Below are 133778 nucleotides of genomic sequence, written 5' to 3'. Positions count from 1 at the left end.
GGAACCCAGCTTCTTTTCTCTCACTCTCTTCGCAGACCAGCCCTTGTAGTTTTTCTGTTTTTGCATTACAGAAAACAATGCACAGAAGACAGTGGGCTACAGGACTGTCAGACCCAATCACCACCCGGTTACTGGGCTGCCTGATGCCAGCCCATGACTGTTTTTGAAACAAGGCAAGAGGAAGACAAGATCTTTCCACCTTTGTTCCCCATCACTACCCCTGACTGCGAGCCCTCCTCTTACAGAATCCCCCAGATTCCTCATGGAAGGTAGGGGTGGGAGGGCACAGTTTTTGAGGCACAAGCCTACTTGTTCTCCCATCCAACAGCTGAGGATTAAAGCCAAATTTCTATTCCCTCTGAACTCTGTCCGTGTTTTTCTTTTCTGTCTTTTCGGCAGGGAGAGAAAGGGAAGATTGTGGCGCCATTATCCTCCCCAAAGATGGCTTCGAACACTTCCTTCTCTACATCTTTGAAACCTGGCTCCCGAGCTCCGGCCCTCTGCAGCTGTTGCCCTCGGGCATGCCCACAGCCCATCTCCCTCTGTGTCCCTCAGGAGCTCTGCGTCTTACCCCTGGGTTATCTCAAGGAGGCCCCGCCACCTACCGGTTAACTAGGCTGAATCCAGACACTGTCCTCCTTCTTACCCCTCCTCACACTGTTCCTCTTGTCTCCGATTCTCTCAAGCCCTAACTTGGCCCCAACTGGCCTTGTTCCCTCCTCCTAGACCCTCACCCAAGTCATTTACCTGGATTCTCAGCCTCTGACTGCCCCTCCCCACCTAGTCCACCACTCAGAAAGCCCTGGAGGGATCCTTCTACATCTAGAGGCTTCTCTGGTCCAGCTCACACCCCTCCTATGGGTCCCTGGTATGCATTTGATTTTCCTTCTGGATTCTGGTCATGGAGGTTTTAAAATTTTTTGGAATTTTCCAAGTGGTAGGGGAAGGAGGCTGAGTGGTGAAGAATTGATGCTTTTGAACTGTGGTGTTGGAGAAGACTCTTGAGAGTCCCTTGGACAGCAAGGCGATCAAACCAGTCAATGTGAAAGGAAATCAACCCTGAATAATCATTGCAAAGACTGATGCTGAAGCTGAAGCTCCAATACTTTGGCCATCTGATGCGAAGAACTGACTCATTAGAAAAGACCCTGATGCTGGGAAAGATTGAGGGCAGGAGGAGAAGGGGATGACAGAGGATGAGATGGTTGGATGGCATCACCGACTCTATAGACATGAGTATGAGCAAACTCCAGAGGACAGTGAAGGGAGAAGCCTGGCATGCTGCAGTCTATGGGGTTACAAAGAGTCGGACACAACTTAGCGACTAAACAGCAACATTCATAGAAAAGCACGAAATTCACTAACTGGAGCTGTTTGTTTTTCTTTATTTAACAGTAATTTCTTGATGCTCCAACTACCTGGTTTTTGTTGCAAAAACTGCTGTGTATCCTGGCTCCTCCCTTATCTCTTGGAAAGTCCCCTGGAGCTCTCTGAGAGGCTGTCTTCCGGGGTTAAGTCCTCAGTATGTTTGTAAAATAAAACATATTTCTCAGCTTTGAGGTTGTGCGTTTTTTTTCAGTTGACAAGGTGGTGGCCCTAGCTAGGCTCCCACTCACAGTGCCAACTGTGGTCACCCCTCAGAGGTGGAAATGACCCTTTGGTGCATGTGCGGCATCATGAGTCATGACATCTGAACCAACGCTTGGATGAGGAAGTCCATCCTACTTCTGTGGGAGCGACTACATTATTCTTCATTATCCCTTCCTCCTGGGCTTCCCAGGTGGGGCTAGTGGTAAAGAACCCCGCCTGCCAATACAGGTGATATAAGAGACTCAGGTTCAATTCCTGGGTCAGGAAGATCCCCTGGAGTAGGGAATGTCAACCCACTCCAGTATTCTTGCCTGGAGAATCCTCAGGGACAGAGGAGCCTGGTGGGCTACGGTCCACAGGGTCGCAACGAGTCGGACACAACTGAAGTGACTTGGCACGCATGCGTGCCTCCCTTCCTCCAAAAAGCCTGACTTGAGTGTCCAACCTCCTCAACCCGCTCACAACCCATCTGCTTCTTTCATCTTAACATTGAATTTGTTAGGATGAAATTGTGGGCTCATATGCCCATTGCTCCCATTCACCTGGTGAGTCCAGCCTAGTCCCTTAAACAAGGCCTCACAAAGACTTCCCCGGTGGTCCAGTGGTTAAGAATCCGCCTGCCAATGCAGGGCACAGGAGTTCGATCCCTGGTCTGGGAAGATCCCACATGCGGCGGGGCAACTAAGCCCGAGCACATACCTACTGAAGCCTGCACATCCTTGCGTCCGTGGCCCGCAACAAGAGAAGCCACCGCAGGGAGAAGCCAGTTCACCACAGCCAGAGAGTAGCCCCCTCCACTCAGCACAGCTAGAGACAAGCCTGTGCAGCAACGAAGACCAAGTACAGCCAAACAATTAATTAATTTAGCAAAAAGTGAAACCAAACAGGGCCTCACAAGTGGGGCAGTGGCTCAGGACCTGCATCCTTCTGGACTTGCAGGGTGGGGGTGGGGCACGGAGGGGGGTGGTGGATGGGAAGGAATGTCCCTGGGGATGTTCTCAGAGGAGAAATACAGGAAGGTGTCTCCATCAGTCTGGAGGGATTCGACTCACTGCTGGATTGTCTTTAGGTCCACACGGCTGTAAAATGGGGGAGCTGATATTTCCCCAACTGGGGCCTGGAGAGAAAGATCTGAGAGGGCGTTATCTGCTGGACTGATGACAGGAAGTGTTCTTTTTTTGCTTTGGTCTCCCCCTTCCCCACCACCCATCTTTTCCCCTCCTCTCTTCCTCCACAGGCCTCCAAATTCCTTCTTACACAGGATCTCATTGTTATTAAAAATCCCCCTGGGGCAAAACAGGAAGGAGTGGGCAAGTGGTTACAAAGTCCCAGGAGATGCAAGGGAGGCAGGCAGTCTGAACAGCCTGCCACCTGGCTGGCCTTCTTGAATTAAAGTCCTGTTGGCAATCAGAGCCTCCTGCTCAAGTACGTCATTATTTTCTGTTCCGCTGGAAGGATTGGATCTCCGCCTCCGGTTCTCAGATCTTCAACTGCCACCCAAGGCGACCTGCTTGGGGCTGGAGCCTTGGAGACAGGGTACCATAACAATGACATCAATAATAAGAACAATAATGCTCGTGACAGCTGCCACTTAGGGAGCATTCACTCAGTACCAGGTGTTCTGAGTGCTTTCACGTATGAAATCAGTCCTCTTAAGAGTCCTCTGAAGTAGGTGATGTTCTCTTTAACTTTATTAATACACTGAGATGGTTCTTCATCCTCAGATGGGGAGAAGTGAATTCGTTGGTGGCACATTATTGTTAATGATCTGTACAAGCCTCCACTTTTGTTTTCCTTCTTTATTTCCTTTTGCCCTCATTTCCTTCGGCTGTTACCTTTATTATTGTATATCTTTTGCTAGTATTTCTGTCACTCCGTATCCTTTGTGATCGCTTTTTATTACTGTATATCCTTTGCTAGTGCGGGCTTCCCCCCACCCCCACCCGGCTATGGTTCAGTGGTAAAGAATCTGCCTGCCAATGTGAGGATGCAGGAGCCATGGGTCCCATCCCTGGGTCAGAAGATGTCCTGCAAAAGGAAATGGCAACCCACTCTAGTATTCTTGCCTGGGAAATTCCAGGGACAGAGGAGCCTCTGGCTACAGCCCACAGGGTCACAAAGAGTCGGACAGGACTGAGCAACTGAATTACAACAACAATCACGATTTGCAGTTATTTACTTTGTGTTGTTTATTTCCTGTGAAACCGCTGAGGGCAGAGTTTATGGCTGCTTAGTTATCTGATACACAGTTTGAACCCAAAACTCCTGGCCTTTCCCTGCAAAAATGTTGCTTCAGCTTCCTCCTATTTTAGTAAATGGCAGCTCCATCCTGACTCCTCGATCCTCTTTTTTTTTTTTTAATGTTGAACATTAAAGAAAATTTATTTTATTTTATTTTATATTGGAGTATAGTTGATTTACAATGTTGAGATAGTTTCTGGTGTACAGCAAAGTGATTCAGTTAAACATATACATATATCCATTCTTTTTCAGATTCTTTTCCCATATAGGTTATTACAGAGTACTGAGTAGACTTCCCTGTGCTATACAGTAGGTCCTTGTTGATTATCTACTTTATATATAGTAGTGTGTTTACATCAATCCCAAGCTCCTAATTTATCCCTCCTGCCCCCTCGATCCTCCTCTTTTTCTCACATTCTCTGGCTGAAATCAACAGACGCTGTGTAACAATCCCCTCAAACAGATCTAAAATCTGATCCCTGAACTCCTCCAAGGATGGCACCCTGATCCAAGCACCATCAGCTGTCACCTGGGCCATTGCAGTCGTTCCACACCAACCTCTGCATCTTCTTCTCTAATCTAATACATCAGGTGGGCTCCTGCCTCACGGTCTTTGCCTTTGTTACACTTTCCACTTGGGCATTTAACCACTGCACTTGAGGGTCATAGACAAAGATGTAACAGCACGGGGTACTGAACAAGGACTGTGGGTAAAAGAACAGAAGATTTGGTGGGAAATAGCTGCCAGGAGACCAAACCAGTTGATCCTCAAGGAAATCAACCCTGAACATCCACTGGAAGGACTGATGCTGAAGCTGAAGTTCCAGTACTCTGGCCACCTGATGTGAAGAGCCCGACTCATTGGAAAAGATCCTGATGTTGGGAAAGATTGAAGGCAAGAGGAGAAGGGGGCAGGCAGGGGATGAGATGGTTGGATGGTATCACTGACTCAACGGACATGAATCTGAGAAAATTCAGGAAGATAGTAAAGGAGAGAGGAGTCTAGTGTGCTGCGGTCCATGGGGTCACAAAGAGTTGGACAGACTTAGCAACTGAACAACAACAGCAGCAAAGGAGCACGGAGGCATCTTGGAGCAGTCGACCCCAGCACCCTAGAGTTTAGAGCACTGTTGATATTGAACGCGCACGGGGGTTCAGAGACAAGGAATACTGGCAGAACATGGAATGTAGGTAGGAATGGGACAACTGGGGAGACCCAGAAATGTCTCCAGGAATTTCCCGAGGCTCGTTTGTATGAACGAACTGTCATGCGGCTCCAACGTTAGCTGTGACGAATCAGAGGTGCACATAATGTTGTCAGGGCAGAAGATACTGCAGACAATATTTTCAGGAAGAAATGTCTTGGTAGTCTAGAACTCTCTTGAGTACAAAACATAGACGGATCTAGAATATTGGCAGTGAATAAATACTTGAAGGGGTATAGGATGTTGTCAAGGAAGTTCCATTCACAGAACATAGAATATCGTTGAGACGGGCAGACGGAGGCATTCAAGTGTTCCACAGATTGCACATTCAGATGGTGATCTAGGTTTATGTTGAAACAGTTGGGACATCCGGAGTATTGTCTTCTTTGGGACGTTCAGGGGACTGGGATGTTTCAGTGATGCAACGTCTGGGAGAGCATGATGCTGAAAATGACTGAATGCTTTTGAAACGTGCAGTGTCAGCTGGCATTGGAAGTTTGGAGAACATGGGTTGCTGGTGCAAGTGGAACGCTTTGGGAGGGACAGGGAAGGGCTGGGCAAACCGAGTAAGAGAGCAGGAACGCCAACCCGACTTTTATTGTGGGCCCTTCGTCCATTCCTGTTTACAAGTTTTCCGCTTTTGGATTGTTTCTTGGATCCATGGAACATACTGAGAAACTCGGGTGTAGACACCAGGCCGGTTGGGCTGCCCACATGGGAAGTCTCCCCAGGAGATGATGCCATGAAGTGTTCCGTTACAGACCAGGGGACCCCCGGAGTCACCCTAAGTGGGAGAAAGAGAGAGGCGGGGTGTCCTAAACAAAGGCAGAGACACACATAGAGGCAGAGATAGAGACAGGAATACAGAGAGGGTGAGAGAGAGAAACAGAGATAAACTGACAAACACAGAGAGAGAGAAACTCTGAGACAGAGAAACAGACAGACATTTCTGTGTCTCTCCCTGTTTTTCTGTTCTTCAGTCCCATTAAAATGGTGGTGGCTTACCTCACACCACTGTTCTTGGTTCTCTGGCCCCAGATCTCACCTGCTACCCCTCCCCACCTCTCAACCCTGCTTCGACTTTACGGCTCCTTGGTATCGTCTTACTATTGAGTTAATCCAGCCATGTTCCTGGTAGGGTATGCAATACACCTGAAGGGCCACTTCTCCCTCTGGGCCCAGGGCAGACATTACTAACTGATAAGGCTCATATTACTACTTTATTATCATACCGTTTCCCACGAAACCAAAACTCAATCTTAAGAAGCTCCCCTCTCTTGGGCATAGGTTTTTTGTTTTTTTTTTTAATATATTTTGTTTGCCTGGATAGTACCCATTTCCCCTTATTTTGATGACAGCCTCCTGATTTTTTCATTTGGAGACTGCCCTCTCTCCCACTTTCAATCCATACAACTTGTCCATGTCTCTGTCTGCCCCCACAGCTAGTCACACGACTCAGACTTGGTCCATCAGAGAACCCCACAGCTCTGGCTAGAGTGGTGGCTCAGGACACAATACAGCTGACCCTTGAATGGCACAAGGGTTAAGGGCACGGACTCTGTGCACAATAAAACTCCCCCTATAACTTGTAATTAGCCCTCTCTATATATGCTGTTCCTCAGTGTCTGAGGTTCTGCATCTGCAGATTCAATCAGCCTTGAATCGTGTATTTACTGTAGTACTTACTATTGAAATAAACTTCATGTATAAGTGAACCCATGCAGTCCCAACCCGTGATGTTCAAGGGTCAGATATCCTAAGTCAGCCTAGTAAGAGAATCATGCTCAGAGATTATGTACACAGTTGGAAAGGAGATCCTCTCTCTTTCAAAGATGGTTCCTTAGAGGGTAAGATTTAAGACCAAAGCTGCTGGGGCCAACATGCTATATGGCATGGGGAAAGTTTAACTGAGAATGAAACCAAAACAGAAGAGCTGAGAGTTAAAGAGAGATTCTTACACATTATGTGGGCACCTGGATCCACCCATTCCTGAAACAAGACATCCTGGACTTTTCAGTCACAAAAGCCAAGGTTTTGCTTAAGCTAGTTTGTGTTGGGTTTCTGTCACAACCAAAGGAGATCCAACATTTATATATCTCAACACAAGGATCTGGGTAGCCACTGCCAGTCAAAGCCTAGGCTTAAGATGAATTCTGTTTGCCAGCTATGGGTACCCTCTTTTTATCCTGACCCTCTATGCTAAGAGACATCTCACATTGCAAAGACTGGTTTGCCCAAGGCTGGAAGCAAATCCTTCCCCCCAAGCATCAGTCCCCACCTCCTGGCTTGTGGCAACACACCACCCCCTTGGCCTCACCTCACAGGAGTCCTTGCCACCCTCTTTTGTGCCGGCACAGAGCATGTTGGGTGTGATCTTCCCCGGGTAGACTTGACGACACTCTTCGTCTGAGCGAAGCTCGATGTTGGCACATTGGAGGGTTTGGGGGTAAGTCACTGAGGAGGAGAGAGAGAGGAAGGTCTAAGGATGTCTATTCTGGACAGGTTAATGGGGTGGAAGTTGGATGGGCAGCAAGTCTGTAGAAAATAACAATGGGAAGACAAAAATGGGAGAAGAGATAGGATATGTATTTGGGTAAAGTGATGGAAGACAGAAATGTGGAGAGAAGGTGGGGGACAGCTCGAAGAAAGGATGAGAAGTAGAGAGAAAGATGGAGAGGAAAGGTAAGGGGTAAATAAATACATCTCAGCAAGAGATATAAGTGGGGAGGTAGGTGAGGACAGAGGTGGAGAAAGTGATGCAGAAAGATGGAGAGAAGGTGGTGGGAAGAGACAGGAAGGCAGCGGTGATGAGAACCGGAGATGGGGAAAACACAGGGAAGAGGAGAGACGGAAGGAGATGCAAGAGAGCAGGAAAGAGTGGTGGGAAGAAGGGTGGGGCACGCTGGGAAGAGAGATGTGGAGATGATGCGAGGGGAGAGCGAGGGACGGCTAAGGAGGTGCAAAAGGCTCTTTCTGCTATAGAGCTCAACTTACAGTCATATATATATATTTATATCCAAAAGATGTATTTATTTATATTTTATTATACTTAATAACCAATATATTAAATTTAGTTTCTAAATTATCAATGATACATATATATTTAAATACATACTTATGTATAATATATGTTATTTGAATACAATGTATTTAAATAAATATATCATTTATAGCTTAGAAATAAATCTAATTTCTATAATTTACATATTTATATACAGATGTTTTACTATGTCAATCCATATAAATATGATCCAAATAAATATGTACATATACTATATATATATATTTTTTACATATAAGTTTATATATATTTATATAAAGGAAACATAATTTTATATATGGTATATAACATGTAATTATAGCTCTGTATTGGTAAATTTATGCATATTTATATAAAGGAAATATAACTAATCATTTACATGATATGACATATTATATATAGCTATATATATTTATACATTTAGATTTGCATATTCTTTATAAATATGGACTATAAATATAACTATATATATACTTATACACTTATATTTATACATTCTTTATAAATAAAACTTTACATATATTTAAGTATTCTTTACATAGAATATAAATATAACCTTATATATACAATTATATTTATATATTCTTTATAAATATAGAATATAAATATAACTTGATATATATTCACACATTTGCATATTCTTTATAAATATACATTTATGTTTATATATTTATATATGCTACATTTATATATTCTATAAAGGATATACAAAACTATACATTATATGTAACATTATATAACTTCATATTTATATTTTTACGTATTTACACTTCTATATTTACATGAAGATATATATACCTTTATATATCACTATGCGATTCATGACTTAACCCATGTCTAATAAATCTAGTTTTATCTACACTTCTATATTTACATGAAGGATATATATACCTTTATATATCACTATGTGATTCATGACTTAACCCATGTCTAATAAATCTAGTTTTATCTACACTTCTATATTTACATGAAGGATATATATACCTTTATATATCACTATGCGATTCATGACTTAACCCATGTCTAATAAATCTAGTTTTATCTATAAAGACTCCTGCTCTGACCTGCCCTCCCGTCTCTGCCTCAGTCTCCCCGGCCGCTCTGTGCGGCCACCGGCCACCCGTGCGGGTGCATACCCTGGGGGCTGGTGGTGGTGCCCCAGCCAGACACCCGGCAGCAGGTGCCGGGGGGCAGGCAGTGATGGTGGGAGAGGGGCAGGGTCTGGATGTGCCTGGTGAGCTGCACAGAGGACTTCAGTTCCAGAAGCATGATGTCGTGGTCATGGTTCAGGTGGGTGGGGCTGCTCTGGTACCGAGGGTGGGGGATAGCTCGAGCCACCTCCCTCACCTGCTCCCCAGCCTCCACACGCGCCAGGACGTGTTTGCCCAGGTACACTCTGTACCCTCTGCGGGTGCAAGAAGCCGGTGGTCAGAGGGGTCCAGGAGCTCGTCTCCGTTCCCATCCCCAGTCTCACCCTTCCCCACCCCCTTCCTTATTTCCAAAGGTGTCTGCTTCCACATCCTTGACTCCAGTTTCCTCCAAGTCCTCTGCTGGGACTCCCTGTCCATACCCATACCCCCACGTCTCCACCAAACCTCATGCTCACCCCATGCCCATCACAACCCAAGTCCAACCTCATCCTCAAATTCTGCTCCGCCCACGCACCACGCCAGTTACAGTCTCATCCCCACCCCTCACTCCCCGAGGCCCCACATACTCCTTTAGACAGTGCGCCGCGGTGAGGACCCATTTGGGGTGCACCAGGACTCCCCCGCAGAGCAGCCGCCCTTGCACTTGTAGGGCTGCCTGCCAGGGCTGAGAGTGGGGGATACAGGTGTAGCCACCAGGGAGGAACCCGTTGGTCCCATTGGTGCCATTGAGAATCTTGGGGTACTCCCGAGAGATGCCTGGTGGAGGAGAGAACGTGTTAGAGAATTGGGGTTCACAGGGAAAGGAGGCTGGGCGTTACGGTTCTTGGGCTTGGGGACTGAGTCAAAATTTTGCTCTGGGTGGCCAGGAACTGATGATTCATTTATCGGTCTCTTGGCATTGCCATTTTCTACGTAGTGGAGATGAGCTGGGGCGAAGAGATTGATGTCCCTTCTTTCTAGAAGCGCCAAACCCTCCACTGGAGATTAAAAGAAGGGTTTGGGGAATGAGGAAGCTTCTGATACGTAAGCAGAAGCCTGATTTCTTCCCACCTGAATTTTCTGTCTTGGTCCACCATAGGGATTGGTTTCCAGGAGTAGAGGTGGGCCTACCCTACCTACCTAGGCAGTATCCATCCATCCATTCCTCCATCCTTTCTAAACGCATTTGCTGAGTGCCTTCATGACCTTAAATACCATTCATAACCTCTGTGAAGGGAACTTTCCTGGTGGCTCAGATGGTAAAGAATCTGCCTGCAGTACAGGAGACCCAGGTTGGAGGCACAGCAGTCCACACAGAGACAAAGAAGGTCTAATCCTGGAGCTTCCCTGGTGGTCCAGTGGTTAAGAATCCACCTGTCAACGTAGGGGACACAGGTTTGATTCCTGGTCCCAGGAGATCCCACATGCTGAGGGGTAACTAAGCCTGTGCACTGCAACCATTCAAGCCTGCATGCTCTAGAGTCCCTGCAACGAGATGCCACCGCATGGAGAAAGCTGAGCACCGCAAGGAAATGTAGCCCCTGCGCGCCACAACTGGGGAAAGCCCGGTGCACCAACCAAGACCCAGCGCAGTCGAGACAAATACAATAAGCAAAGAAATTGAAAAAAATAAAAGGACGTCTAATCCTGAATGTGCCACTTCCTGGCTGGGTACAAGTCTCAGTTTTCTCTGCTGTAAAGGAGGGAAAGTTATAGTTCGTCTCTCATCAGACAGTCGTAGGTTCCGTGAGATCCTACATTCAAGACACACACAGGACCTGGTGTGGAGCAAGCACTCAGGAAGCAGGGAGTGATATTAATTGCACCCTCAGAAACTGAGTCATCATCACTTCTCTTTCAAACCTGATTTTGACAGGAGAAAGTTTGCATGATGGTGCTCATATCCTTTTAACATCTCTCTTGTCTTGCTGAGGTCACCTTTTCAAACCAGGAGGAAGCAGAAGGTTGCCTTTGGCTGGCAACCCCCCAAATTAAGTAGAACCAGCTGCCTTTCCTATTATGGGGGACGTTAGAAAGGGAAACTGCCTATTACTGAAGGAGGTCAGAAAGGGAAATTGCCTGTCATCAACAGGCAATTCAATAAATATTATAATTGAAAACAATATTGGTCCAATTCAATAAATACTGTTTTTTTGTTCATTGTGCAGAACTGATTTTTTTTTCCATTGTTGTCCTTCAGTCGCTAGGTCCCGTCTGACTCTGCGACCCCATGGACTGCAGCATGCCAAGCTTCCCTGTCTTTCACTATCTCCCGGAGTTTGCTCAGATTCGTGTTCACTTAGTCGGCGATGCCATCCAAACATCTCATCTTCTGTCGCCCTTTTCCTTTACCTTTATTTATAGCAAAAGATGCTGTTTTCCACTTAGAATAGTGATATTAACTTCAAATATGCTCTAAGTAAAAAAAAAAAATAAAGTTGCCTCTATGAAGCCCATTAGGTTGAAAATAAAGATGGTTTGTGTGAAGTCCCTTCAGTCGTGTCCAACTCTTTCGTGACCCTGCGGATTGTAGCTTGACAGGCTTCTCTGTACATGGGATTCTCCAGGCAAGAGTCCTGGCAGGGGTTGCCATTCTCTACTCCAGAGATGGTTTGCCAGAGCATAAAGTCCAGGGTGTGGAGGACAGGGCAGGCAACATGGATTAAGGTCCTGACCAGGCACTGCTGGTGACTTTGGGGCAGGACCTTGCTGTCTGAGAATCTTGGGTTTTTCAGCTATGAAACTGGACTAATTACCATGCACCTACCTCACCAGGCTGTTAAGGGCTCCATAAGACCTGCATGTGGAGCTCTTAGCTCCGGGGCATGGCACCAGGAGGGGATACGGGAGTCCTAGGGGTGTCACCACAAGACAGAAGCTACCCTGCCTTCAGCCCAAGAGTGGTGATGGGTGCCTGAGGACCCCCTCCTTTGGGTCCCAGCTCAGGTGTCAAGTCCTTTGGGGGCCCCGGTTCTGGGCCAGGAACTGCCACTACATCTCTGAGCTTCCAGGTTGGCTCCTTGAAACCATCACCTTGCATCACAGTTTTAACTAACTATTAGGGGAATTGTCTGAATGATGCCAGCATCCATCTCTGCTAGGTTCTGGGTGCTGAACACAGCAACTGTGTCTACTTGTACAGCACCTAGCACAGTGCCTGCTGCTCAGCTGTCTGCTGAATGAATGGATGAATGGGGTTTCCAGACAACTCGCCTGCCAAGGCAGGGAAAGGGGACTTAAATGGGAGGAGAGGAATATCTGGGGACCAGCTCTGCGTGGAATCAGGTTTGGGGTCTCCTTCCTGGTGGCTCAGATAGGAAAGAATCTGCGTGTCAGTTAGAAGATGCAGGAGACATGGGTTGGATCCCTGGGTCAGGAAGATCCCCTGGAGAAGGGAATGTTAACCCACTGCAGTATTCTTGCCTGGAGAAATCCCATGGACAGAGGAGCCTGGCAGGCTACAGTCCATGAGGTTGCAAAGAGTCAGACACGACTGAGCAACTAACACGGTAATGATTATCAAGGACTAAAGAACAATCTAGGTTCTGGAAGGGCCTGAGACTAGAGACAGAATACTACCAATAAAGCAGTGTGTGTGTGTGTGTGTGTGTGTGTGTGTGTGTGTGCGCGCGCGCATGCGTGTGCATGTACACTCATACACATGCTCACTCAGTCATCCCACTGTGACCCCAGGCGTCGGGATTTGAACCCCTGTCTATGTCTTCTAACTCTTGAACTTGGGAAGGTCTTGGGGATGGACTTTCCGGTACAGAGTAGGACAGTCAGTGAGAGGGCTGGTGTGCAAGATCTAGAAGGCTTAACAATAGGGCAAGCCCATCTGAACCGGGATACCCCAGGGAGAGGTCTGGGGTAGGTGCGGAGCATGGACTGACCCCAGCTGGGTCACCAGGTCACGCAGGGACACGCAGGAATCACGCCTGCGCCCCAGGGACCCGCCCCGCCCCGCCCCGCCCACCAGCGAGCTGGAGGCGGAGCTTGCGGCTCCCTGCGGCTCCCGCCTCCTACCATTGTTTGCAGTGGCCACCCCGCCTCCGACTCCGCGCCTTGCATTCTTACCTCCTGACCAGGCCACCATCAGGAAAGAGATCGCAGCGGCCAGGGGCCACATAGTGACTTTGTGGTGGGGGGCAGGGCGGGCGGAGCCTGAGAAGTTGAAAGGGAGTAAGAGCGGGCCAGAATCCCCCATCTCTGGATACTCCCTACCCTCTGGATACTCCCTGCCTGCTCTGCTCTGCGGGTTTCCAGTCTTGAGTGTCCTCTCCTTTACTCTGAAAACCTTGACCCTGGAAGCTGCACCGACCCCCCATCTCCCAGTTCCGTTCTTGGTGTGTGTGTGGGGGTGGGGTGGGGGTCCCGGTAACGCGATGGGAGGGGCAGCTTGCACATCCCTCCCAGGGGCTGCAGCTCTCTCGATGCCCTTCACCCTGGGTGGCCAGTCCCTCCACCCCAGCCCTCCAGCCAGCTGGATCCTTGTGCACTCTCCTGCCCCTCTCTACTGTTTGCAGGCGCCTTTCCCCTCTCGGATCCCTGGTCTAAAACTGAGCATCTTATCTTTCTGCTGCTTCACCTCTCAGTTCAGTTCAGTTCAGTTCAGTCGCTCAGTCGTGTCCGACTCTTTACGATCCCATGAATCGCAGCACGCCAGGCCTCCCTGTCCGCTTCACCTCTCAAACCTCTGCAAATTTCTGTCTGGAACCCTGCCTCTGGCCTCTGCCTACATCTCCCTGACTCAGCTGTCTCCCGCTCTCTCCGACCCTCCTCCCTCGCGGTGCTCCTGCCCCTGCCATAGGCGGACCCTACCTGGGTTGGGGCCCCGCGTGACTTCTGCTGCCAGCTGCCTCCAACTTCAGCCTCGACCCATGGCTTTTAACCCCTGAACTCCCTCCCCCAGCGCCTTCATCGTTTCCCTGTTGCTGGCCTTCCCTTCTCCACCCCCAATAGCTCAGCAGGCTGTCTTTGGGCACCCCCAGCCTGGGCTTGGCCCTTCTCAGTGGGGCGGAGCTCCCAGGACAAGCTAGGACCCAGATCTGGTTCCGCCCAAGTTGAACCCACTGTGAACTTTCAGGCAGCAGGACCCATCTGGGAGGGAAGGGAAGAGCCCAGTTCCTTCTCCAGGTCCACCTTAAATCCCCTGGCGTGGGGGTGGGGGGTCTTCTCCAACATCAACCCAAGTTTCCATCCCACTTTCTTATCTCCCCTCCAACCTTGTTGCTGTTCAGTCGTGTCCAACTCTTTGTGATCCCATGGACTGTGTGTAACCTTCCAGGTTCCTCTGCCACTGGGCCACCAGGGAAGTCCCTCCTACCCAGCCCTACCCATACTCTTAATGTACATCAGTTCCCAGCCATTTTCCATCCTCTTCCCACCTCCCTACCTAATTTTAACCATTCTCCACACTTAGCATCAGCCCATCCCTCAGACCCATCCCGGTCCACAGCCATTCTCAAGTTTAATTCTCCATGTCAAGCTAAACACATCTAAGTTCCAGTTCTCAGCCTCATCTCCAGCCACTTCCAACTCCATCGCCAGCCCTTTTTCTTCTGGAAAACACAAGAATGCCGAAATTTACCCTCCCCTTCTCTCCTAATCAGACATAAGAAGGGAATCCTCAGGTCGGTGGATAGAAAGTCAACTTAGATTGGATGTGGGCAGGGGTTGGATCTGGGAAAGCAACATTTTGGATAAACGTGGCCTTTTAGGAGCAGGGATGAGGCAGTCCACCGGGCGTAGGTGGGGAGGGAGAAGCAGGAATCAGAGAGCTCTGGGGCGTCTGGCGGCCAGATGAGGGGGAAGAGGAAGGAGGAAGAGACACTGTTTTAGGTGTTTGAGGAATGAGAAGGCGTCTCCTGGAACTGGGCCTGGGTGGATCCCGTGAGCTAATCCCCGGGGGTGGAGGAGGCAGGATTAGGGATTAGAGAGGACCAAGGTGGAGTCAGAATTTGAAAGAAAGCCAGGGATGGGGATCAGATGAGGTCTGGAAAGAGAGACAGCGGTGGTGTCATGGGGATGAGGAACTGAGATGGATGGAGTAAGCCTTCATCTCAAAACTGGTGTGACCCATATTGAGAGATTAAAGGTTTGTATATAAGGGTCAAATCTAGTGTTAAAAGGTTTTTTTTTTTAAAAAAAAAACAGAAGATCTAATCATGACACTCCTGCATCTATAAAATGAACATATGTCAAAGATGTTATTTGGATTCATTAGTAAGTGATGGAGCTAGCAAGGTATTAAAAGAACCACACACATCTGGGCAATAAGAAGTGCTGAAACGAACTAACCAATAGATACAAAAGTGGCTTATCCTGTGTTGCTGTTGTCTAATCGCTAAGTCGTGTCCAACTTTCTGCCACCCTATGGACCGTAGCCCACCAGGTTCCTCTGTCCACGGGCTTTCCCAGGCAAGAACACTGAAGTGGGTTGCCATTCCCTTCTCCAGGGGATCTTCCTGGCCCAGGGATGGAACCGTGTCTCCTGCATTGGCAGGTGGATTCTTTACCACTGAACCACCTGGGAAGCCCTATTCCATATGGAGGGGAGGGAATTGTACTTCCATCCGACAAAAGTCATTTACTCGGTTATTGATGAGAATTATTTGCACTGCTATCAACTGTTTATCATTCACAGGGTGGTAAAGTAGCTCAGACAGTAAAAGAAGCTGAGACCCCACCCAATCATAACTCGTCTAGTGTTCCATTGATGGTATCATTGGGTCCATCTTAAAGCATTTCACAAATTTTCCCTACACTAGGAAGAAAAGTTTGTGGTCAGGTTTAGGATGGTAAGGGGTGTAGTTGGGGGTGGGGGGGGTTCTGATGCTAGCAGGCAAGTTTGGGGAAGAGAATGGACCTGGGGTGAGGGTAGGGTTGGAGTCGGTTTAGGGAATAGGATTGAGTTGTAGAATGGAGGGGACTGGGAATAACGCTGTTGATGGAGTCCAGTTGGGTTGGGGCTAGAGAAGAGGCCAAGACAGTGTTTGGATGTGGAGGTGTTGAAATACGGTTGAGCTGGTGTTGTGCGTTGACACTGATAATGAGCACTAGACATGTCTGTGTTGGGATCAGGTTTTGGTGGGAGTGGGCTGGGTCGTAGCTGTGAATGCCGCTCAAGGTGACAGAGGTCACTGTCCTTCCCCACCTTGGAATTAGCCCACCTCCCAGGACTGGGCCCAGAGTAGAGACTGAGTTCAGCAACACCCACCCCCCCACCTTTTTTTTGTTGTTGCACTGGGATCTTAGTTCCCTGACCAGGGATCAAACCTGCGTCCCCTGCGTTGGAAGCACAGAGTCTTAACCACTGGACCACCAGGGAAGTCCCCGAGCTCACTCTTTTCCAATCAGTTTGGGTTCAGGGTGAGTGCCAGGAGGGAAGATGTGGGGTTAAGTGAGGTGACAGGCTTGCGTGGGAAGTGGGGGTACTTGTGCCCTCTGGTGGCCTGGGTTCACATTTCCAGAAAAAGCCTCTCTCACTTGGGAAGGGCTGGAACTTAGAGTAGGGGTGGCTGGTTTTGGTATTTGCTGAGGGGTGAGTACCAGGTCAACACTGACATTAGGGCTTATGACCGGCTGACTCTTGCTGAAGTGAGGTCATGGACCCCATAAGGACTAGGAGTATTCCACCCCCTCCCGGGATGAACGGAGCCCACGGAGGGCAGTGAGCTGCTGACAGGCACGTACCAATTAGACTGAATCCAGGGGGGTCTCATGGATCAGAGAAAGAAAGGGAAAGGACAAAAACAGAGTGTTCCTGGTGGTTCAGAGCTGAGTTAAGTGACTCGGCCACTCTGTGACTCAGGGTCCCGTTTGTAAAATGGTGCTCTCAGTAGCACCTGCCTCATAGAGAAGGAGTAAATGAGTTAATGATGTTTGAAGATGCTTAGACCAGAGTTTGATATGAACCAAAGGCCACAAACGTGACTTGTTATGTAAGTAAATCTGGCGATGGAGGCAGCCCAAGGTTCCTGGGGTGGGGGTGGGGGGTGCCCCACCCTAGCTTGGCTTCAAAATGGGATTCTTTGTCAAGCAGGAACTGGAAGTTCTGGTTGGAAGTGCTGGCTGGGGCGAGAAAGTTGGCCCCACACCCAGGCCTGGAGCAGAGGCCCCGGTGCAAACGCTAAGGGAAGGGGAGACAGAGAAGGACACGGAGAATACACAGAGATACAAAAACAAGGTGGATGGGAGAGGGCAGGCAGAGGAAATGCACGGAGAGACAAAAAAAAAAAAGGCAAGGCATCTAAGAGGGAGAAAGACAGAGAGGCGCCTGCGGAGAAACCAGACTTGGGCTTTCGGAGAGAAAATGCCCAAGAAATTCAGTGAATTCACGTGAATTCTTTCTGGATCCGTGTTATTAAGGATGTTGGCCCTGGTCACCATCTTTCTCCCCAGCAACAAAATACCACTTTTCATCCATCGAAACAGCAAAAACTAGAAGTGTCAGTCTTGCCATCTACCTGCTTCTGTGCCCACATCCTCCGCTTCCTCTCCCATTTCTATAGATGAGCAATCTTCACCCCCTTCTAAGACAGACCCCTCCACCGGCGCCAGGTACCCCATCCCCTCTCACCTCCTTGAGGATACTGTTCCAGCCAGCAGTTCTCTGCTCCCTCACTGGCATCATCAATTTTTTTTCCTTCCCCATTATACGAACATACTACAATTTCTCCCATGTTCCATGGAAAAGAATTTTTTTTTTTTTTTAAACAGCCTGCTCTCAGCCTTCTTGCTCTCCTCCCAGTTTTGGCTCCCCTTGACTGCAAGTCTCCAAAATGTTGGCTACATGTCCTGCCTGGCATTTCTCTTCTGGTCTCTTAAGCCCACTCCCTGCAGGCTTCCTCCCCTGCTAAACTTTACCAACTGTGCCCCTTTGACGGACACCAGTGATATCTGTGTTACTGAAGCCAGTGGCTGGCTCTTTGGGGTTCACCTTTGATGCATCGGCCGCATTTAACGAGTGGATCACTTCCTGCTCCTTTGAAGTCTTTCCTCGACTTCTGAGACACTACCCTCTCCTGGCCCTTCTCTTAACTCATTGACTGCTTCTCCTCCGTGCCTGGTGCTGTTTATTTCTTGTGAACCTCTACATGATCAAGCATCTGGCCCTCTTCTTTTCCTCTGTCTACGCTCACTCCCTTGGTGATCTCATCGTGGCTTTAAATACCATCGACATGCTGACGACTCCCACATTTCATGTCTCCAGCCAGATCTGACTCTTAAATTCCCCACTTCACGTCCAACTGCCTACTCAACAAATACACCTTCAAAACCAAGCTCCTGACCTCCACCCCTCTCTCGTTCCAGATGAGCTCCTTTTAGAGTCCTGGTCTTCTCAGTAAAGAGTCTCTTCATCCGTTCCACCCCTCCGCCCCGACCTCAGTCTCGCCCTTGAATTTCTTTTCTCACGTGCCACACATCTGTTTTGCTACCAAACCCTGCCCACTCCGAAACAGATGCGGAATCGAGACCATTTCTCAACACTTTTCATCCTCACCACCCCAGTCCCTCCCAGCCATCCTCATCTCTCACTGGGATTGTCACAACTTTCTTATCTGGTCTCCATGCTCTCGTCCCTGTCTGCCTACTCTCTGTTTACTGCACACAGCCGCCAGTGTGACCCTTTAAAGATGTAAGTCAGGGCAGGTCGCTCCTCTTCTGAACAGCATGCATTGCCTCCCACCTCATTCAGAGTGAAGGTGTCCTCATGGTGGCCGAGAAGGCTCTGGAACCTCTGCTCCCAATAGTCCTCCGATATCACTTACCCCTTCCTCTTCTCCCACCCTTCCCATGCCATGCACAATCCCATCTCAGAACCTTAGTAGTTACTGCCTTCCCTGGTGATTCAGTGGTTGAGAATCTGCCAGCCAACGCTGGGGACGTGGGTTCGACCCCTGGTCCGGGATGATTCCACATGCCGTGGGGCGACTAAGCCTGTGGGCCACAACAACTGAAGCCTGTACGCTCTATAGTCCATTCTGCCGCAACAAGAGAAGCCACTGCGATGAGAAGCCCGCTGGTCACAGCTAGAGAAAGCCCGTGCGCAGCAGTGAAGACCCAGTGCAGCCAAAAATAATAAATAACAGAAAAGAACTTCAGTAGTTCAGTTCTCATTCCCGGAGCCCTCTTCCCCACCAGATGTCTGCCTGACTTCTTCCCTTCTTGCCATCTTCTGTGAAGACTTCCTTCATTGTAGCTGGACATCCCTGAGATGAGGTCCGGGAATTACTAAGGAGGGCTCACAGAGCTCAGAAAAGCTCCTCTACTCAGGATGTTGGTTTATTCCAGCGAGACAAAATGGCTCACCCGGCCAGGTCCAGGGCTGACCAGGCCTGTGCTTCCAACCGCCTTCTCCCCTGGGGTCGTATAGACAGACAGTGCTTACGTTGCCCAACACCAATGTGTGATAACACGTACAGAGTATGGCCCCCCAGGAGAGCCCCCCGGGCCTTGGTGTCTAGGTTGCTTTTACTGGGTGTTGGTCACGTAGGCACGTGGCTATCTGCCTGCACTGCTAGCTTTAGTCTTCAGCTCCCCTGCAGGTCCAGCACGCCCCCAGACCTCCACCACGAATCGCCTTATTGAAATAGACTCTCTGACGTGGCCCAAGGCCCCTGGGTAAAGAAAGACACTGTTATTAGGCAGAATACTCCAAGGGCTTACAGGTTATCTTCCAGAGAATGGGCAAGGGCCAAACTTTTCTTTGTAAGGTAAACAACAGTCCTGCTGAATTAACCACTCAGTGCATGACCCACTTACAATTATAACACTCCTCTGACATTCTTTGCATCTCTATCCCCTCACTCTGCCTTGAAAGTGAAAGTGTTAGTGGCTCAGTTGTGTCCCAGTCCTTGGGATCCCATGGACTGTAGCCCACCAGGCTCCTCTGTCCGTGGAATTCTCCAGGCAAGAACGCTGGAGTGGGTTGCCATTTCCTTCTCCAGAGGATCTTCTTGACTCAGGGATTGAACGCATGTCTCCCGCACTGCAAGCAGATTCTTAACTCTCTGAGCCACCAGGGAAGCTAACTCTACCTTACTCTGCCTACTCTGCCTTACTTTTCTCCAAAGCATTTACTCCCATCCGTAATATATATATACTTCCCTGGAGGTACTTCCCTGGTGGCTCAGATGGTAAAGCGTCTGCCTACAATGCAGGAGACCCAGGTTCAATCCCTGGGTTGGGAAGATCTCCTGGAGAAGGAAATGGCAATCCACTCCAGTATTCTTGCCTGGAAAATTCCATGGACGGAGGAGTCTGGTAGGCTACAGTCCATGGGGTCGCAAAGAGTTGGACAGGACTGAGTGACTTCACTTTCACTTTTCACTTTATATATATATATATATATATATATATATGTATGTATGTATTTTTTTGGCCACTCTATGAGGTTTGTGGAATCTTACTTCCAGAACTAGGGATGGAACCTGGGCCCCAGCATTGAAAGTGCCGGGTCCTAGCCATTGGACCACCAGGGAATTCCCAATGTTTCATGTTTTACTTATTTATCTGTCCCTTGTTTGCCCCTCCTCCAGAAGTGAGTTCTCTGAGGGCAACAGTGTTGCGTGCTTTGTTCCTAGAGCAGTAACTGGCATGTAAGAAGATTCAATGAATATTTGCTGGATGAGTGAATGAGCTGCAGGCATTTTTGAGGGTGTGGTGAGATATGAATGCTTATCTGAGCAAAAGCTTGCCAGTACTTGGTGAAATCGATGAAGAGTAAGACTTTTGGTCCAGTGATCCTGCTTTTGTGAGTATTCCAGAGAAGCCTTCTGTAGATATATAAGGGGCCTGCCCCACAGTGGTCATTACACTATAGCCTGGGTGTCCATCACTGGGGAACTGGGTCATGAAATGTGGCGGGTGTATACCAAGAGTGGTGCTTCTCAAACTAATAAGCATTGACTCCCCTGGATTGCGGGACAGGGTGGGGGTAGGGTTGGTGGCTCGGGCGGGGGATCTTGTTATAATGCCTATTCTGGTTCAGTTGGTCTGGGATGGAGTCCAAGACTCTGACTTATTTCTTTTTCAATATTTATTTTTAGCTGTGCTGGGTCTCTGTTGCTGAGAGGGCTTTTCCCTAGTTGCAGCCGAGTGGGGCCTCTTCTTCGTTTTGGTGCCCGTGCTTCTCATTTCGGTGGCTTCTCTTGTTGCCTAGCATAGGCTCTAGGCACTCGGACTTCAGTGGTTGTGGTACATGGGTTTAGTCGCCTTCCAGCATGGGGAATCTTCCCGGACCGGGGATCAAACCTGTGTCCCTTGAATCAGCAGGCAGATTCTTATCCGCTACACGTCCAGGAAAGTCCTGATTCACAATTTTAAAGGTTATGCTGCCTTTACAGTTTTGGTAAACTATTGACTTTATTCTCCCCCAGCAGTCTTCTGAGCTGTTGTAGCCAGGCAGGTCCCAGGCTGCCCCCTCAGAACTCTCTGATCCTGGGTTGTCCCCCACAGCTGAGCAGCTGGACACATGTGGCCATGTAGGCTTCTACTGTATCTGAGTTCTGCAGTATCCAAGCACAGAACCTCGAGAAGATGGAGATGGAATCGGGAAGGGCTGCCCAGGTGCTTGGGGCTTCCCAGGTGGCACTAGAGGTAAAGAACCTGCCTGCTAAATCAGGAGACAGAAGAAATGTGGGTTTGATCCCTGGATCAGGAAGATCCCCTGGAGAAAGGCATGGCAACCCACTCCAGTATTCTTGCCTGGGAAATCCCATGGACAGAGGAGCCTGGCAGGCTACAGTCCACGGGGTCGCAAAGAGTCAGACACGCCTGAAGTGACTTGGTACGCACAGATGTCCAGATGCTCACCGTTACAGACATAACATGACAGGCATAAACAGCCTCGAAGCATAGATACCGGCAATGATAATTAGGAATTGAGTTTTGAGTACTGACTTTTCAAAAGCGTACATTATTTAATTGCAAGTTTCTGTAATTTAATTTTATATTATGGCTATGTTGAGCAACCGGTGCTCCAAATCCCTGAAAATTTGCCAAGAGGCTCTTATGGGCTGGTATGAGCTGGCTCTGGCGTCCATACAGGGCCTGCCACCCAGCCCAGGTTTAATGACCTTTTTGTTCCTAGAGACTCTCTGCCTTTAAATGATGTTTACTGTTTCTTGTCTGGCACCTCCTGCTAGGATGCAAGCTCTGTGATGAGAAGCGTTTACATTTATCTGGCTTGTTCGTGGGCCTACTTCCAGTACCTAGAACCATGCTCAGCGCATAGTAGGTGCCCAGTAAATAGCGGTTCTTGAATGAAAATAAGAAAGAGAATGAGATTCGTAACACAATGATGTTGTACAAATTAGAAGCAACGCGTTGTAACAACCAACGTGTGCCAAGGAGGCACGTTATCGCAGGCCAACTGGGCTGGTGCCTGTGGTAAAGGAGGGTGTTTGGAGTCAGGGGTGACAAGTAGAAATATGTAAATAAAATGAGTTCAGGACCTGAACTCAAGGGTGTGATGAACTTAACTCTCCTCACCTAACATCTGATTAGGAAAAAGAGGACCTCTTCATTTGCACCGTGTTTTCCCAGGAAAACAAGGTCGGGCTTTGCCCTCCCTGTCCTGGGCTTCAGCAGTCCCTACTCATAGGACCCCAAGAAGAGGCTGGGAGAGGGGTGGTCCTGCTCAGGGGGTCACACTGCAAGGCTGGGGCGTTTTCTTCCACCACACCAGGTACGGTGGATGGCGAGGGGGTGGACCCTCCAGGGGACACCATGCACCTCGGGGCACGGCTCCTGGCTGGCCGTGATCGGACCTCTATGCATGTCTCTGTTGAGTGCATTAAATGAATGGGTGAATGGAATTTAAGATTGTTAAAAAATGTTCTTTAAGCTGTTTATTTTTTATTGGGGTGTAGCCAGTTAGGGCTTCCCTGGTGGCTCCGTGAGTAAAGAATCCACCTGCCAATGCAGAAGACTCGGGTTCGATCCCTGGGTTGGGAAGATTCCCTGGAGAAGAAATGGCAACCCATTCCAGTATTCTTGCCTGGAGAATCCCCTGGACAGAGGAGCCTGGAGGGCTACAGCCCAAAGGATCGCAAAGAATTGGATGTGACTGAGCGGCTAAACACGCAGGCGTAGCCGATTAACAACAATGTTGTGATAATTTCAGGTGGACAGCAAAGGGACAGAGCCACACTATATACGTGTATTCTCTCTCTCAAACTCCCCTCCCATCCAGGCTGCCACATAACATTGAGCAGAGTCCCCTGTGATACACAGTAGGTCCTTGTGGGACTGTTAAAATTTTATTAGTAGCATTTATCTGGTTTTTAGAGACACTGAGAGCTTTGAAAATTGTCTTCTTCGGAATGTGGTGCCAGTTCAATGCCTTTGTGTTCATGCTCCTGCTCTGGTGTCTTGGGGTACCCTGGATAACGATGGGGAGGATGTAGGGGTGCAGAGAGAACCCCTGAAGGAACTGCTCTGGGAGAGGGGAGTTCTGAGCCAGGGGTCAGGATCAGGATGCTGAGGGTCTGAGGGAGGAGGAGCTGGGGGCTGGGGTCTCTGGGTCTTGAGTGGGAAGGGCAGGGTCTGGGGAGCACGTGGGCAGGTGATGTTCTGTCCCGCCGGCTATGATCTTCTCCGTATGGTTCCCTGGATCCAGGTGTGATATTTGCACAGGTTGGTGTAGACGCCGGGGTAACCAGGCTGGGCACAGTGCTCCATCCCCCAAGACACGAGGCCCTGGAGCTGCCCTCCACACACCAGGGGTCCCCCGGAGTCACCCTGATGGGGAGAGATGGAGATGGAGATGGAGACATCCGTGGACCGACAGCCAGAGCCCTGGCCACGGGGAACCCGAGAGGCAAAGATGTGGGGGGTGGGCTGAGACCCCTGGAGATCTCAGCCCCTGGGGCTTGGGGTCCCTTGTCCCATGTGACTCTTGGGCTCCTCTTCATCTTAGCTCTGCATCTAGAAAACTGCATGTGTGTTTCCACACTGCGTGTCTCTGGAGCCATTGCTCAGGGATGGATTAAGACCTCCAAACCCTGAGCACAGCTTTCTAGGGCCCCATATGTAAAGACGGCAGTGACAGCAGCAATTAGAGCTCTGCACTCTTGCCATGGACGAGCTCATCCCATGCCACCCAGTCCTGCTGCCCCCATGGGACAGGTGAGGAAACTGAAGCCCGGAAGATTAGGTCCATACCCAAGGGTGAGCAGCTAGGAGACAGCCTGGCTGTGACAACCTCTCTCGGTCTCTGAGGGTGGGAGGGGGGCCTCCCCTGATCTTCCTGCTCCTGAGGTCCTCTTGTACCTAAGTCCCAGCCTGGAACAAGCCCCCTCACCAGGCTTTCTCCCTGGGGCTCACCTGACAGGAGTCCTTCCCACCTTGGGGAACCCCTGCACAGACCATGCCTGGGGTTATGGCGCCAGAGTAGGCCCGCCGACACTCCTGATCCGAGGAGATGTTGATGTTCACGCATTGCAGAGAGTTGGGGTACCTGGCTGGGGGAGCATTGAGGTGTTAAAATGAGGTCTACTCTCCAATAGGACCCAGAACTCAGGGCCTGAGACCCTCCTCCTGCAGACCCAGGAGTCCTGACCCCCAGCCCCTCCTCCCTCAGACCCAGGGGTCCAGCCCCCAGCCCCTCCTCCCGCAGACCCAGGGGTCCAGGCCTCCATCCCCTCCTCCCGCAGACCCAGGGGTCCAGGCCCCCATCCCCTCCTCCTACAGACCCAGGGGTCCAGACTCCCAGCCCCTTCTCCCGCAGACCCAGGGATCCAGACCCCGGGCCCCTCCTCCCTCAGACCCCAGGGTCCAGGCCCCCAGCCCCTCCTCCCACAGACCCAGGGGTCCAGGCCCCAGCCCCTCCTCCCTCAGACCCAGGGGTCCAGGCTCCCAGCCCCTCCTCCCACAGACCCAGGGGTCCAGGCCCCAGCCCCTTCTCCCCCACACCCAGGATCCAGGCCTCCAACCCCTCCTCCCCCAGACCCAGGGGTCCAGACCCCCAGCTCCTCCTCCCCCACACCCAGGATCCAGGCCCCCAGACCCTCCTCCTCCAGACCTGGGAGTCCTGACCCCCAGACCCTCCCGACTCAGACCCAGGGGTCCAGACTCCCAGCCCCTCCTCCCACAGACCCAGGGGTCCAGCCACCAGCCCCTCGTTCCCAATGCAGGGCCCCTCACCAACAGGACTAGAGATGGTGCCCCAGCCCGACACAAGGCAGGAGGAGCCCACGCGGGCACAGGAGCTGGCCACGGAGATGGGCCGCACCCTCGGCCCCAGCCGGGCGGGCCGCTCCAGCTGCAGCAGCATCAGGTCGTTGTCGTTGGTCCGCGAGTTGTACCGCGGGTGTGGCACCTTACGGACCACGCGCAGCACCTGCTGTGTGGCCTCCGGGATCTTCAGGTTGTGCTTGCCCAGAGCAACTCGAAGGATCCTGGCCCGCGACCCCCAAGAGTGGTGCTGCTCAGGATGTGAGCTGGAGACCCCGCTCCCTCCCCTGGGGATGAGTTTTCCTCCAGGTTAACTCTCCCCCTGGGCTTCCCAGGTGGCTCAGTGGTAACGAATCACCCTGCCAAGGCAGGGGACACCAGAGACGCGGGTTCCATCCCTGGGTTGGGAAGATCCCCTGGAGGAAGGCATGGCAACCCACTCCAGTATTCTTGCCTGGAGAATCCCCATGGACACAGGGGCCTGGCGGGCTACAGTCCAGGCTCACAAAGAGCTGGACCCTGCTGAGCGCGCGCGCACACACACACACACACACAACCCTCCCTCTAACCACAGGCAGAGGGTTTCCTGGATTCTTGGGCCCTTTCCCCCAGCCTGGACACTCTCTCTGGGTCCAGTCTTATATCCTCCCCTTCCCCTGGTGGGCTGTGCCCTGCCTTCTGAGGTTTGTGCTTGCTGGCTCTGCCCTAGGGTATGCGCCTGGGTCAATACTCTGTATTCTAAAGTGAGGCTCTGAGCTATGGCTCTAGGCTCTAAATCAAATTGATCTTCTGGAGTAGGCGCCAGGGAAGCTCCACTGAAGTTCCAGCCTGGCCTTTGGGCTCTAGACATCCTAAACTTTTGACTCGAAGCTAGGAGTTGCGTTCTAGATTAAATCCAGAGGCTAGCATACTTTCTAGATACTGGTGTGCGCTCCAGTTTCTAGGTTGAGTTCTGGGTTCTTGATGAAGCTCTGGTTTATGACGTGGGTTGTAGACAGTGGCTTGAGCTCTGTGGTCCAGCTGGACTCAGGGTTCTAAACATCAGCCTGTATTCTTGATATTAGGTTGGGTTCTGCTTTCGATCAAATTACAGGTGATAGTCCAGATTCTTGGTTCAAGATTCTGGTCTGAGCCTTCAACCTCAGGTTGGGCTCTAGGTTCTAGAAGGAGCTCCAGACTATGGTCAGGATCCCAGGTTGTAGGTGTTGGTTCCATCCTGGGCTTTATGTTCTAGACTCTGGGGCCTCGGTTCTACACTGAACTTCAGTTTATGGCATTAGATCTGGTTCATGGGCACTGGGTGAGCTTTTGTCTGGACTTTGACTTCTAGTGTGGGGTCCAGGTTTAGGTCTAGAATCTGGGAAGGGCTCTGGGCTCTCTATGAAGCTTTAGATTATGGTCTTCATTCTGGGATGGAGAGAGCAGGTTGAGGTCTGGGTTCTAGGCTGCTCAAAGAAGAGCTATAGACTAAACTCTGGATTAAATGTTGGATCTAGAACAAGCTCCAGGTTCTGTCTTTATCCCACGCTCTGAGCTACAAGCAGGTTTCCAGATTTCATGGCTGGATGGTGGGCTCTGAACCTGACTCTGGATTCCAGGCAGTGTTCTGAGAGGGGGTCCTGAGTGAAGGTAGCTCTGTCCTGAATTCAACCACCACTCCCAATCTTAGTCTCTATGTGGAGCTTGGCCTCTGGATGGATGTCAGGTTTTGTGTTAGGTTCTAGATTCTGTGCAGGACTCTAAGCTGGTATATGGGTTCCAACCAGCTTCCCAGGTGGCTCAGTGGTAAAGAATCCACCTGCCAGTGTATGAGATGCAGGTTCGATCCCTGGATCGGGAAGATCTCCTGGATGAGGAAATGGCAACCCGCCCCAGTATTCCTGCCTAGAAAAATCCCATGGATAGAGCAGCCTGTCAGATTACAGTCCACTGAGACCTGAAGAGTCAGACACCACTGAACGATTGAGCACATGATCATGGTTTCTAAACAGCTGGTCGATTTATGGCTGGCTTCCATGTTCTGGGTCTGTGGTTCTAGGCTCTTATCTAGACCCCAAACTAGGATCCAGCTAGTACCCTGGGTAGTACACAGGCTAGACTCTGGAATTCACTTGGCAGAAGAATTAGGAAGGGACCACTCACGGACGGGCGCAGTGAGCAGCGGTGATGACCCACTGGTCGGACAGCAGGGACCCTCCACAGAGGAAACGACGCTGGGGGCCTTGCAGGAGGGCTGCCTGCCACGGTTGGGAGCCCTGGGTGCATGTGTAGCCACCGATTATCTTGTTCTCATTCCCTTGGTTCTGGGCCATGGCTAGGAGAAGGCAAGGGTGAGCTAGAGTGGGGGAAGCAGGTAAACAAAAGCTCTCCCACCCTCCCCCTAACTCTCTAGGATGTCTGGAACCCACAAGTCCCCGCTATGCTGCCTAATCCTTAACCCACCCATCTTTACGTACCCCACCCTGTATGAGATACGCCCAACAGTGCCCCCAATATTGTCCAGACACAATCAGGGAGTTTTCTGATGCCCCCTCACCCCCAGGCACCCCATAGCATCTATTATGAGGCCCCAGAACCACCTCATCCACGGTCCTGACACTACCGCCCCTAACTCTGCTTTCCCACGCATGCTTTCTACGATCACTTTATGCAACATGCCACAGCTCCGCTCAGCAATCCTCCAACACCTTCAGGGAGCTCCCTGTCCCTTCCCCAGACTTCTCACTCTGTGTGTGGTCCCCCAGGATCACACAGGGCCCCCTTGCTCCCTACACCCACTCTGCATGCCACACCACTCCCCAGCCAGGAGCCCACCACCCCATCATCATTTCTGCCGTCACTTAGTTCTTCCCTAATACAATCAACAGGGCTTCCCAGGTGACTCAGTGGTAAAGAATCTGCCTACCATTTAGGAGACAAAGGTTCGATCCCTGGGTTGGGAAGATCCCCTGGAGGATGAAATGGCAACCCAGTCTAGTATTCTTGCCTGGGAAATCCCATGGACAGAGGAGCCTGGTGGGCTACAGTCCATGGGGTTGCAAAGAGGCGGACACGACTGAGCGACTAGACAACAACGCAGTCAGCAAGTGTCCTGCTGGTACTTTCTCATACGACTCAGTCAAGACCTGATTGTTTTGCTCGATTCCTCCCTTGATTTCTCACTATCTCTTGATGTTGTTGTTCAGTTGCTCAGTCATGTGACTCTTCACTATCTCCTACAAGTCTCTGGACCCTGCAATACTCCAACACCTCCACCACTTAGAACCTGGGCCTTCCTCTAGCACGCTCCTCAACCATGGTCCCCAGACTACCCCCACCCCTTCTTGCCAGGTGAGCATCTCAGGTCCCCAGGGCCCTTCCCCATCTCCCCGACTCTTCTCAGAGTCCAGCTCCACCCCCACCCACTGTCTTACCTACAGCCAAGATCTGAAGAGCCATCAGCATGAGGAACATTCTGAGAGCTGGTGGCTGGATCTTGGCAAATGCAGAGAGAACGTGAGGGCCAAGGAAGCTTCAAGAGACCTAGAGGTTATAGGTGAGAGAGCCTCTTAGAGACTGAGACCCTTAGGGACATGGATTGGGGGACAGAATAGAGGTCAGAGACCAGAGGGGCAGGGTCTGGGCTGGGGTGGGGTCGGGGGGCTCCTTGGTGGCTGGAGAGGATGCTGAGAAAGGCTCAGGGCTTGCCTTGATGTCTCCTGTCTGGTGGAGTGGGGGTGGCATCTGGCTTCCTTGTCACTCACCGAGGCCTTTTATCCCTGGTCTGAGTAGCTGGCCCTGCTCCTTCCTCCACCCTTCTGAGGTTTTTTTTTTTCTTTTTTTTTTAATTGCCTATTTCCCACTCCAGGATCCCCGTCCCATCTCCTCCCATCTCCTCTCTGGCCAGAGAAGCAGCCATAATTGTTCACGAGAACCTGCCTACCTGGCGGGGGAAGGTGTTATAATCTGGGAGGAACTCAGGGAGGGGGGACTCTGGGGCAGGGTGGACAGGGTGGGGTGGGGGAGGGACTCGGGGGAAGGTGCTGGGAGGGGCCGGGAGAGGGAGGGACAGAGGTAGAGAGAGAGAGAGAGGCTGCCCCGGCAGCAGAGAGAGGCGAGGAAATGTGAGAGAAGTAGCAATAGGAAGGCAGAGGGAGAGGGAGAGGAATACGGGCCAGAGAGATGTGTGAGAGGTGGAGAGAATTTAGGGAGATGGAGACTAGAGACGGGGAAGGAGGAGGCAGACAGAACAAGACAAGATGGGTGGGGGCAGGGCGCAGGGATAGGGATTCACGGAGAGATGAGAGTGGGAAGAGTGAGAGACAGAAGCAGAGAAACAGAAGGAAGGAGGGGAAGACAGAACAGAAACAGGCAGAGAGAAGGAGGAAAAAGCACACAGAGAGAAAGGAAGCAGAGGCGCCCCACCCTCCAAAGACACACATGAGGGATGGCAGCAGAGATGACGGGAGGAGACCCAGAGAGGACGAGGAAGCATGCAGAGATCCCGAGAAGAGACCAGGCGGAGGACGGGGGAGAGGGAGAGGGAGCGGAGGCCACAGGGGGCACTTGAGAAAAAGGGGAGACGGGGAGGCAGAGATGAGAGATGACAGCTGCAGAGGGACAGAGGGGGCAAGGGGTGGGGCTGGGAGTTGGCAGGAGGCGGGAGGTGCCAGGGGCACCAAGGTTCTGGCTGTCCTGTCTCCCACACGTCCTCATTCTGTGGTCCTCGCGGTCCTGAAAGGTAGGGCAGCGAGAGTCAGGGCAGAACAGGTGCCTCACAACTCAGGCTCTGCAGAGAGGTCAGGGAGAGTGGGATAGAAGGACCCAGAAAGAGTTGGGACTGAGACCCAGGGAGAGGGGGTCAGAGACCCAGGGAGAGCAGGAGAGACAGAGTGATGAGATGGGGAATGGGCTTGGGTTTGGGGGACCCATCCTAACTGTTGGGCAGGGCCCTGCCACCCTCAACTCCTCCCCCAGCCTCTTAAATTCCCTAATGACTGCAATTTGTCTCAAGGCAGTCAGTCTGGGTCTGGACCACCTCACGGTGACTCAGGAGGTCAGCTGTCTGCACTCTCCCCACTGCCCTCCAGTGCCCCCTCTCCTGGGGGTCTGGCTCCCATACCACTTTCCTCCCCTTTCCACCTGGACTGCTGCTCCCCCGCTCCCTTGCAGAGGCGCTCAGCACCCCCTTCAACTGTTGTCCCTTCAACTGGCTTTGCAGAGAAGCCACACTGCTTCAGGCTGAAAACCTTGGTTCAGGCCCTGGTAGACCAGAAGGGTGAAATGCACAAATAGAAGCCTTTCTGCCAAGAAAGAATTCTCTGTGGACAAGGTGGCGGTGGGGAGGGGTGGGGAGGAGTGGGGTGGGGTGGATGGGGTAGGGGTGGAACAGGCAGCTGCTCTGGGAGGGCTCAGATGCTGTAGTGCGTTTTGTTTTTGTTTTGGCATGCAGAATCTTAGTTCCTCGACCAGGGATTGAACCCCTGTCCCCCCTGCATCAAGAGCATGGTGGTTTTTTGTTTATAATTTATTTTAATTTTAATTTCATTTGCTGTTTTACATTCCATTTTATAATTTATTTTTAATTGGAGGATAATTGCTTTACAGCATGTTAGTTTCTGCCTGTATAACAACGTGAGTCAGCCTTATGTATAAATATATCCCCTCTCTCTTGAGCTTCCCTCCCGCCCCTGTCCCACCCCTCTAGGTCATCACAGAGCACTGAGCTGAGCTCCCTGTGCTATAAAGCAGCTTCCCACTAGCTCGTTTACACGTGCTCAGTGGTGTCTGACTCTTGGCGGCCCCATGGACTGTAGCTCACCAGGCTCCTTTGTCCTCAGTATTCTTTAGGCAAGAATACTGGAGTGGGTTGCTGTGCCCTCCTTCAGGGAATCTTCCCAACCCAGGGATCGGACCCCTGTCCTCAGCATTGGCAGGCGGATTCTTCACTGCTGTACTGCCAGGGAGGTCCCAGAAGGCTGTAATTTGAAGGACTCACAGGGATCCTCTGCTGAGCTGGAAGATAAACCTGAGATTTCTTCCTAGAAAGAATACTCAGCTTAAGCAGAAGGCCTCAGTGAAACCCAGGGAGCCCAGGACAAAAGTGCTGGGGATGTGGCCACAAACAGGGCTCCGTTAACCGGCTCACCCCCCACCTATCCCAGCCCCTCGCCCCCTCAGCGTTGCTGCCAGGTTATTCTTTCCCTTCCAGCCACACTCTGTTCTTGGCTGCCTTGCTCCCACTCCACCCATTATGGGGGTCCTCAAAAAATATTTGATGAGTGAATGACTGGACATACGGCCACAGTCCTTGCCTTCCGGGAGCTCACAGTCTGGCAGGAAAGGTCAAAGACGCAACGGGAAACTCAGTCCGGTGTGATGTGTGTCCTGATTGGATGGAGAGGACTATTGAAGGTTCTGATGAAGCCCCAGGAGTAGGGAAAGGGCTCCCAGACGGTGGGCTTTCTAAGTCGGGCACTGCGGATGAGTAGGAGTTCACCAGGGGGATGGACAGAGTGAGGAGAGCAGCTCTGAGTAGAGCTCTTCACATGGGAGGATGGTGAGGAGCTCAGAGTGCTAGAGGGAGAAGAGATCCCCCAGTGATTCTGAGCAGCGGAGAGAAGAGCCCTTAGGGTCCTCACTGCAGACCTGGGCTGCCTCTTAGGGGAGCTGTCTCGTTAGAGACAGCAGTGGGGGGTCGCTAGCACTGACGGAAGGTGCTGGAAACCAGAGCACTGTCCCACTCACATGGGGAGACTGAATAGAGTGAAAAGACCCGGGGCGTCTGCTCAAGACCCCAAGGAAGATCCTCAGCTTCGGGGGCAAAGGGCCGAGAAGGAGAAATGGAAGAGCTGAGGAGGAAACAAGGAGAGGATGGCGTCAGGGGAGCTGAGACGAATTTTAAGAAGAGGAAAAAAAAAGAATTTTAAGAAGAGAGTGGCACGAGGGTTGGACCCAGCGAGGTGGCCACCGGGACTGGGAACTTTGTTTCTTGTCTTTTCTTTTGGCCTTTGTGGCATGTGGCATCTTACGTCCCCGGCCAGGGATCGAACCCGGGTGCCCTACACTGCACTCAACCACTGGACCACCGGAAAAGTCGTCATTACATCACTAAGTGTACAGTCCAGTGGCGGAAATCCCTTCACTTGGTTGTGCAACCATTACCATCATCTGTCTCCAAAACCTTTTCATCTTCTCGGACTGCATGTCTGTCCCCATGAAACACCAGCTCCCCATCCTCCCTGCCCCAAGCCCTGGTAGAGTCCATTCTACTTTCTGTCTCTCTGAATTTGACTCTGAAATAGGTATTTCGTGTTTCAGTGAGCATAATGTTCTCCAGGTTCACGTGCCATGCTGTAACACATCAGAATTTCCTTCCTTTTTTCTTTTTGGCAGTGCTGGGTCTTCAGTGCTGCACGCGGGCTTTCTCTAGTTGTGGCAAGTGGCGGCTCCTCTCTAGTTGCGGTGCGTGGGCTTCTCATTGTGGTGGTTTCTCTTGTTGCCGAGCACGGGTTTCAGGGGTTGTGGTGCATGGGGCTTAGTTGCTCTGTGGCGTGTGGAATCTTCCCGGACCAGGGATCGAACCCGTGTCGCCTACACTGGCAGGTGGATCCTTAACCACTGGACCACCAGGGAAGTCTTCCTTTCTTTTTCTTTTCTCCTTCCTTTTAAAGGCTGGATCATACATCTTTGTATGGATGGGCCACATTTTGTGTATCCAGGTAACTATTTTTTAAGAGTTATTTTGGGCGCAGGTTATTGACATTTTAGGGACAAGTGTTTATTTGTATTTTTTGGCCGTGCTGGGTCTTTTCTGCAGTGCGTGGGCTTCTCATTGCAGTGGCTTCTCTCGTTGCGGAGCACGGGCTCTAGGCACGTGGGCTCAGTAGTTGCAGTTCCCACGGTCTACAGCACAGGCTCAACAGTTGTGGCGCGCGGGCTTAGTTGCTCCGTGGCATGTGGGATTTCCTGGTAGTCCAGTGGTTAAGAATCCACCTTGCAATGCAGGGGACACTGGATCGATCCCTGGTCTGGGAGATCCCAGGTAACTTTCTTAATGTGGGTTAGTTTCTTTCATTCCTCCTTCCCTGCCCCCACCTGCCTATCTCCCTTTCTTCCTCTCCCTCCTTCCCTTCAATAAGTATTTCTTGAGTACCTACTATACATCAGTCACGGTTCTAAGTGCTGGAAAGTGGAAAGTGTGTTCAACTCTTTGCGACCTCAGGGACTATATAGTCCATGGAATTCTCCAGGCCAGAATACTGGAGTGGGTAGCCTTTCCCTTCTCCAGTGGATCTTCCCAACCCAGGGATCGAACCCAGGTCTCCCACGTTTGCGGGTGGATTCTTTACCAGCTGAGCCACAAGGGAAGCCCAAGAATGGAGTGGGTAGCCTATCCCTTCTCCAGTGGATCTTCCCGACTCAGGAATCGAACTGGGGTCTCCTGCATTGCAGGCGAATTCTTTTCCAGCTGAGCTATCAGGGAAGCCTTCTAAGTGCTGAGGATATGGCAATAAACAAAGTAGACAGAGATCTCTGCCTCACTGATACTTAAACCCTGGAAGCAAAAGAAAGTTAAATATAATATATAATATCACAAGTCATGAGTGCTAAGAAGAAGAAAGCAGGGAGGGGACTTCCCTGGTGGTCTAGTGGTTAAGACTTCACCACTATCTGTAGGGAGCAGGGGTTCGATGCCTGGTCGGGGAAGAGCTAAGATCCCACATGCCACACAGGCAAAAAAACAAAAACAGAAAACAGAAACAATATTCTAACAAATTCAATAAAGACTTCAAAAATGGTCCACATCAAAAAAAAAAAAATCTTAAAAAAAGAAAGCAGGGAGGAGGTCAGGGGGAAGGCACTCTTTGAGCAAAGACCTAAAGGTCGGGAGTGACATGGGGGTGGGGAGACCCTGTGGGGGGGATGGCCTCACCTGCAAAGGTTCTGGGGTGTAAGGGGTCTGATGTGCCTGGGGACCAGCAAGAAGGCCAGTGTAGCTGGAGAAGCTGAGCCAGGGGAGAGAAGAGAAGGGAATGAGTGCAGTGAGGCCGTGGAAAGTCCACCTTCCCTGGGCTAGGTACTATCCTGAGCCGGGTTTACAGCCTGAGGAAGGAGGCTGGGGGAGTGGGGAGTGGCCCGTCCAAGGTCAATCAGCGGGTAAGCCCCGGAAGGCGGGCGGCGCACTGGGCTTCCCGACCCTCTGAACCCTCACTATTGTCTCCGTGATTTGAGCGTCAGTTTCATCTGAGCCCTTACTTGTGTGTCCAACGCTGTTTTAACGCATGTTTCGTCAATTACCTCGCCGAACCCTTCTCACGGCCTCATGAGAAAGGTGCTCTTATTATCCTCGGCACGCAGGTGGGGAAGGGGAGCCGCCCGTCCACGGTTACGCAAAGCGGAACGGTGGCACCGTCGTCCGAACCCAGGCGGCGGGCTCTTCCCCACCGCAGGGAGCCGGATGCCTGAGAACGCAGGGGCGGAGGGTGAGCCTCCCCGGAGCGGGAATTAGCTCCAGACGGAAGGAAGGACGCCTCTCCCATTGTTCGGGAAGGAAGCAGGAAGGGGTGGGGGTCAGGTGGCCGGGAGGCTAGGGCCTGCTCATCCCGTCTCCAGGGGGCACCTGCTTGGGGAGGTAAGGGTGGCGAGTAGGTTCCCAGGTAAGGTTGGCGACCAGGAATTAAACAGCGGCGTCTTCTGAGCAGCTGGATGGCTCTTGTTCCGTTTGCCTCCAGCAAAGTGCAGGGCTGGGTGATTGGGAGGAGGGATGCTGAGAGAGGGGAGATTAAGACAGTGGAGGGGCGGGGTGGTGGGGGTGGCGTTATGAGGGCCGACTGTGAGTGTAAAGGAGGCGCAGACAGAAGGGGTCGGTTGGTGGAGAGGTCGGGGTCCAGGTCCTGCAGAGCTCTGGAAGCATGGGAGGGAGGCTGTGGTCAGGGAGTGGGATGTGGGATTTTGTGGGTTTTTAGAGGTGGAGCTCCTCTGGATGCAGATAGAGGCCAGGGTGTGACTTTGGGAATAAGTGATGGGGGAGGTAGACTCTGGCCGCCTCCGGGGACTGTGAAACCCCGTGGGGCGGGGGTCCTCTTTCCAGGGGGCTCCTGACTCCCTGTCAGCAAATGCCTGTCTTAACCTCCACTTATAACTACAAATCTGGCAGGTTGTCTAGGACTTTGCCTGTGTTATCGCCTTTAATTCTTGCAGGAGCTTTATGAAATTGGGGTTAGGGTTAGTGTTAGGATAATGTGAGAGATGAGGAAACCGGGCTCTCAGACAGAAGTCCCTTGTGCAAATGGCGTTAGCTGGGGTCAGAATTTGGGTCATCTGGCTGTTAAACGCTATGACATTCAGTCTCCAAATCTGTCTCCGTGCTGCCATGGGCCAGGAGTTCTCAGCTGCATCCTTATCTCCTGGTACAGCCCCAGAGAGTGCCTGCAGAGAATGGTCTGGAATGTGCAAATCGGCTTTGGGACTTCCCTGGTGGTCCAGTGGTTAGGACTTAACTCTTTGATTTCAGGGGGCATGGGTTTGATCCTGAGTCAGGGAACTAAGATCTTCTTGTTCAGTCACCAAGTCGTGTCCCACTCTTTGTGACCCCATGGACTGCAGCCTGCCAGGCTTCCCTGTCCTTCACCAGCTCCCGGAGTTTACTCAAACTCATGTCCATTGGGTCAGTGATACCATCCAACCATCTCATCCTCTGCCGCTCCCTTTTCCTCCTGCCCTCAATCTTTCCAGCATCAGGGTCTTTTCCAATGAGTCGCCTCTTTGAATCAGGTGGCCAAAGTACTGGAGCTTCAGCATCAATCCTTCTAAGATCTGCAGCTGCCAGACAGACAAATGAGCCAGTCCCTCAGCTTTGCCTTCTGTCCCCCATCAGCTTTTGGTTGACAGTTTCTCTAGTGCCATCCAAGCGCCACATCTCACTTATCCCCTGCACCAGCCCTAGAGGTGCATATAATCACTCCCATTCTACAGATGAGGAAACTGAGAGAAAAGAAGGTCAATTGCCCAACAAGCAAGGGGTGGAGCTGGGACTCGAACCCCAGCCTGTCTGACTCCATAGCCCTCTGCTGCTGACCTCACATGTCCCTAAGATTACCCAAAGTCTCTCTGGATAATCCCTTAGATGGCTCTGAGTCAGCACCTGTATCTGCTACGTGCCAGGCCGCTTCTGTGTGCATGCCTGGGCGCCCCTGATGCTCTGTCAACCACCAAATATCTCTGCCCCGCCTCCCTCTCCTGTCTCCATCATCAAGCACTTGTTTCCATCTGTAGGTGACGACACCACCCTCTCCCCAATTGCTTCCTTCAAAAGCTGGGAGTGGTCCTTGATCCCGCCCTCACTCCCACTTCCCACTTTGGCAATTCCTGTCACCTTAGCGCCAAAATAGACATCAAAGCCACCCACTGACTTCCTCTCACTCACCCTCGTCCAGGCTACCCTTATCTCTCACCTGGACGGGTGCCGTAGCCTCCAAACTCGTCTCCCTGCTTCCAAATTTGAACCCTGTTTCCACCTCCCCCCTACGCCCACCCCACACTAAGTCCATTCTCCACTTGGCAGGCAGTGCATTCTTAAAATATAAAATGGTATCATGTTAGAATCTGCTTAAAACCCATCTGTGATTTCCCACTGCAGTTATAATAAAACCTCAACACTTCCAAGGCACTCTTGTCTGGCTTTCTGTCCGTCTTTCCAGCCTCAACATTCTACCATGCCTGTGCCTCAGGGCCCCCTGGGCTTCTTTGATTTTCCTGACATGGTACAGGGCCCCCCACCTCACTGCCTGACTTTGCTGTTCCCGCCACCTGGGACACACGTCCCATCACTCTGCCCACGGTCACTTTCTCTGGAGTTGACGTTCCCTTCTGGTTTCTGTCTCAGCCCCTTGCTGCTTTCTTTTCCTCATTTTAATCTATGATGGCCTTCTGTGTTTGCTGCCTTATTTATTGTTGCTCTTGTTTTCTTCTCTATGGCATTTATCACTGTCCAATGTCCCTCATCTTTTATTTACTTCCTTTTCTGTGTAGTCTGTCTCCCACAGTTTGAGTGCCAACTCTGACAGGGAAGGGGGGTTTGCCTGTTTTCTCTGCTTCTTTTCCCTGGCACATAGTATGTGTTCAGCAAACTTTTATGGACTGAAGGAACATTTCTCTCATTCAAACCAAGGCTTCATGAAGGCAGGGACCCTGTCTAACAAGTTCACCGCTGAATTCTTAAGAGCCCACTCTGGTCCCTGACATGTGCAGTGGCTCTATGAAAACAGGCTGGATGAGATTAAGGGTATCGAGAGACTTCTCTCCAGAATCTCTGCACCCAATGCCTCTACATCTTCAGACCTGACAGTGGTCTCCAGTTACACAGTCCTGGGAGAACACACACAGTGGGGAAGATGGGGAAGCCCATCTTTCTGAGATTGGGTCCCATCCTTGCAGGAAAGAATGCTCCTGACTCCAGGTGGTGGTACCCTAGGGCATGGGAATTTCTGGCTCACCAACTTGGGTCCTTTCCCAGACATTCAATAAGTATAAAGGACCCCTTGTGTTTATGTAGGAGCTGCCTCTCCAAGGTCTTCCCTGGTAGGCTAGCTGGTAAAGGATCTGCCTGCCATGCAGGAGACCCCAGTTTCATTCCTTGTGAAGATCCTCTGAAGAAGGGTTAGGCTACCCACTCCAGTATTCTTGGGCTTCCCTGGTGGCTCAGACTGTAGGGAATCCACCTGCAATGTGGGAGACCTGGGTTCAATCCCTGGGTTGGGAAGATCCCCTGGAGGAGGGCATGGCAACCCACTCCAGTATTCTTGCCTGGAGAATCCCCATGGACGGAGGAGCCTGGCGGGCTACAGTGCCTGGGGTGGTAGCACACAGCACAGCCTTCTCCAAGGCCATAGACCTCAGAAAAGCCCCGCTCCACGGTGACTCCGGCTTCTTGTCTCAGCAACACCCGTGCCCCGCCCTCCATGTTTACCACGGCTTTCCCTCTCAGCAAGACTCTCTTGTGATCACCACTGCCATCTGCCTAAGTGGCAAACATCTTTATTTCTGTTTAGGAGAAGCTTCTCTTGTATTTACAGGGTTTGGGGGTTTATTTTGTTTTGTTTTTAGTGGGGGGTGTGCATGGAGCGGTTATGCAGGAGCTCTTACGCTTATAAAACAACACCTTAGACTTGAGCAGGATTTCCAGGCTTCTTACATAGCCCTCATATCTGTTCCCACCGTCCCCACCTCCTTATGGTTTTGGCTTCTTCCTGGCCTCCTTGCTTTTAAGTATCTTCCTTCCCCACAGTCCTCCTAGAGGCAGCCACAGAAGGCTTTAAAAAAAAAATATATATATATATTTTTTGGTTTTGCCCTGGCCTGAGGCATGTGGTATCCTGGTTCCCTGACCAGGGAATGAACCTGTGCCCCTCTGCCTAGGAAGCACCGTCTTAACCCACTGGACCGCCAGGGAAGTCCCCAGAAGGCTCTCTTTGAACAAGCCTTGTCAGCTCTAAGCCCTTCTGCCTTGTGCAACGGCATTCTGACCCTAGGGGGTAGGGGCGTCGCCGCCCACCCCCATCGGCACCAGAAGCAGCCATTCCTCCGCCGGGGCTCAGGGGTTCATGGTGCGCCCTGGCCTGCAGGCCTTTCCACCGGCTGTTTTCTCCGCCACAGGTGCAGTCGTCCCCCTCCCACCCTTTTCCCGTGCTCATTCTTACTCATCTGGATCCTGGTTTAAACACTACCTCTTTCAGAAAGCATTCCGCGACGCCCCACGCTGAGTTAGTCGCCCCACCTCTGGGCTTCCCTGGGCCCTTACTGATCTCCGCCTTGACGCCTATCCCACCCGGTCTTGATTTGCCAGAGTCGGTGCGCACTGCCTCCCCGCATCAGACAGGGAGCCCGTCGAGGGCAGGGATTGGGGCTGACTCAGCTGTATCCCCACGAATCCCCTGCAGGACCCGGCTCCTGCGAGGTGCCCGGGCAGATGTTTGTCTCGTGAATAAAGGATGATCCTTATCACTCCTCTGTTCCCAAATCTCCGTGGCTTCCTGCGACCTGGCCCCTCCTTCATCTCTCCTCTGCTCACCCGCCTCCACCACTCTCCTGCCTCCCTTGGAGCTTTTTTTTTGGGGGGGGCATATAATTTTATATAATGATACATAGAGATATATTCATACCTATATCTAGATATATTCATACCTATCTATACCTATATCTATCCATTAGATCCATTATATCTATATATCCATTGTATCTATGTATGTTTATAGAGTCAGAGACATAGAAATGGTTCCACTTATATAAAATGCTTAAAACAGTAATTATCATGTAGAAAGTAGTCCATACTGTTGTTGCTGTTCTATTATCAATATCATGTATACACATAGATATATCGACCATCAGTTCAGTTCAGTTGCTCAGTCACGTCTGACTCTTTGTGACCCCATGAACCGCAGCACACCAGGCCTCCCTGTCCATCACCAACTCCCGGAGTTTACCCAAACTCATGTCCACTGAGTCAGTGATGCCATCCAGCCATCTCATCCTCTGTCTTCCCCTTCTCCTCCTGCCCTCAGTCTTTCCCTTGGAGATTGCACGTGTGGTTTCGCAGCCAGCAGAGGTCTTCCCCGTCCACCCTACTTAAATGTTTGACGTGATCGATCGATCAATTTATCACCATCTGAAATGCTACATATTCTACTTATTTTATTCCTTTTTGGGCCTCTCCCGTGAGGGCAGGCTTTTGTTTTGTTCATTGCTGTCACAAATTGAGTGATCCATAAATATTTACAGAATGAATGGATGGATGCACAGACACATGTGTCTTCGGGTCATGGAATTTTTCCAGTGTTCATATGGGACCTTCAGGTTTCTGCCAGACTGTTTATCTCACCCTTGGATCCAGGCTGGCTGGGGCCAGAGGGACCGGTGTGTGTGTGTGTGTGTGTGTGTGGCGGGGAGGGGGCAGGTGTGTGTGTGTGTGTGTGGCGGGAGGGGCAGGTATGTGTGTGTGTGTGTGCGGGAGGGGCAGGGGTGTGGGTGTGTTTCTGGCGGGGAGGGGCAGGGTGTGTGTGTGTGTGTGGCGGGGAGGGCAGGGGTGTGTGTGTGTGTGTGGTGGGGAGGGGGCAGGGGTGTGTGTGTGTGTGTGGTGGGGAGGGGGCAGGGGTGTGTGTGTGTGTGTGTGTGTGGCGGGGAGGGGGCAGGCGAGGAGAGGGAGGAGGAGACAGCAGAGTTCACCAAGGCAGGGGTGTGTGTGTGTGTGTGTGTGTGTGTGTGTGTGTGTGTGGGGGGGGGGCAGGCGAGGAGAGGGAGGAGGAGACAGCAGAGTTCACCAAGGCAGGGGTGTGTGTGTGTGTGTGTGTGTGTGTGTGTGTGTGTGTGTGTGTGGCGGGGAGGGGGCAGGCGAGGAGAGGGAGGAGGAGACAGCAGAGTTCACCAAGGCAGGGGTGTGTGTGTGTGTGTGTGTGTGTGTGTGTGTGTGTGGCGGGAGGGGGCAGGCGAGAGAGGGAGGAGGAGACAGCAGAGTTCACCAAGGCAGGGGTGTGTGTGTGTGTGTGTGTGTGTGTGTGTGTGTGTGTGTGGGAGGGGGGGGCGAGGCGAGGAGAGGGAGGAGGAGACAGCAGAGTTCACCAAGGCAGGGGTGTGTGTGTGTGTGTGTGTGTGTGTGTGTGTGTGCGGGGAGGGCAGGCGAGGAGAGGGAGGAGGAGACAGCAGAGTTCACCAAGGCAGGGGTGTGTGTGTGTGTGTGTGTGTGTGTGTGTGTGTGTGGGGGAGGGGCAGGCGAGGAGAGGGAGGAGGAGACAGCAGAGTTCACCAAGGCAGGGGTGTGTGTGTGTGTGTGTGTGTGTGTGGCGGGGAGGGGGCAGGCGAGGAGAGGGAGGAGGAGACAGCAGAGTTCACCAAGGCAGGGTGTGTGTGTGTGTGTGTGTGTGTGTGTGTGTGGGGGGGGGGGGGCAGGCGAGGAGAGGGAGGAGGAGACAGCAGAGTTCACCAAGGCAGGGTGTGTGTGTGTGTGTGTGTGTGTGTGTGTGTGTGGCGGGGAGGGGGCAGGCGAGGAGAGGGAGGAGGAGACAGCAGAGTTCACCAAGGCAGGGGTGTGTGTGTGTGTGTGTGTGTGTGTGTGGCGGGGAGGAGGCAGGCGAGGAGAGGGAGGAGGAGACAGCAGAGTTCACCAAGGCCGACGGGAAGGAAACAGATCTGCTCTAAGGTGCCGGCCACGGACGCACGGTGTGGTCATAGTGACCTCTTGTGGCTGGAGCTGAGAACAGCGTCTTCCTCAGCTCTTCGAGGCTCTCTGGTCCCACTGGCGACAGAACTGTGGTTGAGTCTCAGTGGAGATGGACTGTAAGCATAACATACACACAGGATTTTGAATCCTTAGTATAAAAAAAAAAAGGTTAAATTTCTCAAGGTTTAGGGATTAGATTTTATATAGTGCCTGAAGAACTACGGATGGAGGTTCGTGACATTGTACAGGAGGCAGGGATCAAGACCATCCCCAAGAAAAAGAAATGTAAAAAGTCAAAATGGTTGTCTGAGGAGGCCTTACAAATAGCTGTGAAGAGAAGCTAAAGGCACAGGAGAAAAGGAAACATATACCCATTTGAATGCAGAGTTCCAAAGAACAGCAAGGAGAGATAAGAAAGCCTTCCTCAGTGATCAATGCAAAGAAACAGATGAAAACAACAGAATGGGAAAGACTAGAGAGCTCTTCAAGAAAATTGGAGATACCAAGGAAACATTTCATGCAAAGATGGGTACAATAAAGGACAGAAATGGTGTGGACCTAACAGAAGCAGAGGATATTAAGAAGAGGTGGCAAGAATACACAGAAGAACTATACAAAAAAGATCTTCAAGACCCAGATAATCACAATGGTATGATTACTCACCTAGAGCCAGACATCCTGGAATGCGAAGTCAAGTGGGCCTTAGGAACTATCGCTACGAACAGAGCTAGTGGAGGTGATGGAATTCCAGTTGAGTTATTTCGAATTTTGTAAAAGTGCTGCACTCAATATGCCAGCAAATTTGGAAAACTCAACAGTGGCCACAGGACTGGAAAAGGTCAGTTTCCATTCAAATCCCAAAGAAAGGCAATACCAAAGAATGCTCAAATTACGGCACAATTGCACTCATTTCACACGCTAGTAAAGTAACACTCAGAATTCTCCCAGCCAGGTGAACTTCCAGATATCAAGCTGGATTTAGAAAAGGAAGAGGAACCAGAGATCAAATTGCCAACATCCGTTGGATCATCAACAAAGCAAGAGAGTTCCAGAAAAACATTGACTTCTGCTTTATTGACTATGCCAAAGCCTTTGACTGTGTGGATCACAACAAACTGGAAAATTCTTCAAGAGAAGGGAATACCAGACCACCTGATCTGCCTCCTGAGAAATCTGTGTGCAGGTCAGGAAGCAACAGTTAGAACTGGACATAGAAAAACAGACTGGTTCCAAATAGGAAAAGGAGTACCTCAAGGCTGTATATTGTCACCCTGCTTATTTAACTTATATGCAGAGTACATCATGAGAAACGCTGGGCTGGAAGAAGCAAAAGCTGGAATCAAGATTGCTGGGAGAAATATCAGTAACCTCAGATATGCAGATGACACCAACCTTTATGGCAGAAAGAGAAGAAGAACTAAAGAGCCTCTTGATGAAAGTGAAAGAGGAGAGTGAAAAAGTTGGTTTAAAACTTAACATTCAGAAAAGTAAGATCATGGCATCTGGTCCTGTCAGGAAGCATTGAACAGGAGGCTTCCTGTGTGTTGTTTTGGACCTGTCAGGAATTCTCTGTTCCTTATTAATTCCTGAATATTCAGGAATTGGGTGGGGGGGTGGGGGCTAGGGAATCCAGGCATTTCCTTCGTTAGTTTTTCTATACGGTGATAAGTACACTCTTCCTTTTTATGAACCATATGGTAAAAGTGATTATTTACAACTCTCTCTCTCCTTAATAAGGATTGCCTATGTTTTGTAAGTCTGGAATTTTAATCTTTATCTTTGCTGAGAATAACTACAGTACATATGCCCACACCATGTTGATTAAAACACATTTGCTCCATCAGAACTCTGGTCCCCATGTCTTTCTTTCTCTCACTCTCTCTCTCTCTCTCTCTCTCTCTCTCTCTCTCTCTCTCTCAGGCTGATCCCCTGGAGCACAGAGGCTCTCTGAGTTCACTTTCCTGCCCGGGCTTCTGAGACCCTCTTGAGAAGGCGCTCTGTGCCTTCACCCCATTGAGAGGGCGCCTGAGGCCTCCATGAACAATAAAGCCCCGTGCAGGGGCTTTATTGGCTTTCTGCGTAAACCAAGGAATATCAGCCTTTTTCTTTCTCCTTTACTTTCTTATCGGTTGACTCCGGACCACCAGGTTCCAGTCCATTAAAGGACCTCAACATGGTCCCATCACTTTATGGCAAATAGATGGGGAAACAGTGGCAGACTTTATTTTTAGGGGCTCCAAAATCACTGCAGATGGTAACTGCAGCCATGAAATTGAAAGATGCTTGCTCCTTGGAAGAAAAGTTATGACTCACCTAGACAGCATATTAAAAAGCAGAGACACTCCTTTGCCAACAAAGGTCCGTCTAGTCAAGGCTATGGTTTTTCTAGTAGTCATGAATGGATGTGAGAGTTGGACCATAAAGAAAGCTGAGCACCGAAGAATTAATGCTTTGGAACTGTGGTGTTGGAGAAGAATCTTGAGAGTCCCTTGGACAGTCCTTCCCTTCATTGGAAGGACTGATGCTGAAGGTTAAACTTCAATACTTTGGCCACCTAATGTGAAAAACTGACTCATCTGAAAAGACCCTAATGATGGGAGGAGAAGGGGACGACAGAGGATGAGATGGTTGGATGGCATCACAGACTCTGGAAGCTGGTGATGGACAGGGACGTCTGGCCTATTGCAGTCCATGGGGTCGCAAAGAGTCGGACATGATTGAGTGACTGAACTGACACATTAACATAGTAATATTTTGGATATCTGTTGTTGTTGTTCAGTTGCTAAGTCGTGTCTGACTCTTTGTGACCGCATGGACTGCATCACATCAGGCCTCCCTGTCCATCACCATCTCCCAGACTTTGCTCAAACTCATGTCCATTGAGTTGGTGATGCCATCCAACCATCTCATCCTCTGTCACCCCCCTTCTCCTCCTGCCCTCAATCTTTTCCAGCCTCAGGGTCTTTTCCAGTGAGTCAGCTCTTTACATCATGTGGGCATAGTATTGGAGCTTCAGCTTCAGCACCAGACCATCCAATGAATATTCAGGACTGATTTCCTTTAGGATGGGCTGGTTTGATCTTGCAGTCCAAGGGACTCTCAAGAGTCTCCAACACCACAGTTCAAAAATATCAGTTCTTCAGTGCTCAGCCTTCTTTATGGTCCAACTCTCACATCCATACATGACCACTGGAAAAACCATAGTTTTGACTCTATGGACCTATGTCAACAAAGTGATGTCTCTACTTTTTTTTTTTTTTTTGACAAAGTCATGTCTCTGCTTTTTAATATACTGTCTAGATTGGTCATAACTTTTCTTCCAAGAAGTAAGCGTCCTTTATTTTCATGGCTGCAGTCACCATTTGCAGCGATTTTGGAGCCCCCCAAAATAAAGTCTGCCACTGTTTCCCCATCTATTTGCCATGAAGTGGAGGGACCGAATGCCATGATATTACTTTTCTGAATGTTGAGTTTTTTTTTTTTTTTCTCATTTTACTGTGCTTTGCTTTAGTGAACTTTATAGATACATGTTTTTTTTGTTTGTTTTTTTTTCCTTGTTAATTTTCTGTTTAGTTGATCTATCCATAGGTGTGAGTGGGGTATTAAAGTCTCCCACTATTATTGTGTTATTGTTAATTTCTCCTTTCATACTTGTTAGCATTTGTCTTACATACTGCGGTGCTCCCATGTTGGGTGGATATATATTTATAATTGTTATATCTTCTTCTTGGATTGATCCTTTGATCATTATGTAGTGGCCTTCTTTGTCTCTTTTCACAGCCTTTGTTTTACAGTCTAATTTATCTGATACGAGTATTGTGACTCCTGCTTTCTTTTGGTCCCAATTTGCATGGAAAATCTTTTTCCCGCCCTTCACTTTCAGTCTGTATGTGTCCCCTGTTTTGAGGTGGGTCTCTTGTAGACAACATATGTAGGGGTCTTGTTTTTGTATCCATTCAGCCAGTCTTTGTCTTTTGGTTGGGGCATTCAACCCATTTACGTTTAAGGTAATTACTGATAAGTATGATCCCGTTGCCATTTACTTTATTGTTTTGGGTTCGAGTTTATACACCATTTTTGTGTTTCCTGTCTAGAGAATATCCTTTAGTATTTGTTGGAGAGCTGGTTTGGTGGTGCAGAATTCTCTCAGCTTTTGCTTGTCTGAAAAGCTTTTGATTCCTCCTTCATACTTGAATGAGATCCTTGCTGGGTACAATAATCTGGGCTGTAGGTTATTTTCTTTCATCATTTTAAGTATGTCTTGCCATTCCCTCCTGGCTTGAAGAGTTTCTATTGAAAGATCAGCTGTTATCCTTATGGGAATTCCCTTGTGTGTTATTTGTTGTTTTTCCCTTGCTGCTTTTAATATTTGTTCTTTGTGTTTGATCTTTGTTAATTTGATTAATATGTGTCTTGGGGTGTTTCTCCTTGGGTTTATCCTGTTTGGGACTCTCTGGGTTTCTTGGACTTGGGTGATTATTTCCTTCCTCATTTTAGGAAGTTTTCAACTATTATCTCCTCAAGTATTTTCTCATGGTCTTTCTTTTTGTCTTCTTCTTCTGGAACCCCTATGATTCGAATGTTGTAGCGTTTAATATTGTCCTGGAGGATGTCTCTACTTTTTAATACACCGTAATAAAATATATTATTAACATTTCACCTGTTTCCTCCCCTCCTTAAAAATATAGCTACAGAAAAATCTTTAAATTACATATATGGCTCATATTATTAATATATTTCTGTTGGTTAGTGTTGTTCTAAACTACAACAGAAGTCTAATCAACCACCCACCTCCTGATGTGAAGGGGGTAACTCGATTAAAGAAAAGTCCCTTGCCCAAAACCACAAGGTGAATCAGTGGCTGATCTGCAGCAAGGGCCCAAGTCCCCTGACTTCCAGCAGGCGGCACAGCAAAAAGGGTGAATAGCCCCAGCTTCTTCACTGATTTACAGCTTTGTGACCTTGGGAAGTCACTTCACATCTCTGAGCCCAAAATTCACTATTTGTAAAATTAGGGATCAAAACACAGTCTATCGTATCACTGAGCTTAACGCAAGGAAGGAGTGCTCCGCAAGGGCCTGGCAAACTAGAACTGGGAAATGGGCTTCTGCCTAAGCGAGACCTTGCAGGACCCACCCTGGCTACCACCGCATTTCAACTCTTGCTATTCTCCTCCCTGCCCGCTCTGCTCTGGCCACACCACCTGGCTGTTGTTTCCTGGACTTATCAACTTTATTCCCACCCTTGGGCTCTTGTATCAGCAGTTCCTTCTGCCTGGAAAGTTCTTTCCCAAGATGGCTATATGATTTTTTTTTTTTTGGCTGCCTTCAGTCTTAGTTAACTCAGGATCTTTTGTTGCAGCCCAAAGACTCTCTAGTTGTGGTGGGTGGGCTCAGTAGTTGTGGTGCTGTGGTGTGGGTGTGTGGGAGGGTGGTTTAGCTGCCCCCTGACATGTGAGATCTTAGTTCCCACAAGAGGGATCAAACCTGTGTCTCCTGCATTGCAAGACAGATTCTTAACCACTGGACCACCAGGACAGTCCCGATAGCTTTATGATTCACTCCTTTGCTTCACTCAGGTCTCTGCTCAAATGTGACCTCCTCAAAGAGGCCATGCCCTGACCCCTATGGACACTGGCACTCACTATCTCTCTCTCTAATCCTGCTTTATTTTTATTTGTTGTGTTAATCACTATCTGACATTATATATTCATTGACTTATTGTCTGTTTCTCCCAGACTGTGAACCTCATGGCAGCCGGGGGTTTTGTCTTTTGCTCACTGCAGTATTCCTAGCCCTTGGCACATGGGCCACAGATGAACTGCTCAATACGTGTTTGTTGAACGAATAATTAACCTAATGGTCGATTAATTCACAGGGGACTCCAAGCATCTGTTCCCGGCCCTCCAGCCCAATCTAAATAGGAAAAGAGAGACCCAAAGAGTGTGGATGGCCAGAGGCCAGGACCCAGCAGCTGGGGTTTGGGAGACTCCCAATGTCCTGGGCTGGGCAGGGCAGGAGGAGAGATTCAGGAACGCTTCCAGGAGGCCCCTGGAGGATGTGAGCAGGAAGATGGGAAAGGAGGGCATTTCTAACAAAGGAGCAGCCCAGCAAAGCTTGGAGGTGGGACTGAGGACATCAAGCCTCCTCAGGAGTCAGGCAGGCAGTTTCTGAGCCTTACACCTATCTGGATTGGCAGGGCAGAAACCCCAAAATCGAGCGCCCCCTGGTGGCCAAACCTTAGTGTGAACAGCCAAGTCTGACATTTATTGAGCGCTTTATCAAACATTCACAACAATGCTTTGGTGGGAGGCCTTGATTCCATTTTCAGCGGAGCAAACGGAAGATTTGAGAGGTTAAGTCACTGACCCAAGCTCACCCAGCTCTGCCTCTAGAATCTGAAGTCTGGAGAGCCGCCCCAGTTGCTCTTCATCCATCAGAGATTCAGGAGGTAGTGGGAATAAGGACTAATTCCACCGTCTTGAAGAGCCTCAGGTGGGGCTCCAGAGAGGTGACCCCAGGCCAGTTATGGGCCTCGGGCTACAGCCAATGAGATCGTGGTGCGGGTGAAATGAGATGGCCCAGCGCCTGCAGTACACCCAGCGCTCACACAGAAACACCATGAGTGCTGTAACTGACATGTCCATCCAGCGGTGTGGTTGTGCTTAGCCCACTACAGGCAAACACGATAATCAGGCGGGCAGTAGGCGATCGAGAAGGCTTAGGGCTAGCTATCTGAGCACGTCCAGAACCCCACAGAGGTACAGGCAAGCCTGTACAGCAGCCCCCTAATTCCCACTCACTCAGGAATGGAGGTCGTTTAGTGCTCCCCTCTCTGAGACCTAGGAGTCCCCAGCCCCCAGCCCCAGGAGCCCAGAGCCCCAGCGTCTGCAGGATCGCAGGTTAACAGGTTCCGTCTCTCTCCCAGCTGCACACGAAGCCCGGGCTCAGGTAACTCGGGTTCATTCCGTGTCATTTATAGGCGGCCCCGTGCCCCCACGGCGCTGGATCCCCGCGGGGAACTGGAGTCTCTAGAAGTCGGGGACCGGCTCGGAAGTCGGCGGTCGGGACGGCTGCGGCTCCCGTGGCGGCCCTCTCGCCCAGCCCCGGCGCCCGCCCGCCGATGGCCAGGCGGGGCCGGCCGCGGTTCAGGCCGTCCAGGAGAGCGCAGGCCTGGCAGAGCGCGCGCTGGCCAGCGCCCGCAGCGGGAGCAGGCGCCCGAGGCGGCGGGGGTCGCTGTCGGGGCCAGCGCCAGGCGCCGGCCGAGTGCACCAGGTCCAGCACCGCCGGCGGCCGCGCCGCCTCCAGCATCTTGAGCAGGTCGCGTGCGTGGCGCGGAAGGCCTCGGGCGCGTACGCGCCTCCTCGGAGAAGTAGTCCAGGCGGCGGAAGTGCGCGTACAGCACCACCTCCTTCTGCGATGCCAGCTGCAGCGGGCGGCAGCGCGGCAGGGCGCCCCCTCGCCGGGAGCCCAGGCCCCGCCCGCGCGCCAGCCGGCCCGCGTCGCCCCGCAGGAAGTTCATGAGCACCGTCTCCGCCATGTCGTCCGCGTTGTGTCCTGAGGGAGGGGAGACGGGAGCTGTGAGGAGGGGGCCGGGGCCGGTGAGGCCGCGGAAGGAGACCCCGGGGCATCGCGGGGCGGCCTGCGGGAGGCTGCGGGGGACCCGGCGAGAAACAAGAGGGCGACGCACCCAGGCTCCCGTGGAGCAACCCGGGGTGCCTCATTTACCCCCCACTTATCGCAGACCAAGCCCTCTGCTAGCAGTGAAAGTCCTTTAGGCTACAACTATCATTTCAGAGCTTCCCTGGTGGCACAGAAGGTAAAGAATCTGCATGCAGTGCGGGAGACCTGGGTTTGATCCCTGGGTCGGGAAGACTGTCATTTCAGTCTCAATTAAAAGTGTACTAAAGGGAATTAATTCCCTGGTGGTCCAGTAGTTAGGACCCTGTGCTTTGGATGCTGAGAGACCAGGTTCAATCGTTAGTTGGAGAACCAAAATCCCATAAGGCCAAAATACCCTCCCCCCCCCCGCCACCACCACCAACAAAAAAATGTACTTCAGACTACACGGAAGTCATTTAATGGAGATGGGAAAGAGGACTGTTGTAGTAAGCAGAATCCCCCACCCCCCCAACCTGAAAATATATTGGGTCCCATGGTGAAAGAGATAAAGATTGCATATAGAATGAGGGTTACTAATCAGCCTAGCTGAGCCAAGTGGGCCCCAGGGTAATGACAGGGGTCCTTAAAGTTAAAGAGTCAGGATGGAAGATGTGGGAACACAAGCAAGGTCAGACCATGCAAGATGAGGACTCAGCTGCTGGCTTTGAAGCTGGAAGAAGGAGGCCTCCAAGAGGTAGCCTCTAAAAACTGGAAGAGGCAAGAAAATGGACTTTACAGTAGATTCTTCAGAGGAATGCCAACCAGTGAGACCTCTGCCTGAACTTTAATCTCCAGATCTAACCTAATGCATTTGTGTGTGTGTGTTTTTTGTGTGTGTGTGTTGTTTTAAGCCACTCAATTTGTGGTGATTTGTTACAGCAGCCATAGAAAACTCATAGTAGTTGACAGAAGTGCCTTTGATGGCACAGACTGCAATGTTTTTGTGTTGTCTTTGTTTAGAGGGACCAGGGAGAAAGCAAGGGAATATTTACACAGCATTAAAAAAAAAAGCACTGGTTCTGACAACCATCGTGGCTCACCTGGACTACCCACAGCTGCCACCCTCCAAGCTCATGTCCTTTGCTCTGCCCTTGCCTCTCCAACCCAGGCGCCTCACCCCTGCTCTACTGTGCTTTTCAGAGCCTTTGTCAGCCATTTCCCCATTGCTCAAAGGATCAGATGTTAACGCCTCACCATCAAAAGGGGAAAGTGGATCTGAACTCCACCCACTGCTCTGGTCTTCCTGGGGCCCCTCAGACTGGCCCGAGCACAGATGGTTCCCTCTGCCTGGAACAACCTCCACCCCCCTCAAACATCACTCCTCTTCACCTCCTCACCCAGAGCCCCCGGATCTCAAAAGCCCTCCCTCATCCCCTCTCTCCACACCATAAGGTCCTCTTTTTGCTCCATGTAATTTTTCCCAGTAGCATTTATGACCGTTTATCATTTTATATTTGGACTGTGCAAAGGTGCGGGCTTAGGTCTGTCCCGGGCATTGCTGTATTCTCAGCCACAGCCTGATGAGGATGTGAGCGTATTTAATATAAATGTGTGTAGTGCCTACTCTATATATTAATAACAGCTTGGAGCTGGCATTTAGTAGAAACCCGGTGGTTGTCTGTTGAAGGAATGGATGAGAGCGAGAGAAGAAAAGAGAGTTATGGAAAAGAAGAGGTGCCAACAAGAAAAAGAAGTTACGAGGCAGAGAGATACTTTCCAGCGATAGAGATGGATTCTGAAGAGAGACAGCTGGGGGCCATGAGACCAAGAGTATTAGAGACGATTACAGATAAGTAAAGACTCAAAGACCTAATACCCAGAGACTAACTCCTGCCACTCGCTTCTCCCACCTCCCACCCTCCTTGCCAAGCTGTGCAGACCAAGAGAGCGGCCAAGACTCAAAGTCTTTGTGATGCCCAGCCCATCCTGTTTCCTTCCGCCCGCACCACCCTGGCAGTAACCTGTACTTTCAGGCCCCATTCTGGAGCATGCGCACATGCCCTTCTCCGTGTTCGGTGCTTTCCTCTAGGCCATTCATAGTCTCCATTACCACTTGGGCACGCACTGCAGCGCCCTTACAGTGCCCTATCCCGCGCATGCGCCCCTCCCACCATGCCCCCTCTGGGTCGCGCCTGCGCTCACCGGTCACGACGTGCGTGGCTCCCACGAGGCGTGCCCCTTCCTCCAGCGCGCGGCGCCTCAGCACCCCGCAGAAGGTGCAACAGGCGCGGCTGCGGCCAGAGCCGGCCGTGCTGCGGGCCACAGCGTCCATCGTCCAGCCCCCGAAGAGGTCAGCGTAGGCCACGACGGTGAGCGGGAGCTCCCAGCGTGCCGCCTGCCGCCGGACAGCCGCCAGCGCCGCGTCCCGGTAGCCGCCGATGCCCTCGTCCACCGCCACGAGGTGCAGCGAGATGCCCAGGCGCGGGGCCAGCTCGCGCAGCACGTGCGCCAGCACCGTGGAGTCCTTGCCGCCCGAGGCGCCCACGGCCACCACGGCGCCAGGCGGCAGCAGGCGGCCCGCGATGACCGTGTGCAGCACCTCGGCCTCGAAGGCGGTGCAGAAGCAGGCGCCACACAGCGCCTGGCCGGAGCGCGGACGGCGGAGGGCGGCGCGCGCCTTGTGGCAAGAGGCGCACTGCGGGGCGGGCATCGTGGGGTCCTGGAGAGGCGGGAGGGGTCGGCTTCTCCTGGATGGGTGGAGAGGGGAGGCGGGTTACACGTGGATTCTGGATTACGGGTCGTTGCTTACAGAGGGTAGTGTCCCTGCCGAGAATAGTGGGGACCAGGTAGGCTTCTTCCAGAGTAGTTGTAGTAGTTAGTAGTTTAGTCGCTAAGTCGTGTCCGACTCTTGCGATCCCTTGGACAGGAGCTGCCAGGCTCCTGTCCATGGGATTCTCCAGGCAAGAATACTGGAGTGGGTTGCCATTTCCTTCTCCATCTTCCAGAGTAAGGGAGGGTTATATGTATACAGTTGACCCCTGAACAACGCGAGGATTGGGAGTACAACCAAATTCCACATAACTTTGCAGTCGGCCTTCCATATCTTCCCTGTTCCAAGTCCAAGGATTCAACTAAACTGCGGATGGTGTAGTATTGTATGTATTTATTGGAAAAAAAAAAAAAAAGTCTGAGTCTCAGTGGAGCAGTTCAAACTCATGTTGTTCAAGGGTCAACTGTTTGACCCTTGAAGGTTTAAGGAGGCTAGTGCCTCCAGGAAGGCTTCTTGGATTACACCCATTACACACCAAGGAGAGAGAAGTAGCTGGTTGGGGGTGAAGGGTGGAGGGGAGAGGGAGAGATAGGCAAGTTAGGTTGGATTCTGTTTGGAGGGATGGAGGTGCATATTAAGGACCCGTTTCACAGTCTCCGGGGAAGCCATCCCTCTTACAACCCTGATCAGAAGGACAGGTCACTGACCTGGGCTTCCAGGGCTGCTCAGAGAGCTTGGGAAGGGTCAGCGATCTAAGAACAGAAAGAGGCAAGGGGACTGCCAGCAGTTCTGTTAGGGGAAGGGGGATAAACAGGAAAGACCAACTGAATTTCACTTTGGTGGGGGTGGGATGCTGTCTCTAGGAATGGGTCCCGACTGTATCCTCTGAAAGGCAGGGCAGTCATCTCAGAATCTCCTGTAAGCTTCTGTGGCCTTATCAAGAGATGGATCAGCCCATCTTTGACTCCTTCTGTTCCCCCCACCTCATTCCTCCCCACCCAGCCACAATTCCCTCTCTTCTTGGACCCACCTGCCAGGGGAACCCATAAGAACCCACCAGACTGAGTCCCTCCCCTCCAGGGCACCATCATCTCCGGGCTGGACTATCATGGTGCAGTAGCTTCTGAGCAGTTCATCCTGTTCCCAGGATTTCCCATAGAGTGTGGAATCATTTTATGTGACTCGCATGCTTACTGTCTATAACACCAGTTAGGTGCCAATGCAACTCAGCTGTCTGACAGGCATCGCAGAACCCAGATTCCTGATCCCCCTTCCCAAACCTGCTTCTCTCAGCTCTGTCCCTCCAGCTACTCAAGGCAGGAGCTTTGTGTCCCAGGACACTGGGCTGCTTTCTCCATCCCTCTTAACTCTCCCTGTAGGTGATTCCAAATTGCAATGTAAGGTCTCAACCTTTCCTCCAAATGCCCCACTGAGAATGTACCTGGGGCATGTCCTCAAATCTCAAACCCCATACATCCAACTAGAATGGGGCAAATCCTGTTTGTAGCTTCAGAACAGACCCAGAAGCCCAGCACTCCTTAGCATCTCCACAGCTGCGACCCTGGTCTGAACCATGTCTCTCTCCTGGATACTGCAGGAGGCTCCTCCTTGGTCTCCTTCCCCTCCCCTCCCCTCCTCTACACACGAAATTGTCCACAAAACTGCCCAGGGTCTTCTCTACATCCTCCCATGCATCTCACCTCACCCCTGCCTCTGGCTTGATTCTCCCTCGCTCCCCTCGTTTGCCTCCTGCTCAGCCTCTTTTGGAGAGGCACCTTCGTGGTTCCCAGGTCCTGCCCAACTCGTTTTCCTTGTGGGTGACTGAATCACGATGTCCATCAGGCTCGTCCTTCAAATGTCCCATTGAAGATACCCACCGGTTCTCCAGAATCCTAGGTACCCAAACTGACCAGTTCCCTGCTCCCCATGGAGAAACCTATTCTTGCCCGGCTGTTCCCTGCTTGCTGAGAGTACCACATCTCCACCCAGCTCCTCCGTAGGACAGGACATAAAGTTACTCTGGACTCATCTCTCTTCTCCCCCTAAATCTACAGTCACTAGGGCCCAGGAACCTGCCTCCTGAATGAGGAAGACCCCACCAGAAAATGAGTCTGCAGGTTTTCAGTGGCTCATAGGCCATGAAACAGCTTTAATTTTAATTCTGAGAGAGATGGGGAGTCATGGGAGGGTTCTGTGCAAAGGAGGCAAATGATCTGACTTAGGTTTTAAAAGTTTCCCTTTGGCTGCTGTATGGGGAACAGACTGTGGCAGGCAGGGAGGCCAGAGAGGAGGCTATGGTGATCGTCAGTGAGATGATGTTGGCCTGGACTGGGGTGCTGGCAGTGGCGATGACAAGAAAAGGTGGGGTTTTGGATCTATTTTGAAGGTAGGGTCCATAGGACTTGCACAAGACTTGGATTGGGGTGGGGTCATGAGAAAAGAGAGGAATGAAGAATGATTTGGAGGCTTGGGCCTGAGCACCTGGGAGGATGATGGCAACATTTAGTTGTGGAGGAGGCTGACTAGAATTCCATTTGGACACGTCAGATTTGAAACGTGTATTAAGCATCTTCCCCTCGAAAATTTTATAGACCCCAGGCTGGCTCAGGCGCCCCCTCTGGGGTCGCAGAGCCCCTTGTATGCCTCCATCCCAACCGGATCACGACGCTACCCTTCATGGTGACAGGCCTGTCACCCTTCCCCTGTCCTGTGAGCTCACTACAGGCAGGGAGGGACAGGGTCTGCCTCAGTCACCACTGACTCCCCCTGCCTTGCAAGGGATTTGGCAAAGGATCGGGGCTCAGTAAAGATCTGTACGCTGAGGGAATAAGCGCTCCCAGAAGGCGGGGCCCAGACCCCAAGTGCGACGCCTCCGGATCGCAGCTTTGTCAGAATGATGGGTAGTGTGTAACATCATTCTATCAAGACGGATTTCAGGACAGTGTAGGGACCTCCTGGAAGTATCCAGTTGGGGGTGAGGGCAGGGAAATGGTCGAATTTCCCCGAGCCCACGCGGGGGAGAGGGGTGGGCGGGCCAGAGACAAGCTGGACCGCAGAGCCCACAGTGAGGATTCCGGTCAGTAGGCCTCTGGGATACAAGCGTTGGGACGTCAGAGGCGAATGTTATCATCCCCGGAGAGTTCCTCAACCTTCGCACGGCACCGCAACAAAGAACGGGCGCTCAGGGGCCGACCAGGTCCGGGAGGAAATAACTCACCTGAGTAGAACGCGGTGCTGGATCGTCCAAACTGCCTAACACGCGGAACTCCTGTACGGAAGTGGCTCCGAGACTACGACTCCCACAAGGGTTTGGGCGCTGTATTGCCTACGGCTCCCATAGCCCCACGCGACGGCTCCACCTGAAGCAGCGGTGGTTATTGAGGCCCTCGGCCTACAACTCCCAGCAGTCCCTGCGGCCCCTTATTTCAATCTGCCTACTACTCCCAAAATCCACTGCGCTGTTTCCTTCTGCGCCTGCGCATGGGCAAGGGACGCGGAGCGCGTACTGTTAACTAGGGTAGTGAGTTGTTACCGTGCCGGACCCTTAAAAGGCGAAGTGGCTGCATTCGATTATCTGCTTTTGTGGGATTACGATAGGCTTTTAGAAAGACTATAGAGCACATTGGACTTCCTTGGTGGCTCAGACAGTAAAGCGTCTGCCTACAGTGCGGGAGACCCGGTTTCAATCCCTGGGTGGGGAAGATGCCCTGGAGAAGGAAATGGCAACCCACTCCAGAACTCTTGCCTGGAAAATCCCATGGACGGAGGAGCCTGGTAGGCTACAGTCCATGGGGTCGCAAAGAGTCGGACACGACTGAGCGACTTCACTTTCACTTTGTTTCATAGAGCACATTATTTTTGCCCTTTGAGTTTGGGTCGCAGCCATGTGAATCTTGTCCTCCACATTTTTTTTTTTTTTGGAATGCGATGGTGCTTAGCACCCCCCTTGCCGAGGCCTTTGCCACCCTTCCCACGACCAGACATGGTTGCTGTCGCAATCTGTCCTCCACATTTTATTGGTAAAAGCAGTAATGAGCTCAGTCCAGATTCAAGAGGAAGACGTAATAAATTTCGTTGTGTAATAAACGAAGTTTATTACTATTTTGCCTTAAGGAAGTGGTGGGATTGTTTGGAGCTCTTTGGAAACTAGTACCTACAGCTACTTATCTGTCTGTCAACTGCTCCCTCTATTTGATGAGGGGGATTAGCCCTTTCTGTCAGGCATGTTCAGAAAATGAAATGGGATCATATATGTTAAGGGATAGAACAAAGCTTTCACCTTACCCAGTGCTTGGACCAGTGTGTCAACAGCCTAGCGTTTTCCAAAAAACATTCCTGAGGGTGGCCAGAAGGTCAAGGAAGACGAACAGAGATCTTCTTTTCCCTGGAGTCCCTCCTCCCAGGTAGACCTGGCCCTTCCCGGCACGTCTGACATATTGTTGACCCTCCTGAATCCAGACCGAGGGTCCTTGTTCTTTGTGGTCAACCTCCCCTCCCCCTCCCCAAGGCTGCAGACATTCCGAGTCACCAATCAACTCCGAATCAGCACCACGGATAGCGGCATCGCCGTTGCCTAGGGATCCCCAGAAACCAGAGAGAACCCAAGGGGTGCAGAGGTGGGGTTGGTCACAGACAGAGCCCAGAGCTTGGTAGCTGGTGGAGGATCCCCAGCACAGTGGGAGAGTGAATGGGATTGGGAACATGGTACCTGAGCGTCCAGGGTCATCTGCAGAACTCACACCACTTGTGAGACCCTGAAAGTCCCCACTATGTCTGCTTGGCCTATTCCTCTCTGAGAACTCACCCTTTAGTCCAGAGAAGCAAGAGCCCCACCCATCACATGTCTTTGTTTCCCCGCCACAGGCACTTTCCCTGTCTCATTGGAATTGTCGGATGATCTGTCTCCCAACCAGATGTTGATTTTCTCAAGAGCAAGGGTTGAATCTTTACTAAAAACCTAAAGGTACAGTGTAGTTGGTTGGTGAGTGAATGAAATTTCTTCCCTCACCTCATGGTAAGAGTTGACAATTCTTCCCTCTCATATTAACATACACTTCCTATCACCCAGCCCAATGAACCCTAAGCTGTCAACTGATGAACTGACTTCCTGTGCAATTCACTTGCCTGCTCTGGACCTCAGTGTCTTCTTCAGCAAATTGAATAAGTGGGGTTAAAAGTCCTCCTAAACTCTGATGGCTTGTGGTCAAAAGTTCCTCTTTCACCCACCATTGGATTCTCCGTGACTTTCCTCTGTCTCTTCTCCGATTCTTCTGTTTTTGTTTGCAAATTAGGGACCATAGGAAACAGCCCTTCTGAGCACTGAGATACTATAACTACCCCTGCTAGGAGACAGTGAGTCGGTCAGGATAGAGGGGGTCCAAAAAGGGGATAGGGCTGCAAGATGAGATATCAGCTGAAAAGGCAAGAGTTGATGATGGTGTGGGCATGCCCATGTATGCATATACCCTGCACCTTCCCTTCTCAGTGATCACAGCACCGACCCTATCCCAGGTTATGGGTAATGGTTCCACGAGAGGGGTGAGGGGTATAAGATGGGCAGATGCATGAAGCTGAATGGAAGAAAACATGCATTTTTTTTTCTCTTTATACCAAGTCTTAAGAAAAACAAGTGCAGGCCCCGAGAGTAAGTGTTTCCGGCCATTCATACGCCCAACCTTGGCTCTCGGTGGTCGGATTTCCTGTACTATCAGGCCAAAAGGGTGACGGCACCGCTAGGATGAAGCGCGTGAGGTTTTTTATAAAATTGAGTCACAAAACTGTAACCATTGAATTAAAGAATGGAACACAGGTCCATGGAATAATCACAGGTGTAGATGTCAGTATGAATACACATCTTAGAGCAGTGAAAATGACCCTGAAGAACAGAGAACCTGTACAGCTGGAACCACTGAGTATTCGAGGAAATAGCATTCGGTATTTTATTCTGCCAGACAGCTTACCTCTGGATACACTACTCGTGGATGAGGAACCAAAGGTGAAGTCTAAGAAAAGGGAAGCTGTTGCAGGAAGAGGCCGAGGCCGAGGAAGAGGATGTGGCCGAGGCCGAGGCAGAGGAAGAGGGGGTCCTAGGCGATAATGTCTCTCAAGACTACTATTTCAAAGTAGTGGGGCAGGAAGACAGATACGTGACAGAGGAAGACTATGAGGCCAAGGCAGAGGAATGAGGAATGTGAAGTCCTAAGCGATAATGTTGCTGGAGCTTGCTGTCTCACAGGGGTGGATGTTCAAGTTTTTTGTACAGGCTTTGTTTGTTTGTAGCAGTTTTTAATAAACATAAATGTAACACACACACACAAAGATAAACAAGTGCAAAGCTTAGTACCAAAGGCAGCATGCTCAGATTATAAAACTACAGAGAAAAGCAAGGAACCAGTTGGCATTAAAGTGAGGCTAGGGGCTTATTGGGGCTTTCCTAGTGGCTCAGAAATCAGGTAAAGAATCTGCCTGCAGTGCAGGAGATGTTGGTTCGATCCCTGGGTTGGGAAGAACCCCTGGAAAAGGGCATGGCAACCCACTCCAGTATTCTCGCCTGGAGAATCCCATGGACAGAAGAGCCTGGTGGGCTACAGTCCATGGGGTGGGAAAGAGTTGGACATGGCTGAGCTAACACTTTCCCTTTTTTTCCACTTGGGGCTTATTGAGGGAAGTGGGTGTGCAGTGGGGAGGAGAAACGAGAAGGAGATTCCGAGGGGCCGTCAGCATTCTGTTTCTTGGATGGCACAGTGGTCATGGGGGCAGAGAAGGGGGAGGGACTACTGGGTTCATCCACAAGAGGGTCTCGGATCACTGAGGTGGGGCCCTGGGCTGGAAGCAGCCCTTTCCCACAGCCTGGGAGAGGTCTCTTTCCTACCTGTGCCATTTTCCTGGACAATGGTCACGGTCAAGTTCAGTGGAAAGTCTGTGACAGAGAGACATGGGGGACCCGTGTCAGTAGTGAGGCCTCAGTGGACGTGGGCCCTGTGTCCTCAGGAGCTGCATAAATGGGGAAAGGATGGGGCAGGGATCCTCCTGACCCCCTCCCAGGCCAAATTCTGGGACCTGTGTTCGAGGCCTGTGACCCCCGGTTATGGGTAAGGGCTGCCCTCTGGACCCTGTCAGGGACCCGGGCGTCCTGGCCCAGCTCTCACAGGACACATTGAGGTGGACGATCCTGGCTGTGCTCACTTTGGCTCCAGGTGAGGTCACCTGACAGGGGAGCCTGGTGCCATGGGGTGAACACCAATGAGAGGGGGGTCCTGGGGCCCAGGGAGGTGGCAGCAACTGATGTCCAGGAGACGATGGGGGGTGTGCCCACCTCACAGACCCAGGGCACAGGGCAGGTCAGGTTCCTGGGGTGGCCGGGCTCCAGCATCTCAGAAATAAGGATGTGGGGTGTGTGGTTTAGGGCTGGTGAGGAGATGGGGAGATGGAGGAATTAAAAGCGGGGTTCGAGGTGTGACCCCCAGACAACCTCAGGCTTTGGTCCATCACCTCCCTTGGGCCCCCCTCCTGCTTTACCCCAACCCCCATTTCTGAAGGAGAGTCTCATTCATACTTTATAATATTGATTTTGTCCCCTACAAATTGGCACTTGCCATCTACCTCGACAAAGATCAAATCCTGAGCTGCTGTAGCTGCTGACCTTTGTTACCCCCTGAAGAGAGTTCAGGGTGGAGATCAGGAATGAGGTATCTGTGTTGTGGGAAAAACTGGCAGGACAGGTCTTCAGACAGTTAGATATTTTCAGGAGATGATTTTATGAGCCCAATTCATGCATCTCCTTATGTCTAGAAAAGCACTCAATTCCTTCCTGGTGATGTCTGCTCCTCGTGACTAGCAGTAACCTTCACAAGGCAAGCAGAAACCTTCTTCAAAAAAATATGTGATTAATTAAAAAAATAAATGAAGTGGCAAAAAAAAAAAAATGCTTGCTTGCATGTTCCTAAGTTACATATATACTGACCTTTTGCCCTATCTCTTTGGAGCAGTTTCTTAGACCTAGAAAGGCTGTCTCCAGAGCTATAGTCCTCATTTTGCCCTGAATAAAGCTTAACTCACAACTCTCACATTGTGAATTTTTTTCAGTTGGCAATGCCATGTTTAAATATTTTTGATATGGTGGGTTAAATATAATACAATTTAAAGTAATTTCGGATTTCCTTGGTGGTCCAGTGGTTAAGAGTCCTCCTGCCAATGCTGGGGACATGGGTTTGATCCCTCGGGAAACTAAGATTTCCACTCGGGAAACTAAGATCCTACATGCCGTGGGACAACTAAACCATGCACCGTAACTCCTGAGTCTCTAGAGCCCTCGAGCCACCACTACGGAAGCTCCCGCACCCTAGAACCCATGCTTTGCAACAAGAGAAGCCACCACAATGAGAATCCTACGCAGAGCAGAGAAGAGTAGCCCTCGATCAGGGCAACTAGAAAAAGCCTGCATGCAGCAACGAAGACTCAGTGTAGCCAAAAATAATAAATAAATAAAATTTAAAAGTAATTTCACCAAGTTGTTTTTCTATGGTGGCTATTAAGACTTTTAAAATTACATACATGGCTTGCATTCTATTTCTTTTGGACAGCATTACTCTAGAAGAAAACTTAGAAAAATATCTATGGATGTGCAAAGAATTCTTAAAGGACATCCAAAATACTAAGCATAAAAATACATAAATTAGACTTCATTAAACACTTCTGTTCATCAAAGACAGAATTAATAATATAAAAGGGAAGCTATAAGATAGGAGAAAATCATGTCTATCTATCTGTATCTTCTGTCTATCAAGAGATCCCTGAAAGACAGGTTGAACTTATATATAAAGAATTCTTACTAGTTGATAAACCGATGTTTTCAAAAAAGAAGTTGGGCCCCAAATGGAGTCATACTTGCTAAGCCCCATATCAGCAAACAACACTTATACCTAACCTAATTGCGATTTCAGCCTCCCAAGGATGTGACCTTTAACCAGTCCGTTTGTAATTTTCTGGTCAGCACTAGTGAGATGATGTTCCATATAAATCTCTATCTCCCAAAGAAAGATGAAGTAATTCATTCTTCCCTGGTCCCTGCACCCTTCCGATATAAAAGACTTCCATTTTGTACATCTTTCTACTTGTTCAGTGAGATATTGCCTGATTCATGAATAAGCAAATATCTAATTAGATATTTAAATCTGCTCAGTTGAATTTTACTTTTTACACTGATGACAACCTAATTTTTAAATTGGGAAAATATATATATATATTTGTAAGAGAAGAGATCCAAATGACACATGAAAAAGTGCTGAAAAGATGCCAGAGAAATGAAAATTGTAATCACAATAGATGTTCTATCACAACTGTTATAGTGGCTAAAGTTTTAAAACCTAAGCATACCAAATGTTAGAGGGGATGTGGAGGAGCTGGAACTCTTGTACATTTCTGAGTGTGCTCAGACTCTCAGTCGTGTCAGACTCTCTGTGACCCCATGGATTGTAGCCCACAAGGTTCCTCTGGCTGTGGAATTTTCCAAGCAAGAACATTGGAGTAGGTTGCCATTTCCTACTCCCGAGATCTTCCCAAACCAGGGATTGAACCCGCGTTTCCTGCCTTGGCAGGAGGGTTCTTGACAACTGCACCACCTGGAAGCCACACATTTCTGGGGTGGAATGTAAATAGTGCAACTGCTTTGGAAGATGATGTGGCAGTTTTGTGTACAGTTACGCATAATGCATCCATCCTATGACCCAGCAATTCTACTCCTAGAAATTTACTCTGGAAGAATAAAAGCAAATATCCACACAAACACTTATATGTGACTGTGTATAGCAGCATTATTTATAACGGCCTAAATGTGGAAATAACCCAAATACTAGAAGAGAATGGATAACCAAAGTATGGTATATCCATACAATGGAATACTAGTCCTCAAAAACAACAACAACACATGTAACGAGAATGAATTTTGAATACATGTTGAATGAAAGAAACCAGATGCAAAAGAATACATACCTTATAATTCCATTGATATGAAGCTCAGGAATAGGTAAAATTAATGTGCAGTATCAGAAATTCCTCCTTCATGGATCACAGCCTTGTCCTGGTGAAGGGGCTTGCATAACTCAATGAAGCTTTGAGCCATAGCTCAGGGCCACCCAAGACGGATGAGTCATAGTGAAGAGTTCTAACAAAACGGGATCCACTGGAGAAGGAAATGCCAACCCCCTCCAGTATTCTTGCCTGGAAAATTCCGTGGACAGAGGAATCTGGTGGACTACTGTCCGTGGGGCTACAAAGAGTCGGACACAACTGAGCACACACAATTGACTTCCAATATTATATCAGTTTCAAGTGTACAATAGAGTGATTTGACTTTTTTTATGGAGATATAGGTTTAGATACAGACGTAGAACACGTGCCCATCTCTGTCAATGGGAATACGCAATGGTTAACCTGGGATGTGTTTGTGTTAGTCGCTCAGTTGTGTCCAACTCTTTGTGACCTCACAGACTCTGTAGCTCACCAGGCTTCTCTGTCCATGGAACTCTCCAAGCAAGAATACTGGAATGGATTACCATTCCCTTCTCCAGAGGAATTTCCCAACCCAGGGAACAAATCCCGGTCTTCTGCATTGCAGGCAGATTCTTTACTGTTTGAGCTACAGGGAAGTCTGTATCGTGAAAGTGAAAGTCGCTCAGTCGTGCCCGACTCTTTGCGACCCCATGGACTGTATAGTCCATGGAATTCTCCAGGCCAGAATACTGAAGTGGGTAGCCTTTTCCTTCTCCAGCGGATCTTCCCAACCCAAAAATCGAACCAGGGTCTCATGCATCGCACACAGGCAGATTCTTTACCGACTGAGCTATGAGGGAAGCCTATGAGGGATGTGTTTAGTTTTTTATTATTCACATCAAGCAATTTTTGGAAATACTTGTGAATCTAATGCGTCTTAATGCATAGATATGACAGGCTGCGGTCCATGGGGGTGCAAAAGTGTTGGACACGACTTAGTGACTAAACAACAACAATGGTGGTTAAATAATCGAGCACAGAGGCCACAAAAAAGGGTTTGGGATGTGTAGGGAGAGCATACAGACATAGCACCAAGATGCAATAGCAGGCACTTCTTTCCAATAGGACTCCACAGGGGAGGGAGCTGGGAGCCTGGCACAGGGGAAGAGGTTTCCATCTCAAAGCTTGACAATTTACATCCGGAAGAATTTCTCATGGCAGCTCACAGTCCCAATTCTCTCCTAACAAGGACTGGGATCCCTGTTGCCTCCTCCTCCTGAATCACTCTTCATAACAACCCTCCCAGCTTTTTCTGAGCCGCTCAGCTGCAATCCTGGAATGACCTGTGCCCGGTGGGTGGATCCAGGCAGTGACAGACAGAAAGCCCCACTCACTCTTTTCCTTCTCCCTTCCTGCACTCATGATGAAAAAAAAAACCTCATCGCTCCTCCCAGAGGAAGGTCCCTGTTTACCTGACGTGGCTTGGCCACTATCCAGCCCCACCCAGGATGCCTTCTGGGTTTGAACAGCAGAATTTATAACTACCTCCCACTCCCCAGTTGAGACCAGGCATTAATTCAAAGTTCCCAGAAGCATTGTCACTTCTGAATCAAGCTGGGGAATGAACTGGGGTGTGGAAGGTCGTCTGTGCCTTTGCTGGGTCCCAGCTGGGTGGTGGAGTCTGACAGTAGCTTTCTTCTAAAAAACGATCAGATACACATATGGCTTCCTGGGACCTTTGCCAAGCACCTGGCTGGTGTGAGGCTCTGTGCCAGGTGTGCTGAAGGATCCTAAGGAATGCAAAGTGTCACTCAGGTTATGGAGACGAGGAACCAGGCTCAGAGAGGTTAGGCAGCTGCCTCGGGGTCACCCAGCTACTCAGGGCAGCATTGGGACTCACGCCCCTCCAGGGTTCTGAGGGTCTCTTCCTCATGGGCTGTTGTTGGGTCAGGCAACCAGCAGACCCCTTGGCCATGTGTTTGCACAAAATAATCTCCCATGAGGACTTTTGATTTTTACTGAAGAAACAGCAGTGAATGACCTAGTGACTTGGGGACAGGCAGATGCAGATGAGGAGACGAAGGCTAGAGGACCCCAAGACGGAACAAGAGGTCTTAAGTAATGGGCCCAGGAGACTGCCTTGTGTCCAGAAATGGCCCTAACTGCTTCATATTTCACTGTTTGAAATACCTTCAAACAGTCAGGTATTTCCTGAGAGCAGCGACAACCACAAAGGCTTGGCTGGGCCTCCACACTCCCATAGATATGGCCAGGAGATCTTTTTCTTTCCCCTCCCTCCCTTCTTTCTATTCTGTTATGGGGATGAGCAAATTTGCTTCGATATTTTTGGACACGTGCATGAAGAGAGCTCAAGAAGAAGTTCCGGAAATGGCATTATGAGGTCTCAATAAACCGTATGTTGTTTTAATTTTATTGGTTCTTATGCTAAATATGAAAACAACGTATACACTTTGAGAAGGAAAAAAAAAAAAAACCACTTCAGAGCATACGGTAAAGTGCAAAAAGGGAAATTTAGATAGCACCATTAAGAGTTAACAGTTTCTACAATTTGTGCACAGATATTTTTATATATATGGAGATACATATGGTATATCTATATGTGGATATTGTCATCGTTGTTCACTTGCTAAGTCATGTCCCACTCTTTGCGCCATGGACTGCAGCACACCAGGGTCCCGTCTTTCACTATCTCTCGGAGTTTGTGCAAACTCATGTCCATTGAGTCGACGATGCCATCCAACCATCTCACTGGATATATATAGCATATGTGTCTGTGTGTGTGTACACATACTGTAATATTGTACCTATATCAGTTAACTAATCTATACTTTTCACAACATGGTCTTATCAGATGCAGGTCTGTATTGTGCGTTTCTAACTCGGCATCAAGTTGTGAACATTTCGCACACCAGTGAGTCTCGTTGCCCAGCAGTTTCTAACCATGACATTCATCCGACATGCGCTGTGGCTCCAACTCTCTGTCACTGGCGATGCTGAGATGGGGCATCTTTGCAGCCTCTCTAATGGTCCCACCGGGTCTGGTTAAGGGAGTAGAGAAGTTGAAATCCAATTTACTGGTGGGGAAGAGGCGTGGGAATTAGAACTCCGAGCTCCGCGCATGCCCCGCCCCAGTCTGCATCCCATTGGCTGGTTCTGATTGGCAGATGGAGTGGTCAGTGTCCATGTGCTCCTGGGGTTCCCCAGTATCCCACCACCCAGTCCTAGGAGCAGACTGTAGACGTTCTCTGGGAGCCTCCACCTCCAGTCCCAGCGGGACTGGCCCGAGTCCCTTGCTTGACTGTCCCCTCCAGGAAGTCCCTGGGCCCCTTCCAGCCTAGCCCGTCCCTATGGGGACTCTCACTCCCGCCTCACCTCCTTGCTTGTCCGGTTTTATTCTCCAGGTCTGAGGCAGACAGTCATATAGACCAATTTGCCCTATGGAGAGAAATTAGGGAAGAAGTCAGATCTGGGATCCATAGGAAACTGAGAGTCCTGGGTAGATGAGGGGTCAGCTTCTTCTTTCCAAGGCCCCGTACTCCTAAGAGAGATAAGGAATCTGGGGGCTTACCCCTTACAATGAGTGTCTCCAACATTTACACAGTTTAATATTTCTGAGGTCTTAAGGTCGCTAGAGAGCAATGCTGTGGGGCAGGGGAGAGGGAAAACAGACAGGGTGTTCCTGGAAAAGATATAGGTACTACCTGGCTTGATTATTGATGATGATGAATTTCACACCTGTTTTATGCCAGGCACTATGGTAGATCATGTATAGAAATTGTCCTGAACTCACCAAACAGATACATAAGATATATTTTGTGGCTGAAAGAACAGGTGTTTGCAGAGGTTCCTGGGCAGTCACTTGCCCAAAGTCACACAACTTCCTAGGTTCAAGTCTAAACTGCCTCTTTTTATGAAGCCTCTAGAGTCCTAAGATCAGAGTTGGGGTAAATTCCGGGGCAATAAGGAGAGCTCACATTTTCTGAGCACTTCCTCCATGCCAGCGCCCAGCACTGTAACCTGGGTGACACTACCAGTCTCCGCACAGAGTAAGTGATTGTTATCAGCATCACCTCCACTTTGTTGTTATTGTTGCTGTTTAGTCGCTACGTTGTGTCTGACTCTTTGCGATCCCATGGACTGCAGCACGCCAGGCCCCCCGTCCTTCACTATATCCTGGAGTTTACTCAAACTCATGTCCACCTAGTTGGTGATGCTATGCAACCACCTCATCCTCTGTCTCCCCCTTCTCCTCCTGCCCTCAATCTTTTCCAGCATCAGGGTCTTTTCCAATGAGTCAGTTCTTTGCCTCAGGAGACCAAAGTATTGGAGCTTCAGCTTCAGCATCAGTCCTTTCATCATCTCTACTTTACCGGTGAGCAGATGGAGCCTCATGTCCTTGTTATCTATTTGTTTGCCCAGATGATCCCTGAATACTCAGTTCCTGGTTGGTCCCTTCCCCATTCTGTCTCTGCCTTCCCTCTCAAGGATGTGCTGTCCCTTGAGTTTGAGCCCCCGGCCAGTGTCCCACCCTGGTCCAATGCAATAGGTACCTACCTGGTAGAGTAATGTCTGAACAGGGCACGGATCAGGACCATAAGGAAGTGGGTGAAGCCCAGAACTGTGAATATGATGAGAAACACCAACAAGGAGCCTGAGATGGTGAAACTTCTGCTGACAACAGGCCGGCGCCCTAGGAGGAGAAGATGCATAGAGGTCAAGAGCACCATTCGCTCATCCCTTTGTATGCTCACACATCTGCTCTTTGATGATTTCTCAGCACCTTCTTCTATGTGCGAAGCACTGTTCCATGTGTTTAGGGGCTCAGCAGTGAACAAAAGAAACTTCTTGATTTGATGGGGCTGACATTCTAGCTGGGAAGTGGAGCAGTCAGCAATTAAGCAAAGAAACATCCCACTTCATCACAGGTAGTGAGAAGTGCTCTGGAAAAGCATGAGCCCAAGTAAGGGGACGGAGGGCGGCAGGGCAGGGTGTGCTGGATACAAAGGGTCATGAACTCATTCCACAGGGATTCATTCACTGAGCTCCAACTGTATGCCAGGTACCGTGTTAAAAACTGGGGACAAATGATTATCAAAGTGCTTGTCCAGCCTCTCTCTGACCTTCTGAAGTTTAATAGTCCAATGGATGTCAAATGGCATGAATTGAAGCATCATTCATACACAAAAGTTGTATCTGTTCGATCCTTAGTAAATAGTGAGAGGTAACTGAAATAAATGTCTCCAGCCCCCACTCGATGTCCACTCACGTCATTCTGAGCCAGGCTGACGGCTTCTTGTGCCGACTGATTTCTCTCGTGCAGCAACCCCATCGACTAGAACCCTCACTACCAAACTGCAAAGGGGAAAACTGGGGCTCAGAGAGGTGACGCTGCTGCCCCTGTTCACACAGAGGGGCAGTGGCAGAGCTGGGATTTGATCTCAGGTCACTAGGCTCCAGAGCTCCTGCTCTTCACGGCCCTGCATGCCTGCTCTCTCCCCAAGCCTGTCCATCTCTCTCCATAGTGTAGAGGATTGGACATGGGGTTCCTGAATAGGTGCCTCCCCTACGTGCAGACTCCTTCCTAACCTGCTCCAGAGGCCACACCATGGACAGCTCCCCACGTCCCCCGTACCACCTCCCCTGGCGTGTTCCCACTTCCTCATCTCAGAGCAGCCCCATGGATCTGTGGAGGGCAGAGGCTGTGAGGTCAGACGGCTAGGGTTTGAATCCTGCATCCTCTGCCCATGAGAACTGGAGCCTTGAACAAAGCGCCCAAACTCTCTGTGGCTCGATTTGCTCACTGGTAGAGTGAAGGTGATGCTAATAATGGTCACTTTCTCTGTAAGGAGACTGGAGGGTCACCCAGCTTAGAATCACCCAGGTTAGAAAGGTAGCTGCTAGAGTAAATGCTTAGTCAGTGTTGGCTGATCCCGCATCCCTGGAATTCACTCCAACTCTAACCTGAGGACTCTGGGGGCTTCATAAAGGAGGCAGTTTGGACTTGGACTTGGGAGGTTGAGGGGACTTCATCTGACTATTGTGAGCATGGCAACACACGGTGAAGAGGACATTTCTGATGACAGGCATCCCCCAGGCAGAGGCATAGAAGTGGGGAGATTTGGAGAGAGCAACAGGCCTCTCCTGCACTCACAGGGTGCCTGGATGTGGACTTCATCGTACAAGGTCAGCTGGGTGGCGGAGTTCTCTGCGATGCACCTGTATCTGCCCATCTGGTCCCAGGTCAGACTTGGGAGGGTGATGTTCTTCTCTGAGAAGCTCAGGAGGGAGCCATTGTGGATCCAGCGGTACTTGGATTCTGGTCTGGAATAGGAGATGCACTCCATCTCCACCTGGGAGCCAATCTCAGCAGACAGGATGCCACTGAAGTCAGTGGGACTGCTCCTGAGCTGCAGACTGTAGGGCCCATCTGCAGAGACAGAGCAGGACCCCTGGAACCATGCTTCTGACACCTGAGGATCCCAACTCCTTCTCTCAGTCCACACGAAGTCCTCCCCAGCCCCCAGATGCCCCCACTCTGTACCCCAAGCAGACTCCCAGACCCATCCCAGCCAGAGCAGCTGAGCCAACGACAATGACAGTAACCGTAGCATCTTCTGTTGCCAAGAGGTACTGCAGCCCAGCTCCCTGGCTGCCCTTCACTTCGTAATAAAATAGAAAAGTAAAAGTAGAAGCAGGCATCACACCTACTGCACTCCGGGCACTGTTTTAAACATGTCACACATTCACACACTCACTTAATTCCCACCCAACCCATGTGACCACAGCCACTCTTGATCCATTTCATGCCTGAGGATAACGAGGCTCAGAGGAGAGGTTTAGGGATTCACGAGTCCCCTGTTGACCTACAAAAGGACCAGGCAAGTACCCTTATGACTTGGGAGGAATTTTCCTGAACACTTGCAGCCCCCGTGTCTTTGGCTTTGGTTCCGAACCTCTGGCCAGTGAGCAGTGTGGGAAGGTCAGAAATGATGACCCCTTTGTCCACAGCTCTCGGTTTAGGGAATCTGAGACACTGCAAGAGTGGTTCCAGATTTAAATGTGATGATGACGCTAGACTTAGAGATGAAAGAGTTGAATCAGTGTGAACAGTCCTGGAAGGTTTCAAAGAATCTGAGTTTCGCTGCCTTTCTAAGTTCAGTGTCTTGGATTTACAAGACTTGTTTGAGAATTTGAGCAGGTCTTAGTGGGATACCAACTTGCGTTGATGGGCAGCAGAGGACTTTAACAGAGTGTCTATAAAATGCATAATTTAGCTTGAAAACCAAACTCTTTAAAGGAGTATGATCAGTCCCATCCCAGTAACAGCAAAAGTGAACATGATTTTATTAAATTTAGAAGAACTGAATAAAATGATCAGTGAGCTGAATTTGAAGACTCGTGAACAGGTGGGTTTTGAAAAATTAAGAAATGAAATGTCGTTTTAAGAAATGGTTGTAGGGGCTTCCCTGGTGGCTCAGTGGTAAAGAATCCACCTGCCAATGCAGGAGACGTGGGGTCCATCCCCGATCAGGGAGGATCCCACAAGCCTCAGAGCAATTAAGCCCGAGCCCATAACTCTTGAGCCTGCACTCTAGAGCCCGGGAGCAGCAACTACTGATGCCCACCCACCCTAGAGCTCGTGTTCAGCAACAGGAGAAGCTACCACAGCAAAGAGCAGTGCCTGCTCGATGCAACTACAGAAAAGCCTGCACGAAGCAGTGAAGACCCAGCACAGCCAAAAACAAATCAATAAAATGATGTTTCAAACAATTGGTTGTAAGCAGTCCCCTCATGACACAAGGGACAGGTGTCACAAATTGACACTATTTCTAATCTGAGAGGTAGGGATTAGGGCCCCCATTTTAAACTGAGTGGAGACCAGGGTTCTGAGCAGCCAGTAGGGTTCTGAAGCCTAAGGGTTAAATAGTCAAACCTGGGATTTGAACCCAGGGCAGCTGTCTGCAAGGCGGCTCATGTTGCTCTCTCCAGTTCTGCCGGTTTTATTGCTATGCTGTGGGAAAACCCAGAGCCCCACCACAGCTTCACTCTCACGACCCCAGAACACTCACAGGCCACTGTCACATAGACGAGGTCACTTTTCTGAATGAGCTCTGGGAGAATTTCTATCCCGCACTGAAGTGGTGAGTCGAAGCGGCTGAACATTCGGATGACGAGGGTCTTGTTGTCCGGGGAGATGGTCATCCGGTAATTGCTGGACACCGGTGCATGATTCACATACCACTGGACGTGGCTGTCATTGGCGTAGCAAGTGGCAGCCACCGCATCCTCGCCATCTACGACGGAGGTGGCGTTGACCGAGATTTGCGGGATTTCCAACTCTGGGTGAAGCAGGGAGGACAAGGTTAGGGGTTGGATCTGTCTCCCCACACTCTGCTCCTCTTCAACGGGGGTTTCAGGCTATGTTGAGGGGAGAAGCCCAGAATTCTAAGATAGGATCTGGGATCCTGGCAAGAGAGCATCCCTGGGGCTGAGAGGGACATAGAAGCAGGAGTGGGCACGAGGCAGTCGAAATGAGGGTTCTCTACTGACCTGTCTTCCAATGCTCTGAGCCATCTCTATGGCTCCATTACAATAACTGTGAATTCTTACTATTGTCCAGTGGCCTGATGGTTGCTTCTGAACCCCCAAACCAGGACACCCCCATCAAAGGAAGTGCAGATAGAACTCAAAGTAACTGACAGTGTTTGTTCTCCGTAACGATTCCTCCCATTAACTTTTCCCATTCTTTTTACAAATTTCTGCCTCTAACCTTAAGACAGACCACAGCGATGGATAATACTGCCATTTTACACATGAGAAAACCGAAGCTCAAAAAGTGACATGGTATATAAAGAGTCAGAGGGGAACTAAGTTCTCCCAGCCTTCAAAATCCACACTGTCCTGCCCTAGCCCTGTGGAGTACCAGGATCTCACTGGAGTAGACAGAATTCCAAGATGGCCCCATGATCTCCACTCCATGGTATAACACCTCTATAATCCCATCCCGTCAATGTGAGTGGAGCTCCTGACTTTGTTGTAGCCAATTGAATATGGCTAAGGTGATGGGCTGTCTGTTACTTCCAGCATAAGCTTTGTTGTATTAGACTCCTCTCTAGACAGAGAAATTTTTGTTGGCCTTGAAGAGGCAAAGAGCCAGGATGTGAAATCCTGTAGACAGAGTCACATGTGAGAACACAGCCCCAGCCAACACCCTGTGAGTCTCAGCGCTGGAAATGGCTGAGCCACATCAGAACTTCTGACTCACAGAAGCGGTGTTCTTTTAAGTTACTAAGTTTGAGGCTATTTGTCACACAGCAGGAGATAACTAATACACTGAGAGGGAACCTGGAGCCCTTGAAGGTAGTGAGGGTCCCATTTCTGGGGAGAAGCTGGGCTACCATCCACCAAGGTTCCCAGTGTCATCTGGAGGTGGGTGGAGACAGGACAGTGTGAGCTTCAAGGGACACCGTTCCCTAAACTCAGCTGCAGTTGGGTGGTGGAGCCGCTGCTAACTCACCTAGAATCTTGAGCCAGCCAGTTGCTCTCTGGGTGTCATTGATGGTGTCCACCCTCACTGTGTAGTTCCCCGTGTCATTTAACTGTGACCTCCAGATCCTCAGGGTACCTCTAATGGACACACTTTCCCGGCCGCTGTACATGGGCCCATCCCGCCTGGAATGAGATGTGGCGTTGTAGCTGATAATCAGATTTTCCTCAGTGTCATTTGCACCTCGGTGCCAGCTGTATTCCTGAACATCTTCAGGGGCGTTCTCGATGGCCAGTGAGCTCGAATATCTTTCCACTCCGATGAGTGAATCCGGGGTGATGTAGATTTGGCTGGAGGCCTGGCGGATCCCACAGGCCAGCAGACTGGCTGAGGAAGACAAACAGAAAAAGGCACACACACATACATACATGCACACAGGTTTACACCGCAGATCATGATCCACAGAGACCTTGGAAAATGGGTCAAGGGCTTCTAGCTCCTGAAGGACTTGGCAGTCTGTTCCCCCGCTCTCCGTCACCTCAGCCCCTGCCCTGGTCCATTCTTTTATCGTCCTGTTCCAGGCTGGCTTCCTCCCTGAACTCCAGCCCATCCTCACAGGTCAGTTTTGTGGATCCCTGTGAAGCCTCATAGGTGACCCTGCTCTCCCTCTGTTCATGTATCTTCCATGGCTCCCCAGTGCTCTCACTATAGGTTCAACCCTTAGCATAGCTTGTGAAACATGTAGAGAGAACTGGTCTCTAGGACCCAAGGTAGGCTCTTTTTGAGTCACAGCTACCCTACTTTACCACCTTCGTTCATTCATCAGAAGACACAGCATCCAGACTGTGTGCCCCAGTCACACACATAGCTCTTCTTGACCCACCACACATACTCTTCCTCACTTCTAGCACCCTGATCTCTGCTTTCTCCTCCCCATGTTCATCTTCCTTGTTGACTCACTTCTGTGTCCCCAGCTCCCCAGAGATCAGGGTGGAGCCCAGCAGGAGGGCTCAGAATGGTTATCTGGGGGGATTAAACTCCCCCAAGAGGATCTACACTGTCTTTAATTTACCACTTAGGATTAGTGGTGCAAACACCAATGGGGGTGTGTATCTGTTATCTCCTAAGTGGGGGGCAGGTGTCTGCTGCTATAGGAACCCTAAGCCTTGCCTCCACGGAGGAGGCAAAGACAGCTGAGACCCCCTGCTCCAGGGCTCCAGGTGTGGGCCCTAGAGGTTTTGAAGGACAGTATATGTGGCCACCAGGGCAACATGAGAGTGGTCAGTATCAGGAGGAAGCACAGTGTTTTGGGGGAAAGTGAAGGATTGGGAGGGGTCCTGCCAGAGAGGCAGTGAGGGGATCAGGGCAGAGGAGGTGAACCCAGAGGAAGTGCTTGCTGGGAATTGTGTGTTGGGGTTCAATTTCATCATGCCTTGTGGTGGGTAGAGAGGAATGCTACCTCTGTGTGTGCGTGTGTGTGTGTGTCTTGGGCAAGCCGTGCCCAGGTGTGTGAGTTCATGAGAGTTCTGCTGAGGGTCCTGGGTCACTCCCTTCTACCCCACCTGCATCCTGCTAGCCCCACTGTCTTACCCACAAGGACCAGTTCCCTCCAGAGTCTGCACCTGGGTCTGGAAAGGTCCATGAGCTGCTCCGGTCCTCCTGCTGGAGGGATCTTTCCAGGGACCCAGCCACCTCCTCTACCCTTTTACAGACCTGTGTCCTCTCAGGCCCCAGATGTGGTCTCCACCCATTTCCTGCTCAGGGATGGACTCTGAACTGCAAGGTGGGAGGAGCTGGGGAAAAGACACTCTGCTGGGTGGGTGATTATCTTTAGGACTTGATACCCACAAGGAAGGACCTTGGACCCATGGCAATTTAGAATGTCAATAATCATTATGAGGAATTTTTGATATCCCCAACTGACTTTTCTTAAAACTGAATTGGACCACCTGAGAACAAAAAGAGAACAAACAGCTCACTCATCACGTGGTTGTACAAGGGTTCAGTCACTACCTGCTTCAATCTCCCAGCAACAGTGAACCCTGAGAGGATTTCGGGATGAAAAAACAGGATGAAGCACTCTGTGATTTGGATAATCGGGCCCCCATATGCATGACTCAGGAAGAATTTCATGAATTCTTCTGGTGATGAATTTCATAAATTCTGACTGATGACTTCTGCATCTGCTGCTGCTAAGTTGCTTCAGTCGTGTCCCACCCTGTGCTACCCCATAAGATGGCAGCCCGCCAGGCTCCCCTGTCCCTGGGACTCTCCAGGAAAGAACACTGGAGTGGGTTGCCATTTCCTTCTCCGATGCATGAAAGGGAAAAGTGAAAGTGAAGTTGCTCAGCCGTGTCCGACCCTCAGTGACACCATGGACTGAAGCCTTCCAGGCTCCTCCATCCATGGGATTCTCCAGGCAAGAGGAATTCTGCATCAGTCATATGCAAAAAAAAAAAAAAAAAAAAAAAGCACTAAAATCATTAACTTGGTATATCTGTTCTTTGTGATGAGCTGTGATCAGTTACCAAGATGTATGCTTGATGACACATTTTTCCCAGCCCCCAAATTCAAATACACACTGGCTTCTCCCCTTCCTTTTTGGAGCCATTCCTCAGAGCTGTCTCCCAGGCTACAGTCCTCAGGAAGACCCTGAATAAAACTTAGATGCTCTGTGTTTTGCTTCAAGTGGACACCCTTTAATAGAGTCAGACTAACTTATCACCCTGGTTTCTCCAACTTATCAGTTAGTTCATATGCTTATCAGTGAAGACTTGCCAGTGACTCCAGCACCAGAGTGAAAGCCACTAACTGGGAAACGCCTGAGAGGTCTCTAGGAACCCAGAGACCAGCCAACTGATTTATTGTACAATCAGGGTTGGGCAATCACTAGATGACTTTATCATGTGCTTTCCAGGGTTTTTCCAAAGCCTGTTCATTGGACAAAATTCAGGCTTGCACAGAAAAACCTGATGAACCTATTCAGGACTATCACAATCAGCCTCAGATTTGAAAGAAGATTCTGATCTTCCTTCAAATGTTGCTTCCAGCCAGGTAGCTTGTAACTCCATGGTTGTTAAAGGCTGAACTGGAACCTCTCTGTCTCATAAGAAGGACCAGGATGGGCTGGGAAACTCTGTTGGAGATTTAGCTAATCTCTTTCTTCCTCCCTCCCTCCTTGTTCCCCTTTCCTTCCTTTCATTCTAACTGCCATGGTGATGAACAAATTTGCTTATATATTTTTGGACACACCCATGAAGAAAGTTCAGAAAAAAGTTTCAGAAATGGCATTATGGGGTCTGAACTAATTTCATGATGTTTTAAATTTATTGGGTTATATTTTCTCTTTTTTTCAGATTTTTTTTTAATATTTTTTTTTAACTGAAGGATAATTGCTTTGCAGAATTGTGTTGGTTTCTGCCAAAGTATTGGGTTGTCTTTTCTAACTATGAGAACAAATTATACACTTTGTGATGAAAAAAACCGCACTCAGAATATACAGTAAAGTGCAAAGAAGGAAACTGAGACAGAACTGCTGATAATTATCATTTTACTCAATTTTTGCACAGATCTGCATATTTACTATATGTACATCATGCATACATACGTATGTAAAACGTGGAGACAGTCATACAAACTGTAAAATTTTATCCATATCCATCAGCTAATACATGGTCTGTATTGTGCGTTTCTAACTCGGCATCAAGTCTGAACATTTTGCACACCAGTGAGTCTCGTTGCCCAGCGAAGTTTCTAACCATGACAGATTCACGTGACATGCGCTGTGCCCCGTTTAAGCAATTCTCGACTGTTGGACATGTGTAGATGGTTCCGTCTCTCTGTTACTGGCGATGCTTAGATGGGGCATATTTGCAGCCTCTCTGATGGTCCCACAGGGTCAGGTTAAGGAAGTGGAGAAGTTGGAATCCTATTTACTGTGGGGAGGAGGCGTGGGAACTAGAGCCCGCCCCAGTCTACATCCCATTGGCTGGTTCTGATTGGCAGATGGAGTGGTCAGTAGCCATGTGCTCCTGGGCTTCCCCACCCTCTCACCGCCACCCGCCCCCCCCCCCCCGCCCGGTCCTAGGAGCAGACTGTAGACTTTGTATAGGAGCCTCCACCTCCAATGCCAGAGTGACTGGCCTGAGTCCTTTGCTTTACTGTCGGTTCCAGCCAGTCCCTGGGCCACTTCCAGCCCAGCTCGTCTCTATGGGGTCTCTCACCTCCTTGCCCATCAGGTCGTGTCCTCCATGTCTGAGGTGGACAGTCGTACAGACCGATTTGCCCTATGGAGAGGAATTAGGGAATAAGTCAAATCTGGGATCCACAGGAAACTGTAAGAATATAGGAGAGTCGTGGGTAGATGAGAGGTCACTGCTTCTTTCCAAGCCCGCACATCCTGAAGGAACCCCAGGAGTAGGAGGTGATGAATCTAGAGGCTTCTACACCAAAAGTCCCCACACTTTTATTGATTTTTTTGCCTTTGTGATTAGATAGCTTTCCCCCCATACTTTTAATACATCTGAGGTCTTAAGTTCTTGGAGGAAGACGTCATGGGTCATGGGATGGTGGACTGTATGGTCAGGCCACTCAGAATGGCTGTTCTCTTGCTCTCAGTCCATCCCCTGCCTGATCAGTGCCCGCTTCACCTACAGCCGACTCACATCACTGACCTGCCTACGCCTGCCACAGAACCCATGCTAAGCTGCTTCAGTCGTGTCTGACTCTTTGCGACACTATGGACTGTAGCCCACCAGGCTCCTCCATCCTTGGGACTTCCCAGGCAAGAGCACTGGAGTGGGCTGCCAGTTCCTTCTCCAGGGGATCTTCCCAACCCAAGGATCGAACCTGAGTTTCCTGCATTGCCAGGCAGATTCTTTACTGCTGAGCCACCAGGGAAGCCCCACTGAAATGATTGACCCCAAATGTTTATAGCGCTGAGAATGGAAATCTTTGCTCCACTCTGTTTGTATAACTAATGCCAGTCCCTTCATCCTCCACAATGTGTGTCTAATCCCCACATTACCCTCCAGGGCAGTGTGACTCTTCATATCCTCCAGTAGGGGCTGGGAGGACGTGAGAGGAGGAATGCTCTGCTCAAGGTCACCCATCCAGCTGGCAGCAAAGCTGAGTTTCAAACCTAGATTTTAATCATCTCTCCACCCAATCTCTTCCCCTGCACCACTGACCTCTGCCACCCGTTTCCCCAACTTCTCTTGGTAACTAGTGACTACCATGACCAGATACATGCAGGATACTTGGCACGCACCCCTGTTATTCTCACACCTGCCCTTCTAGGTTGACCTTCAATATCTACACTGTAAACACAAACAAACTGGGCTGAAAAGATGTCACTGGATGAAACCTCACTGCTGTTTAGAGGCATGGCTGACCCCAGACCCTTATTCTCCCCTACAAGCCTCTGCTCCTTGAGAACTATTTGTTTGCCCAGATGACCCCTGACAGCCCTGTTCCTGGCTGATCACTTCCCCTTCTGGTTCTGCCTCCCCTTCTCAAGGGTGTGCTGGTCTTAGAGTCCCAGTCCCCAGTTGGTGTCCCACCCTGGGCCCAGAGTGATGGGTACCTGGTGGAGTAACATCTGATGAGGCCCAGAAGGATGAGTGTAAAGAGGAGGACATAGCCCAAGATTGACGACGTCATGAGGAAGTTCAGGAGCAGTGTTGACATGGTGACATCTTGGCTAATCTCTACAAGAAGAGGCATGGAGGTCATGACCGGCCAATCGCTCATCCCTTCATTCACCCACACATCGGTTCCTCGGAGACTCACGAGCCCCTACCATGTGCGAGCACTGTTTCGGGTACTAGGGGCTCAGCAGTGAACAAAGCAAACTTCCTGCCCTAATGGGACTGGCATTCTAGCTGTGAGTTAACTGGGAATTCTAACTGGTGGACAGTTGAGAATTAAACATAGAGACATCCAGATTCACAACAGGCGGCAATAACTGCTCTGGCAAGGCTTCAACCCCCGTCAGGGGAGAGAAAGTGCCAGGGTAGGGTGGGCTGCATACACAGGGTCATGAACTCTTTCCAGGGGCATTCATTCACTGAGCTCCAACTGTGTGCCAGGCGCTATGTTAAAAACACATTGGTGATCAAAGAACTTGCCCAGCCTCTGTCCTCCTGAAGTTTAACAGTGCAGCATGTGTCAAATGGCATGAAATGAGGCATCATACATACACAAAAATTGTATCATTCGATGCTTAGTAAATAGTGCAGAGTGACTGAAATAAATGTCTCCAGCCCCCATTCAGCGTCCACTCATGTCATTCTGAGCCAGGCTGACAGCTCCTAGTGCCTGCAACCCCATCAACTAGAACCCTCACTACCAAACTGCAAAGGGGGAAACTGGGGCTCACAGAGGTGACGCTGAGGCCCCTATTCACGCAGAGGGGCAGCAGCAGAGCTGGGATTTGATCTTAGGTCACTGGGCTCCAGAGCTCCTGCTCTTCACGGCCCTGCATGCCTGCTCTCTCCCAAGCCTGTCCATCTTTCTCCGTGGTGTAGAGGATCGGACGTGAGGTCCCTGAATAGGTGCCTCCCCCACGTGCAGACTCCTTCCTAACCTGCTCCAGAGGCCACACCATGGACAGCTCCCAACGTCCCCTGCACCACCTCCCCTGGCGTGTTCCCACTTCGTCATCTCAGAGCAGCCCCATGGATCTGTGGAGGGCAGAGGCTGTGAGGTCAGACAGCCAGGGTTTGAATCTTGAGTCCTCTACCTATTAGAACTGGAGCCTTGAACAAAGCATCCAAAGTTTTTGAAGCTCCATTTGCTCACTTGTACAGTGGAGGTGATGGTAATAATGGCCACTTACACTGTAGGGAGACTGGAGGGTCACCCAGGTTAGAATGGTGGCTGCTAGTGTAAATGCTCAGTCAGTGTTGGCTGATCCTGCATCCCTGGAATTCACTCCAACTCTGACCTGAGGACTCCGGGGGCCTCATAAAGGAAGCAATCTGGACTTGGATCTGGGAGGTTGGGGGGGCTTCATCTGACCATCGTGAGGATGGTAACACACAATGAAGAGGGCATTTCTGATGACAAGCACTGCCTAGGCAGAGGCATGAGAATGGCAGGATTTGGAGAGAGCAAGGGGCAGCTGCTGCACTCACTGGGCACGTGGGCCTGGACCTGGACTTCATCGTACAAGATCTCGTGGGTGGCAGAGTTCTCCGGGATGCACCTGTATCTGCCCATCTGGTCCCAGGTCAGACTTAGGAGGGTGATGTTCTTCTCTGAGAAGCTCAAGACAGAGATATTGTGGATCCAGTGGTACTTGATTTGCGGTCTGCCATCAGAAAGACACTCCATCTTCACTTGGGAGCTGATCTCAGCAGGCAGGATGCCCTGGTAGTTAACAGGCATGCTGAAGATTATTGCATAGGAGGGTCCATCTGCAGAGACAGGGCAGGACACCCGGACTATGCTTCTGACCTCTGGGGGTCCTGTCTCCTCTCAATCCACAGGAAGTCTCCCTCTTACCAAGGGTGTCCCCACTCTGCCCCAAGTGGATCCCCAGACCCACCCCATGAAGGCAGGTGGGCCAACATAATGAGAGTCATCACAGTGTCTTCTGTTATGGAGACTTACTACGGGCCAGCTATCTGGCTGCCCTTCATGTCACAATAAAATAGGTGTAGAGTAGAAGCAGACAGGCTTCTTTGGTGGTTCAGAATGTAAAGAATCCACCTGCAATGCAGGATACCCAAGTTCAATCCCTGGGTTGGGAAGATCCCCTGGAGAAGGGAATGATAAACCACTCCAGTCTTGCCTGGAGAATCCCATGGATTCCATGGGGTCGCAAAGAGTATGACGAGACTGAGCATGCACTTAGTCCCTTCTTTACACAAAAGCTAGATGTGCGTGCATTCATAGTATTTCTTGTCTGAGAAGTAGGGATTAGGGCCCTCAGTTTAAATTGAGTGGACTGGGGTTGTGAGCAGTGAGGATAATTCTGAAGTCCAAAGCTTCAAACAGCCAGAACTGGGATCTGAAGCCAGGACAGCTGTCTTCACGGTGTCTCATGCCACACTCTCTGCCTGTTTTGTCATGATGTCCTTGGGAGACCCTGAGCACTGCAGCAGTGAGTCGTTGCTCCTGATCCTTTTGATGATGAGGGTCTTAGTGTCTGGAGAGATGGTCACGCGTTCAGAGCTGGACACCTGTGTGTAGCCTACAAACCAGTAGACATTCGTGTCGTTCGTCTGGCAGATGGCAGCCACGGAGTCTACATTCAGTCCTGCGTAGCTGGTGTTGACTGAGATGCCTGGGATTTCAAACACTGGGTGAAGCAGGAAGGAGAAGATTAGGGGTTGGATCTGCATCTCCAAGCTCTGTTCCTCTCCATAGGGGCTTTCAGAGCAGGCTGGGAAGAAGCCCAGAATTATAAGATGGGATCTAGGATCTCGGGGCTGAGACAGACAGGGAAGCAAGGAGTGGGCACAGGTAGTTGAGATGCAGGCGATCCCCTGAGCTTGTGGTCCTATGGGCGGAGCCATCCCTATAGCCGTTCATTGCAAAAATGGTGAGTTCTTCCCATAGGCATGTTGTCATGTGGTTCTTTCTATAAAACTTGGACCCTCCATCCATGGAACCATGGGGTCGTATGGACTGAGAAATGGTCTGTGCTCTCCATAACAATTCCTCCTACTCTCTGAGTCCCATTCCCTTTACAAATACTTCCTCTAACCTTACAACAGACCACACTATCTCAGATTCTACTGACAAGAGGATCAGAGAGGGAAGACTACGGCGATTTGTTATATACAGAGTCAGAGGTAAGCAAAAGTCTTTCAGTCTTCAAAATTCACACTGTCCTGCCCTAGCCCTGTGGAGCCCCCTGGAGGTCGGTGGAGTAGACAGAATTCCAAGATGACTCCATGATCTCCACTCCCTACTATAACCCCTGTATAATCCCATCCCCTCAATGCCGGTAGAACTTGTGACTTTCTTGTAGGCTATAGAAGATGGCGAAGGGGGTGGGCTGTCACTCCCATCATTGTGTGCCTGTGAGTGCTCAGTCACTGAATCCAACTCTAGCCTGCCAGGGTCCTCTGTCCACAGGACTTCCCAGGTAAGACTCCCCAGGCAAGAATACTGGTATAGGTTGCCATACCCTCACCCAGGGGATGTTCCTGACCCAGGGATTGAACCCACATCTCCTGAATTTCCTGGATTGCAGGTGTATTCTTTACCCATTGTTATATAAGGTTCCTTCTCACCACTCTAGAGAGAGATACTGTTTTTGACCTTGAAGAGACGAAGAGCCATGATGTGAAATCCTATGGACAGAGTCACCCATAAGAGCATACCCCTGGCTGACACTTTGTGAGTCTCAGCACTGGAAATGGCTGAGCCATGCCTGGACTTCTGACTCACAGAAATGAGTGTTCTTTTAAGCTACTAAGCTTGAGGCTATTTGTCCTATTTGTCACGCAGCAGGAGATAACTAATACACTGAGAGGGAACTTGCAGCCCTTGCACATGGTGAGGGTCCTGTCCCTGGGGAGAAGCTAGACTATGATCTACCAAGACTCCGAATGTCATCTGAGGGCAGGTGGAGACTAGACACTGTGAGCTCCAAGGAACACCACTCCCCAAACCTCCAGATTCAACTCAGTGCAGTCGGGCAGTGGGGCAGCTGCCCACTCACCTCGAATCTTGAGCCAGACATTTGCTCTCTGGGTGTCATTGATAGCGTCCACCCGCACGGTGTAGCTCCCTGTATCATTTAATCAAGACTCCTTGATCAGCAGGGCACCTGTAGGGGACACTCTTTCCCGGCCACTGTACATGGGCCCATTCTGCTGGGAATGAGATGTGGTGTTGTAGCTGATAATAAGATTTTCCTCAGTGTCATTTGTACCCCGGTGCCAACTATACTCCTGAACATTTTTATGGGCATTGTTGAAAATCAGGAGGCTCCGGTATCCCTTCAAACCTGTGAATGGGTCTGGGCTGATGTACATTTGGCTGGAGGCCTGGGTGATCTCACAGGCCAGCAGACTGGCTGAGGAAGACAAACAGAAAAAGACACACACACAGAGGTTTATACCCACAGGTGACGATCCACAGAGACACTGGTGAATGGGTTTCTAGCTCCGAAGGACCCCCGACCCTTCTTCTCCCTGTCACCTCAGCCCCTGCCCTGGTCCATTCTTTCATCATCCTTTCCCAGGCTGGCCTCCTCTCGGGATACTCAGCCTCCAGCCCATCCTCACAAGTCAGTTTTGTGAATCCTTACGAAGCCCCACAGGTGATCCTGCTCTCCCTCTGCTTATGTATCTTCCATGGCTCCCCAGTGCTCTCACACTCTTAGAGAGTGAACTGGTCTGTAGGACCCAATGTAGGCTCTTTTTGAGTCACATCTACCCTACTTTACCACCTCCATTCATTCACTCATGTATTCATTCATTCATCAGAAGACACAGCATCCAGGCTGTGTGTCCCAGTCAGACATACAGATCTCTCTTGACCAACTTCACTTTCTTCTGACTTGGGTTTTTGCACATGCTCTTCCCCATTTCTAGATCCCTGGCACCCTAGCTCTCTCCTCCCCATGTCCATCTTCCTTGTTGACTCACTTCTGTGTCCCCAGCTGCCCAGAGGTGAGGGTGGAACCCAGCAGGAGGGCTCAGAATGGTTATCTGGGTGGATTAAACTCCCCCAAGAGGATTTACACTGTCTTGATTTACCATATAGGTTCAGTGGCATGAAAATGAATGGTGGTGGGGATCTGTTATCTGGGCAGGCATCTGATGCTTTGGGAACCTCTTCCATGGAGGAGGCAAAGATAGTGAAGACCCCCTCCCCTAGAGCTCCAGGTGTGAACTTTAGAGGTTTTGGAGGACAGTGTACATGGCCACCAGGGAAACATGAGAGTGGTCAGTATCAGGAGGAAGCACAGTGTTTTGGGGGAAAGTGAAGGATTGGGAGGGGTCCTGCCAGAGAGGTGGTGGAGGGGATCAGGGCAGAGGAAGTCAACCCAGAGGAAGTGATTGCTGGGATTCAATTTCATCATGCTTTGTGGTGGGTAGAGATGAATGCTATCTGTGTGTGTGTGTGTGTGTGTGTGTGTGTGTGTGTGTGTTGGGCAAGCTGTGCCCAAGTGTGTGAGTTCATGAAAGTTCTACTGAGGGTCCTGGGTCACTCCCTTCTCCCCCTGCACCCCATATCATACTAGCCTGACTCTCTTACCCACAAGGACTAGTTTTCTCCAGAGTCTGCACCTGGGTCTAGAAAGGTCCATGAGTCACTCTGGTCCTCCTGCTGGAGGGATCTCTCCAGGGTCCCAGCTGCTTCTTGTGCCCTTTTACAGACCTGTGTCTTCTCAGGCCCTGAGGTGTGGTCTCCACCCTCTTCCTGCTCAGAGATGGACTCTAAATCACATGGTGGGAGGGGCTGGGGAGGAGACACTCTTCTGAGTGGCCGATTATCTTTAGGACTTGATACCCACAAGGAAGGACCTGGGACATGTGGCAGTTTACAATATCAATGACCATTATGTGGAATTTTTGATATCCCAACCTACTTTTCTTAAAACAGAATTGGACCACCTGTGACCAAAAAGAGAACAAACAGCATCACTCATCACTTAACTTTACAAGGGTTTTCAGTCACTACCTGCTGCAGTCTCCCACCAACAGTGCACCCTGAGAGGAATTCAGGATGAGGTACTCTGTGCTTTGGATAATCAGGCCCCAAGATGCATAGCTCAGGAAGAATTTCAATGACCCAGACTTCAGCATCAGTCATACTCAAAAAAAGCTCTAAATGCATTAACTTGGTATATCTGTTCTTTGTAATGAGCAGTGATCAGTTACTAAGATGTGTGCTTGATGATATATTTTCCCCACCCACCGAATGCAAATACACACTGGCTCCTCCCCTTTCTCTTTGGAGCCATTCCTCAGAGCTGTCTCCCAGGCTACAGTCCTCAGGAAGATCCTGAATAAAACTTACATACTCTGTGTTTTGCTTTAAGTGGACAGCCTTCAATACAGTCAGCCTAACTTTTCACCCTGGTTTCACCAACTCATCAGTTAGTTCATATGCTTATAAGTGAAGGCTTGCCAGTGACTCCACCACTGAGTGAAAGCCACTAATTGGGGAAAGCCTGAAAGGTCTCTAGGATTACTATGGGGAGGCCAGCCTGCTAATTTAATATGTGGTCAGGCTTGGGCAATCACTGGGCCACTTCATGTGATTCCTAGGGGTTTTCCAAAGCCTGTTGATTGGACAAAATTCAGGCTTGCATGCAAAAATCTAACAAACCTGTTTATTGATGGGGCCCACATGGGGTCTCACTGATAAGATGGCTCGTTATGTCAACCTCGCAAACAAAGAATAAAATCACAGCGATCTGTGAGACTGACCAAATTGCCCAAATGGCATCCTGTTATCTCGCTGGTGCCCATCTTCTCAAAGCTGCAAGACCACCAGATTCCAGACCTCCAGCTACAGACCATCCCTTCAGAGAATTTTTCATTAGTGGGGTATAAGAAGGACTCCATCAGAAAGGGAGGACGCTGGTTCTCCTTAAGAGCCACTCACCCTCTCTTTTCCCTCTAATAAATTTCCCTTTTCTTGCCTGACTGCCCGGCTTGGTCTCTTTTTCTCTGCACTTGCCTTACATTTATGACTATCACAATCAGCTTCAGGGTATTTTAAAGGATATTCTGATCTTTCTTCAGATGTTGATTCCAACCAGGTAGCTTTTAATTCTATGTTTGCTAATGGGCTGAACTGGGACCTCTCTTTCTCATAAAAAGGACCAGGTGGTAAGCGCTGTCGAAGATTTAGCTAACCTGGAAAAACAGCTCTCTCACTCTCTAGAGGAGCTCCCTAAAAGGAAGACCCCCCAAATTCTTCATCTTTAATTCCAGTCATTGAAGATCCCTCAGTGAATGCAAGACCTTCTTTGTTTCTGCTCTTATTGCAAAACAAAAACAAAGACAGGACATTGGAAAGGACTATCATAAAGTAAAGGTCTTAAGGCGCTTTTTTCCTCCCAGTTCTCAATGATGGAGTTCTGAGGAGCTATAGGACCTCTTGCCCCTTTCTCCTTCTTCACTGGTTTGAGAAACATTTCTCTAGATTGGGAGTAAATCTCTCTGGTCCCAGTTCATGCAGTAGACACACTTCTGGTGCTCGACCCACTACCATAAAACCTCCCCTGCCTTGAGCACTAAAATCATCCAAACAGTGGGGATCTCCAGTGAACCCCAAGAGATTCTTGCCTCTGAACCTGCTCCCTCTGTTTAGACCTCTGAGGTGCTCATCCTTTCTCCTTTGATCCTTCACCCTTCTGGATTTATCAGGTTGAGACTCCTTAAAGAAGTATCATGCTGTCTTATCTTTCTCCCAAAGGGGAAAATAATTCTAGAATTTGACAGCAGCCAACCAAGCGAATTAAATGACCCTCTGACATCTTTTCTTTGTTCCATCCCTGACAAAGCTAAAGCTGAACCTGGAAACACTGATCAATTATCTCTACGGAATCAGCTACCCTCCTTACGGGCAAAATCTCCAACTGGTAAGTCACAGTACACCTCCCACCAAAATCCAGTGAACTTCCCTGGTAGTCCAGTGGTTAAGACTTCACCTTCCAATGCAGGACATGCAGCTTTAATCCCCAGTCAGGGAGCTGGAATCCCACACGCCTTAACAGTCAAAAAAATAAACCATGAAACGGAAGCAATGTTGTAACAAATTCATTAAAGACTTTTAGGGCCTCCCTGGTGGCTCAGGGGTAAAGAATCCACCTGCCAATGTAGGAGACACTGATTCGATCTGTGATCTGGGAAGATCCCACATGCTGGGGAGCAATGAAGCACAAGAGTCACAAGCACTGAGCCTGTGTTCTGCAACAAGAGAAGGCCGCTCAATGAGAAGCCAGTGCCCCACAGCTAAAGAAGCCCCCACTTACCACAACTGAAGAAAAGCCCATGCAGCAGTGAAGACCCAGCACAGCCAAATAAATAAAGTTAAAAAATATATAAAGACTTTAAAAACTCAAATAGATCTCTCAAAATCGCTTTTCAGAATTAATATCCTATAAGAAGATCTTCAGTGTTTCCCAGGTGGCACGTTCGATCCCTAGGTTGGGAAGATTCCCCAGGAGGAGGGCACAGCAACCCACTCCAGTATTCTTGCCTGGAGAATCCCTTGGACACAGGAGCCTGGTGGGCTATGGCGCATAGAGTTGCAGAGAATTGGACACAACTCAAGAACCTTGGCACACACGCACAAGAAGTCCTTCAAGGCTTAAAGACCATCATAGAAGATTACAAAGCTCAAAGCCCTTGTAACAGTCCCTGTTAACACTGCCATTTTGGCACTGAGGATGAAGGTCTGTCCCGCGTCTTCAAGGGATAAACAGAACTGCTGAACTTTGACACTGTTATTCCTAACGCTCATATGTTGTGGGCATCCCTTCCAACCATAAGTAAATTCTTTACTGTAATTGATTTATGAGTATAATCTTTAGTGGGCTTTCCTGGTGGCTCAGCTAGAACTGGTTTCATTCAGAGCCCAATTCCAGTTCACTACAGGAGCTAAGGGGCTTCCCAGGTGGCGCTAATGGCAAAAAACCTGCCTGCTGATGCAGGAGATATAAGAGATGCGAGTTCGATCCCTAGGTCTGGAAGATCCCCTGGAGGAGGAAAGGGCAACCCACTTCAGTACTCTTGACAGAAAATCCTATGGACAGAGGAGCCTGGTGGGCTTCAGTCCATGGGGTCCCAAAGAGTCAGACATGACTGAAGTTGGACAGCATGCACGCATGCAAGAACCTAAGAGTTAAAAGCAATGAGACCCTCAAAAGGCCCCTTCCACTTGGGAGGTGCCTACAGGTTTGGAATTCATTCCAGCCTCCAGAGACTCACTCTCTTGCCCTCAAGCAGACCCGGAGCTGGACTGATCCATTCTGTCCTGGATTCCTTATAATTTGGAGCATCTTGTTTGAACCCTAGCCAGGAGCCTGAGGTTTCCTACCTCATCAGACTCTGAATCAGAGACATCTGATGGTACTGGGGAAATGATTCCCTCCAGAAAGACCTACTAATACTACTACTGAGTCCAAGCTCGCTCTGCTCACCACATGAGAGGCCAGTGAATTGGAGACAAACCTGCAGAGGCAAGGGATACAGCTTTATTCAGAAAGCCCGCTGACCAAGAGGATGGCAGACTTAAGTGTAAAAATAACCCTCTTATTGGGGTCTGGAAGCCAGGATCTTTAACAGATCAGAGACTGGGGCAGGGGGAGGTGAGGAGACAAAGTAAAAAGGTCATTAATCTTCCAAATATCTCCTAGAATGGCAAGCCTCGGGCAGGGGATGTGTTAATTTCTTCCTTCCTGTAGCCATCCACAAGTGGACAGAGTCCTGAACAAGGGCTCTTCAGTTTTAACAGTTAGGCAGAGGGGCAAGTTCTCTGAGGCAGGCCATTATGTATGATCATAATAACAAAAGTAACGAAAGCAAGTCAAAGAGACAGTCCCAACCTGGAATCAGAATTAGCTTTTCCCTGCGACAATATTGGATATGGCTCCCCTTAGCCAGTCCCAGAGCTCACCTGGGGGCAGGTGGCAGCCAGGGAAGCTGTCTCATAGAGTCCTTAATCTCTTTCTAGAGCTCAGCTTTGTTCTTTTTTATCAGAAGAGCAAAATGTCACAGCCCCTCCCAGGGAAAATTTCTACCAGGTGCAATAAGCATGTGTGCGTGCTAAGTCACTACAATCTTGTCCGACTCTTTGCGACCCCATGGACTGTAGCCCACGAGGCTTTTCTGTCCATGGGATTTTTCAGGCAAGGATACTGGAGTGGGTTGCCATGCCCTTCTCCAGGGGATCCTCCCGATCCAGGGATCAAATCCGGGTCTCCTGCATTGAGGACAGATTCTTTATTGATTGAGCCACAGATGTTAATAAATTTTCATCTCCACCTATTTTTTAGGCCTGGAGAGCACCAGGAATATTAACCTGGGCCCTTTGTGCAACTGCAAACAGGCGGAGCCCTAATAACTTCCAGCCCGCTGTCCTCCTAGACCTGCTAGGCAAAGCCCCATCACCCCAAGTGCATCGGACTAGCAGGGGGAGCCGTGGAGTTGGGAAACTCGGCCACCCTGATCTTGGTCAACATGGTAACCCACTCCAGTATTCTTGCCTGGGAAATGCCATGGACAGAGAAGCCTCACGGGTTACAGTCCATGGGGTCGCAGAGAGTCAAACACGACTGAAGTGACTGAGCACGCAGGCAATCGATGAAGAGTAGTAACTGATACATGCCCCGGAGCGCCTTGCTCCCTGGTATGCAGGGTGTTGTGGTTTAGTCGCTAAGTCACGTCCAACTCTTGTTGAAGGAGGAAACAGAACAGGTCCTATCTTAAAAGCAGGACTCCATCTTGGGCCGGACTGTGGACTTTGAGCTATATGCCCCCTATCTATGGAAACAACATACCAACTAGAAAACCAGGCCCCGGGAAGGAAGAGCCCCAGGGCTCCCGGTCCCCTATAAGAATACCCTAATTATCTGTATAACCGAATAGAATCATACATTCTATTATGCTTGTTGGGGTATGACCACTATTGATAATTGTCCACTGTTAACTACCTAGGCTTAAGGCATATGAATCAAGAGTTAACTTTGATTGTATCTTTCTTTTCCTTTGTTCAGACTAGTTTCGGGGAATTTGGGGAGGTGGCTTTAGGCACGTACACTTAAGAGTATATAAGGTTTTCACAAAAACTGGTTGGGGTCCTTGGCTAAGAGGAGACTCTGCCTTACACCCGCCGGTGTAATAAACTGCACTCCACTACCTGCGATGTCCTTCTAAGTGAGTTTGTTTCTCGAACACGTGGCTACAACATTGCGACCCCATGGACTGTAGCCCACTAGTCTCCTCTGTCCATGGGATTCTCCAGGCAAGATACTGGAGTGGGTTGCCATTTCCTTCTCCAGGGGATCTTCCCGACCCAGGAATCAAACCCAGATCTCCTGCATTGCAGGCAGATTCTTTACCTACTGAGCTATGAGGGAAGCCCCTGGTACCAGAGCAGGTTCCAAAGGACAGGATGCAGAGCCAGGAGAGGCGGCAGCAGGTCCCGGCTTCCCAAGTGCCTTGGGTTGTTCATTGCCCTCTCTGGACTGCAGCATCTCTCTGAAAGATGGGTAAATGAGCACCATCTCCCAAGACTGCCAAGCTGCGATAAGAGAAGGTCTGAGGTTCCTCTTCTGCACTCAAGCACGCACCCATGCACACACACTTCTGTCAGGACTTCCTCTTGCTTCACAGGGCTATTGGTTCCTTGAAAGAGGGAACCTAGATATCAGACAATCCCAGAAAAGAGCTTGGCCCTTCCCATTGCCTCTACTGTGCCCACCTGATGAAAAGAACTGACTCCTTGGAAAAGACCCTGATGCTGGGAAAGACTGAGGGCAGGAGGAGAAGGGGACGACAGAAGATGAGATGGTTGGATGGCATCACCGACTTGATGGTCATGAGTTTGAGCAACCTCAAAGAGATGGTGAAGGACAGGGAAGCCTGGCTTGCTACAGTCCATGGGGTGCAAAATCAGACACGACTGAGTGACTAACAGTTTCACGTTCACTTTAGGAGGCTAAAGCTTTCTTTTACAAACGAGAGGCAGGGGACATGGGGTGGTCTGTCTCTGGGAAAGGCCCTTAGGGTCTTGGTCAATGTCAGCTCCACACCTGCAAGAACTGAGGACCTCTAGGGTCTGGACTAGGTCCCAGTCACTGGGTTCTCAGTCCCAGCACTATTGACTTTGGGGCTGGATGATTTCTGTTGCAGGAGTAGGGGCTGGGGGTGGAGTATAGCATGTTAAGAAGCTTCCCTGGCCTCTGCCCACACCCATCAGATGCCAGTTTCACCCAATATCCAAATGTCCCTTGGAGTGTTGGGGCAGGGATAAGAATAGTCTGCACAACAAGGTGACCCTCCCTGGCCAGGGCAGCAGGACCCAGCCATCCAGACATCTACCACATCCCCCACCCCACATGCCTCTGAGGTCTGCAGACGCCCCTGGCAAACTCATGACAGGTCAGGAGGCGCCTCCACCAAGGTCCAGAGGCCTGGAGGTTCATAAGCCACATTCCTTGTCTCCACTGCACTGCTGGATGGATGAGCCCCAGATGGGGTCAGGACAGGGGTCCCCTGCTTGTCTGCTCCTCTCTGGGCAGGTCTCTGAGGTCTCTGGGCCCAGTGGTGTCCTGTCTGCTGTGTGTGGAGCGGGGGGAGCTCTGGCTCTGAAGTTCCTCTTCTATGAACAGAGTCTCTTGCTCCTCCCCAGCTTCCCATGGGTCTCCCCACAGCCCTACCTCCCTCTCCCTTCCCTTCTCTTTTCACACAAAGACGCCCAGACACCCTCCGGCTCAGACATGCCGCCGCTGCTGCTACCGCTGCTGTGGGCGGGTGAGTGGACCGTGGGGCAGGGGTGGGTGGGGCTCGGGCTCGGCTGATCCTTGATTTCCCGCAGGGTCCTTGGCTCTGGGTCCGAATTACTGGCTGAAAGCACCGCGGTCCGTGTCGGTGCAGGAGGGCTTGTGTGTCCGCGTGCCCTGCTCTGTCTACTATCCCAGCGACTTCCACAATGGTTCTACCCCTGTTCACGGCTTCTGGTTCCGGGAAGGGGCCAATAAATTCGTGGATGCCCCGTGGCCACAAACAAATTAGATCGTGAAGTTCAGGAGGAGACCCAGGGCCGATTCCACCTCCTCGGGGACCCCAGGGACAACAACTGCTCCCTGGAGATCAGAGACGCTAGGAAGAGTGACAGAGGTTCCTACTTTTTTCGTGTGGAAAGAGGAAGGATGAAATGGAGTTACGTGTCTGAACAGCTCTTCTTGAATGTGACAGGTAAGCAGTGGATCTAGGAGAGGCCACAGTGGGGGTCATGGAGGTCCCAGGGAAGGGCTGGGGTGGGGGCCCCTCCTGGGAGGGGCTGAGGGTAAAGCAGGTGGGGGCTCAGAGGTAGGGGATGGACTGAAGCCTGAAGCTTCTCCTGGGGGGCCACACCTCAAAGCCTCCTCCGGATCCCCCGTCTCCCCCCTCCTCTCACCAGCCCTCACCCACCAGCCCCACGTCCGCAGCCCAGGGGCCCTTGAGCCTGGCCGCCCCGGAAACCTGACCTGCTCTGTGCCCTGGGCCTGTGAGCGGGCCACGCCGCCCATCTTCTCCTGGACGTCAGCTGCCCCCAGCTCCCTGGGCCCCAGGACCCCCTTCTCGTCAGTGCTCACTCTCACCCCACGGCCCCAGGACCACGGCACCAGGCTCACCTGTCAGGTGAAGCTCCCCACAAGCGGGGCGATCGTGGAGCAGACCATCCTGCTCAATGTCACCTGTGAGTGAGGGGTGAGGATGCCGGGGGCCTGAGGGTGTGTCGGGCAGGGAGGCGAGGCTGCGGATTTGTGGTACTCTTGTCCTGGAGGCCCGGCTGGGGAGGGGGCTAGAGGGACACAAGGCCTGTCCCGCCTGGGTTCTGCAGATCTGGGTGGGGTGGGGAGGGGATGACTACACTTCCGTCATCCCGGTCCTCCCACTGAGGATGGAGATCCTCTCTTCCAGTCCAGGGTGCTCCACAGAGCCCAGTGACCAGAGACTTCCAAGGAAATAGCACAGGTAGGAAGAAGGTCCCCTCCTGGGCTGTCAGGAGTGAGGCTGCTTCTGGCCTAGGGCTGGGCTGGTCTCTGCTGGTCCCTGCCTCACTCTGGACCCACCCCAGTGACCAGAGCCCCCTAGTGGGTGAACCCAGTGGTCCCTGCCCCTCCTCTGTCTCCATGGCCACTGTGCCCAGCTGTCCACACTAGCCCCTCACTCCCCTGGGACTTGTCCACTTCCTCCTCTGCTCCCCAAAAGCAGGGCGACATCCACAGGGCAGAGCCCACCCCTCAAAGCCCCTCACCACCCACGACCTGACTCCTTCAGCTCTGCAGTTTTTTTTTCTTCCCAATAGCTTGTGACTTATGCATGTTTTGATGGATCATATATTTTGAAAGCGTTTTGTTTTCACCAAGGCCCTATATGGTGAAACCTTTTGATCTTTGCCCGTACCAAATGAAAACTGGCATCTCTACATGGCATTGCTTATTTAAATGCATTATTTTTATTGAGGAAAAATCAGAGAAAATAAAATCGACCGTTTTAGCCAGTTTAAAATAGACAATAGTTGGCTTCGAGAACATTCACGATGTTGTACAAGTCTCACTACTCCCTAAACCCACCCATCTCAGATCTTCATCATCCCAGAGAGAAGCCTGGTGCCCATGAAGTAGTCACTCACCACACTGTCCTCCCCAGCCCTGGGCAACCACTGACCTGCTGTCCGTGTCTATGGATCTGCCTATTGGAGACATTTCATACAAGTGCAGTGTTACAAGACTGTGGCCTTTTCCATGTGGCTCCTTTCGCATAAAAAACCACTTTCCAGGATCATTCATTAAGTGTGTATCAGTATCAATTTCTTTTTGTCTGAATAATATTTCATTGCATGGATGGACCAGCTTCTGTTTATCTGTTTAGCAGTGGTTGGACCTCTGCGTTGTTTCTACTGTGGGGCTATTACAACGCTGCTATGAATGTTGCTATAGTTTTTTGGGTTTTGATCACTGACTGCAGTTTTCTCAGCCATTTACCTCGGAGTGAGATTTCTGGGTCAAATGGTAGATTCTACATTTAAATTTCTGAGGAAATGTCAGCTGTTTTCCACACTGACAGGACCATTTTACGTTCCCACCGTCAATATATGTGGGTTCCAATTTCTCCAGATCCTTGTTGATGTTGTTATTTTCCTTTAAAACTGCAAAAGAAATTTGGGTGTGAAGAAATATCTCATCATGATTTCAATTATGTTTATGGAGTGAGTAATGATGTCATTCCTTTTTTAAAAGGAAATTATTGGTCATTTGGAGAAATCTTTTTATCCATTGTTCCATTTTTTTAAATTGCAATGTTTGTCTTTTTGTGGTTGAATTGTAAGTTTTTAAAAATATAGGCTGGATACTACATACATATCGGATCTATGATGTGCAAATATTTTCTCCCATTAAATGGGTTGGCTTTTCACTTTCTCAGTAGTGTCAATTGATAAGCAGAATTTTTCGTTTTCATGAAGTCCAACTCATGCATTTTCCACGCTTTGCGCCCCCCACAACCCCCCCCCCCATTCAACTGCTGGAAGGTAAGGGCATGGGGATGGGGTGAGGCGCAGGCACATGGGGTCTGGCATCCAGTGAGTCAAGAAGGCCTGGAGTCCTCGTGGGAGAGGAAGGACCCAAGATGAGGTCCAGCTGGTGAATTTGTCCTCATCCCACCTTCCTGCAGGGCAGTCAGGGCACGTGGCAAGGTGGTGCTGAAATCACTAAGTGGCCTCTTGAGGGGGCTCCAGTGAGCTCTGGTTCTTTATGACTCAGCACAGAAAGGATTCATCAAGAGGCAAAGTCACAGATAAGAAGTGATTTATTAGAATAGGACGCTGAGGAGGCTTACAGGCCAATTTTCCAGAGGGTGCCATGGCCCAAGATCTCAGTGGTTTACAGTCTCATAAAGAAAGGAAAGGTGGAAACAGGGAAAAGATCACCTCCTTCTTCATTCTTGAGTAGACGTCACATTTCCTCACTAGCTCCCCTTCCACATCATGCTGGGGAGTCTGCTTGTCCCCACATGGTCCAGCTGGGGCTGCCGTGGCATCATGGAAAATTCACATCTCAGTACACTGAGGGTCTTTCACTTTTAAGGGTCCTCTCTCCGTAAATTATTATTTTTTTATGTGTGCAGACAGCACGTCCTAGGGCTCATTAACTCACCGAGCTCACCGGGCAGGTTGTGGGGTCTCATGCCACAGTCATTGTATCGTTTGGGGCCACGTCTCATGCTTCACCTGCATGGTTTTGTTGCTAAGCAAGACTGCTCTCTTGAGTGACCATTAACTTGCAGGGTCTCTCATACTTTTTTCTTTACCTACGATCCCCTAGTGGGCTTAACGATTTAATCACCTACTTTGTTCATTTACTCTGTCCCTGCCAGTCCTGGTGGCCATCTGGGAAGCAGCTGTCAAGATCCCACTTCTCTTCCTCTGCCTTCTGGCCCTCCTGTGAGCACTGCCCCGGGAGAGAGGAGGGGTGGGCAGGGCAGGGCACAGGGGGCTGCACCTTGAACCAGCACCACCGGGGGTGGGGCAGGGCCAGCAGGGGGCTGATGGGAAGGGGGGGGTGTGGAGTTGGCAGTGCTTAGGGTTCCCCTGGGGTATGGGCTGTCCTCTGTCTGGCGTCAAGGTTGGAGATACCTGCTGTGCTCTGGAAGGTCTGTGGGGTCAAATGACATCTTCCACCTGTCACCCCTCCTGCCCCTGAACAAGGAATGGGGGATGGGTGAGTCTGCAGCCCAGTTGCACCCTGTTCTGGCCGAAGTGAAACAGCCTGGTCTCTTCTTCTCTCAGCGTGAAGTCCTGCAGGAGGAAGACAGCCAGGCCGGCAGGGGGCACCTCAGATGCAACCGCCATCCCAGGTTAACCCTTCAGGTGAGTGATGCAGGCATCTCACTGCCCAAGATCACATTGCACACCTCCCCCAGGATGGCCTTCAGGATTGCCCGGCTCAGCGTGGCCAAAGAAGAGCTGCCATCTTCCTCTCCAAACTCACTTCTCTGCTTGGCTCCCTGTCGCACTGATGACAAGGCAGCCTCTAAGGCCAGATGTTGGGGAGGGGGCAGGCCTTCCCTCCTCTGGGATCCAACAATTCACTAAATGCTGTCCATTCTTCCTCCTAAGCACAGCTCATCTTGAAGTCCGTCTCCTCCCTGTCCTGACCCTGGTCCTTCCAGCAGCCTCATCTCTTCATTGAGTCACTGAACCGATGCATCTCCTGCTTCCTCTCCCTGGGAGACACAGCCCTCCGGTCAGAGGACTCACCAGAGAGTTCTCGTCCACTTCCCGCACAGTCAGAGCAGCTTAGCTTTGTTTCCTCCCCACGCAGGGGATGGCGGGGCCCACACTGCAGGCTGGATTCAAAGCCCTGGTGGGCTCTCCCCTGCTGACTCTCCACCCAGATTACCCCTCTGTCTGCATCTCCCAACATCTCCACACCCAGCCTGGTCAGAATCAGGGACTCTGAGACTGTATGTGCAGTTCCTTCTCCTGAAACACCCTTTCCTCTCCATCCCTGCCTCTCTGAGTCCTCAGCAACCTTCAGGCTCAGTCTTCAACATCACTGTGTGTGTGTGTGTGTGTATGTGTGCACTTCATTGTCTGGTTTTGGTTGGAAGAGCGACATACATTTAATTATAGATTATTCATAAAGTATTACTGCATATCTACTCTAAGCCATCTAGTTGTAGGTGCCCAGCGGGCATCAGTGAATACAACATCAAAATTCCGTGTCATTGGGACTTCCCTGGTGGTTCAGTGGCTAAGACTTCCCTCCCAATGCAGGTCAGCTGGGTTCGATCATGGGTCAGGGAGCTAGATCCCACATGCTGAAACTAAGAGTCCACATGCTGCAACCAGAGATCCTGCATGGGGCAACTAAGACAGCTAGATAAAAAAAAGTAAATAAATATATATATATTTTTAAATCTGTCATCAAGCATAGGGCACAGATTTGTGGTTGCCTAGGGGAAGGCTGGTGGGGGAGGGATGGACTGGGATTTTGTGGTTAGCAGATGCAAACTGTGATATATAGAATGGATAAACAGCAAGACCCTCATTCTACTGCGTAGCACAGGGAATTGTATTCAACATACTGTGATAAACTATTATGGAAAAGAATATGAAAAGGAATATATATGTATATATAACTGTTAGGTAGTTAGAATAGGAAAAAGGAGTCCAGAATGGCGGTGACTAAAAGACAAGGAAGGGAAAAGCCCGTGAAAATAGAACAAAGGAAGGTCTGAGGCCCGGGGTGAGGACCTCTGGTAGAACAAACAGCACTCTTGGCTAGCCCAATTTACATAACGCAGGCCCAGGGGGAGGAAAAAACATATAAAAAGAGGAGCCAAAGGGCCTGGGGGGCGGGGTTCTCTTCTGCACACGTGCATGTGTGTGCCCTCTCTCTCTCTCTCTCTCACTCGCTCTTCGCTTTGCGTCTTTTGGGTCGGCATGCCCTCATGCCTTGAGGATGTATTTTCCTTTATCTTCTAAATAAAGCTGAGCTGTAACACGGAGCTGTAACACTGATCTGTCCGAGAGCTAAGACACGGTCTGTCTGAAGGCTTTAATGTCCTTCACTTCAAATTTTTGTGATGACGAGACAGAACTGAGGAAATCACACACTCCCCTGACATAACTGAATCACTTTGCTGGACAGCAGAAATTAACACAACATTTTGTAAATTGCAAATCAACTATGGTGTGGTGTTGCATGCCTGCTCCACCGTTGCCAACTCTTTTGTGACCCCATGAACTGTAGCCCGCCAGGCTCCTCTGTCCATGGGATTTCCCAAGCAAGAATACTGGAGTGGGTTGCCATGGCCTCCTCCAGCGGATCTTCCTGACACAGGGGTCAAACATGTCAATAAAAAAGTTTATTTTTTACAGCTCTATCATGAAGTAGCTGTCCTTCTGGAAACAAAGATACAAACAAAAGGAAATAAGGAAAAAAAATGAGAGTGTTTGATGGTAATATGTGTTTAGAGAAGCATGACCCAGGGAAAGACCACATGACATTTAGGGGGACAATTTTGTATATTCGAGAGGTGAGGATTGAGCCAAGACTTGATGATGGTAAGAAAGCAGGTTCTGTGTTCACCTGAGAGAGTTATCCCAAGACAGTGGGTGTGAGGGAGGGGAGAAGGAGCGTTAAAGCTCTAATGCAACTGTGTTGTGCTGCGGAAGCAGCCAGAGGCTGGTGTGTGACAGGATAGGGAAGAAGGGACATGGGGAGAAGCTGGGGGGATCCTACAGACCCCGAGGCAGTACAGACTTGGGGAGGGCTTCAGGCCAAGGCAGTATCCAGAAGTCTTTGAGGGGAGCAGTCATATGATTGAACTTTCATTTGAGAAGTATCTTCATGAAAATGCAAATAAAAACCACAGTGAGGTTCAATGGCCACCAGTCAAACTCACCAAAGAGTCTACAAGTGGTAAGTGCTGGAGAGGGTGTGGAGAAAAGGGACCCTTCCTACACTGTTGATGGGAATGTAAACCAGTGCAGCCACTATGGAGAACACAATGGAGGTTCCTTAAAAAAAGAAAAATAGAGTCACCATATGATCCAGCAATCCCACTCCTGGGCATTAATCAGGAGAAAGCTCTAATTCAAAAAGATACACGCAGCCCCATGTTCATAGCAACACTATTCACAATAGCCAAGATGTGGAAGTAACCTAAGTGTCTATCAATTGATAAAGGGATAAAAAAGATAATGGTCTATGTATATAATGGAATATCACTCAGAAATATTACTAAAATGAAAAGAAATGATGTCATTTGCAGCAACATGGATGGGCCCAGAGATTATCACATTAAAGTAAGTCAAAGACAAACATTACATAAATCACTTATATGTGGAATCTAAAAAATAATACAAATGAATGTATTTACAAGACAGGCACAGACTCACAGACGTAGAAAACAAATTTATGGTTACCAAAGGGGAAAGGGGATGGGGAGAGGGATAAATTAGGGGTTTGGGTTTAACTTAGCAGTTTGGTGTCTGACTCTGTGTGACCCTATGGATGATAGCCCTCCAGGCTTCCTTGTCCATGGGATTCTCCAGGCAAGATACTGGAGTGGGTTGCCATTTCCTTCTCCAGGGGATCTTCCCGACCCAGGAATCAAACCCAGATCTCCTGCATTGCAGGCAGATTCTTTACCCACTGAGCTATGAGGGAAGCCCCTGGTACCAGAGCAGGTTCCAAAGGACAGGATGCAGAGCCAGGAGAGGCGGCAGCAGGTCCCGGCTTCCCAAGTGCCTTGGATTGTTCGTTGCCCTCTCTGGACTGCAGCATCTCTCTGAAAGATGGGTAAATGAGCACCATCTCCCAAGACTGCCAAGCTGCGATAAGAGAAGGTCTGAGGTTCCTCTTCTGCACTCAAGCACGCACCCACGCACACACACTTCTGTCAGGACTTCCTCTTGCTTCACAGGGCTATTGGTTCCTTGAAAGAGGGAACCTAGATATCAGACAATCCCAGAAAAGAGCCTGGTCCTTCCCAATGCCTCTACTGTGCCCACCTGATGAAAAGAACTGACTCCTTGAAAAGACCCTGATGCTGGGAAAGACTGAGGGCAGGAGGAGAAGGAGACAACAGAAGATGAGATGGTTGGATGGCATCACCGACTTGATGGTCATGAGTTTGAACAACCTCAAAGAGATGGTGAAGGACAGGGAAGCCTGGCGTGCTACAGTCCATGGGGTGCAAAATCAGACACGACTGAGTGACTAACAGTTTCACGTTCACTTTAGGAGGCTAAAGCTTTCTTTTACAAACAAGAGGCATGGAATGTGGGGCGGTCTGTCTCTGGGAAAGGCCCTTAGGGTCTTGGTCAATGTCAGCTCCACACCTGCAAGAACTGAGGACCTCTAGGGTCTGGACTAGGTCCCAGTCACTGGGTTCTCAGTCCCAGCACTATTGACTTTGGGGCTGGATGATTTCTGTTGCAGGAGTAGGGGCTGGGGGTGGAGTATAGCATGTTAAGAAGCTTCCCTGGCCTCTGCCCACACCCATCAGATGCCAGTTTCACCCAATATCCAAATGTCCCTTGGAGTGTTGGGGCAGGGATAAGAACAGTCTGCACAACAAGGTGACCCTCCCTGGCCAGGGCAGCAGGACCCAGCCATCCAGACATCTACCACATCCCCCACCCCACATGCCTCTGAGGTCTGCAGACGCCCCTGGCAAACTCATGACAGGTCAGGAGGCGCCTCCACCAAGGTCCAGAGGCCTGAAGGTTCATAAGCCACATTCCTCATACCCACTGCACTGCTGGATGGATGGGCCCCAGATGGGATCAGGACAGGGGGCCCCTGCTGGTAGTTAGAATAGGAAAAAGGAGACTGAATGGCAGTGACTAAAAGACAAGGAAGGGAAAAGCCTGTGAAAATAGAACAAAGGAAGGTCTGAGGCCCAGAGTGAGGATCTCAGGTAGAACAAACAGCACTCTTGGCTAGCCCAATTTACATAAGGCAGGCCCAGGGGGAGGAAAAAAAACATGAAAAGAGGAGCCAAAAGGCCTGGGGGGCAGGGTTCTCTTCTGCACTTGCGCACGTGTGTGTGCGCTCTCTCTCTCTCTCTCTCTCTCTCTCTCACTCGCTCTTCGCTTTGAGTCTTTTGGGTCGGCATGCCCTCATGCCTTGAGGATGTATTTTCCTTTATTTTCTAAATAAAGCTGAGCTGTAACACGGAGTTGTAACATTGATCTGTCTGAGAGCTAAGACACGGTCTGTGTGAGGGCTTTAACGTCCTTTGCTTCAAATTTTTGTGGTGACGAGACAGAACTGAGGAAATCACACGCTCCCCTGACATAACTGAATCACTTTGCTGGACAGCAGAAATTAACACATTTTGTAAATTGCAAATCAACTATCGTGTGGGGTGGCATGCATGCTCCATCGTTTCCAACTCTTTTGTGACCCCATGAACTGTAGCCCGCCAGACTCCTCTGTCCATGGGATTTCCCAAGCAAGAATACTGGAGTGGGTTGCCATGGCCTCCTCCAGAGGATCTGCCCGACAGAGGGGTCGGACACATCAATAAAAAAGTTTATTTTTTACAGCTCTATCATGACGAAGCTGTCCTTCTGGAAACAAAGATAGAAACAAAAGGAAATAAGAAAAAAAATTGAGAGTGTTTGATGGTAATATGTGTTTAGAGAAGCATCACCCAGGGAAAGACCGCGTGACATTTAGGGGGACAATTTTGTATATTCGAGAGGTGAGGATTGAGCCAAGACTTGATGATGGTAAGAAAGCAGGTTCTGTGTTCACCTGAGAGTTATCCCAAGTGGTGGGCGTGGGGGAGGGGAGGCCCGGAGCACTGAAGCTCTGATGCCTCTGTGTTGTGCTGCGGAAGCAACCAGAGGCTGGTGTGTGACAGCACAGGGAAGCAAAGGGATGTGGGGAGAAGCTGGGGGGATGCTACAGACCCCAAGGTGGTACAGACTTTGGGAGGGCTTCAGGCCAAGGCAGTATCCAGAAGTCTTTGAGGGGAGCAGTCATATGATCGAACTTTCATTCGACAAGGATCTTCATGAAAAAGCAAATGAAAACCACAATGAGGTATCAATGGCCACCAGTCAAACTCACCAAAAAGTCTACAAGTGGTAAATGCTGGAGAGGGTGTGGAGAAAAGGGACCCTTCCTACCCTATGGATGGGAATGTAAACCAGTGCAGCCACTATGGAGAACACAATGGAGGTTCCTTAAAAAAACAAAAATAGAGTCACCATGTGATCCAGCAATCCCACTCCTGGGCATTTATCCGGAGAAAGCTCTAATTCAAAAAGATACACGCAGCCCCATGTTCATAGCAACACTATTCACAATAGCCAAGATGTGGAAGCAACCTAAGCATCTATCAATAGATCAGTTCAGTTCAGTTCAGTTCAATCGCTCAGTTGTGTCCAACTCTTTGAGATCCCATGAATTGCAGCACGCCAGGTCTCCCTGTCCATCACCAACTCCCAGAATTCACTCAAACTCATGTCCATCGAGTCCGTGATGCCATCCAACCATCTCAATCCTTGTCGTCCCCTTCTCCTCTTGCCCCCAATCCCTCCCAGCATCAGAGTCTTTTCCAATGAGTCAACTCTTTGCATGAGGTGGCCAAAGTATTGGAGTTTCAGCTTCAACATCAGTCCTTCCAAATAACACCCGGGACTGATCTCCTTTAGGATGGACTGATTGGATCTCCTTGCAGTCCAAGGGACTCTCAAGAGTCTTCTCCAACACCACAGTTCAAAAGCATCAATTCTTCTGCGCTCAGCTTTCTTCACAGTCCAACTTTCACATCCATACATGACCACTGGAAAAACCATAGCCTTGACTAGATGGACTTTTGTTGGCAAAGTAATGTCTCTGCTTTTGGATATGCTATCTAGGTTGGTCACACCTTTCCTTCCAAGGAGTAAGCGTCTTTTAATTTCATGGCTGCAGTCACCATCTGCAGTGATTTTGGAGTCCCCCAAAATAAAGTCTGACACTGTTTCCACTGTTTCCCCATCTATTTGCCATGAAGTGATGGGACCAGATGCCATGATCTTTGCTTTCTGAATGTTGAGCTTTAAGGCAACTTTTTCACTCTCCACTTTCACTTTCATCAAGAGGCATTTTAGTTCCTCTTCACTTTCTGCCATAAGGGTGGTGTCATCTGCATATCTGAGGTTATTGAGATTTCTCCCAGCAATCTTGATTCCAGCTTGTGCTTCTTCCAGCTCAGTATTTCTCATGATGTACTCTGCATATAAGTTAAATAAGCATGGTGACAATATGCAGCCTTGACGTACGCCTTTTCCTATTTGGAACCAGTCTGTTGTTCCATGTCCAGTTCTAACTGTTGCTTCCTGACGTGCATACAGGTTTCTCAAGAGGCTGGTCAGGTGGTCTGGTATTCCCATCTCTTTCAGAATTTTCCACAGTTTATTGTGATCCACACAGTCAAAGGGTTTGGCATAGTCAATAAAGCAGAAATAGATGATTTTCTGGAACTCTCTTGCTTTTTCCATGATCCAGCGGATGTTGGCAATTTGATCTCTGGTTCCTCTGCCTTTTCTAAATCCACCTTGAACATCTGGAATTTCATGGTTCATGTATTGCTGAAGCCTGGCTTGGAGAATTTTGAGTATTACTTTACTAGAGTGTGGGATGAGTAAAATTGTGCGGTAGTTTGAGCATTCTTTGGCATTGCCTTTCTTTGGGACTGGAATGAAAACTGACCTTTTCCAGTCCTGTGGCCACTGCTGAGTTTTCCAAATTTGCTGGCATATTGAGTGCAGCACTTTCACAGCATCATCTTCCAGGATTTGAAATAGCTCCACTGGTATTCCATGCCCTCCACTAGCTTTGTTCATAGTGATGCTTTCTAAGGCCCACTTGACTTCACATTCCAGGATGTCTGGCTCTAGGTCAGTGATCACACCATCGTGATTATCTTGGTTGTGAAGATCTTTTTAGTACAGTTCTTCTCTGTATTCTTGCCACCTCTTCTTAATATCTTCTGCTTCTGTTAGGTCCATACCATTTCTGTCCTTTATCGAGCCCATCTTTTCATGAAATGTTCCCTTGGTATCTCCAATTTTCTTGAAGAGATCTCTGGTCTTTCCCATTCTGTTGTTTTCCTCTATTTCTTTGCATTGATCGCTGAGGAAGGCTTTCTTATCTCTCCTATCAATAGATAAAGGGATCAAAAAGATGATGGTCTACGTATATAATGGAATATTACTCAGGCATAAAATGGAAGGAAATAATGCCATTTGCAGCAACATGAATGGACCCAGAGACTATCACATTGAAGTAAGTCAAAGACAAACGTTATATAAATCACTTATATGTGGAAACTACAAAAAAAAAAATACAAATGAATGTATTTACAAGACGGAAACAGGCTCACAGACATAGAAAACAAATGTATGGCTACCAAAGGGGAAAGGGGATTGGGGGGAGGGATAAATTAGGGGTTTGGGACTAACTTAGGAGTTTGGTGTCTGAATCTGTGTGACCCTATGGACGATAGCCCACCAGGCTTCCGTGTTCATGGGATTCTCCAGGCAAGAATTCTGGAGTGGGTTGCCATGCCCTCCTCCAGGGGATCTTTCAGACCCAGGGATGGAAGCCAGGTCTCCTGCATTGCAGGTAGTCTCTTTACCGACTGAGCCACCAGGGAAGCCTCATATACATACTACTATATATAAAAGAGATAATCAATGAGGACTTCATGTATAGCAGAAGGAATTCTACTCAATATTCTGTAATAACCTATATGGGAAAAAAATCAAAATAAGAATGGATATATGTATGTGTATAACTAAATCTTGTTGCTGTACAACTGAAACTGACGCAGTCTTATAAGTCAACTATATTCTAATACAAAATAAAAACTCTATTAAATTGAAAAATAAATCCTTTGGATAATAAAAAATATCCTATCATCCTATGATCCCTCTATCTATATTAAATTGAAAAATAAAAGAAGTTTTGTCTGCACTGACTCACAGAACATGTGTTTGCCCTTTTTGTTTTATGTGAAGCAAGATGCTATAGAGTTTTATTTTGAAAATGCAATTGAAAGTTTGTGAATCAGCATAGTAGAAGTTTTTTTCTTTAAAAAATTCCATGTCATAATTCCAGAAAACCCCCAGAATGCTGCCAGGACACTAACTCTAGAAAACCCCAGAATGCTGCCAGGACACTAATTCTAGAAAACCCCAGAATGCTGCCAGGACACATGGCAGTCTCACCAGTGACACAGCTCTAGACCCAGCAGTGCTGTGTGTCGGGGGAGGAAGTGAGGGCCCCGGGCAGGGAGCATGTCTCCAGCCCGGACCAGGTGAGTCATATCCCTTCTGGCCTCCAGGTCACCACCCAGAGACGCTCACTGCTGGAGGGATGTGTGAATGGGTGGCTGGCTGCTGCCTTCACTTCACCCAGGAGCCCCTTCTTGTCTTCTGCTCCAGACGCTCCCACAGACGGTAAAGAGCCCTGCATCTAGCAGGAGTGACCACCTGAGGGTCTCCGTGAGGCTGTGACTCTCCAGGTCAAGAGTGGAGTTGAGCAGTGCCCTGGTGTAGACAGCGGAGCTCGGATGGGAGAACCTTAGGAGGCCACCTGAGTCCCAGCCCTCGGTGTCTTCACAGGTCCAAGCTCTGGTGCTGGAGGGACTAGCCCCAGATGGGGGTCAGGACAGGGGTCCCCTGCTTGTCTGTTCCTCTCTGGGCAGGTCTCCGGGGTCTCTGGACCCAGGGGTGTCCTGTCTGCTGTGTGTGGAGGGGGAGGAGCTCCGGCTCTGAAGTTCCTCTTCTGTGAACAGTTTCTTGCTCCTCCCCAGCTTCCCATGGGTCTCCCCGCAGCCATACCTCCCTCTCCCTTCCCTTCTCTTTTCACACAAGGACGCCCAGACACCCTCCGGCTCAGACATGCTGCCGCTGCTGCTGCTGCCACCTCTGTGGGCGGGTGAGTGGACGGCGGGGCAGGGGTGGGTGGGGCTCGGGCTCGGCTAATCCTCGGTTCCCCGCAGGGTCCCTGGCTCAGGATCGGGATTACTGGCTGAAAGCACCGCGGTCCGTGTCGGTGCAGGAGGGCTTGTGTGTCCGCGTGCCCTGCTCCGTCAACTATCCCAGGGGCTTCCCCAGTGTTTCTACCCCTGTTCATGGCTTCTGGTTCCGGGAAGGGGCCGAAATATTCGTGGATGCCCCGTGGCCACAAACAAATTAGATCGTGAAGTTCAGGAGGAGACCCAGGGCCGATTCCACCTCCTCGGGGACCCCAGGGACAACAACTGCTCCCTGGAGATCAGAGACGCCAGGAAGAGTGACAGAGGTTCCTACTTTTTTCGTGTGGAAAGAGGAAGGATGAAATGGAGTTACGTGTCTGAACAGCTCTTCTTGAATGTGACAGGTAAGCAGTGGATCTAGGAGAGGCCACAGTGGGGGTCATGGAGGTCCCAGGGCAGGGCTGGGGTGGGGACCCCTCCTGGGAGGGGCTGAGGGTAAAGCAGGTGGGGGCTCAGAGGTAGGGGCTGCACTGAAGCCTGAAGATTCTCTGGGGGGGCCACACCTCAGAGCCTCCTCCCGATCCCCCGTCTCCCCTCTGCTCTCACCAGCCCTCACCCACCAGCCCCATGTCCTCAGCCTGGGGGCCCTGGAGCCCGGCCGCCCCGGGAACCTGACCTGCTCTGTGCCCTGGGCCTGTGAGCCGGCCATGCCCCTCATCTTCTCCTGGACGTCAGCTGCCCCCAGCTCCCTGGGCCCCAGGACCCCCTTCTCGTCGGTGCTCACCCTCACCCCACGGCCCCAGGACCAGGGCACCAGGCTCACCTGTCAGGTGAAGTTCCCCACAAGCGGGGCGATGGTGGAGCGGACCATCCTGCTCAATGTCACCTGTGAGTGAGGGGTGAGGACGCCTGGGGGGCCTGAGGGTGTGTGGGCAGGTGCTGGGGATGCGAGGTACTCTTGTCCTGGAGGCCCGGCTGAGGAGGGGGCTAGAGGGACATAAGGCCTGTCCCACCTGGATTTTTGTGGCTTCTGGGTTTGTGTGTGGGGGGAGGGGATGTCTACACTTGCCTCACTCCATTCCCCCCCACCCCCCCACTGAGGAGGGAAATGCTCTCTTCCGGTCCTAGATGCTTCACGGAACCCAGGCAATATCTGCACAGGGGATGGCACAGGTAGGAAGGAGCCCCGCCCTCCCCCTCCCCCGTGGGGCATTGACTGGAGTGGGGTCTCTGCCAGCTTGGCTCAGAGCTGTACTTTCAAATGATGTACCCACATTCAAATCATGGGGCTTGAGCGGGGTCCTACATTGAGACAGATGCCCCCATTAGGTCTCGTCCCCAGTATCCTCCAATTCTGGTCTTGCCAAGTGACCCACATCCTCCTCCCCGCCCATTCTAAACATGTTCTTTGCCCTTCACCAATCACTGAAGTCCTTGGCTGGCATTTTTAAAAATTAGACTTTATTTTGAGGAACAGATTGAGACTAAACATGCTCTTTATCCTTCACCAATCACTGAAGTCCTAGGTGAGCTTTTTTTTTTTTATGAATTAGAATTTATTTTGAGGAACACATTGAGGTTCACAGCAGAACTGATCAGAAGATAAAGAGACTTCCCCTGCCCTTCCTGCACTTTCTTACACACACACAGCCTCTCCCTCACCAACATCCCCCCGCTCCTAGGGTACATGTTGCAGTGAACTTCCACGGACACATCCTTTTCAACCAAAGTCCGTGATTGATGTTAGAGTTCACTCTTGGCATTGCATGTTTCATGTGTGCGTGTGTGCTCAGTCACGTCTAGCACTTTGCCACCCCCTGGACTGTAGCTGCCCAGGCCCTTCTGGCCATAGAATTTTCCAGGCGAGGATACTGGAGTGGGTTGCCATTTCCTACTCCAGGGGCTCTTCCTGATCCAGGGATGGGACCTGCGTCTGTTCTGTCTTCTGCATGGATAGTCTGATTCTTTACCATTGTACCACCTGGGGTACATTTCATGGGTTTGGACAAAGATGTAATGACACGTATCCACCATTAGAGTGTCACTCAGAGTGGTTTCATTGCCCCCCAGTGTCACTTGGGGCCATGTTTTGACTGTCAGCACCACCCCCCACCCCAGCCCTCACGGTGACCCCTCTCTGGAGCCCAGCGCTCTCCTCGTTGCTCTAGTCCCATGGGTCATGACAACTGGACAGTGAGCCCCATCAGCAATCTCGCAGCAGTGCCCATCCAATCATTGACACGTAATGTCCACATGTACCTCATCTTGAGTGTTGGGGTCCCAGGAGGCTTGGCCAGGCAGGGCCAGGAACACCGTCTGGATCTGATATGAAGGTCTGAGAAGGTTCCTTCTTCCACGTATTTCTGGAGGCTCAAAACACCACCGTGAGCTCTGAGTGACAGTGTCAACAGAGGCCGAGAGAGCAGATTTAGACACCCTCCCTGGAAGGAAGGAGGGGCAAGGCCTTTCAGCATCCCCCAAAGACTCGCTGTCTGTCTGTCTGGAATGTCGACAGGGCTCAGAGCCTCATGGCTCTGCTGTGGCCGGGTCTGGGGTCTGTTACATAGAGACCCTGGATGGAGAAGTAGTTGACTCCAAGGAGAGCTGAAGTTTGTTGGAAGAGTGTGGGCTGGAGAGGCAAATGCCGCTTAGACTGTGCCCTTCTGCAAAAGGCTGAGGTTCTGAGAGGGGAGGGGGAACCCAGCGGCTGGACCCTGCATGTGAGGGGCAGGATACCCCTCTGCATGCTGAGGAGAGGAGTCAAGGTTGGAATTCTCTCCAAGTGTCTCTCTCGTCTGCAGGGGAATCAGGGACAGGGGCAGGAGTGACTGAGGGGGCCATCGCGGGAGCTGGCGTCACCATGCTGCTTGTTCTCTGCTTCGGCCTCATCTTCTTCGTGTGAGCTGGGCTGGGTGTGGGCCAGTGGAGGAGAAGAGGGGCCTGGAGGGATTTCGAGGACCCAGAGCATGGGCGGGGTTGCAGGGGTAATGAGAATCCAGCTAGTAGCCACCTAGCCAGGCGTGACAGTGCTCGCAGCCCTGATCCTAGAGATTCAGGACCTGGTGGGGTGGGGGGGGGGGTGGGGGCCTTGATACAGTTTTGTGATAAAGGCTCCTGGACTTACTCTACCCTTTTAAAATTTTTATTGGAGTATAGTTGGTTTATAGTGTTGTGTTAATTTCAGGTATACATCAAAGTGAATCATTATGCATATACCTATATCCACTCTTTTTTAGATCCTTTTCCTTATAAGTCATTACAGAGTATTGAGCACAGGTCCCTGTGCTGTACAGCAGGTTCTTATTACTTAACTATTTTATGCATCTTGCTCGTGCTCAGTCTCTAAGTCATATCCGACTCCTTGGGGCCCCATGGACTGTAGCCCACCAGGCTCCTCTGTCCATGGGATTCTCCAGGCAAGAACACTGGAGTGGGTTACCATTTCCTTCTCCAGGGAATCTTCCCAACCCAAGGATTGAAGCTGCATCTCCTTCATTGGCAGGCAGATTCTTTACCACTGAGCCACCAGGGAAGCCCATTAATGCATAGTAGTGTGTATATGTCAATCCCAATCTCACAACCTATCCCTCCCCCTGTTTTCTGCCCTGGTAGCCATTAGTTTGCTTTCTACATCTGTGACTTTATTTCTGTTTTGTGAATAAGTCCATCTGTACCTTTTTTTTTTTTTTTTTAGATTTCACATTTAAGTGATATCATATGATATTTATCTTTCTCTGTCTGACTTCAGGCTTCCCTAGTGGCTCAGATGGTAAATAATCTGCCTACAATGCAGGAGACCTGGATTTGATCCTTGGGTCAGGGAAATCCACTGGAGAAGGAAATGGCAACCCACTCCAATATCCTTTCCTGGAGAACTCCATGGACAGAGGAGTCTAATGATTTACAATCCAAGGGGCTGCAAAAAGTTAGACATGAATGAGCAACCGATAATTGTCTGACTTACTTCACTTAGTGTGATAATCTCTAGGTCCATCCATGCTGCTGCAAAATGGCATTTCATTCTTTTTTATGGCCAGTAATATTCCAGTGTAGGGCTTCCCAGGTGGTGCTACTGGTAAAGAACCCACTTTCCAATGCAGAAGACATAAGATACATGGATTCAGTCCCTGGGTCTGAGGGAAGATCCCCTGGAGGAGGGCACGGCAACCCACTCCAGTATTCTTGCCTGGAGAATCCTATGGAAGCAGAGCCAGGCGGGCTACAGTCCATAGGGTCACAAACAGTTGGACACGACTGAAGTGACTTAGCATGCATGCATGCAATATTCCATAGTATACAAGTACCACATCTTCTTTATCCATTCCTCTGTCAAGGCACATTTAAGTTGCTTCCATGCCCTGGCTATTTTAAATAATGCTTCAATGAACATTGGGGTGCATGCATCTTTTTGAATTATGGTTTTCTTTGGATATATTGGTCTTTGGATATATTGGCCCTACACTTGACCTGCATTAAGCACTCACTCCAGCCTCAAAAGAGTGACCCTGTGTCACAAACCCTCTCTCTCATCAGAGTGAAGATCTACAGGAAGAAGGTAGCCAAGACCGCAGTGGACATGGAGGACATCTACTCTGCTGCAGAGCCAGCTTCCCTGGTGAGTGACATGGGGACCCTGGCAATGCAGCCTGCCCTGTGTATCCCCCCAGTGCGTGGGGTGGCCCATGGCCATGCTCCTTTCAGCATGTCCAGAAATGAGCTCTTTCTCTTCCCCTTCTTGCTTGTTTGAAAATGTAGGATTCATTATTATTCAAATATGTGAGGCAGACAAATCAGGAGATGATTGCCATGGAAAAGACAGTTATTATAGTTCCTAAGAGGAGGGTTCATGCCACACCACACAATCACACCATTGTTTTATTGTTTGAGGGACAGGTCATGGGCTTCTTTTGCATGGTTTTGTTGCTAAGCAAGCCTGCTTGGTTTGTGGTTAAGCAGGAGAAGGGAATGGCAATCCACTTCAGTATTCTTGCCTTGAGAACCCCATGAACAGCATGAAAAGGCAAAAAGATAGGACACTGAAAGATGAACTCCCCAGGTCAGTGGATGCCCAATATGCTACTGGAAATCAGTGGAAAACTAACTCCAGAAAGAATGAAGAGACGGAGCCAAAGCAAAAACAATTCCCAGTTGTGGATGTGACTGCTGATGGAAGCAAGGTCTGATACTGTAAAGAGCAATATTGCATAGGAACCTGGAATGTGAGGTCCATGAATCAAGGCAAATTGGAAGTGGTCTAACAGGAGCTGGCAAGAGTGAACATGGACATTTTAGGAATCAGTGAACTAAAATGCACTGGAATGGGTGAATTTAACTTGGATGACCACTATATATCTACTACTGTGGGCAAGAATCCCTTAGAAGAAATGGAGTAGCCATCATAGTCAACAAAAGAGTCTGAAATGAAGTACTTGGATGCAATCTCAAAAACTGCAGAGACAGAATGATCTCTGTTCATTTCCAAGGCAAACCATTCAATATCACAGTAATCCAAGCCTATGCCCCAACCAGTAATGTTGAAGAAGCTGAAGTTGAACGGTTCTATGAAGACCTACAAGACCTTATAGAACTAACACCCAAAAAAGATGTCCTTTTCATTATAGGGGACTGGAATGCAAAAGTAGGAAGACAAGAAATACCTGGAGTAACAGGCAAATTTGGCCTTGGAGTACAGAATGAAGCAGGGCAAAGGCTAATAGAGTTTTGCCAAGAGAATGCATTGGTTATAGCAAACACCCTCTTCCAGCAACACAAGAGAAGACTCTACACATGGACATCACCAGATGGTCAATACCAAAATCAGACTGATTATGTTCTTTGCAGCCAAAAACGGAGAAGTTCTATACAGTCAGCAAAAACAAGACGGGTAGCTGACTGTGGCACAGGCCATGAACACCTTATTGCCAAATTCAGACTTAAATTGAAGAAAGTAAGGAAAACCACTAGACCATTCAGGTATGACCTAAATCAAATCCCTTACGATTATACAGTGGAAGTGACAAATAGATTCAAGGGATTAGATTTGATAGAGTGCCTGAAGAACTATGGACGGAGGTTCCTAACATTGTACAGAAGGCAGGGATCAACACCATCCCCAAGGAAAAGAAATGCAAAAAGGCAAATGGTTGTCTGAGGAGACTTTACAAGTAGCTGTGAATTGAAGAGAAGTTAAAGGCAATGGAGAAAAGGAAACATATACCCATTTGAATGCAGAGTTCCAAAGAATAGCAAGGAGAGATAAGAAAACCTTCCTCAGTGATCAGTGCAAAGAAATAGAGGAAAGCAATAGAATGGGAAAGTCTAAAGATCTCTTCAAGAAAATTATGAGATACCAAGGGAACATTTCTTTTTTTTTTTTTTTTTTTAATGATTTTGTTTTTTTAATTTTTTTTTATTTAATATATGAAAAATATACATGTGTTCCCCATCCTGGACCCTCCTCCCTCCTCCCTCCCCATACCATCCCTCTGGGTCGTCCCAGTGCACCAGCCCCAAGCATCCAGCATCGTGCATTGAACCTGGACTGGCATCTCGTTTCATACATGACATTTCACATGTTTCAATGCCATTCTCCCAAATCTTCCCACCCTCTCCCTCTCCCTCTCCCACAGAGTCCATAAGACTGTTCTATACATCAGTGTCTCTTTTGCTGTCTCGTATACAGGGTTATCGTTACCATCTTTCTAAATTCCATATATATGCGTTAGTATACTGTATTGGTGTTTTTCCTTCTGGCTTACTTCACTCTGTATAATAGGCTCCAGTTTCATCCACCTCATTAGAACTGATTCAAATGTATTCTTTTTAATGGCTGAGTAATACTCCATTGTGTATATGTACCACAGCTTTCTTATCCATTCATCTGCTGATGGACATCTAGGTTGCTTCCATGTCCTGGCTATTATAAACAGTGCTGCGATGAACATTGGGGTACACGTGTCTCTTTCCCTTCTGGTTTCCTCAGTGTGTATGCCCAGCAGTGGGATTGCTGGATCATAAGGCAGTTCTATTTCCAGTTTTTTAAGGAATCTCCACACTGTTCTCCATAGTGGCTGTACTAGTTTGCATTCCCACCAACAGTGTAAGAGGGTCCAAGGGAACATTTCATGCAAAGATGGGCACAATAAAGGACAGAAATGGTACAGACCTAACAGAAGCAGAAGATATTAAGAAGAGGTGGCAAGAATACACAGAAGAACTGTACAAAAAAGATCTTCACAACCAACATAATCATGATGATGTGATCACCAACCTAGAGCCAGACATCCTGGAATGTGAAGTCAAGTGGGCCTTAGGAAGCATCACTACGGACAAAGCTAGTGGAGGTGATGGAATTCCAGTTGAGCTATTTCAAATCTTAAAAGATGATGCTGTGAAAGTGCTACACTCAATATGCCAGCAAATTTGGAAAACTTAGCAGTGGCCACAGAACTGGAAAAGGTCAGTTTTCATTCCAATCTCAAAGAAAGACAATTCCAAAGAATGTTCAAACTACTGCACAATTGCACTCATCTCACACACTAGCAAAGTAATGCTCAAAATTCTCCAAGCCAGGCCTCAACAGTATGTGAACCGTGAACTTCAGATGTTCAAGGTGGATTTAGAAAAGGCAGAGGAACCAGAGATCAAATTGCCAACATCCGTTGGATCATTGAAAAAGCAAGAGAGTTCCAGAAAAACACCTATTTCTGCTTTATTGACTATGCCAAAGCCTTTGACTGTGTGGACCACAACAAACTGTGGAAAATTCTTAAAAAGATGGGAATACCAGACCTGCCTCTTGAGAAATCTGTATGCAGGTCAGGAAGCAACAGTTAGAACTAGACATGGAACAAATAGACTGGTTCCAAGTAGGAAAAGGAGTACGTCAAGGCTGTATATTGTCACCCTGCTTATTTAACTTATATGCAGAGTACATCATGAGAAACACTGGGTTGGATGATGCACAAGCTGGAATCAAGATTGCCGGGAGAAATATCAATAACCTCAGATATGCAGATGACACCACTCTTATGGCAGAAAATGAAGAAGAACTAAAGAGCCTCTTGATGAAAGTGAAAGAGGAGAGTAAAAAAGTTGGCTTAAAGCTCAACATTCAGAAAACGAAGATCATGGCATCTGGTCCCATCACTTCATGGCAAATAGATGGGGAAACAGTGGAAACAGTGTCAGACTTTATTTTGGGGGCTCCAAAATCACTGCAGATGGTGACTGCAGCCGTGAAATTAAAAGACGCTTGCTCCTTGGAAGAAAAGTTATGACCAACCTAGACAGCATATTAAAAAGCAGAGACTTTACTTTGCCAGCAAAGGTCCATCTAGTCAAAGCTATGGTTTTTCCAATAGTCATGTATGGATGTGAGAGTTGGACTATAAAGAAAGCTGAGTGCCGAAGAATTGATGCTTTTGAACTGTGGTGTTGGAGAAGACTCTTGAGAGTCCCTTGAACTGCAAGGAGATCCAACCAGTCCATCCTAAAGGAAATCAGTCCTGAATATTCATTGGAAGGACTGATGCTGAAGCTGAAACTCCAATACTTTGGCCACCTTATGGGAAGAACTGACTCATTTGAAAAGTCCTTGATGCTGGGAAAGATAGAAGGCAGGAGGAGAAGGGGACAACAGAGGATGAGATGGTTGGATGACTCAATGGACGTGAATTTAAGTAAACTCCGAGAGTTGGTGATGGACAGGGAGGCCTGTTAGGTGTGCTTCAGTCCATGGGGTTGCAGAGTCGGACATGACTGACTGAACCAAACTGAAATCTGTTTTCTAGAGTAATCATTAACTTACAGGGGTCTCCCATATTTTTCTACTTACAATCCTCTAGTGGGATTAACTGTTTAATCACCTGTTCTGTCCTTCATTCTGTCCCTATCATTGGGAAGTAGCTACCTTCTTTGAGAGTTTCCCTGTTGTTACATAATAATATTTTCCACATAGGGCTTCCCAGGTGGCTCAGTGGTAAAGAATCTGCCTACAGTGCTGGAGAGGCAGATGTGGATTCAATCCCTGAGCCAGTAACATAATATTATTTTCTACATAGGTCTATGTGAGTGTTCTGTAGAGTTGGAAAACAATCTGTAGCCTTATATCTGTTGGATGATTGCATAAACAGAACCTTGAGAAATGTTTAATAACAGAATGGAAGAATGAATAAATGCTTGTCCCAGAGTCAAATTCACTTCATGGGCCCTCTCTGCCTTCCTATCCCCAAACTACCTTTATGTGACCCCTTTCTTTGCTCTCTGCACAGGATCACCAGCAGGAGTCCAAGTCAGAGGAATCTTCTGACCCCACAAATTATGCAGGGACCACCCCCTCTTTGGAGTTGGAGCAGGAGTTGCATTATTCCTCCATCATCTTCCGTGGGGAGAAGCCTCAGGAGAGCCCTCACTCAGAATACGCAGAGATCAGGATCAAGTGAGGCACCGAAGGCAGTCTGAGCCTCAGCGTCAGGACGTCGCTTCCTGTGGGAAGGAGGACCCACAGGCTGATTCTTGGAGACCTAACATCCCCATCAGCAGTGGGTTCATGAACTACTGCCTGCAAGTTTCCTGCTGTATGTCTTAGGCTTTGCAATCACAGAGACCTGGGATCACATCCATGCTCTTTCATTTATTAAGAAAGTAGCATCTTGTGACCCACCTACCCTGACCCCCATCCACCATGCTTTGGTGAAACAAACATGAGAAGTCCAGCCCACAGGGCTGTTGTAAGGATTAAATGGAAGTATGAAATATGCAACAGAAGTCTTGATACATTGTGACTTTTGGCTGAAAACACACACACACACACAAAAACACACACAACCTGAAAGTTGTGAGTTATGCTTTATTTGGGGATCTTACCTAGGACTATAGCTTGGGAGACAGCCTTTCAGATAGCTCTGAGGAACTGCTCTGTAGAGGTAGGGAGGAGCCAGGATATATAGGCAAACGTTTTTGCTGAAAACAAATGTGTAACTGAACATCAAAAATATCACTGCTAATCACAAAAATCAGATACCTCAATGTAATGATTTTAGTGCTTTTCTATGTATGGGAGGATGCAAAAGTCTGAGTCCATTGGAAATTATTCCTTAGATATGCATTTTAATAATCTAGGGCAAGTACTGTGTTTTTCTCCATCCTGAGTTCTCCTCAGGGCACAGCAGCAGGGCAGGCTTCTGTGGCTGATGGCTTGATGGTGGGCAACATTATTATTTTGTCTGCACATTTCACCCCGAGCTGGGTCGGTCCTGTCCCTGGGTACCACATTGGTTACATTTGTCAGCCTCTCTCTTACTCAAAACTCTCCCTTGGATCCCTTACCTGACTTGACCTCCAGCATCATCTCTCTCCATTCCTGAATTTTCCTTTTCCATCCTCTCTACCTCCTACTACTCCTGCTATAGGCAAAATCAAATAATGCCATTTAGAGAATTTCCTAAAGCTTAGAGCTGACCATAACCAAAACACTGTTCTCTCTCCTTAATCCAACAGAAGAATTTGCAAGCTTCTCAACCTGATATTCCAGGTCAGCAGTCAGGAGACTTTTTGGTAAAGAGACAAATAGTCAGTATTTAGGCTTTTCAAGCTGTATGGTTCCTGTTGCATTTCCCAGCTTCTGCCCTCTGTTCACAACTATAAATCCCCCAAATGGTGCAAGAGACAACCAAGGAGAATTCTGGAAGGTGGTAAGAAGAAGGCAAGTGGGCTTCAGTTCAATTCAGTCGCTCAGTCATGTCTGACTCTTTGTGATCCCATGGTCTGCAGCATGCCAGGCTTCCCTATCCATCACCAACTCCAGGCGCTTGCTCAAACTCATGTCCATCTAGTTGTTGATGCCATTCAACCATCTCACCCTCTGTCATCCCCTTCTCCTCCTGGCTTCAATCTTTCCCAGCATCAGAGTCTTTTCCAGTGAGTCAGCTCTTCGCATCAGGTAGCCAAAGTATTGGAGCTTCAGCTTCAGCATCAGTCCTTCCAATGAATATTCAGGACTGATTTCTTTTAGGTTTGACTAGTTGGATCTCCTTGCAGTTCAAGGGACTCTCAAGAGTCTTCTCCAACACCACAGTTCAAAAGCATCAATTCTTCAGCACTCAGCTTTCTTTAGTAAATATTTAGGCTTTTCAAGCTGTATGGTTCCTGTTGCCTTTCCCAGCTTTTGCCCTCTGTTCACAACTATAAACCCTAAGAATGATGCAAGAGACAACCAAGGAGAATTCTAGAAGGTGATAAGAAGAAGGCAAGTGGGCTTAGGACCCCAGGAATGGAGGAACAATACAGAGTCAGGGCATCTCAGCCCCTACAACACAACCCACTCAGACCCACCATCTCTCGAACCTGACTGAGAGACAGTCAGGGGTCTTCACCATATTGTCAGGGATGCACACACCCCTCCCATCCTCCAGGTACATCCTCTCTCCCTCCTCCTAGGGGCTCCCACAGCCCGGTCCTCCCGGTTGGATCAGCCCTGGCCACGCCTGACCCTGCAGCCCCTCCCCCACCCAGCTGGTGCTTCCCCAGTGTCAGCCCCACCCCCACCCCACCCCCAGGACACTCTGCTGGACAGATGGCTGCAGGGGCAGCAACTGGCTCAACCATCAGAGGGACAACCCGAGCAGAGGCCAGGTCAGCACCGCCTGGTGAAGTAAGAGCCCGCTGGGATCAGAGCCAGGGCAAAGAGGAGAAGCAGAGGTTTCCTGGGGTTGCCACACCGTTCCTTCCCTTTTCCCCTCCCAGCCTCAGAGGGCTCCCATCCTGCCGGCTGACCCCTGGCCACTGTGTACACTGAGCACTCCATGGGTTGATTCTTCCTGGAGACCTCGTGGGTTCACTCACTATGGCTGCTTCAAGGAAGTTCCACCAGCTGGCAGGTTTGAACAGCAGAAATTCATTTGCTTATGAACCTGGAGGCTGGAAGTCTGAGATCAAGGTGTCCACGGGGTTGGGTCCTTATTTTTTCTTCATTTTTACATTAAAAAAAATTAACTTATTTTCAACTGCGCTGGGTCTTTGTTGCTGCCCATCTCGGTTTTCTCTAGTTGCAGCGGGTGGGGCCTACTGTTCACTGCAGTGCACAGGCTTCTCTTGTTGAGGGGCACGGGCTCAAGGCCCACGGGCTTTGGTAGCTGCAGCTCCCGGGCTCTAGAGCTCAGATTCAGTAGTTGTGGCGCATGGACTTAGTTGCTTGCAGCATGCGGGATCTTCCCGAACCAGGGATTGAACCCGTGTCCCCTGCGTTGGCAAGTGGATTCTTAACCACTGGACCATCAGGGAAGTCCTTAAGTTTTAAAACAATTTTTGATTAATATATAGTTGCTTTACAATGTTGTATTAATCACTGCTGTACAGCAAAGTGATTCAGTTATACATATGTACACAGTCTTCTGTGGCCTCTCTTCTTGGCTTGTAGACAGTTGTCTTCTCTCCGTGTCTCCACGTGGTAGCTTCTCAGTGTGTGTCTGTGTCCTAACCGCTTCTACTTACATGGACATGGGCCCTATGAGGGCCAACCTCAATGACCTCATTTTACCTTAATTACCTCACACGTACAGTTGTGAGAGCTGGACTGAGTGCCAAAGAATTGATGCCTTTGCATTGTGGTGCTGGAGAAGACTGCTGAAAGTCCTTTGGATAGCAAAAAGATCAAACCAGTCTATCTTAAGGAAAATCAACCCTGAACACTCATTGGAAGGACTGATGCTGAAGCTGAAGCTCCAGTATTTTGGTCATCTGATTCGAACATTGGAAAAGTCCCTGATGCTGGGAAATATTGAGGGCAGAAAGAGAAGAGGGTGTTAGAGGATGAGAGGGTTGAATGGTATTGCCAATGCAATGGGCATGAACTCAGGCAAACTTTGGGAGGTGGTGAAGGACAGAGAGGCCTGGCCTGCTGCAGTCCATGGGGTTGCAAAAGGTCGGACACGACTGGGCGACTAAATGACAACACAACCTCTTTAAAGGCCCTGTCTCCAAATGCAATCACATTTAGAGGCACTAGGGGTTAGGACTTGCAGATATAAATTTTTTGGGGGTGGGTAATAGAATTCAGCCCCAACACCCCATGAACAACAGGGATGCAATTCTGCACAGAATGATTAAGCCACTTCCCAAGGTGGCACAGCATGCATTAGGGAGCAAGGCTCGGCCCAGAGCCATCTGACTGCAGAGTCTGTGCCCTGGATCCCCTCTTCGGAGGCCTCAGATGAGGCTTTGGTATCTATCAAAGATACCACTGACCACCAGGAGCTTCTCGCTGAAGGAGGGACTCAGAGGAATGGGCAGGGCCAGACATGTGACCTGCAAGACGGCCACACCAGAGACTGTAGAAAATGCCCAGGACAAGGGTTGAACATTATTATTCCTACATGTACAGATGAAAACGAGAAGGCAATGGCACCCCACTCCAGTACTCCTGCCTGGAAAATCCCATGGATGGAGGAGCCTGGTGGGCTGCAGTCCATGGGGTCGCTAAGAGTCGGACGTGACTGAGCAACTTCATGTTCACTTTTCACTTTCATGCACTGGAGAAAGAAATGGCAACCCACTCCAGTGTTCTTGCCTGGAGAATCCCAGAGACGAGGGTCCCTGGTGGGCTGCCATCTATGGGGTTGCACAGAGTCGGACACGACTGAAGTGACTTAGCAGCAGCAGCAGCAGCAGCACAGATGAAAAAGCTGAGGCTTGGAGGGGAAGAAGAGCAGGTCCACCTGCCCCCAAAGGCTGTCATCTTGCTCTCAGTGCCCGGCTCCCAGGCCTGGCGTGCGCAGTCAACACCAGGGGGGCCAGGGCAGGCTGCTGTTACTAGATCAAGAAACCCCATGCTCCCCTGGGATCATGTTCTCATAGCACCTTCATTCTGGTCCCACCCACTCTGGCCATTTACACCCGGGAACTCACCTTCTAACTGCACAGAGCAATCGAGTTTTTCCTCTAAACTCCGAGCTGGCCACTCCCAGCTCACTGTATCAACGGGACCTGGGGTGTCAGAGAAGTTCTCCAGGATGACACAAAGTCTGTCCCATTCTTCCTGGGGCTCCAGTTCCGAAAACAGAGATGCACATGTGTGCCGTTGTCATATCATCTCAGTAACTAATCACCACCTCCTTCATCCGGGGGGGTGGGTACCCATCCCCATCTTTCATGCCTAGAGCTTCCCCGGCTGCCCTTCCTGCCTCCCACACCTGGCGGGGACTTACCGGCCTGATTTCCAGCTGTGGACAGAGGTGCAGAGGGGTCAGGTGGAGGACAGGGAGCCGGGAGCCTCCCCTGGGCAGTGCTCGCTGCTTGTGACCCTCAGCGGGGCCTCATCTAGACGGTTCCTCTTCAGGATTCATGTGGCTCTGGCAGCCTGTGGATGCTGAGTTCTTCTTTTGTGGTCTGTCACTTTCTGACCTCAGCCCTGGGCTTCCTGTTGGGGCTTGCTCTCAATCCTGTGACACCAAGGCTCCAAGAGTGTCACCCCAAAGATGCTGCTGCTGCCACTGCTGCTGTCGCTGCTGTGGGTAGGTGAGTGGGGCTGGGGCTCGACTAATCCTCATTTCCCCGCGGGGTCCCTGGCTCAGGATCTGAGATACCAGCTGGACGTGCCGCGGTCCGTGTCAGTGCAGGAGGGCCTGTGTGTCCACGTGGCCTGCTCTGTCTACTATCCCTGGGAAGGCTGGAAAGACTCTGACCCAGCTCACAGCTACTGGTTCCGGGAAAGGACAGATTCCCCTGGAGATCCCGCAGTGGCCACAAACAACCCAGAGCGTGAGGTGCTCAGTGAGACCCAGGGCCGATTCCTCCTCGTTGGAGACCCCTGGACCAAAGACTGCTCCCTGGACATCAGAGACGCCCAGAGGACGGATACGGGGACATACATCTTTAGGGTGGAGAGAGGGCCTACTGTGAGATATAGTTATAAATGGCATCCGCTTTCAGTCCGTGTGATGGGTAAGGATGGGGCCAAGTGGAGGGCATACATACAGGGGTCCTGAGGGTCCCCAGAGCAGGGTGGGAAGGGAACCCTGTCTTCTCATCCTGGGGGGGGACCCAGGGGTACAGGATGCTGGGGAACAACTGCTCTGAGGGGCACACAGGGGTCCCCCCTCCAGTCCTGGGTCCGTGTCTCCGCCTCTCCAGCTCTGACAGACACACCTGACATCCACGTCCAGGGGACCCTAGCATCCGGCCGCCCCACCAACCTCACCTGTGCGGTGCCATGGGCCTGTGAGAGGGGGACGCCCCCCACCTTCTCCTGGACCGGTGTCGCCCTCACCTCCCCAAACCCCGAGAGTCCCCACTCCTCAGTGCTCACCCTCACCCCGAGTCCCCAGGACCACGGCACCAACCTCACGTGTCGTGTGACCTTCCCCGGAGCTGGTGTGAGCACAGAGGCGACCATCAGGCTCAATGTGTCCTGTGAGTGGGGGTGGAGGGGCAAGAGGCTGGGTCCCCAACGGTGTTGGGGAGAGGGAGGCAGGGCCTGGGCTGCTGGAACTGGGGAGGATGGATGAGGATACCCCACTCCACTTGCTTCCCACTTCTGATGTTTCTGGGAGGCCTATGTTCCTGCCCCTGAAAAGGGACAGTTATGTCTGTCTGTCCAGATGCACCCCAGGAGCTGACCATCAGAGTGTACCAGAAAGAAGGCACAGGTATACGTCAAAACCTCTCTTCTTGGGGCAGTGACGGAAATGGGGTCTGTCTCTGACCTTCCGAGCTGATCTGGGGTTCAGGACTCAGATGGACGGTGTGGGAACAGCAGGGGTGGGAAGCCCCCCACACTGGCTTGTGGGCTTACAAACCAGCCTCCCCCTTCCGCTGACCCTGTTCTCATGGATGTCGCCTGGCCTCTTCCTTGCCAAATGGATGTAACTGTCCCCACTGCCTGGGTTCTATCTTCCTCCCAAATCCTGCCTTCTCTCTCCTTAGGGGTTGGCTCTCACTGGTTGGCAAGAGCCAGTTGTGCAACTGTGTCCATCTTTTCCCACTTCTGGGTTCAGTGGCTTCAAATGAGGCATTTGAAATTGGCCACGATGGGAGTTTTTACGCAGAGGAAATCGACAATGCTCCGAACCAGGACAATATGAGCCCCTAAGCAATGGAAGAGATAGGCAGAGTGAGGCTAGCTTTCTCTCTGTCTTGCCAGGACCTGAAACTCTGGGCAAAAGCCAGTCTCTTTCAGTCCAGGAGGGCCAGTCCCTGCGCCTGGACTGTGTTCCTGACAGCAACCCTCCTGCCATGATCAGCTGGACCTGAGAGAGCCTGACCCTGAGCCCCTCGAATTCCTTGAACCCTGGGGTCCTCGAGCTGCCCCGGGTGGAACTGAGGGACCAGGGGTTATATGTCTGCCAAGCTCAGCATCCACTGGGCTCCGAGAAAGCGTTTCTGAACCTCGTTGTGAGAAGTGAGTTGGAACACACCCGGGGGAAGGAGGCCGGGGTTCCAGGGAGGGGAAAGCTCCCCTGATCCCTCCCGTATCTCCCCACAGCTCCCCCGCAGCTGCTGGGCCCCTCCTGCTCCCAGGAGGACGAGGGTCTGAGCTGCAGCTGCTCCACGAGAGCCTGGCCGGCCCCCTCCCTGCACTGGCGGCTGGGCGAGGGGCTGCTGGCGGGGAACTTCAGTAACGCCTCCTTTGAGATTGCCTCCAGCTCCGCCGGGCCCTGGGCTAATAGCTCCCTGAGCCTCCGAGAGGGGCTCAGCTCCGGCCTCAGACTCAGCTGTGAGGCCCAGAACGCCCATGGGAAACAGATCGTGAAGATCCTGCTGCTGCCAGGTCTGGGGAAAGGGGAAGTCGCGCATCTGGGTCCTAGAAAACGTGGAGAGGAAGAGAAATGGGCATGATTCTGGGCTAAAGGGGACTAGCATTCAAGGTCCTCTGTGGTACCAGGGGAGGGGGGCACAGGAGGATGCAGTTGTATCAAGGATGGTGGACACAGCACCGAGTCCTGGGGAAAAGTGGGCACACTCGTGGGTCATGGATATGAGAAGGCTGGGGGCTCAGGTGCCCGCTTGAAGGGGGCTGGAAGTCACCCCAGGTCTCATATCTGCAGGGAAACCAGGACCCAGGACTGGCGTGGTTCAGGGGGCCATCGGAGGAGCCGGTGTCACAGCCCTGCTTGCTCTCTGTCTCATCTTTGTGTGAGTGGGGGCCTCAGCTGGGGACCACTATGAGGGTGGGTGCAATGGGAGGAGAACGGGGGCGAAGACTCAAAGAATCTTCAAAACTCAAAGCTCAGGACTTCCCTGGTGGTCCAGTGGTTAAGAATCCGCCTGCCAGTGCAGGGGACATGGGTTCGATACCTGGTCCGGGAAGATCCCACATGGGCGTGGGACAACTAAGCCTGTGTGCCACAACTACTGAAGCTTGCTCGCCTAGACCCCGTGCTCTTCGACTAGAGAAGGCACTGCAGTAAGAAGTCCACGCAGGGCACCTAGAGAGTAGCCCCCACTGGCCCCAACTAGAGAAAGCCACTAGGCAGCAAGGAAGACCACCACAGCCAAAAATAAACTAATTGTTTTTTTAAAAAAACACTTAAAGCCCAGAGTTGAGGGCACTGGTGGACTGATGACGCTGAAAAGGAGGTGGCTCGCTGAAGTGGCATCAAGAATGCAGCCTCCTGACATCTTGGCCCAGTGTGGACCCTGGCACTGGCCGTGCGGGAGGAGGGCGCTTGCTTCCTGGTCACGGTCTCTGCAGCTGGACACCGGCCTGCGTTCAGGAAGTCCCTCTGGACTCCCTAGAGGAGCCCTCTTAAAGGCCTTGGTCTCTTTTCAGGGTGAAGATCTACAGGAAGAAGTCGGTGGAGAGAGCGTCGAGCCAAGACGGCGACTGCCCAGCGTCGCGTCCCGCGTCCCGGGTGAGTGACGTGGGCGGCTTGCCGTCCAGTGTCCCCACCGGACCCCTCTGCCTACACAGGGGCCGCGGCAGCCTACTTAGCACCTAAGAAAAACGTGATCTCCCCCACCCCGCCCCCGCCTCCAAGTTTGCTTTTCCTCTCGAGTTTCTTGTTGCACTCAAATCACCCTCTCGTCTTTCTGCACTCGCCGGAGCCTAGAATTCACCGAGTCCTGTCCATCTTCCGTTTAGCAAAGTTCTTCTCCTTTTGGCCCCTTTCCTGCTGAGCCCTCACTCTCTTCTGGGTCAGTGGCTCTCTCTCTCCTCCCCCACTAAGCTCTCAGCAAGAAGTTCCCCAAACAGCTTTTCTTTACAGTCACCCTGTGCTTGCCGCCCCCCCGCCGAGTATAAATCCAACACAAATAGGATGTGAGCCATGAGTACAACTTAAAACCTAGCCATGTTTAAAAAAAAAAAAAAAAAGGAGAAAGGAACGTGAGATCGGTTTTTATATAATATTTTATTTAACCAAATGTAGCCAAAGTATCATCTCAAACATCATGTCATCAATAGTGAACATAAATGCACAAATTATTAATAGGATATTTTCTTTCTCTTTCTTTCTCTTCTCTCTTCCTTCCTTCCTTTTTCTTTCTTTGTTTCTCTTTGTCTCTTCCTTTCCTTCCTTCCCCTTTCTTTCCATATCTCTTTCTCCCTTCCTTCTTTCCTTCCTCTGTTCCCCTCCCTTTCTTTCTCTCTCTTTTTCTTTTTTAATACAAAAACTTTGACCTCCAGTATTCATTTTTGACTGATTCACTACATTTCTTGGGTTCAAGAGCCACGCATGGCTAGGGGCTCCTGTATTGGACAGCACAGGCCTAAGGAATCAAGCCCAGATTCTTCAGTCTGGTATTCTATAATCTGTCCCCTGCCAAGTTCTCCCGCCAGCATCCTGTCCCTCCCCACAAATGAGCTTATTGTATTCTATGATATTATGATCTATAAAAAGAAATATATATTTGATCTTTATCCCCTATTCCTGACACAGAGCTCCTAGAACACTTGAAGTGATGGGAGTGTTAAAGGGGTCTCTTGTTATTTTCATGGGGTGACTTTTGGAAAGTACCTAAGGATAGGGCCTGGTTGTCAGGAGAACCAAGCAGAGGGGACTGGAACCTTCAGTCCCACCCCCTGACCTCCAGGGATGGGAGAGGCGCTGGAGGATTTCATTTGCCAAAGGCCAGTGGTTTAGTCAATCATGTCTGTGGTGTGAAGCCTCCCTAAAACCCTCAAAGGATGGGGTTTAGAGAGCTTTCAGGTTGGTAAACAAGTGGAGATTTGAGCAGGACAAAGCAATTGGAGAAGGCATGGAAACTGTGTCCTTTCCCTATATCTTGCCCTCAGCATCTCTTCCATCTGGCTGTTTCTAAGTTAATATTGTCCAGTCGCTCAGTCGTGTTCAACTCTTTGGACCCCGTGGACGGCAGCACGCCAGGCTTCCCTGTCCTTCACTATCTCCCTGAGTTTGCTCAAACTCATGTCCATTGAGTCAATGATGCCATCCAACCATCTCACCCTCTGTTGCCCGCTTCTCCTCCTGCCCTCAATCCTTCCCAGCATTGGGTTCTAAATAAGTTCATTTGTATCATTTTTTTAGATTTCACATATAAGCGATATCATGTAATTGTCTGTCTTTGTTCGACTTACTTCACTTAGTATGATAACCTCTAGATCCATCCATGTTGCCACAAATAGCTTTATTTCATTCTTTTTTTAAAATAATGTATTTTGTTGAAGTATAGTTGATTTACAATGCTATGTTAATTTCTGCTGTACAGCAAAGTGATTCAGTTATGTATATATATATGAATATATATACATTCTTTATCCCATTATTTCTTCCCATTATGGTTTATCAAGGTAATTGAAAATAGTTCTCTGTAGGACCTTGTTGTTTATCCATCCTATATATAATAGTTTGCCTCCGCTGATCCCAAATTCCCAATCCATCCCTCCCTCACCCCACCCCACTCCTTGGCAATCATAAATCTGTTCTCTATGTCTGTGAGTCTGTTTCTGTTTTATTTCATTCTTTTTTAAGTGTCATGCCAATTGATGTCATTCAAATATTCCCCTGCCCTACACCAGGCAGACTGTCATCACACTTCCCTATAATAACCACAGGCCTGTTCCCCCAACACCGTGAGCTCCTGGAGGGCAGTGCAGGTCTCCTGCAGACCTCTGTGACTCTCGCCCACAGCACCCTGCTTCTGTCCATCAAAACACAATTTGCAATTTGATAAGTTTTGAGTGTGTGACAAGTTCATACTGTCTCCTTGTCCTGATAGACAGTGCAAGGTCAGGGACCTTGTCTGTGGAAGAATCACTTCACTTTGCTCCCTCTATTTTCCTATCTGTAAAATGGTGATAACATTTATATCACCCATGGAGGGAGGTTGTAAGGATTCAGTGAGATGAGTAATAAGAAGAACAGACCATTCTGATTAAAGGTATGGATGAATGAAGGAGTGACTGAATGAGTGAATCCTCAGGAAATGGGTGTGAAAATGGATAAGTGAATAAATACCCTCCTCAAGCTCTGGGTTCCCTTCTCCAGACCTCAAAGGCCAGCTCAAGTCGTTCTCTCTTCCCACTCAGGGTCACTTCAACGAATCCTGGTCAGACAGCCCCTCTGACTACCAGACCCCAGCTTCGGCTGCTTCCACCTCAGAGAAGGAACAAGAACTCTATTATGCAAACCTCAGTTTCCACAGACCGAGGACCCACAACTTTCAGGTCTGGGACACCACCGAGTACTCAGAGATCAAGACTGGGAAGTGATAGGACCCTGTCTCCACCCCCAGAAAATGCACCTCTGAGGGACGTGTGTGTCAGATACTGATTCTTGAAGACTTGGCTGCCTGCTGAGCCAAAGCCTGTAAGTGAGAAGGTGAGGTTCCTTGGAGTGGCTGAAGGTCACAGTTAGAGAGTCCTGGGTTCAAATCCAGGCTTGGGTAATGCTAAGGGTGTTATGTCAAGCAAGTCAAAGGAGTTTACCTCTCTGTGCCTCAGTTTCCTCCTCTGTAAAGTGAGGATAATATTCCTCAGTTCAGTTCAGTTCAGTCACTTAGACGTGTCTGGTTCTTTTTAACCCCATGGACTGCAGCACGCCAGGCTTCCCTCACCATCACCAACTCTCGGAGTTTACTCAAACTCATGTCCATTGAGTCGGTGATGCCATCCAAGCATCTCATCCTCTGTTGTCCCCTTCTCCTCCCACCTTCAGTCATTCCCAGCATCAGGGTCTTTTCCAGTGAGTCAGTTCTTCGCATCAGGTGGCCAAAGTATTGGAGTTTCACCTTCAACATCAGTCCTTCCAACGAATACTCAGGACTGATTTCCTTTAGGATGGACTGGTTGGATCTCCTTGCAGTCCAAGGGCCTCGCAAGAGTCTTCTCCAACACCACAGTTCAAAAGCATCAATTCTTCAGTGCTCAGCTTTCTTCATGGGAGCATGCACTGTGGAACATGACTGACGTGACTTAACGCACACACACGTGCACTGTGGGTGTTGTTAACCATGTTTGTGATATGTTACCTCAGAATGGAGGGAGATGTCAGCTTTTGATTCTACCACATACTTCTATTTTGCCTGACTAGTTTTTGACTATTCTTAACAACATATATTATTTTAGTTTTTTGTTTTTCTTTTCTGGTGGGGTGTGACATGTATTATTTTTTTTTAAGTAAATCTAAATGTAATTCTCTGGGTGGAGAAGATACTTCCCAATACATGTATCTAACAAAGGACACCCAGAGAATATAAAGAATATGTATTTTAAAATAATTAAAAATTAAACAATAAATTTTAAAAATGTAAAGGAATATATAAAGAGCTTCCACAAATCAATAAGAAAAAGACAAGCAAATAGAAAGGCAAGATAGTCAAATGGCCAACAAGCATACAGAAATGTATTCAACTTTTGTAGCTGCCGAGGAAATACAAATGAAAATTGCAGTGGTATGCCAGTTGCATAGTGACATTGGCTAAGATAATAAAAATAATATCAAGGAAATTGAGTGTTGAGGATATTACATGAAGTGAAATAAGCCAGTTGTACAGAAAGACAAATAGTGCGTGATTCCAGCTATAGGAAGTATTCAAAGAAATTAAACTGTGAAACAGAAGGTAGAGGGGTCCCCGGGGGATACTCAGAGGTTGGGGAGATAGGAAGTTACTATTCAATAGGTGTAGAGTTTCATTTTTGCAAGATGAAAACATTCTTAGAGATTTGATGGCCAACAAGATGCATATAATAAACACTACTGTATCATGCGCTTATAAACGGTTAAGATGGTAAATTTTATATCATTTTTTTTTAACCACAGTTTTTAAAGAAAAGCATTATAAAGTGGATACCAGGGGCTGGGGACTGGAGGAGTCAGTGGACAGTTAATGTTTAATGGATACAGAATTTCAGTTTCAGATGATGAAAAAGTTCTAGAAATGGATGATGCTGATGGTTACACAACTTGAACATGTTTAACACCATTTAATTGCACACTTGAAAATAGTTACATTGGTAAATTTTATATCATGGGTACTTCATCCAATAAAAAATGCTTTCTTAAAGAATATCCAGTGTTGGGACTTCCCTGGTGGTCCAGTGTTTAAAACTTTGTTTCCCATACAGGGGGCACAGTTTCGATCCTAGTTGGGGAACTAAGATTCCACATGTCTCAAGGCATGGCCAAAAAATAAATAGCATTTCAAAGAAAAAAAGAATATCAAGTGTTGGTGATGATGTGGAGCAATTGGAACTCTTCCAAAGTGCTGGTAGGAGTGAGAATAGGTACAACCAACTTTGGAAAATGCCTGTCACTCTAACACTGAGCACACGAGACAACCATTCAACTCCCAGGTATGCATTCAACAGAAGCGTGTATGCATGTTCACCAAATGTATCCAAAGTTTTCACAACAGTGCATGTTGTAATGGCTGAAAAAACGGAACCTGCCCAAATGCCCATCAACAGTAAGACAGTTGACAGACAACGAGGTTCCTCTGGATAGCACAGGGCACTGTATTCAGTGTCCTGGGGTGAGTCCTTATGGAAAAGAATGTAAAAAAGAATGTACAGAGATGTATAACCGAGTCACTTTACCATAGCAGAAATGATCACAACATTGTAAATCAATTGTATTTCAAAAAAAGAAAAAACAGTAAGACAGGTGACAAGGTCCTATTCTATAGCATAGGGAACCATATTCAGTTTCTTGTAATAAACCACAGTGGAAAAGAATATGGAAAATACTATGAAAAAGAATGTTGTCATTGTTTAGCTGCTCAGTCGTGTCTGACTCTTTTGTGGCCCTGTGGACTGTAGCACGCCAAGCTCCTCAGTACATGGGGATTCTCTAGGCGAGAATACTGGAGTGGGTTGCCATTTCCTTTTCCAGGGGATATTCCTGACCCAGGGATCGAACCCAGGACTCCTGCATTGGCAGGCAGATTCCTTACCACTGAGCCCAGGGAAGACATTAAAAAGAATATATGGCTGAATCACTGCAGAAACAGACTCAGATATAGAGACTGGATCTGTGGTTTTCAAGAGAGTGTAAGGAGAGGGATGGATTGGGAGTTTGGGATTAGCAGATGCAAACTATTATATATAGAATGGATAAACATGCTACTGTGTAGCATGGGGAACTATACTCAATATCTTGTAATAAACCATAATGGAAAACAAAAAAATTGTAAGTGCCTTCCCAATAGCCAAAATAGAAATCCATATGTCTTGGTGGATGAATGGATAAACAAAATATGATCCATCCATACAGTGGCACCAACCCACTCCAGTGTTCTTGCCTGGAGAATCCCATGGACTGAGGAGCCTCACAGGCTACACTTCATGGGGCTGCAAAGAGTCAGACACAACTGAGTGACTAGGCAGTACAATGGCGCATCATTCAGCAGTAGAAGCACAGATACACACTGCATCATGGATGAACCCAAACATATGCTAAATGAAAGACACCAGACACAAATGGTCACATAGTGTATGATTCCCATTTATACGAAACATCCAAGATATTTACCTCCACAGAGACAGGAAGCTGATGAGGGGCTGCCAGGAGCTTTGGGAAAGAGAAGACTCTTGAAGAGTCCCTTGGACTTCAAGGAGACCCAACAAGTCCATCCTAAAGGAAATCAACTCTGAATATTCATTAGAAGGACTGATGCTGAAGCTGAAGCTCCAATACCTTGGCCACCCAATGCAAAGAGCCAACTCATTGGAAAAGACCCTGATGCTGGGAAGGATTGAGGGGAGGGGGAGAAGGGGGTGACAGAGGATGAGATGGTTGAATGGCATCACCAACTCATTGAACATGAGTTTGAGCAAACTCAGGGAGATAGTGAAGGACAGGGGAGCCTGGCGTACTTCAGTCCATGGGGTCGCAAAGAGTGTGACATGGCTGAGCGGCTGAATAACAAACAACGAGGGGTTTGGGCAAGGAGGAAATAGAGAGTAACTGTTTAATGGGTACAGAGCTTCTTTTTGGGGTGAGGAAAAATGTTTTGAAACTAGAGGTACTGGTTACACAACATTGTGCATATACTAAATGCAACTAAACTGTTCACTTAAAAATGGTTAATTTGATAAAAATTAGATAAAAAACAAGGGGATTTCCCTGGTGGTCCAGTGCTTGAAACTGTCACAGCCAAGGCAGGGATGAGGGTTCCATCCCTGGTTGGGGACTAAGATCCCGCACAGTATGCAGCAAAGCCAAAAGATAAAAAAGTAATCTATTGGTTAATTTTATGTCATGAAGATTTCCTCTTCATTAAAATCATAATAATTTAAGCTCAAAGTCGTTCTGCCAGGATTCAGGCACCTGTTTCGCCACTTAAGCTCTTGCTACTGCTGCTTGCTTCTGCATCAAATGGGGATGACAGCATTTCTTGGTTCGTTTGGTTGTTTTGAGGATTCAGTGAATTCGCGTCCACAGGCACGGTGCAGTGCTCTGCGCTCAGTCAGCCCCCAGTGGCCGATCAGAGTGCACCATACAGCCAAACACTGCCCAGGTAACCATTAGACTTACTAAATGACCGCCAGACTCGAGGCTATAAAGCCGGGGCACCCTAATCAGGTGTTTGTATGGTTATGGGGAAAGGATGTTGACACACAAGTTAGCAAAGGAGAAGTATGAGGCTTATCTCAACTCTTCATGGCCAGGCTTCTGTTTCAGTTCCCTCCTCCCTCATTGCCAGTTTCCACTGAGTCACCAACTCCCAGATGCTTTTTCTCTATCCCAGCCTGACCTCTCTCCCCTGAGCCTTAAAACACCCCCTCTCCTCAAAACCTGGGCTCCGGTCTCACTCCCTCCAGCCCATCCCCACCACCAGCAGCAGAGGGAGCAAACATGCAGCTCCAACCCTGTCCCTCCCCTCCTCAGTGTCCTTCTATGCCGGCCTCGTTCCCTCAAGACGAAGCCTCAACCTCAGGGACAGTTATTCAAGAACGTTCACACTCTCACCATCATCTGCCTTTCCCCCGCCCTCAGCCACCCCCTCACATGCCTCAGCCACATCGCTGCCACTTCCTAAGGACCTTGCGCCTCTTCCTGTCTCTCCAACCCTGGTTTACCTGGTTCCACCCCACTATAGTATTGCCCCCTCTCTCCATCTTTGCGATGCATGCTTATCCTTTGAGACTGGGTCTACATTTCCTCAGACAAGCTACGTTCCCTGCCTTACCCTGTCCCCACCCCTGCAGTTGCCCACGTGTGGATAAGAGCTTGGTTTGTCAGCCTCTGCACTGTTGATACATGGGCATTTGGGGCTGGACGATTCTTTGTTGATGGGGTGGGTCTTGTGCACAGCAGGACATCAGCGAACATCTCTGCTCTCTACCCATGAGATGTCAGGAGCTTTTGATGTCCGGTTTCGACAACCAAAAATGCCCATTAACAAATGCCCCTGGGAGACTGGAAAGCCCCCACGCCCAGCTGAGCCCCACTGGGTTACAGTCTCTCTTCTCTGTCTTCACAATGGAACGGAAACTTTCCCCAGTTCTCTTTTTTAAAGTCACCGCAAGCACTATTTCTTTACTCCTGGTCAGTTTCAAAACCATTAAGTGTATTTCAGTTCCTTTGCCTTGTGTTCAGGAGGGGAGTCTTGGGAAGTTTTTACACTGCCTCCTCATTCCTTTGTTCCCCAAACTTTTTTTGGTTGCTGTCTTTCCCACTGTGCCTGAAATGCTAAGAAGAACTGAGAGGAGAAAAATACAGTTTCTGCCCCAAAGGAGTTCAAGTTCACGGGGAAAGGGTTGGAGAAGGAACAGAAATATGTAACCTGTTTAAAACACAGTGTAATGAGCCTCTTATCCAGATGGACATTGGGGATTAAGGGAAAAACAGGAGTTGGCCAAGCAGAGTGAGAGGTGAGAGGGTGGTGGTTTGGGCCAGGGTGGCAGTAGGTCAGCTGGTTAGAAGTGGCCAGGCTTTGAATATATTTTGGAAAACGGCACCAACAGGATTTTCTGACATATAGAAGACTAGTCAAGGTGGACTCTTGTAGGGGGAATTCCTAACAAGGTACTTTCACAGCCTTGAGAAATTTCATAGAAATAGCACTTGGAGGAACAGCATATATAAAGAAACTGTATTGATGATTTTTTTTCATGGTTTTCTTAGAATAATAGCCTTGTTACAGACCCCAAGGCCAGACCCAGAAGGGAGTGTGACTGGGATCATGAAAGCATGGACCTTGGAACACCGCGTCGCCGTTAGGTAGGAACACTGCCTCCGCACTTGCTGATTGCTCCCGAGACTATCCCAGAAGGGAACGGCCTGGGGTAAAAGCAAGGAGATCTGGACTGTGTCAGTATAGTGTCTTAGGACAGATAGATCAAAGAAAGTCTTGTAGTCTGCAACCAGGAATAAAAGCTGGACTCAGAGTGGACTCTGCACCCCAGTCCAATAGAGGCTGCAGGTCCCCTGACCCATTGCACCAGATTTCACGTTCTATTTTCATTCTCTTCACTGGCTCCCAGACCTTTAGGGCAACAAACTCTGAGGTATTGATTCTTGATTTCTTCCTGAACGTGATTTTATTTGATTTAGAGACATGTTTCCTAAGTTTTAAGTGATTCACTTCTTCCTTTTTTGAGCGAGATGGGAGCTGCGTTGCTGCATGCACACTCAGTCTTGTCCAACTCTTTGTGACCCTATGAACTGTAGCCCACCAGGTCCCTCTGTCCATGGGATTATCCCGGCAAGAATACCGGAGTGGGTTGCCATTTTCCTCTCCAGGAGAGCTTCCTGACCCAGGGATCGAACCCATGTCTCCTACATCTGCAGGCAGATTCTTTACCACTGAGCCACATGGGAAGTCCTGAGTTGAGGGTGAGCCTATATAAACATTTAATAGTAATTTTTACAGTACCCATAGTTCCAGTTGGCCAAAGAATGTGGGGAGTTTATATAATTTCTATACTCTCGAAAGTTGATGTGGAGAAAGAGAAACTTGAGTTTTAAATCCATCTCTAACTGTATTGGGGTTTCCATGATGGCTCAGATGGTAAAGAATCTGCCTCCAATGCAGGAGACCTGGGTTCAGTCCCTGGGTTGGGAAGATCCCCTGGAGAAGGGAACGGCTACCTACTGCAGTATTCTTGCCTGGAGAATCCCATGGACAGAGGAGCCTGGTGGGCTACAGTCCACGGGGTTGCAAATGAGAACAAACAGGTTATTGATTCAGAGCTTGCTGTAGTGAGAGAGCCAGCAACCACCATTTGCATTTGGCAGACACAAAGGCAGGTGGGGCAGTGGGAGTCCTTTAGAGAGGAAAAAGTGAGGGAGTGTCAGCAGTGATGGGAGATGATTGTAATCACGAGAAAGCTGGAGGTTAGCACCTTCTGTAGTTGTATTAAGAAGCATATTTGGTTTTCTTTGGTTGGTTTTGAGCTGGACGCAGGGGCAAATAATAAGGAACCTGATATTTGTGGACCAAACTCTGACTGTTCTGGGCTGTCACGCAGCTGTGGTTTGGATTCTTGGACTAGTTGCTGGTAATTGAGGGTCAGAGTCATATATGTCATGTGGCTGAGACTTGAGGGTCGTATACGGTCTGGCTATTGTTTCTGTATATTCAGTCTCTCAGGTTGTTGGCGGGGGTGTAAACGAGACGTGTATGTGAAACTGACAGACATACGTGCTAAGTCACTTCAGTCATGTCCAACTCTTTGCAACCCCATGGACTGTAGCCCACCAGGCTCCTCTCTCTATGGGATTCTCCAGGGAAGAGTACTGAAGGGGGCTGCTGAAGGCAGGACAGGGTGATCAGACAGCAGGTGGAGGGCTGGTGGAGGATGAGGAAGTCCATCAGATATTGAGGGTAAGGGATTTTGGTTAAACTGACTTCCCTGGTGGTCTAGTGCTTAAGAATCCACCTGCCAACGCAGGGGACACAGGTTCCATCACTGGTCCCAGAAGATTCCACATGCCAGAGGGGCAACTCAGCCTGTGTGCCGTAAGTACTGAAGCCCATGCGCCTAGATCCTGTGTTCCACAACAGAGAAGTCACTGCAATGAGAAGTCGCATGCTGCAACTAGAGAAAGCCCATGTGCATCAACGAAGACCCAGTGCAGCCAAAAATTAACTAATTAATGAAACTTAAAAAAAGAATTGGGATAAAGGGGACATTGATGGGGTCAAAATAAAGGTCTCAGTGCAGCACTGTGGGAGACTGGGTGGACCAGGGGGAACCCTGGATCGTCCCCTAGCACTGAAGGACCTCAATCAAGTCTGCTCTATCTACCCTTGTTTGGGGGAATTTAAAAAGCCACAAGACAGATAGGACAATGGGAAATCTGACTGCAAGTCACCTGATGGTGATGGTCCCATAACCTAATCAAGATAAAGATTCATTAAAGGGCCTGGGTTCCTAGGCCCCACTTCCAGTAGGGCACTCAAAGCCATATGCACATTAGCAATAAAACAGAGAAGGCATGTTTCTGGGACTCCTTAACGTAGGAGCCTCACTCTGTGATTCTAAAACTTGTTGTTCAGTCAGTCAGTGTCTGTCTCTTTGTGACCCCCATGAACTGCAGCATGCCAGGCTCCCCTGTTCTTCACTATCTCTCAGAGTTTGCTCAAATTCATGTCCATTGACTCGATGATGCTATCTAATCATCTCATCCTCTGCTCCCCCTTTCTCCTCCCACCTTCAGTCTTTCCCAGCATCAGGGTCTTTTCCAATGAGTCAGCTCTTCACATCAGGTGACCAAAATATTGGAGCTTCAGTTTCAGCATCAGTTCTTCTAATGAATATTCAGGGTTGATTTCCTTTAGGATTGGCTGATTTGATCTCCTAGAAGTCCAAGGGACTCTGAAGAGTCTTCTCCAGCACCATAATGTAAAAGCAACAATTCTTCATTGCTCAGCCTTCTTTATGGTCCAATTCTCACATCCATACATGACTAGTAGAAAAGCCATAGCTGTGTCTAGTCTGACCTTTGCCGGCAGAGTGATGTCTCTGCTTTTTTAATACATTGTCTAGGTTTGTCACAACTTTCCTTCCAAGGAGCAAATGTCTTTTAATTTCATGGCTGCAGTCACCATTCACAGTGGTTTTGTGAATAAAATAAAATCTGTCACTGCTTCCACTTTTTCCTCTCCTATTTGCCATGAAGTGGTGGGACTGAATGCCTGGTCAGCCCTAATGGGAGTTATAGTTGGGTGGGGAAACCATGGAAATGCAAGAATGATGAAATTAAGGTGAGAGTTTGGATGAAGATTGGAATGTTTGAACAAATTTCTTGGGAAGTCATTGTGTCTCCTCCTTTACCTCAATGTATTAATAAATAGATACCCTGTATGACTGGGGAACATTTCCCCTTTCTAGTATTATTAAACAGGAGACAGGTAAATCCTCCCTTCAACCAAAATTGATTGGACATAATAAATGGGAACCAGTAAAACTGCCCAAACCCACACAGGTTGTTAATATGAAAAGTACAGGGTGTTTGGTGGAAAAAAGAAGTTAGAAGCCCAGTGTCTGATTGGCTTATTTGGATTTTGGAGGACACACACATATTCTACATCAGGGATTGTTGCTAGCCCCTGTCTATAAAATTACTGGAAAGAAGTCTTGGAATCCTTATGCAGACCGGAGTTTATGGCAAAAGCCAATGAGCTCCACAGTGGCGGCTGCTGGAGTATTTTACCAGAAATCAATTGAGACCAACCCAATGTCTGAGGACATAAAATAACCTTGGAACCTGAAATACCCATGATGTCTTTGGTAATGCTTG

General features: G+C 49.5%; 7 protein-coding genes, 2 non-coding genes and 1 pseudogene across 11 annotated transcripts; 5 read left to right on the top strand and 5 right to left on the bottom strand.

The window, feature by feature from the left end:
• Positions 1–5631: 5631 nt before the first annotated feature.
• On the bottom strand, positions 5632–13335 carry LOC102280496 (kallikrein-13). 3 transcript variants are annotated; one of them, XM_005898422.2, is made up of 5 exons: positions 13284–13335; positions 9794–9983; positions 9213–9481; positions 7354–7490; positions 5632–5820 (listed from the first exon to the last, which is right to left on the bottom strand). In XM_005898422.2, the coding sequence occupies exons 1-5, from the start codon at positions 13333–13335 to the stop codon at positions 5632–5634; spliced, it is 837 nt and encodes a 278-aa protein (XP_005898484.1). The 3 variants fall into 3 exon arrangements, with proteins under 3 accessions (XP_005898484.1, XP_070243391.1, XP_070243392.1); XM_070387290.1 differs by having other exon boundaries at positions 7354–7493; positions 9435–9481; XM_070387291.1 differs by lacking the exons at positions 9213–9481; positions 9794–9983.
• A 3128-nt stretch (positions 13336–16463) lies between these two features.
• On the bottom strand, positions 16464–16536 carry TRNAG-UCC (transfer RNA glycine (anticodon UCC)). Its single transcript has one exon. It is a non-coding gene; the product is annotated as a tRNA-Gly (tRNA).
• A 3793-nt stretch (positions 16537–20329) lies between these two features.
• Positions 20330–20401, top strand: TRNAC-ACA (transfer RNA cysteine (anticodon ACA)). Its single transcript has one exon. It is a non-coding gene; the product is annotated as a tRNA-Cys (tRNA).
• Positions 20402–23798: 3397 nt separating this feature from the next.
• KLK14 (kallikrein related peptidase 14) lies at positions 23799–28841 on the bottom strand. Its single transcript, XM_005898439.1, has 5 exons — positions 28802–28841; positions 27531–27702; positions 25359–25612; positions 24540–24676; positions 23799–23954 (listed from the first exon to the last, which is right to left on the bottom strand). The coding sequence occupies exons 1-5, from the start codon at positions 28839–28841 to the stop codon at positions 23799–23801; spliced, it is 759 nt and encodes a 252-aa protein (XP_005898501.1).
• A 60-nt stretch (positions 28842–28901) lies between these two features.
• Positions 28902–55327, bottom strand: LOC138991831 (cytoplasmic tRNA 2-thiolation protein 1-like; annotated as a pseudogene).
• Positions 55328–57688: 2361 nt separating this feature from the next.
• On the top strand, positions 57689–58085 carry LOC102279927 (small nuclear ribonucleoprotein Sm D1-like). Its single transcript, XM_014479031.2, has 2 exons — positions 57689–57779; positions 57903–58085. Exons 1-2 carry the CDS (start codon positions 57689–57691, stop codon positions 58046–58048), a joined length of 237 nt encoding a protein of 78 aa, XP_014334517.1. The 3' UTR covers positions 58049–58085.
• Positions 58086–58606: 521 nt separating this feature from the next.
• Positions 58607–73091, bottom strand: CEACAM18 (CEA cell adhesion molecule 18). The gene is made up of 9 exons (XM_014479023.1): positions 73040–73091; positions 71480–71836; positions 70032–70301; positions 68099–68389; positions 66517–66652; positions 64903–65000; positions 59137–59358; positions 58823–58870; positions 58607–58758 (listed from the first exon to the last, which is right to left on the bottom strand). The coding sequence occupies exons 1-9, from the start codon at positions 73089–73091 to the stop codon at positions 58607–58609; spliced, it is 1626 nt and encodes a 541-aa protein (XP_014334509.1).
• A 16779-nt stretch (positions 73092–89870) lies between these two features.
• On the top strand, positions 89871–91763 carry LOC106700946 (myeloid cell surface antigen CD33-like). Its single transcript, XM_070388420.1, is given in 6 exon segments — positions 89871–89904; positions 89969–90139; positions 90142–90348; positions 90554–90832; positions 91165–91229; positions 91722–91763. Coding segments are annotated over 6 exon segments (798 nt in total).
• Positions 91764–103480: 11717 nt separating this feature from the next.
• On the top strand, positions 103481–113692 carry LOC102279655 (myeloid cell surface antigen CD33). The gene is given in 8 exon segments (XM_070387267.1): positions 103481–103592; positions 103657–103827; positions 103830–104036; positions 104242–104520; positions 104761–104805; positions 106434–106530; positions 108166–108247; positions 112905–113692. Coding segments are annotated over 8 exon segments (1089 nt in total). The 5' UTR covers positions 103481–103555; the 3' UTR covers positions 113076–113692.
• A 4414-nt stretch (positions 113693–118106) lies between these two features.
• On the top strand, positions 118107–126059 carry LOC102284711 (sialic acid-binding Ig-like lectin 13). The gene is given in 8 exon segments (XM_070388419.1): positions 118107–118572; positions 118762–119040; positions 119229–119276; positions 119771–120028; positions 120113–120397; positions 120675–120762; positions 121400–121481; positions 124118–126059. Coding segments are annotated over 8 exon segments (1689 nt in total). The 3' UTR covers positions 124301–126059.
• Positions 126060–133778: the final 7719 nt, after the last annotated feature.

Source organism: Bos mutus, chromosome 18 (assembly GCF_027580195.1).
Source record: "Bos mutus isolate GX-2022 chromosome 18, NWIPB_WYAK_1.1, whole genome shotgun sequence".
NCBI lineage: Eukaryota > Metazoa > Chordata > Mammalia > Artiodactyla > Bovidae > Bos > Bos mutus.
Note: the sequence above shows the minus strand (reverse complement) of the source record. Positions and strands in the feature narration are given on the sequence as shown.

What these genes read in the sequence shown, in the direction of transcription:
- LOC102280496 (XM_005898422.2), bottom strand. Translation starts at nt 13,335, where the DNA reads ATGTGGCCCCTGGCCGCTGCGATCTCTTTCCTGATGGTGGCCTGGTCA. An exon ending in GCGGCGCACTGTCTAAAGGA is followed by an intron (nt 9,482 to 9,793) that starts GTATGTGGGGCC and finishes TTGCACCCGCAG; the next exon opens with AGGGTACAGAGTGTACCTGG. An exon ending in CACCACCACCAGCCCCCAGG is followed by an intron (nt 7,491 to 9,212) that starts GTATGCACCCGC and finishes TCTCCTCCTCAG; the next exon opens with TGACTTACCCCCAAACCCTC.
- KLK14 (XM_005898439.1), bottom strand. Translation starts at nt 28,841, where the DNA reads ATGTTCCTCATGCTGATGGCTCTTCAGATCTTGGCTGTAG. An exon ending in CACCATCTCTAGTCCTGTTG is followed by an intron (nt 24,677 to 25,358) that starts GTGAGGGGCCCT and finishes ATGCTCCCCCAG; the next exon opens with CCAGGTACCCCAACTCTCTG. An exon ending in GTGGGAAGGACTCCTGTCAG is followed by an intron (nt 23,955 to 24,539) that starts GTGAGCCCCAGG and finishes TCTCCCCATCAG; the next exon opens with GGTGACTCCGGGGGACCCCT.
- LOC102279927 (XM_014479031.2), top strand. Translation starts at nt 57,689, where the DNA reads ATGAAGCGCGTGAGGTTTTTTATAAAATTGAGTCACAAAACTGTAACC. An exon ending in GGTCCATGGAATAATCACAG is followed by an intron (nt 57,780 to 57,902) that starts GTGTAGATGTCA and finishes TTATTCTGCCAG; the next exon opens with ACAGCTTACCTCTGGATACA.
- CEACAM18 (XM_014479023.1), bottom strand. Translation starts at nt 73,091, where the DNA reads ATGGACCTTTCCAGACCCAGGTGCAGACTCTGGAGGGAACTGGTCCTT. An exon ending in CGTCTATGTGACAGTGGCCT is followed by an intron (nt 68,390 to 70,031) that starts GTGAGTGTTCTG and finishes CTGTCTCTGCAG; the next exon opens with ATGGGCCCTACAGTCTGCAG. An exon ending in TTCAGACATTACTCTACCAG is followed by an intron (nt 65,001 to 66,516) that starts GTAGGTACCTAT and finishes TCCCTTAACCAG; the next exon opens with ACCCGGTGGGACCATTAGAG.